Source organism: Saccoglossus kowalevskii, chromosome 11 (genome assembly GCF_978046115.1).
Source record: "Saccoglossus kowalevskii chromosome 11, keSacKowa6.1, whole genome shotgun sequence".
In the NCBI taxonomy this organism is placed as follows: Eukaryota; Metazoa; Hemichordata; class Enteropneusta; family Harrimaniidae; genus Saccoglossus; species Saccoglossus kowalevskii.
In genome coordinates, this window is record NC_140651.1 from 1,519,830 (window position 1) to 1,625,519 (window position 105,690).

Below are 105,690 nucleotides of genomic sequence, written 5' to 3' on the forward strand. Positions count from 1 at the left end.
GGACCTCTCTCAGATTTGTTCATTTCATAATGATATCTTTAATTCTCTAATTTTGATGAATATTTTTGTAATTTTTGGTAAAAAGTGATATTTTCGACTTCTTGTTGAAAACCGCAAGTCCAATTGCTTTGATATATTATACATATAGATACTACATGTGGACCTCTCTCAGATTTGTTCATTTTCTAATGATATCTTCTGTTCTTTAATTGCCATGTGCATTGCTAACAGCGGAGCTATCTCAGCCGACAGGCTGCTTGTTATGTTATGCGGTCCTTTTGTTATGTTATGCAGGTGCGTCTTTTTTTAAATTTGTTATGTAGTCTCTTCTTTATGTTACGTAGTCCTTTCTGAAGTATGCATGTACAACGCGGTTATGGTAAAATGACATATTTATGAAAGCCTTCCTCGGTGGCATTGATTTTGGCTCAGATTACAACATAAAAACAACTTGAAATGCAGCCGACACAGATACGATAACAATATAAAAGACGTTGTTTTCAATCTGCCTTTATTAACTACACGGCTTCCCTACTAGGCCGTTAATAATAATTAATAATCACAAAACTAGTTTGTATATACAGGCGTATTTTATCATACTCAGCTGTTATGTCAAAAGTTGAATTTGCTTATTGACCAATCAGATTGCCAAGATTTTATTACATAGTATATAGAAAATTATTACACATCTTTATTACACTGAACTGACATGTTATATGGGATAAAGATATCGCGTGGTGTGGATAAAATATTACAAAATATTACTGCAGCTAAACAATACAACACGATGGATACACAATGCCGCGATATTACTTTACCCGCGTTGCACATGCGCACTAAAGTAACAATGTCGCCCAGACCGAAAGCGAGGCTTCACATTTTTATTCTACCATATTTCCACTTCATATGTATCATCGTACTACTCCACCTTATTCACTCATTGTAATCTAACAAAACTAGAGTTTCAGAGAAAGCTTTTAGCCACCGTTTTTATCCATGGTTAGTCTTCTTTCATTCAATCGCTTACTAGTACATTTCGTCTTTTTACCCTTTTAAACTACCTCGTTGTATTCTTTTAACCCTTGATTTGAAAAACAAACAAACATGTATCCAATTAGTTACTACTTTACTATTTCATACAAAGTGTGTTTTTAAACTTAGTATTGTAAGTAGTTATTTCATATGTACGCATTGCAGTGCCGTGATTAGGGAAACCTTTAGGCGTCTTTTGAATAGTTTTTAGTTTATTTTGAATCTAATTCCACCTATATAGGGTGTAGTTAAACAGTCTATTGTCGGCAAGACAGTAAACGCCCCCACGACAATAATTTAACAGCCTTCAACTTGAAAAAAATGTATTGATTATATAGATGAAAAGAAATAATTAGGTAACATTGGAAACAATACAAAAGGAACGGCCCACGACCTTTATCGGCAGCAGACACACAACAACATTTCAATATATTTGGTTAATTCATCCATGTCATGGTAACTCTTAAATGCCAGCAATATTCAGTGAACAAAACATAGGATGTTAGTACAATTGACAAAGCGAAAACAAGATATCAATACTGGTGTGTACAGATCCGAACTGTCAATCTAAACACGTTTCTTCCTCCCTTGTAAAGTTGTCGGTGAACCTAGAAAACATTTGGCTTTGTACTAGCCGTGCATGTATGTGTAAACGAGGAAAGGTACACTTTCATTGAAATATACAAATTCGCTTCTCCATAATACTCATTGTAAATATGTCCTTGTCACAATCACATTCAGTGTAGAATAAAATGGTATACCAAGATCTTGGTAATGAATCTAGATAATTGGCATATGTCATTTATTGACATGAAAATTACCCACAAACACATTGATTGTGAGTGCTGCTCTTAAAAAAACAACAACGTATAATATTAATACATTACCATAATAGCATACGCATAGTATTATATTTTTTCATGTTTAATGTCAATGAGAACATTTTATGAAAATTTATGTTTACGATGTTTGTGGATACACGACAACACGCTATTTAAGCATACGTTGCCATTCACCGCTGTGTGATTGAAAAAGTTACGCCTTTCTCATTTGCATTGTAATAGAGTGGTATTTGCATTCATTGTCGTACATACTATATAAGCCACAGTTTGCAATCACTAAATACGGTGCTGTTCCGATCATAAATACCTCTCATATACCTCTCACTAGATCCGACAAAGCTGTTCAACTAAAATCATGATTGCGTTCTTATCATTGGTCACTACTGGCTTGGCATTGGGTAAGTTATGTCATCACATTTTATAGGATAAAATTAACAATAATTGATAGCTATCATTTGCAGTCTTAATTCAAGTATTTTTGAACATTTAATCATTGGCAAATCACTTATCCTAACTTTGAAAATATCCGAACATATTGCATATTCACTGTAACTGACACTTGAAATGAAATTCTAATTCGCTGACAGCCCAAGGCATACCATACCAGGAAGAACCATGTATAAGCTATGGGGGAAAATGCGGATACGATTCGTGCTGTTCAAATAACAATTATGTTGTTGGTAAATGTCCTTCACAAGCCGGCAACGTAAGATGTTGTAACACCAATCCGACCTGTGGTGAGTTTATATCTTTCATAATACTTCTAATCTAGTCACTAATAATAACGCAGCATATACAACGCGTAAAATTAATATCCAATATATTATATGAGAACCCTGTTCCGAAATTGAATACTGAATAAGATTTATCATGTTTTCAAATCCTCGATTCGTAACAAACGAAGACTATGTAATATACAATTATTATCATGTTAACCTGTCCTTTTTTCGTAGCTTACAACGAAGACCCTTGTCAGGCTGAAAATGGCGAATGCCGTTTAGATTCTACGTGCACCGATGACCGTTATGTGAGTGGCAAGTGCCCAACTCAAGCTGGTTCTATAAAATGCTGCTTCGATGTCCAAGGTTAGAAAAGCTTACATTAATTATTCAAGGTCTAGATGCCAATCAGCTCATCGCGCATTGTGTTCAGTAATGAGCTACAACGCTTTGTATAAACATAAACATCTAGTTGGTTCATTTAAAATGCAGTACGTCCTAACATGGACCATGGTCATAATATGGTGCGCCTGGTCCAAGAAACGTATGTAACCTATCTATCTCACCAAACACCTAGGTGGTAGAACATTTCAGGTCTGTCATTAACAAAACTTCAATTGATCATTCACTGCAATACCGGTCTTAAACCTGGTTCATAATTCGCACAGATTACTTCCCATTAAACCACACTTATAACGTAACACTATTCCCCCGTCCGTGTTTATTAAACGGAAGTACATTCAATGTGATTTTGACAGAATCTTCCTGGAACAATAATTTTCTAAACGAGGGGTGTTTAGGCAATAAACACTATAATTGTTCAATATATGCTACTATGTTGAAATTTAAACATTCTCCTCAATTTTAAAAGAGATATGTTTTTAAATAGCAAGAAGCTAAACCCTAATTCTTGAGATCAGCCAAGTTATGGGGTGGCTATCTCTACCATCTTTGCCAACCAAGGACCATTTATTCGGCCGAAGCCTTAACTTTAACCCTTGGCAGATTTTACCACGATTTACTGTATGTTGCACGCCATCAAGAACGATTATAAGATTCACTTGTCTCAGTTGCATCACCCGATCAGAACTCACGAAAGAAACGACACGTTACTTGGTAAAATTAAAATAGCGGAATCAAATAAACGTGTTGCTAGCTTTTTCTCTGAACGAGCTTACTGATCATCAAAAGAAATCGCGTTGTGCTGTATCTGAGGAAAATAACGTGTTTGTTTAAAACACAGTTTCTCGACTGTGTTGCAACGAAGATCGAATCGGGCAAGTCGATATGTTATCAGTTTCGACAGTTTACTAAAACACAGTTTGCACAAAAATTTAGACTTCCATCGTCCTTCCACTTGCCCCCCCCCCAAAAAAAAATTTAACGTTGGAATAAGACATTTTGGAAACATATCAACGAATATAAACCTTTCTTGACTCCCGGTGAATCTGCATAAATCCTATACGCCGCCATTGTTTTAATCTGTGATGAGCTCCTCGATAATCACATAATCACATACAGTAACTCTGATTGGTGGCGCCAGCTCTTTGGCGCACCCAATCAAATGACTCAATTTAGCTGCAGTGAAATACAGCTTTTCCTAACACGATCACGCACGGGTTCGTGGGCCGGTTATGAATGGCCGGCTGTAGCGAAACTGTGCGATTCGGACGATGCTATCCCACTGACTGGGTTAAGTACGTAATTGGTGAGAAATGGGCTAAGTTTGTCACAGCTGAGTAGCATCAAAGTCTGTTACATAATACACGTACGTAGTTAACAAACCCACGTATACGTTACAGATACAGACTTGGAAACAAAATGAAATTGCATTCTCTTTCAAATTAACTGGGACTGTCGTTGCCTCACACTGTTTATGTTTCGTAGAATTGCCACAAGTACAGCAAATTACAGAGGAGGTATAATACAGAACTGTTCATATGACTGTGTTTTGTATGGAACTATCATGAATTTGTTTACGCGTATCTGTTGACCGACTTAATTAGCTGATTATTAGCTGAATTGCTGTGTTATGTCTGTCATCGTTTAGGTCTATTTGAAGTTTTGGACGGAACTTGGCTCAGTGATTTGGAACTAATTACGAGATATCCGTCGCGATTCTGACAGTTGGTATTCATAGTTATTAATGTAGTGAACGATTAATCAAAAGATATGACATATTCAGTACTTAGTGTGATTGGCTTTATGATTGAAGGTTACGCCCTAGAGTCTTTTACTGTTTTGTAATTGGTTAGAGTTTTGAAAATGAATAAAGAGAGTTTGAGTTGGTCTTGGGGAACACAGCACGATAGACGCAGGAGAGAGAGTCTGAGTCGAGAGTCCAGTCCAGGGGCGAGCCTTGAGGCAGTCCAGTCTTGGGCGAGTCTTGGTTCAGCCTTGTGAGAGTCTTTGGGACTTTTCCCCAGGGCGCTGTGTCTTATAGAGTGCTCCAAAAGATCGACTAAGACGAGAGTTGAAACGTATTTCGTTGTGTGTGTCTTATTTGACTGTAAAGTTAAAGTGACTTTCCCGATCCCGTACCTCAAGGGGACGAGATAGAGAGACGAGACGAGTTTCCCCCCTGACACGTGTGGAGAACCCAGAGAGAAAAGAATTCCCCCCGTGATAGAACGTCCGTTTTTGTTCTTCAGTTAATGAAAGAGATTTGAACAATTTGTTTTCAAATCAGCTATGGCAATTTTAGCGACCATTACTATAGTGAAACACAGTAAAAAAACATATCACATGCACTGTTAACTACAATTCCTTCATTGGGAAATCAGATACGTGCATGTCAAGTATCGGTTTCGTTAGGCAATACATTTTCTTGTTGACTTTTATTAGGTGTATGCGGCACAACCGTTCAAAGCCTAGCCTGTGACATTTTGAATCACAACTCCATTTACCTGTTGCCTGTCAATCCATCTGGAGTAGATGATGGTGCGGATGCTGCTTCCAACATGGCTGATGCGTGTAACAACCTTATGTCTAAGAGATCAAGGTAAATAAATTTGTTAACTCCTGAGAGCAGATTTGGTTGGTAAAGCGTCATGGGTTCATGTGTTCATGTCACTACCTTTCAACACTTTTTTTCTAGTTACACGTGTTCTTCTGGACAATCACCTGGTGGTTATGTGTGTCCGACTCAGGAGGTGTTGCAGTATATTTTAGACGTGGCCAATAATTATGCAAGTCCAAGTAACCAGCTCCAGGTAATTTGTTTTCGCAAGCGCTCATTAACGTAGATTACGTGCACAATTGACTGTATTGTACATTCAGAAAATGATACATAAATACGATTTAAAAATGTCAAAAACACATTAGAGTTGATTTCAACTATCACCCATCGTATTACCTTGAATCGAAGTTTTTAAAAAAAAAACGTATTTTAAATTTAGTTTTATACATCTTTTTACAGGTGAATTCCATAACGGGTGCTTGCCATTCATCGACTTCGAGACATTACAGTGGATATGCGGTCGATTTCCAAATAAAAGCAAACAGTCCCTACGAATCATACATGAGTATGTGTGCAGTTAGTGGAGCTGTTGAAAATCTCGGACCAGGCACACCAGGTCATTCAACCCACACTCATTGCGCATTTAATTAGGAGTATGGCTAAATCCCGCGGAGCTGGAAAAATATTGCGATAATACCAAGTATATACAACATCGTGCTTTATATTGAAATCATCCATTCGTTATTTATTGACTTCGGTTTGTAAAATACGACACGACTAACTTTAATTATGTTTGAGCGGCTTCAGTTATCACTGAGACTTGGTCCAGTAGTCCAACGGCATTTGGAACAATCAACACTATGATTAAAAAAATATGACAGACACTATGTGACGGGAAAAAAAAAACAAGTCACATGGCATCGCTCTTAACGAAGTCTCAGTGACCATTTGCGTCATGGGTCAATTTACACCGCAGTTGATTTTTGTATAACTTAGTGTTTACATGATATTTCGCACAAATACTATCTTCGCGAATACAAATGCCCGTTATGCTGGAATTAAACATAATGTCATTTATAAACAAGCGTACCACATGTATTAACATGAAATGCAAAAGTTAAAAAGAGATAATTAAGGTAGAGATGTAGGTTCGTGGGCACTTGGGCAATTTTTTTTTTTTTAGGTTTTTATTATCTTAACAGTCATGGCTATAGACTGTTAACATTTTGTAGAATTTTAAATAGTGGAACATACTTAAAAGCCGATTTTAAAATATAGATAACAGGTGCAAACATTCTCTCTTTTGAATGCTTAGCAAGATTTAGCAAGGCTGTACATAAATAATAAAAAAGAAACATGGTGAAAAGAAGTAATGCCGGGATCTCCATATTATGCACTATATTTAAGTTTTTACAAAACGATAATACATTTAAATTTGGAACTGTTACAGCAATTTTAATTATGAGCATTGGCAAACTTCTTACTGAGTGAATTGTTATGCAAATTAGCAATTATCTCAGCTTCTTTTTAGTGCACATCCCAGAACTATAGCTCCTAGACGCTTTGACCTTTTGTTTTGAAATTGTCACAAATCTTCAAAACGCCGTCGGGGCATTGTTTTTGGTTGAACAGTGTTACAACAATCGTACAAACAACTAGCCTGGGTGTTAATTTATGCATAAACTTGAATTAGTGAAATTTGAGCTGCTGCCCTGCAAAATTGACAACTGGTAGACAGTTTTCAAGACGGCACTTTCTTCATAGTAAACATATGTACCCGTAAACCAATTTTAGAAGGAAACGGAGGCATGGTTTAGAAGCAATTTTTGTTTAAATCACTTTTGACCAAAAAAGCACATTTTTGCGCATATTTCAAACTACAGTGTCCATAAAAAAATACTTACAAAATGTTTAAATTCATACAATAAGCTTTCTGAAAATATATAGTTTTGTGGACAAGGGAGGTCATCTTGGTTTCCTGATTAACTAATTAAAATACCTGTCAGGCATCTCTACCTTAATATGAGAAAGTCAAACTAAAAAACAGGTTTGAGTAAACAATTGACGGAATGACAGACACAGAAAGACGTTTCCTTGCAAAACTTAAAAGAACTCAAAGCTGAGAAAAAATTCCAGATCGCACCGTGAATGCCATCGATACTATTAAATGCACCCGGCTGGTTGCAGTGATTGTCACAGAAGGTAACCAGTCGCTTACTTAACATTTTTCAGCGAACCTATGTATGACTTAATCTGTCACATTTAAACAAAAACATAATAAAATCATTGCTGTACCCGCGAGCCCCAACTTTAAAAATATGAATGAATAAATAACAAAAAATACGAATAAATTATTTTCATATTTTCAAATCAATCAAAATCTTTTGTTCTTTATACAATGCTGTTAAAATAGAAAAATATTTTATATTTAGACTACATAGTTCGTGGGTTATGTATCGCATCTGCATATCATATATCACTATATTAAGATTAGACTATTCGTACAGTCACCCTTCTGCAGCGATATACAACAACTGCACAACATAATCACACTAAATGATATTAAGAATAGACTATTCGTACTGAAGTGTTTCGGAAGAAATATATCGCATCTCCATAGCATATATCACTTTCAATCATAATAAAACTGTTCGTGCATGCATGTTTCTGCGGCTATTCCCACAGAGATCTCATTTACAGCATCTGCCACACTAAACCATGTTTAAACCGGACCATAGACGTGTTTCTGGAGTGATATATCTCACTTCATAACACATATCATACTAAATCATATTGAAATAACTATGCTATAGACATACTGATTTCAACTTAATTTACTTATTGCTTTTCCAGGGCGACTTCCACAAATGTGGTACAGTTCAATTTTGTATTAACACTTGAAAATTAACACTACATTAACTGATTAAAAGAATCAGCAGAAGTGACGTCATGAAACAAATAAATTGAACAAACACAAATAAACTGAAACAAATTGTGGGTTTTCGGAAGTAAACATAGCCACGACGAGATCAAAAAGTAAATTATCACACATCCGTGTTTACAAAGAGAAATATTGATAAATACATTTGCCATCATTTCTGATAATTGTAACGGAGGACGGACAGGTGGATGGTATATGAATCCTGGTGATCTAATATATCATAAAATTGCTAATGAATTGGAATATTTATAACATCATTGCAAAAACTAGTTCAAAAATTGGTGGATGTTTCACAATATCTGATGAGTAAAATCTACAAAATTTAGAAAAAAACAAACAGATTGACTTATAAAACAATTATTTAAAACAATCAAAACGTAAATGACAATTGTACTATACGTGACGTCATCCAAGGCAAGATATATTACAGTCTGCAAGTCTACAAATGGTTGGTATCGATGTCTTTGCAATCAGTCATAACTTGTCTACTTGGTTGGGTTGTAGCGGCACTGGTTTGTTATTTGGCGTCACTGCGATGAACGACTGCAACTAAAAATAAAATTATAATATTTTGCTTGAAAAAGTATATATGCTATAATATATAGGATGACTGCATGATGATTGCACGCGACGTGCGCCCTCAATCATCACATTCGATAGAATCATTCGCTTAGTTATGAAGAGGGCGATAGTTTTATTATATACTCGTATTGTCCGCCCTCCATAACGCTATGAAAAACCCGATCAGCGAGCCGTGCTGTCATTTTTATACATTTAGGAAGGCGCTCACTCTGAACTAGTTTCTGTCGGTTAGCGGTACATAGTGTTACCGGAGATGACATTGGTCTTGACAGTACATAATTGTGCCGTTATATTGTGGGGTATACTTCGATCACATTAGCTACAGCTAGTTTTAAAACACGGGAAGATATTTAGGACTGAAATCTGACCTAGAAGTTGCGAGCGCGATCGAATTGTTGATGTTGTGATGTCAGGCGCAGGAAAGTAAATCCTCACTGCGCACATTTGAATAAATGGTAGACATAAGATTAATAACCGTAGAATCTCTAAACAATTACATTATGAATGGAATCATTATGGTAGCTGGGACGCTCACGCCGTACGACCTCCAGCCGTGATATCGTATCCAGGATTCGAGTTCATAAAGAATAGCATCACAGGCGTGCAACGAATGTGACCGGATACTTATATGACGTCATGTAGGCATATAGTAAGGCGAGAAAGAAGTAGTAAGACTTACCCGTGCGGTGGGTTTAAGTAAGGAGGCGCAGTCCATGTGTCCTTCTTCTACAGCTCTGTTGTAAGGAGTCTCTCCCTGCGTATATAAATATCAACATAAAAATCAATGTCAACAACGATGTATGCTGAGCAGACGAGAATATTCATTTCTAAGCATGACACCAATAAGTGTAATAACGCTTGTGTGTGTTGGACTGAAGGTTTAATTGCACGTGTATGCGCGAGAGTGCTCAGACGACTGGTTAATATACCCAAATTGTTCATATAATTTCAAAGAAATGCAGTGAAACGTGTTTAAAAGTGTCTGCTCATATTACCCTGTAATTTTCGAGTTCATAATCAGCACCGTTATTTAACAACACTTCGACGGCTTCTTTGTGTCCTTCACATGCCGCATAATGCAAAGCTGTATCGCCATGCTATGCATTTGAAATAAAATAAAATAAAATAAAATAAAATAAAATAAAATAAAATAAAATAAAATAAAATAAAATAAAATAAAATAAAAAGGAGTTAGTCATTGCTCAATACACGATCATGTACACGGCTGAGCTTTGCATTCAAGTGTAACAATTATTGCTATAAACTATTATGAATCGGAAAGTAATTTTTGCTATTTTTGTAATGTTTGCTTCAAATCATCAACTGCAGTACAACTAACAATAAACCAATGAAGACGTATAATAACGTCGAAAAGAAGAACACGACGACGTAATTCTACGTCTATTTTCATATTTACAATAATTAAATAAATAATCCTATTTTATTCACAAAGCCTGACGACTTGGAATAATAACTAATTGCAAATTTTATACAACCCCCCCCCCTGTTCGAGCTGGTACAATGAGAACAAAAGACAAACAGGAGCTGAGAATGCTCAATGAAATCCAATCAAATGAAAATGAGGTAATTACAAAATATGCAAAGAGAGTAAAGAAAAGAACTAAACACCATGTTCAGGATATATTGTAAAATGCATGGCAAGTACCCAAAGAGATACAAAGAGTCAGATATTGACCAACATAAGACGAATCAATGGCTGAAACATGCTGGACTCAAAGCAGAAATTAAATGTATTATTGTCATAGCACAAGACCAGAGGCTAGTATTTAGATCATGTCATAACTGTATCATCCACACAAACCACCAGTGCAGAATATGTGGCAGGAGGCCATCGAGAGCTGTTCTGAATTAGCAAAAAACAGAGTACATTCAAAGACTCAACAGGGTTGCTACATACATGCACTAGATGATCTGCAGACATTACAAAATTAAGAGAACAAATACAGTAAATGAGAATAAGGAAGTAATAATGTGATAGCCAATACAAACATACAAAGAAATAAATGCCAACAAACCAGACATAGTTACCAAGGACAAGGAATAGACATGCGTCAGTAATGACATGACAGTACCACCAGATAGAAACATCTCTCTCTGTAAAACCAGACATAGTTACCAAGGGCAAGGAATAAACATGCGTCAGTAATGACATGACAGTACCACCAGATAGAAACATCTCTCTCTGTAAAACCAGACATAGTTACCAAGGACAAGGAATAGACATGCGTCAGTAATGACATGACAGCACCACCAGATAGAAACATCTCTCTCTGTAAAACCAGACGTAGTTACCAAGGACAAGGAATAGACATGCGTCAGTAATGACATGACAGTACCACCAGATAGAAACATCTCTCTCTGTAAAACCAGACATAGTTACCAAGGACAAGGAATAGACATGCGTCAGTATTGACATGACAGTACCACCAGATAGAAACATCTCTCTCTGTAAAACCAGACATAGTTACCAAGGACAAGGAATAGACACGCGTCAGTATTGACATGACAGTACCACCAGATAGAAACATCTCTCTCTGTAAAACCAGACATAGTTACCAAGGACAAGGAATAGACATGCCTCAGTATTGACATGGCAGTACCACCAGATAGAAACATCTCTCTCTGTAAAACCAGACATAGTTACTAAAGACAAGGAATAGACATGCGTCAGTATTGACATGACAGTACCACCAGATAGAAACATCTCTCTCTGTAAAACCAGACATAGTTACCAAGGACAAGGAATAGACATGCCTCAGTAATGGCATGACAGTACCACTAGATAGAAACATCTCTCTCTCTGTAAAACCAGACATAGTTACCAAGGACAAGGAATAGACATGCGTCAGTAATGACATGACAGTACCACCAGATAGAAACATCTCTCTCTGTAAAACCAGACATAGTTACCAAGGACAAGGAATAGACATGTGTCGGTAATGACATGACAGTACCACCAGATAGAAACATCTCTCTCTGTAAAACCAAGGACAAGGAATAGACATGCGTCAGTAATGACATGACAGTACCACCAGATAGAAACATCTCTCTCTGTAAAACCAGACATAGTTACCACGGACAAGGAATAGACATGCGTCAGTAATGATATGACAGTACTACCAGATAGAAACATCTCTCTCTGTAAAACCAGACATAGTTACTAAGGACAAGGAATAGACATGCGTCGGTAATGACATGACAGTACCACCAGATAGAAGCATCTCTCTCTGTAAAACCAGACATAGTTACCAAGGACAAGGAATAGACATGCGTCAGTAATGACATGACAGTACCACCAGATAGAAACATCTCTCTCTGTAAAACCAGAAATAGTTACCAAGGACAAGGAATAGACATGTGTCGGTAATGACATGACAGTACCACCAGATAGAAACATCTCTCTCTGTAAAATCAGACATAGTTACCAAGGACAAGGAATAGACATGCGTCAGTAATGACATGACAGTACCACCAGATAGAAACATCTCTCTCTGTAAAACCAGACATAGTTACCAAGGATCAGGAATAGACATGCGTCAGTAATGACATGACAGTACCACCAGATAGAAACATCTCTCTCTGTAAAACCAGACATAGTTACCAAGGACAAGGAATAGACATGCGTCAGTAATGACATGACAGTACCACCAGATAGAAACATCTCTCTCTCTGTAAAACCAGACATAGTTACCAAGGACAAGGAATAGACATGCGTCAGTATTGACATGACAGTACCACCAGATAGAAACATCTCTTTCTGTAAAACCAGACATAGTTACCAAGGACAAGGAATAGACATGCGTCAGTAATGACATGACAGTACCACCAGATAGAAACATCTCTCTCTCTGTAAAACCAGACATAGTTACCAAGGACAAGGAATAGACATGCGTCAGTAATGACATGACAGTACCACCAGATAGAAACATCTCTCTCTGTAAAACCAGACATAGTTACCAAGGACAAGGAATAGACATGCGTCAGTATTGACATGACAGTAACACCAGATAGAAACATCTCTCTCTGTAAAACCAGACATAGTTACCAAGGACAAGGAATAGACATGCCTCAGTATTGACATGGCAGTACCACCAGATAGGAACATCTCTCTCTGTAAAACCAGACATAGTTACTAAGGACAAGGAATAGACATGCGTCAGTATTGACATGACAGTACCACCAGATAGAAAAATATCTCTCTGTAAAACCAGACATAGTTACAAAGGACAAGGAATAGACATGCGTCAGTAATGATATGACAGTACTACCAGATAGAAACATCTCTCTCTGTAAAACCAGACATAGTTACTAAGGACAAGGAATAGACATGCGTCGGTAATGACATGACAGTACCACCAGATAGAAGCATCTCTCTCTGTAAAACCAGACATAGTTACCAAGGACAAGGAATAGACATGCGTCAGTAATGACATGACAGTACCACCAGATAGAAACATCTCTCTCTGTAAAACCAGAAATAGTTACCAAGGACAAGGAATAGACATGTGTCGGTAATGACATGACAGTACCACCAGATAGAAACATCTCTCTCTGTAAAATCAGACATAGTTACCAAGGACAAGGAATAGACATGCGTCAGTAATGACATGACAGTACCACCAGATAGAAACATCTCTCTCTGTAAAACCAGACATAGTTACCAAGGATCAGGAATAGACATGCGTCAGTAATGACATGACAGTACCACCAGATAGAAACATCTCTCTCTGTAAAACCAGACATAGTTACCAAGGACAAGGAATAGACATGCGTCAGTAATGACATGACAGTACCACCAGATAGAAACATCTCTCTCTCTGTAAAACCAGACATAGTTACCAAGGACAAGGAATAGACATGCGTCAGTATTGACATGACAGTACCACCAGATAGAAACATCTCTTTCTGTAAAACCAGACATAGTTACCAAGGACAAGGAATAGACATGCGTCAGTAATGACATGACAGTACCACCAGATAGAAACATCTCTCTCTCTCTGTAAAACCAGACATAGTTACCAAGGACAAGGAATAGACATGCGTCAGTAATGACATGACAGTACCACCAGATAGAAACATCTCTCTCTGTAAAACCAGACATAGTTACCAAGGACAAGGAATAGACATGCGTCAGTATTGACATGACAGTAACACCAGATAGAAACATCTCTCTCTGTAAAACCAGACATAGTTACCAAGGACAAGGAATAGACATGCCTCAGTATTGACATGGCAGTACCACCAGATAGGAACATCTCTCTCTGTAAAACCAGACATAGTTACTAAGGACAAGGAATAGACATGCGTCAGTATTGACATGACAGTACCACCAGATAGAAAAATATCTCTCTGTAAAACCAGACATAGTTACAAAGGACAAGGAATAGACATGCGTCAGTATTGACATGACAGTACCACCAGATAGAAACATCTCTCTCTGTAAAACCAGACATAGTTACCAAGGACAAGGAATAGACATGCGTCAGTAATGACATGACAGTACCACCAGATAGAAACATCTCTTTCTGTAAAACCAGACATAGTTACCAAGGACAAGGAATAGACATGCGTCAGTAATGACATGACAGTACCACCAGATAGAAACATCTCTCTCTCTGTAAAACCAGACATAGTTACCAAGGACAAGGAATAGACACGCGTCAGTATTGACATGACAGTACCACCAGATAGAAACATCTCTTTCTGTAAAACCAGACATAGTTACCAAGGACAAGGAATAGACATGCGTCAGTAATGACATGACAGTACCACCAGATAGAAACATCTCTCTCTGTAAAACCAGACATAGTTACCAAGGACAAGGAATAGACATGCGTCAGTAATGGCATGACAGTACCACCAGATAGAAACATCTCTCTCTCTGTAAAACCAGACATAGTTACCAAGGACAAGGAATAGACATGCGTCAGTAATGACATGACAGTACCACCAGATAGAAACATCTCTCTCTGTAAAACCAGACATAGTTACCAAGGACAAGGAATAGACATGTGTCGGTAATGACATGACAGTACCACCAGATAGAAACATCTCTCTCTGTAAAACCAAGGACAAGGAATAGACATGCGTCAGTAATGACATGACAGTACCACCAGATAGAAACATCTCTCTCTGTAAAACCAGACATAGTTACCACGGACAAGGAATAGACATGCGTCAGTAATGACATGACAGTACTACCAGATAGAAACATCTCTCTCTGTAAAACCAGACATAGTTACTAAGGACAAGGAATAGACATGCGTCGGTAATGACATGACAGTACCACCAGATAGAAGCATCTCTCTCTGTAAAACCAGACATAGTTACCAAGGACAAGGAATAGACATGCGTCAGTAATGACATGACAGTACCACCAGATAGAAACATCTCTCTCTGTAAAACCAGACATAGTTACCAAGGACAAGGAATAGACATGCGTCAGTAATGACATGACAGTACCACCAGATAGAAACATCTCTCTCTGTAAAACCAGACATAGTTACCAAGGACAAGGAATAGACATGCGTCAGTAATGACATGACAGTACCACCAGAAAGAAACATCTCTCTCTGTAAAACCAGACATAGTTACCAAGGACAAGGAATAGGCATGCGTCAGTATTGACATGACAGTAACACCAGATAGAAACATCTCTCTCTGTAAAACCAGACATAGTTACCAAGGACAAGGAATAGACATGCCTCAGTATTGACATGGCAGTACCACCAGATAGGAACATCTCTCTGTAAAACCAGACATAGTTACTATAAGGACAAGGAATAGACATGCGTCAGTATTGACATGACAGTACCACCAGATAGAAACATCTCTCTCTGTAAAACCAGACATAGTTACCAAGGACAAGGAATAGATATGCGTCAGTAATGACATGACAGTACCACCAGATAGAAACATCTCTCTCTGTAAAACCAGACATAGTTACCAAGGACAAGGAATAGACATGCGTCAGTATTGACATGACAGTACCACCAGATAGAAACATCTCCCTCTGTAATACCAGACATAGTTACCAAGGACAAGGAATAGACATGCGTCAGTATTGACATGATTGTACCGCCAGATAGAAACATCTCTCTCTCTCTCTGTAAAACCAGACATAGTTACCAAGGACAAGGAATAGACATGCGTCAGTAATGACATGGCAGTACCACCAGATAGAAACATCTCTCTCTGTAAAAGCAGACATAGTTACCAAGGACAAGGAATAGACATGCGTCAGTATTGACATGACAGTACCACCAGATAGAAACATCTCTCTCTGTAAAACCAGACATAGTTACCAAGGGCAAGGAATAGACATGCGTCATTATTGACATGACAGTACCACCAGATAGAAACATCTCTCTCTCTCTGTAAAACCAGACATAGTTACCAAGGACAAGGAATAGACATGCGTCAGTATTGACATGACAGTACCACCAGATAGAAACATCTCTCTCTGTAAAACCAGACATAGTTACCAAGGACAAGGAATAGACATGCGTCAGTAATGACATGACAGTACCACCAGATAGAAACATCTCTCTCTGTAAAACCAGACATAGTTACCAAGGACAAGGAATAGACATGCGTCAGTAATGACATGACAGTACCACCAGATAGAAACATCTCTCTCTGTAAAACCAGACATAGTTACCAAGGACAAGGAATATACATGCGTCAGTATTGACATGACAGTACCACCAGATAGAAATATCTCTCTCTGTAAAACCAGACATAGTTACCAAGGACAAGGAATAGACATGCGTCGGTAATGACATGACAGTACCACCAGATAGAAACATCTCTCTCTGTTAAATCAGACATAGTTACCAAGGACAAGGAATAGACATGCATCAGTAATGACATGACAGTACCACCAGATAGAAACATCTCTCTCTGTAAAACCAGACATAGTTACCAAGGACAAGGAATAGACATGCGTCAGTAATGACACGACAGTACCACCAGATAGAAACATCTCTCTCTGTAAAACCAGACATAGTTACCAAGGACAAAGAATAGACATGCGTCAGTATTGACATGACAGTACCACCAGATAGAAACATCTCTCTCTGTAAAACCAGACATAGTTACCAAGGACAAGGAATAGACACGCGTCAGTATTGACATGACAGTACCACCAGATAGAAACATCTCTCTCTGTAAAACCAGACATAGTTACCAAGGGCAAGGAATAGACATGCGTCATTACTGACATGACAGTACCACCAGATAGAAACATCTCTCTCTCTCTCTGTAAAACCAGACATAGTTACCAAGGACAAGGAATAGACATGCGTCAGTATTGACATGACAGTACCACCAGATAGAAACATCTCTCTCTGTAAAACCAGACATAGTTACCAAGGACAAGGAATAGACATGCGTCAGTAATGACATGACAGTACCACCAGATAGAAACATCTCTCTCTGTAAAACCAGACATAGTTACCAAGGACAAGGAATATCCATGCGTCAGTATTGACATGACAGTACCACCAGATAGAAATATCTCTCTCTGTAAAACCAGACATAGTTACCAAGGACAAGGAATAGACATGTGTCGGTAATGACATGACAGTACCACCAGATAGAAACATCTCTCTCTGTTAAATCAGACATAGTTACCAAGGACAAGGAATAGACATGCGTCAGTAATGACATGACAGTACCACCAGATAGAAACATCTCTCTCTGTAAAACCAGACATAGTTACCAAGGACAAGGAATAGACATGCGTCAGTAATTACACCACAGTACCACCAGATAGAAACATCTCTCTCTGTAAAACCAGACATAGTTACCAAGGACAAAGAATAGACATGCGTCAGTATTGACATGACAGTACCACCAGATAGAAACATCTCTCTCTGTAAAACCAGACATAGTTACCAAGGACAAGGAATAGACATGCGTCAGTATTGACATGACAGTACCACCAGATAGAAACATCTCTCTCTGTAAAACCAGACATAGTTACCAAGGACAAGGAATAGATATGCCTCAGTATTGACATGGCAGTACCACCAGATAGAAACATCTCTCTCTGTAAAACCAGACATAGTTACTAAGGACAAGGAATAGACATGCGTCAGTATTGACATGACAGTACCACCAGATAGAAACATCTCTCTCTCTGTAAAACCAGATATAGTTGCCAAGGACAAGGAATAGACATGCGTCAGTATTGACATGACAGTACCACCAGATAGAAACATCTCTCTCTGTAAAACCAGACATAGTTACCAAGGACAAGGAATAGACATGCGTCAGTATTGACATGACAGTACCACCAGATAGAAACATCTCTCTCTGTAAAACCAGACATAGTTACCAAGGACAAGGAATAGACATGCGTCAGTAATGACATGACAGTACCAGCAGATAGAAACATCTCTCTCTCTCTCTGTAAAACCAGACATAGTTACCAAGGACAAGGAATAGACATGCGTCATTATTGACATGACAGTACCACCAGATAGAAATCTCTCTCTGTAAAACTGGCTGAACAAATGTTTAAGTACAAAGACCATGAAATTGAAATCAACAAAATGTGGGAAATGACAACTAGAACAAATATAATATTCCTGGAAATATTATCATCTTGGAACTCCAGAAGATCGCCATACTTTGAACGGTCCACATACCAAGAAGAGTACTATCAACATAACAATTTCCACCCAGCGCCATGGGACCATGAAACGTACCTAACTCCACATAATAATATTTCTGCAAGCAATATCAATAATGAGAGGTAAAAGTAATTTTGTGGGCGACATTTGCAAGTTTAATTTCAGCAAAATGCAAATATTTATTTAGAATGTTGTTAATGTTGACCCATTTTTAGACTTCTTGCCAAAAAGGGGACACTAGTAAAATGGAGACACAACCTTATACAACTGTTTTAAAGCGGGGGAGTCGTCAACTACGCATGCGTCAGATGGCCATAGCGTTTTTAGCGAGTGTTGTTATTGTCGGTTGGGACTCAATTCCGGTGCCTGCACAGGTGACGACCCTCCCGCTTTAAAGCGTTCGAACAAAGCAACACATATAAACGAATGATAATATTCCCACCTTATTGCTGGCATTTACTCTTCCTCCCATCTTCATGAGATATTTAATAACTTTCACTTGTCCATTCCATGCTGCCAAGTGAATAGGGAAATCACCGACCTGCATAACAGAGAACAGAACAGAAACATGTTTATGCACTTATAGAGTGCACTGTGAATACTAAGTACATGTTTATGTCGTAGAGTTGAGTGATTGCGTAATAAGTATAAATTTACCACTGTTTTTTCATTCACATTCGCACCAGAGTCACGCAATAATCTCACGACGTCCACGTGACCTTTCTCGACAGCGGAATGGAAAGCACCAATCAAATCCTAATAAAATAAAATGAACATCATTATTGCTAGAATGATTGCTCGCACGATGTAAATGAAATGAAACATAGAAGGGTAGAATGTGGAAATGAAGAAAGGACATCGCATAATGGGAGAGGGGAGAAGGGAGGAAGGGAAAAAGATGGACAGAATAAGGGAAAAAGGAAACGAAGGAAGAAAGTACAGGGCTAGAACGGAAATAAAACATTACACTTGTATTATTACTACTAGAATAAGAAGCAATAATAAAACGATGAAACTTTTTACCAAGTAGTTAACTGAAAGTGAAAGACAAAATAAATGTTACTATTGACATGTCACCACAAACAAACCAATGGAAATATACATCACAAATCAAATCTAACGTGTACTAGTATAGCGCAAGCTACTTTTTTCACAATATTCAACTGAAACTGCTCATCGGAAATGTTCCTACGAAATGTTTCTATGAAATGTTCCTATGAGAAATGTTCCTATGAAATGTTCATATAAGAAATGTTCTCTTAAAATAATAATGAGTATTCTAAATACGAATGTGGGTCTGATAATACTGAATTTGATAGTGTTGATTTATTCTCATTGTACGCTGTTGGAATCAAAAAGAGCAAGAGAACATTATAATTTGTGTATACCTTATCGCCTTTCTTCAGAATATATTCAACTGCGAGAATATGGCCATTTTGTGCCGCTATTTGAAGTGGTGATAATTCACCCTGCAAAACAAAATAATCATGTAATTGTTAAATATAATTGTAGCATGTTGATGAATAATGATCTTCCTGGGTTTTGTTGTATTCCATTTTAGCGTACTAACAACAATTACGGTATGGTAACTTTATGTTTATTGATCAATAGGGCATGAGTTCAAATCGCAAAAATGGTCGACTGAGTGATTGAGCCAAGACCAAATCCTGGGTGAGTATGCCAGAGACCAACCCATTGATCAGTGAGCCAGATACCAAACCCTGGTTGAGTGAACCACAGACCAAACCCGGGGTGAGCGAGGAAAAATCCTTGGTGAGTGAAACACAGATCAAACCATGGTTGAGTGGGCAACAGACCAAACCCTGGGCGAGTGAACCACATTCCAAACCTTGGGTGATTGAGTCACAGTAAAAACCCCGAGAGAGTGAGTCATAGACAATATTATTACCCCGGGCGAGTGAGTCACAGTAAAAACTCTAATAGAGTGAGCCACAGACAATACCCTGGATGAGTGAGTCACAGTAAAAACCCTAGGAGAGTGAGTCAGAGACAATACCCTGGGCGAGTGTGTCACAGTAAAAACCCTAGGAGAGTGAGTCAAAGACAATACCATGGGCGAGTGTGTCACATTAACAACCCTATTACAGTGAGTCACAGACAATACCATGGGTGATTGAGCCCAGTAAAAACCCTGGAAGAGTGAGTCACAGTCAATACCCCCGAGTGATTAGGCCAAATTAAAACCGTTGGAGAGGGAGTCATAAACAATCCTTGGGTTAGTGAGCCACAGTGAAAAACCCATGAGAGTGAGTCATAGACATTGCCGACCAAACCGACTGAAAGAATTCGCTTACTAAGGTGTGCAAATTTTGAACGTCACAATTAAGCAACGTAAGCTATTTTCGTCACATTCACCCTGAATTCAGTTTAAACGTCGCCATACCTTTTTTATTGCTGTGTTCGCCCCGGCGTCTGTGAGGATTTTCATTGTTTCTGTATGACCATACTTTGCAGCCAAAAAGAGAGGTGTTGATCCACCCTTAAAACATAACAAAAAAATGTTCATTGAATTTCACTCTCTATTCAAAATCAAAAATCAAACTTGTTTTATTGATGTTGCCGTCGGTCAGTCTAGTTCACTGTGTGACTTTGGAATATGATACGATTATTTTATACTGTTTACTCACCTTTGTGGTACAGTTAATGTCTTTTATTGTCTTTATAAACAGCTCCACGATTTCACCGAAGCCTTCTTCAGCGGCATAATGAAGTGGTGTCCATCCATTCTAAATGAGATAAAAAAAATAGTCAAGTAAGTAAACTGAAACATGGTTATTATTCATTCATTTATTTTGTATTTATATGTTTATTTCTGAATCAGTTCATTTTTGCTAGGTATTCGATACAGTACAGCCAAAACAATCTTGTGACCTGCGATCGCTCATCCTGATTTTCAAAAATCAGCAATTATAAGGTGAAGATTGGTGCAGTAACCTGTCGTGTTAATTTTATGAGATACATAAAACAACAATTTAATTTGTAATCAGTGCTCTTTGAAACAACAATATTAACGCCTTCTAAGTCTAAACACATTAGGTGCAATAATGTGCAGTGCCATCGGCCACATATGTATGGTCACGTTGCTGACATAAAATAGACGATATTTGAAGTAATGACAAGCTTTTAAGCTTTTCTAGTTTAATCCATTAAACGTAGGTCAATTAGGCGGTACTAAGGGTCATTAAAGCTATTTTTACACATGAAGTGTTTTAATAGAAATTCCATGCAACCATTTTTCACCTTATGTAGAAAGATGCGGTCGTCACGCAGTGAGCGTTTGAATTTGAATACACATTGTACAAAGGTCGTCTTGATTTAGACGTGGTGTACAGCTTTGCAGCTGGTGATTTCCTGTAGTATCAGAGACAAGCCATTATTGTTATTGTACCATGGCTGTTATGAATTTGGGAATTTTGACAAATCAAATTGTCTGTACGCGTAGTTTAATATGTCGAGATTCAGAGTGTTCAGTACTTTGATCTCATTTCCATTCATACTCGTCTTGGCGACTACAGTAAAAATGTCATGTATGGCAGACAACAACGCATTTAACCAACTTTAGACAGTTTTAGGAAAACTTTAGGAAATTTTGTTGTTACTTTGTCCTCCATTGTGTAACATTTATTATTGTATTCTATTATTGTATGTAGCTACTTTAATTTCTCCGTGGAATTCTATTCGTTTCAATAAAAGGTATCAGCAACACCACAGAAACAACCTATTTAAAAATAGTAGGCAAAGTCTACATAATCGTATTTCCATATATTGACATTGACTACTCATCTGTTTTACGACTTCACGGCTTAAAATAACTCTACATTTTCAACAATGACATTCTCTGGTCAGCTGCTTTTAAGTTTGCAGCGGGGAATTGTGGCCAATAACAACATGACTTGTCTCATGTAACTGGTTGAACTCATCAGTTGAAACGCTATCGCTGATTGGCTACCAAGCTAACTATAACCTGTACAGCTACGACGAAATAATTAATTATGTATTCCTGTAGTAAGTTGTTCTATGCAGCTAAAAAAAAGGCCCATGGTTGTTCGTAACTGGGGAACGAAGTAAGATACACATGCAATACCTAGCATATTATGTTACGAGTATCCTGTACAATTCACAGGTAATTCGCGTAATTGTAAGTGACAACACGGCAAAGGCCGCGGCACGAAATTTTGCGTTACCTTACTATGGGGTCATTCTCCCCCTTAAAGATGTCAAATATACACCCCCTCTGAAACGCTGAAAGGCAAATTTTGCTGACACAAATGGTTTCAGCTTGATTTTAGAGTAGTACAGAAACACAATGAAAAAATTGGCCGTCGGGTAACTATTTAGACAAACATAGATACAGATTATGCACTAGCGTATCCGCCTATATTCAAGCTTTCAGAAGATATATAGGTTCTTATACTAGTATGCTTATAGTAACTTTTAGAGAATGTCAGAATTACAGGTAAATATTTGACTAATTTTTTTCATGGTTTCGGAATTCATACTGACGCTTCACATTCGTGGTTTGTGTGACATAAACACCACGTGGTCATGAGTACATATACTTTGTACGCCTTGTATATGTTGCATATAATCTAGTTTTCCAGACACGTGCCGACTCGGTCCCAACCGTTCACATACAAGTTTCGACACGTTCTGAGATCTCTAACATGAACGCCACTTATGTCTGTGGCATTTCGAGGTCATTCAATTGCGCCCTTAAATACATAGATGTCGATATTTACAAACACAGACAAACAGTATGCTTCTGTGTATTGATGTCAATGGTTCACATATAAAGGAGTTCGATGAACCTGTCAACCACGCTATCTAGCGTTCATAACGCCGTCTGTCAGTTTAAATGGCAATAGTCATCGCATCTCAATGTGCCGAGTATAGATCATATGTGACGTAGAAAACGCATGTAGAATACATTGTTTACACTACATTGTCCGCAGGTTTCGAAATATAAAAAAATAACCGAAAGGATCCATGAATTTTCCACGGAGAGACAACATTTTATATATTATAATTGACCTATATCTAGTATTTTCTACTGTGACGTGTTGTGATGTATTGCGTCGTGTTGTTTTGTACTACGTCCTACTGTGACGTGTTGTGCTGTATTCAGTGTGTCGTTTTGTACTACGTCCTATTGTACCGTGTTGTGCTGTATTGCGTCGTGTTGTTTTGTACTATGTCCCATTGTGACGTGTTGTTCTGTATTGCGTCGTGTTATTTTTTACTACGTCATATTGTACCGTGTTGTGCTGTATTACGTCGTGTTGTTTTGTACTATGTCCCATTGTGACGTGTTGTGCTGTATTGGGTCGTGTTGTTTTGTACTACGTCATATTGTACCGTGTTGTGCTGTATTGCGTCGTGTTGTTTTGTACTATGTCCCATTGTGACGTGTTGTTCTGTATTGCGTCGTGTTATTTTTTACTACGTCCTATTGTACCGTGTTGTGCTGTGTTGTATTGCGCCGTGTTGCTTTGTACTACGTCAAATTGTACCGTGTTGTGCTGTATTGCGTCGTGTTGTTTTGTACTACGTCCTATTGTGCCGTGTTGTGCTGTATTGGGTCGTGTTGTTTTGTACTATGTCCTATTGTGACTTGTTGTTTGTATTGCGTCGTGTTGTTTTGTACTACGTCCTATTGTAACATGTTATGCTGTATTGCGTCGTGTTATTTTGTACTACGTCCTATTGTACCGTGTTGTGCTGTGTTGTATTGCGCAGTGTTGTTTTGTACTACGTCAAATTGTACCGTGTTGTGCTGTATTGCGTCGTATTGTTTTGTACTACGTCCTATTGTGACGTGTTGTGCTGTTTGCGTCCTGTTTTTTTGTATTACGTTCTATTGTACCGTGTTGTGCTGTATTGCGTCGTGTTATTTTGTACTATTGTGACGTTTTGTGCTGTATTGCGTCGTGCTGTTTTGTACTACGTCATATTGTGACGTGTTGTGCTGTATTGCGTCGTGTTGTTTTGTACTACGTCATATTGTACCGTGTTGTGCTGTATTGCGTCGTGTTATTTTGTACTACGTCCTATTGTACCGTGCTGTGTTTTATTGCGTCGTGTTGTTTTGTACTACGTCCTATTGTACCGTGTTGTGCTGTATTTCGTCGTGTTGTTTTGTACTACGTTTTATTGTATCGTATTGTGCTGTATTGTGTCGTGTTATTTTGTACTACGTCCTATTGTGACGTGTTATGCTGTATTGCGTCATGTTATTTTGTACTACGTCATATTGTACCGTATTGTGCTGTATTGCGTCGTGTTGTTTTGTACTATATCCTATTGTGACGTGTTGTGCTGTATTGCGTCGTGTTGTTTTGTACTATGTCCTATTGGGACGTGTTGCGCTGTATTGCGTCGTGTTGTTTTGTACTACGTCATATTGTGACGTGTTGTTCTGTATTGCGTCTTAATATTTTGCACTGTATTGTATCGAATTGTGCTATATTGCCTTGTTTCGTGTATTGTTTTGCATTGCATTAGTATTACCTTTGTTTTTACTTCAATATCGGCTTTGTGCTTCATCAGCAGTTTCACCAACTCTACATGTCCTTTTTTGGCAGCCTGGTGCAGCGGGGTAGCGTCAAACTGACGGGGAATTAAAGTGAAATGTGCGAAATTAAATCGTCCCTGTAGTTACAGAGATAGCCAACCAAACCAAATCCAACCAAACCACAACGAACCGAACCGAACAGTGGAGTCTCAAAAATCCATCAATATACCCCAACAGTGGAATTTCAACAATACATCAACACCCCCCCCCCCCCACAGTGGAATGTTAACAATACATCAATGAACCCTCACAGTGGAATTTTATCAATACATCAATGCATCATCACAGTGGAATGTTAACAATACATCAATGCACCTTCACAGTGGAATGTTAACAATACATCAATACACCCTCACAGTGGAATGTTAACAATACATCAATACACCCTCACAGTGGAATGTTAACAATACATCAATGCACCATCACAGTGGAATGTTAACAATACATCAATGAACCCTCACAGTGGAATTTTATCAATATATCAATGCACCATCACAGTGGAATGTTAACAATACATCAATGCACCTTCACAGTGGAATGTTAACAATACATCAATACACCCTCACAGTGGAATGTTAACAATACATCAATACACCCTCACAGTGGAATGTTAACAATACATCAATGCACCATCACAGTGGAATGTTAACAATACATCAATGCACCATCACAGTGGAATGTTAACAATACATCAATGCACCATCACAGTGGAATGTTAACAATACATCAATGCACCATCACAGTGGAATGTTAACAATACATCAATGCACCATCACAGTGGAATGTTAACAATACATCAACTCACCCTCACAGTGGAACTTTAACAATACATCAATACACCCCTATAATGAAATTTCAACAATACATCGATACACCTCGACAGTGGAATGTTAACAATACATCAATGCACCATCACAGTGGAATGTTAACAATACATCAATGCACCATCACAGTGGAATGTTAACAATACATCAATGCACCATCACGGTGGAATGTTAACAATACATCAATGCACCGTCACAATGGAATGTTAACAATACATCAAAGCACCATCACAGTGGAATGTTAACAATACATCAATACACCCCCACAATGGAATGTTAACAATACATCAATACACCCTCACAGTGGAATGTTAACAATACATCAATACACGCATATAATGAAATCTCAACAATACATCGATACACCTCGACAGTGGAATTTTAACAATACATCAATACACGCATATAATGAAATCTCAACAATACATCGATACACCTCGACAGTGGAATTTTAACAATACATCAACACACCCTGACAGTGGAATGTTAACAATACATCAATGCACCATCACAGTGGAATGTTAACAATACATCAATGCACCATCACAGTGGAATGTTAACAATACATCAATACACTCTCACAGTGGAATGTTAACAATACATCAATACACGCATATAATGAAATCTCAACAATACATCGATACACCTCGACAGTGGAATGTTAACAATACATCGATACACCCTCACAGTGGAATGTTAACAATACATCTATACACCTCGACAGTAGAATGTTAACAATACATCAACTCACCCTAACAGTGGAACTTTAACAATATATCAATACACCCCTATAATGAAATTTCAACAATACATCGATACACCCCGACAGTGGAATTTTAACAATACATCAATGCACCATCACAGTGGAATGTTAACAATACATCAATGCACCCTCACAGTGGAATGTTAACAATACATCAATGCACCCTCCACAGTGGAATTTTAACAATACATAATTGCACCCTCACAGTGGAATTTTAACAATACATCATTACACCCTCCACAGTGGAATTTTAACAATACATGAATGCATCCCAATAACGAAATTTCAACAATACATCGATACACCCCGACCGTGGAATGTTAACAATACATCAATGCACCCTCACAGTGGAATGTTAACAATACATCATTACACCCTCCACAGTGGAATTTTAACAATACATCAATGTACCCTCACAGTGGAATGTTAACAATACATCATTACACCCTCCACAGTGGAATGTTAACAATACATCAATGCATCCCTATAATGAAATTTCAACAATACATCGATACACCCCGACCGTGGAATGTTAACAATACATCAATGCACCCTCACAGTGGAATGTTAACAATACATCATTACACCCTCCACAGTGGAATTTTAACAATACATCAATGTACCCTCACAGTGGAATGTTAACAATACATCATTACACCCTCCACAGTGGAATTTTAACAATACATCAATGCACCATCACAGTGGAATTTTAACGACATATCAATGCAGCATCACAGGGGAATGTTAACAATACATGAATGCACCATCACAGTGGAATATTAACAATACATCAATGCACCATCACAGTGGAATGTTAACAATACATCAATGCACCATCACAGTGGAATGTTAACAATACATCAATGCACCCTCACAGTGGAATTTTAACAATACATCAATGCACCATCACAGTGGAATGTTAACAATACATCAATGCACCATCACAGTGGAATGTTAACAATACATCAATACACGCATATAATGAAATCTCAACAATACATCGATACACCCCGACCGTGGAATGTTAACAATACATCAATGCACCCTCACAGTGGAATGTTAACAATATATCATTACACCCTCCACAGTGGAATGTTAACAATACATCAATGCATCCCTATAATGAAATTTCAACAATACATCAATACACCCCGACCGTGGAATGTTAACAATACATCAATGCACCCTCACAGTGGAATTTTAACAATACATCAATGCACCATCACAGTGGTATGTTAACAATACATCAATGCACCATCACAGTGAAATGTTAACAATACATCAATGCACCATCACAGTGGAATGTTAACAATACATCAATACACCCTCACAGTGGAATGTTAACAATACATCAATACACCCTCACAGTGGAATGTTAACAATACATCAATACACGCATATAATGAAATCTCAACAATACATCGATACACCTCGACAGTGGAATGTTAACAATACATCAACTCACCCTCACAGTGGAACTTTAACAATACATCAATACACCCCTATAATGAAATTTCAACAATACATCGATACACCTCGACAGTGGAATGTTAACAATACATCAATGCACCATCACAGTGGAATGTTAACAATACATCAATGCACCATCACAGTGGAATGTTAACAATACATCAATACACCCCCACAATGGAATGTTAACAATACATCAATACACCCTCACAGTGGAATGTTAACAATACATCAATACACGCATATAATGAAATCTCAACAATACATCGATACACCTCGACAGTGGAATTTTAACAATACATCAACACACCCTGACAGTGGAATGTTAACAATACATCAATGCACCATCACAGTGGAATGTTAACAATACATCAATGCACCATCACAGTGGAATGTTAACAATACATCAATGCACCATCACAGTGGAATGTTAATACATCAATACACGCATATAATGAAATCTCAACAATACATCGATACACCCCGACCGTGGAATGTTAACAATATATCATTACACCCTCCACAGTGGAATGTTAACAATACATCAATGCATCCCTATAATGAAATTTCATCAATACACCCCGACCGTGGAATGTTAACAATACATCAATGCACCATCACACTGGAATTTTAACAATACATCAATGCACCATCACAGTGGAATTTTAACGACATATCAATGCAGCATCACAGGGGAATGTTAACAATACATGAATGCACCATCACAGTGGAATATTAACAATACATCAATGCACCATCACAGTGGAATGTTAACAATACATCAATGCACCATCACAGTGGAATGTTAACAATACATCAATGCACCCTCACAGTGGAATTTTAACAATACATCAATGCACCATCACAGTGGTATGTTAACAATACATCAATGCACCATCACAGTGAAATGTTAACAATACATCAATGCACCCTCACAGTGGAATGTTAACAATACATCAATGCACCATCACAGTGGAATGTTAACAATACATCAATACACGCATATAATGAAATCTCAACAATACATCGATACACCTCGACAGTGGAATGTTAACAATACATCAATAAATCCTCACAGTGGAATTTTATCAATACATCAATACACCCCTATAATGAAATTTGAACAATACATCAATACACCCCGACAGTGGTATGTTAACAATACATCAATGCACCATCACAGTGGAATGTTAACAATACATCAATGTACCATTACAGTGGAATGTTAACAATACATCAATGCACCATCACAGTGGAATGTTAACAATACATCAATACACCCTCACAGTGGAATGTTAACAATACATCAATGCACCATCACAGTGGAATGTTAACAATACATCAATACACCCTTACAGTGGAATGTTAACAATACATCAATGCACCATCACAGTGGAATGTTAACAATACATCAATGCACTATCACAGTGGAATGTTAACAATACATCAATACACCCTCACATTGGAATTTTAACAATACATCAATGCACCATCACAGTGGAATGTTAACAATACATCAATGCACCATCACAGTGGAATTTTAACAATACATCAATGCACCATCACAGTGGAATGTTAACAATACATCAATGCACCCTCACATTGGAATTTTAACAATACATCAATGCACCATCACAGTGGAATTTTAACAATATATCAATGCATCATCACAGTGGAATGTTAACAATATATCAATGCATCATCACAGTGGAATGTTAACAATACATCAATGCACCATCACAGTGGAATTTTAACAATACATCAATGCATCATCACAGTGGAATTTTAACAATACATCAATGCACCATCACAGTGGAATGTTAACAATACATCAATGCACCATCACAGTGGAATTTTAACAATACATCAATGCACCATCACAGTGGAATGTTAACAATACATCAATGCACCATCACAGTGGAATTTTAACAATACATCAATGCACCAGCACAGTGGAATTTTAACAATACATCAATGCACCATCACAGTGGAATGTTAACAATACATCAATACACCCCTACAGTGAAATCTCAACAATTGATCAATGCACCCCTGTAGTGGAATGTCAACAATCAATCAATAGACCATTAGAGCGAAATCTCAACAATCCATTAATACAACCCATAATGGAAATGTTCACAGTTAATGCTTTCAGTTATATATTTCTCAAAGAAAACCCACCCAACAACTGACTCCAAATCAAATGACGTCATAGATAAGCAGGGGTAAATTAAACACCGTGTCGAGTACGGATTTCCGCGTTTTTAATTCCAGGTCGGCTTCCACTTATCATATTTTTCTAATAATGTTGGTCATTGTACTAATATTATTATAGCAATTGTTTCAGTTTGTTAATTTTGACTCACCCTCGTTTCGTTCTTGTAGTTGACATCACAATTGCTTTTCCCAATCAGTTTCTTCGCATCCTTATATTGCCCAGAATCCACCGCGTTCCACAGCAGTTTGCTTTTGTCGTCGGCCTGCATATAACAGTATATAGGGACTCAGTTTACTCAGTCACTTCAATTGACATCGTTACGTCAGTGTTCTAGATGATGACTAAATATCACTTCACATTGAACAGCACATTAAAATGATGATGATGATGATGATGATGATGATGATGATGATGATGATAGCCAATTCATTTGTTATTACTTCATCTGTCATGTTGTTTCATTGCATGTAATAAATATATATAGTGTGCTTTCGTGCCTTTCTTTTCATTAAATATTGAATACTAGGTTGTTGAATAACTAGATATACATCTAACTCTTGATACATCACATATGAGTATCTCTAAATGCTGTTATCTCGAAGGAGTAATAAATTCGTATTACCATGAAGGTTTTAATAATGATTATAAAATCCAACACATACAACGCGTAACTTAATTTTGAAACGTTTGAATGCGAACAAAATCTTAGATAGGAACATCGGGAACAAAGACAGCATTGCTGCTTCATTTTGTCATGAGTTTTTTTGACGGTGACCATGATTTCTATATAAACTGTCATCGCTATTTGTTGACACAAATAATAATATCATAATACTCTCATAGTATGCCATGGTGTATGATCGATGTATATCATAATACCTTCACAGTATGCCATGGGGTATGATCGATGTATATCATATTACCTTCATAGTATACCATGGTGTATGATCGATGTATATTATAATACTCCCATAGTATACAATGGTGTATGATCGATGTATATTATAATACTCCCATAGTATACAATGGTGTATGATCGATGTATATCAAATTACCTTCATAGTATACCATGGTGTCTGATCGATGTATATCATAATACCCTCATAGTATGCCATGGTGTATGATCGAGGTATACCATAATACTCTCATAGTATACCATGGTGTATGATCGATGTATATCATAATACCATTATAGTATGCCATGGTGTATGATCGATGTATATCATAATACTCTCATAGTATACCATTGAGTATGATCGATGCACATCATAATACCCTTATAGTATGCCATGGTGTATGATCGATGTATATCATAATACTCTCATAGTATGCCATTGTGTATGATCGATGCATATCACAATACTCTGATATTATACCATGGCGTAGGATCGATGTATATCATAATACCCTCATAGTATGCCATGGTGTATGATCTATCCATATCATAATACCCTCATAGTATGTAATGGTATGTGATCGATGTATATCATAATACTCTCATAATATACCATGGTCGATGAACGATGTATATCATAATACTCTCATAGTATACCATGGTGTATGATCGATGTATATCATTATACCCTCATAGTATGCCATGGTGTATGATCGATGTATATCATTATACCCTCATAGTATACCATAGTGTATGATCGAGGTATATCATAATACTCTCATAGTATACCATGGTGTCTGATCGATGTAGATCATAATACCCTCATAGTATGCCATGGTGTATGAACGATGTACATCATAATACCCACATAGTATACCATGGTCGATGAACGATGTATATCATAATACGCTCATAGTATACCATAGTGTATGATCGATGTATATCATTATACCCTCATAGTATACCATGGTGTCTGATCGATGTATATTATAATACCCTCATAGTATGCCATGGTATATGATCGATGTATATCATTATACCCTCATAGTAAACCATGGTGTCTGATCGATGTATATCATAATGCTCTCATAGTATACCATAGTGTATGATCGATGTATATCATTATACCCTCATAGTATACCATAGTGTATGAACGATGTATATCATAATACCCACATAGTATACCATGGTCGATGAACGATGTATATCATAATACGCTCATAGTATACCATGGTGTCTGATCGATGTATATTATAATAACTTCATAGTATGCCATGGTATATGATCGATGTATATCATTATACCCTCATAGTAAACCATGGTGTCTGATCGATGTATATCATAATACTCTCATAATATACCATGGTCGATGAACGATGTATATCATAATGCTCTCATAGTATACCATAGTGTATGATCGATGTATATCATTATACCCTCATAGTATACCATGGTGTCTGATCGATGTATATCATAATACCCTCATAGTATGCCATGGTGTATGAACGATGTATATCATAATACCCACATAGTATACCATGGTCGATGAACGATGTATATCATAATACGCTCATAGTATACCATAGTGTAAGATCGATGTATATCATTATACCCTCATAGTATACCATGGTGTATGATTGATGTATATCATAATACTCTCATAATATACCATGGTGTCTGATCGATGTATATTATAATAACCTCATAGTATGCCATGGTATATGATCGATGTATATCATTATACCCTCATAGTATACCATGGTGTCTGATCGATGTATATCATAATACTCTCATAATATACCATGGTCGATGAACGATGTATATCATAATGCTCTCATAGTATACCATAGTGTATGATCGATGTATATCATTATACCCTCATAGTATACCATGGTGTCTGATCGATGTATATCATAATACCCTCATAGTATGTCATGGTCGATGACCGATGTATATCATAATACTCTCAGAGTATACCATGGTGTATGATCGATGTGTATCATTATACCCTCATAGTGTACCATGGTATCTGATTGATGTATATCATAATACTCTCATAGTATACCATGGTGCCTGATTGATGTATATCATAATACTCTCATAGTATATCATGTGTTTGATTGATGTATATCATAATACCCTCATAGTATGCCACGGTCGATGAACGATGTATATCATTACACCCTCATAGTATACCATGGTGTATGATTGATGTATATCATAATACTCTCATAATATACCATGGTCGATGAACGATGTATATCATAATACTCTCATAGTATACCATGGTGTATGATCGATGTATATCATTATACCCTCATAGTATACCATGGTGTCTGATCGATGTATATCATAATACCCTCATACTATGCCATGGTCGATGAACGATGTATATCATAATACTCTCATAGTATACCATGGTGTCTGATTGATGTATATCATAATACTCTCATTGTATACCATGGTGTCTGATCGATGTATATCATAATACTCTCATAGTATACCATGGTGTCTGATTGATGTATATCATAATACTCTCATAGTATATCATGGTGCCTGATTGATGTATATCATAATACTCTCATAGTATACCATGGTGTCTGATTGATGTATATCATAATACCCTCATAGTATGCCATGGTCGATGAACGATGTATATCATTATACCCTCATAGTATACCATGGTGTATGATTGATGCATATCATAATACTCTCATAATATACCATGGTCGATGAACGATGTATATCATAATAATCTCATCGTATACCATGGTGTATGATCGATGTATATTATAATGCCCACATATTATGACATGGTATATGATCGATGTATATCATTATACCCTCATAGTATACCATTGTGTCTGATCGATGTATATCATAATACTCTCATAATATACCATGGTCGATGAACGATGTATATGTGATAATACTCTCATAGTGTACCATGGTGTATGATCGATGTATATCATTATACCCTCATAGTATACCATGGTGTCTGATCGATGTATATCATAATACCCTCATACTATGCCATGGTCGATGAACGATGTATATCATAATACTCTCATAGTATGCCATGGACTCCGATTAATGTATATCATAATACACACATAGTATGCCATGGTTGATGAACGATGTATATCATAATACTCTCTTAGTATACCATTGTGTCTGATTGATGTATATCATAATACTCTCATTGTATACCGAGGTGTCTGGTCGATGTATATCATAATACTCTCATAATATACCATGGTCGATGAACGATGTATATATGATAATACTCTCATAGTGTACCATGGTGTATGATCGATGTATATCATTATACCCTCATAGTATACCATGGTGTCTGATCGATGTATATCATAATAACCTCTTAGTATGCCATGGTCGATGAACGATGTATATCATAATACTTTCATAGTATACAATGGTGTATGATCGACGTATATCCTTATACCCTCATACTATACCATGGTGTCTGATCGATGTATATCATAATACCCTCATAGTATGCCATGGTCGATGAACGATGTATATCATAATACTCTCATAGTATGCCATGGTATATGAACGATGTATAACATAATACTCTCTTAGTATACCATGGTGTCTGATTGATGTATATCATAATAATCTCATAGTATACCATGGTGTCTGATCGATGTATATCATTATTCCCTCATAGTATACCATGGTGTATGATTGATGTATATCATAATACTCTCATAATATACCATGGTCGATGAACGATGTATATCATAATACTCTCATAGTATACCATGGTGTATGATCGATGTATATCATTATACCTTCATAGTATACCATGCTTTCTGTTCGATATATATTATAATACCCTCATAGTATGCCATGGTATATGATAGATGTATATCATTATTCCCTCATAGTATACCATGGTGTCTGATCGATGTATATCATAATACTCTCATAACATACCATGGTAGATGAACGATGTATATATGATAATACTCTCATAATGTACCATGGTGTATCATCGATGTATATCATTATACTCTCATAGTATACCATGGTGTCTGATCGATGTATATCATAATACCCTCTTAGTATGCCATGGTCGATGAGCGATGTGTATCATAATACACTCATAGTATACCATGGTGTATGATCGATGTATATCATTATTCCCTCATATTTTACCATGGTGTCTGATCGATATATATCATAATACCCTCATAGTATGCCATGGTCGATGAACGATGTATAACATAATACTCTCATAGTATACCATGGTGTCTGATTGATGTATATCATAATACTCTCATAGTATACCATTGTGTCTGATTGATGTAATAATAATAATAATAATAATAATCTTTATTGAAACCGTATCCCGGAGTGGGATCTTAGTTGAACATACAATAAAGTAATACAAAAAAGATAGCAAAAAAAAAAAAAAAAACACAAGACATTCAAAGACAATAGAAAATAAAAAATTAAATTAAATTATTTGGCGGTTGGTTGAGGCAACTGGCATTTTAAGATTTTTTCTTGTCGTAATTTGAAACAAGTGTGGATGAATTTTCCTAGTTCAATGATTGTTTTGTCATTTTTAATTTTTAGTATATTTGTAAGTTTTTCGTCATCCGTCCCCAAGTTGCTTATATTGTATTTAATATTCTTGATCATGATTTCTCGTTCCTTCTTGTATAAATCACAATTGAGAAGAAAATGTTTTTCGTTTTCAATTTCCTGTTTGTCACAAACTGGGCAAATTCGGTCCTCCGCTAAAATGTTATTATATCTGCCCCTTTCGATTTGAAGGGTATGAGCACTTATTCTGAGTTTTGTCATAGCTGCTCTATGATTTGGATTTTTGAATGTGGTGAGATATTTTTCATATGCAAATTCTGTTTTAATTTTCCTATAGGTTCGTAACTTGTTTTTATGGTTTTTACCTTTATTGTCATCGTGTAATGTTTCTGTACTATGTATTTCAAAGGATTGTTCTAGTTTGCGCGTTACTGTTTCAGTGATTTGTTTTTCATCAAGAGATTTATGGTTTTCCCAAATATTTCCCATATTTAAATTTTCTAAAATTTGTTTTATGTCTGTTACCCAGTTGTCTTTTCCTTTTTTATCAAGATGTATCCCAAGATTGTAAGCTTCATGTACTAGCGAATTTGGGTTAGAATTATTAATTTTGATCCAATATTTGATCATATATTTTAAGCTTGATGCAAGGAGAGGATATCTTCCCAACTCTAGTAGGCTTGCCAAATTACTTGCTTTGCTATTTACTTTTAGAAGGTATTTGCAGAAATGTATTTGTACTTTTTCCATTGGTGTTGACAGATTTGCCATTAGATGCGATTTATTGATGTTCTCGCTCGTCCAAATTTCACTGCAGTAAAGCATAATTGGTTTTACAATTGCATCGAACATTTTTAAGTATGTTTTGATTGGAGTTAGTTTTTCTGAGAATAGCATTTGTTTCATTTTGAAACATGCCTTCATTGCTCTAGCTCTGAGGTCTTCTTGTGCTCCGATGAATTTACCTGATTTGTGTAGTTTAATGCCGAGGTATGTGTAGGTTTTTGTATTTTCAAGTTCCTTTCCATCAACATAGAATTTTAGTTTGTCCTGTGATTTTTTTGACCTACTAAACATGATGATTTTTGACTTAGAGATATTAATATTGAGTTTCCATTTCTGACAGTAAGTTTCAAGAGAATTTATGGCATTTTGTAAGCCAGTATGTGATTGGGATAATACTACAAGGTCGTCTGCATATAGCAGACATGGGAGACTTGTGTTTAGGAGACTTGGTGGGTCATTACGAGCCAAGTCTAATGATGTTTTAATGTCATTTACATAGATATTGAAAAGGAGTGGGCTGAGTCCATCCCCTTGTCTAATTCCTCTACTAATTGTGAAGCTGTCTGTTACACACTGTTTAAGTTTAACACATCCTGTTGAGTTCAGATAAATGGATTTTATGATGTTGTAGAATTTACCTGTAATACCACTTTGGATAAGTTTCCAGAAGAGACCTAGATGCCAGATGGAATCAAAGGCTTTCTGGAAGTCAATGAAACAAGCAAACAAAGTCTTTTTGTTGCTCAGGTATTTTGTGGTTAGTTGTTTGAGGACAAATAAATGGTCTTTGGTGCTACAGTTTGGCATGAATCCTATTTGTTCTCTGATAATTGTGTTGTTTTCCTTTAGATGTTTCAAAAGCCGTTGCTTAAGAATGGAGGTGAAAAGTTTACTGACACTATTAAGAAGTGTGATGCTTCTGTAATTGTTTGGATTTGTTTTGTCTCCTTTTTTGAAAATAGGAGTGATCATACCTAAATTCCAGCGATTAGGGATGTATCCACTCTGCAGGATTAAATTGAATAGTTTTTGTAGTGGTTTTATTAGTGGGTTCCTGCTGGCCTTGATCATTTCATTGGTAATTTTATCTGCGCCTGGAGCTTTTTTATTTTTGAGTTTAGTTATAGCATTTTGGATTTCTAATTGTGAGATGTACTTGTCTAAGTTGGCTTTAGGTAGAGAGAGTGATTCATGATTTTTTAGTTGTAGCTGCAATGAGTTTTCGCTCATTGTATTACTTGTTTCTTTACTCAGTTTCCTAAAATGTTCAAACCAGGTTTGACTGTCAACATTATCAGAGTCATTATTTATTTTGGTGTCTTTTAGCTCTCTTAATAAATTCCAGTACTCACTGGAGTTTGATTTACTAAAACTTTCGAGCTTGTTCAATATATCATGTTTAAAATCTCTCTTTTTCTTTTTTATTAGCCGCTTGTATTCCCTCTTCAGACTGTAGCATTTTTCTCTCAGTTTAATGTTGTATGGGTTTGCACTAAATTTACTGCAGATACCCAAAATTTCTTTCTTTAGATTATATAGGTCCTTGTTGAACCATTTTGGTTTACATTTAGTTTTTTTTGGTTTTCTCCTGATATGTTTTTTCAGACATCTGCCAGCTGCTTCAATGTAAATACTTGAAAGCATAGTATTTGCCTCATCAATTGATTGTTGTGTATTGTCAAAATGTTTAATGTTAAAGTTATTAATTAAATTTGTAATATCTCTGCTTTGTAGCGTTAGGTTGAATATCAAATTTGACTCGCTATTCCAAATGTAAGTGTCAGTTTCATGTACTAATTTATCACTGTGGGAGTGTGTTATTTTCGAAATATTATTTGTGTAAATTGCATTTGTTTGAAGATGAAAAGTTATTTGGCAGTGATCTGAGAGTAATAAATTAAGAGGGTGAACATAGAATAGATTAATTTTGTTAAATAGATTATTGCTAACAATAGTGTAGTCAACTACACTGCTGCCTTTAGTTTGATGACAAGTGTACTTGCCAGTTTTATCTCCTATACATCTACCATTGAGGATGGTTAGTTCTGCGGATAAACATAGATCCAACAATGAGTCACCATAATGATTTTTTACTGCCAAGTCTTGAGATGCCCTTTTTCTAATGTTAATATTTGGAGCAGATGACTGATAGTTAATTTTACTGAAAGATCTCAATTCCATAATGTTTTTGGTTCTGGCATTGAAATCGCCTGATAGAATAACTGAACCACGTTTTGAATATCTATTAATATCATCCTCCAATACTTGAAATAAATTTGCGTCTTTCCATTTAAAAATACTTGAATACTGCGGGCTAAGATAAATGGTGCCGTAATAAATATCCTCGTCAAGATTAAAAAATTCTTTGTCTAGGAGCAGCCAGAGAAAATCATCACTTCCACTCTTCACTTGTTTAATGCCCTTTTTTAAAGTGTTTCTGAAATAGACAATGATTCCTCCCGAGTTAGAGCGGGCTTTTTTGTGTTTATCAGCTCGAAATGAATGAAAATGCCAAAATTTGGCAATTGGATACAGGAATCTGCACCCGTTTTGGTTTCCACCAGACTAATAATATCAAAGTCACTAATAAGATCTAAAAAGTTATTATCTCTAATTTTGAGATCTAAACTACCATGAATGTTCCAGGAAGTACATTTGTATATCATATAGAATATATATGTATAGGATGTATATCATAATACCCTCATAGTATGCCATGGTCGATGAACCATGTATATCATAATACTCTCTTAGTATACCATGGTGTCTGATTGATGTATATCATAATACTCTCATAGTATACCATGGTGTCTGATCGATGTATATCTTAATACCCTCATACTATGCCATGGCCGATGAACGATTTATATCATAATACTCTCATAGTATACCATGGTCTGTGATTGATGTATATCATAATACTCTCATAGTATACCATGGTGTCTGATTGATGTATATTATAATACTCTCATAGTATACCATGGTGTCTGATTGATGTATATCATAATACCCTCATAGTATGCCATGGTCGATTAACGATGTATATCATAATACTCTCTTAGTATACCATGGTGTCTGATTGATGTATATCATAATACTCTCATAGTATACCATGGTCGATGAACGATGTATATCATAATACTCTCATAGTATACCATGGTCGATGAACGATGTATATCATAATACTCTCATAGTATACCATGGTGTCTGATTGATGTATATCATAATACTCTCATAGTATACCATGGTGTCTGATTGATGTACATCATAATACTCTCATAGTTAACCATGGTGTCTGATTGATGTATATCATAATACTCTCATAGTATACCATGGTGTCTGATCGATATATATCATTATACCCTCATAGTATACCATGGTGTCTGATCGATGTATATCATAATACACTCATAGTATGCCATGGTTGATGAACGATGTATATCATAATACTCTCATTGTATACCATGGTGTCTGATCGATGTATATCATAATACTCTCATAGTATACCATGGTGTCTGATTGATGTATATCATAATACTCTCATAGTATATCATGGTGCCTGATTGATGTATATCATAATACTCTCATAGTATACCATGGTGTCTGATTGATGTATATCATAATAACCTCATAGTATGCCATGGTCGATGATCGATGTATATCATTATACCCTCATAGTATACCATGGTGTATGATTGATGTATATCATAATACTCTCATAATATACCATGGTCGATGAACGATGTATATCATAATACTCTCATAGTATACCATGGTGTATGATCGATGTATATTATAATGCCCACATAGTATGACATGGTATATGATCGATGTATATCATTATACCCTCATAGTATACCATTGTGTCTGATCGATGTATATCATAATACTCTCATAATATACCATGGTCGATGAACGATGTATATATGATAATACTCTCATAGTGTACCATGGTGTATGATCGATGTATATCATTATACCCTCATAGTATACCATGGTGTCTGATCGATGTATATCATAATACCCTCTTAGTATGCCATGGTCGATGAACGATGTATATCATAATACTTTCATAGTATACAATGGTGTATGATCCACGTATATCCTTATACCCTCATACTATACCATGGTGTCTGATCGATGTATATCATAATACCCTCATAGTATGCCATGGTCGATGAACGATGTATATCATAATACTGTCATAGTATGCCATGGTATATGAACGATGTATAACATAATACTCTCTTAGTATACCATGGTGTCTGATTGATGTATATCATAATACTCTCATAGTATACCATGGTGTCTGATCGATGTATATCATTATTCCCTCATAGTATACCATGGTGTATGATTGATGTATATCATAATACTCTCATAATATACCATGGTCGATGAACGATGTATATCATAATACTCTCATAGTATACCATGGTGTATGATCGATGTATATCATTATACCCTCATAGTATACCATGCTTTCTGTTCGATGTATATTATAATACCCTCATAGTATGCCATGGTATATGATAGATGTATATCATTATTCCCTCATAGTATACCATGGTGTCTGATCGATGTATATCATAATACTCTCATAACATACGATGGTAGATGAACGATGTATATATGATAATACTCTCATAATGTACCATGGTGTATCATCGATGTATATCATTATACTCTCATAGTATACCATGGTGTCTGATCGATGTATATCATAATACCCTCTTAGTATGCCATGGTCGATGAGCGATGTATATCATAATACTCTCATAGTATACCATGGTATATGATCGATGTATATCATTATTCCCTCATATTATACCATGGTGTCTGATCGATATATATCATAATACCCTCATAGTATGCCATGGTCGATGAACGATGTATAACATTATACTCTCATAGTATACCATGGTGTCTGATTGATGTATATCATAATACTCTCATAGTATACCATGGTGTCTGATTGATGTATATCATAATACCCTCATAGTATGCCATGGTCGATGAACCATGTATATCATAATACTCTCTTAGTATACCATGGTGTCTGATTGATGTATATCATAATACTCTCATAGTATACCATGGTGTCTGATCGATGTATATCTTAATACCCTCATACTATGCCATGGCCGATGAACGATTTATATCATAATACTCTCATAGTATACCATGGTCTGTGATTGATGTATATCATAATACTCTCATAGTATACCATGGTGTCTGATTGATGTATATTATAATACTCTCATAGTATACCATGGTGTCTGATTGATGTATATCATAATACCCTCATAGTATGCCATGGTCGATTAACGATGTATATCATAATACTCTCTTAGTATACCATGGTGTCTGATTGATGTATATCATAATACTCTCATAGTATACCATGGTGTCTGATCGATGTATATCATAATACCCTCATAGTATGCCATGGTCGATGAACGATGTATATCATAATACTCTCATAGTATACCATGGTGTCTGATTGATGTATATCATAATACTCTCATAGTATACCATGGTGTCTGATTGATGTACATCATAATACTCTCATAGTTAACCATGGTGTCTGATTGATGTATATCATAATACTCTCATAGTATACCATGGTGTCTGATCGATATATATCATTATACCCTCATAGTATACCATGGTGTCTGATCGATGTATATCATAATACACTCATAGTATGCCATGGTTGATGAACGATGTATATCATAATACCCTCATAGTATGCCATGGTCGATGAGCGATGTATATCATAATACTCTCATAGTAAGTATTCCATGGTGTATGATCGATGTATACCATTATACCCTCATATTATACCATGGTGTCTGATCGATATATATCATAATACCCTCATAGTATGCCATGGTCGATGAACGATGTATATCATAATACTCTCATAGTATGCCATGGTTGATGAACGATGTATATCATAATACTCTCATTGTATACCATGGTGTCTGATCGATGTATATCATAATACTCTCATAGTATACCATGGTGTCTGATTGATGTATATCATAATACTCTCATAGTATATCATGGTGCCTGATTGATGTATATCATAATACTCTCATAGTATACCATGGTGTCTGATTGATGTATATCATAATACCCTCATAGTATACCATTGTGTCTGATCGATGTATATCATAATACTCTCATAATATACCATGGTAGATGAACGATGTAGATATGATAATACTCTCATAGTGTACCATGGTGTATGATCGAAGTATATCATTATACTCTCATAGTATACCATGGTGTCTGATCGATGTATATCATTATACCCTCATAGTATACCATGGTGTCTGATCGATGTATATCATTATACCCTCATAGTATACCATGGTGTCTGATCGATGTATATCATAATACCCTCCTACTATGCCATGGTCGATGAACGATGTATATCATAATACTCTTATAGTATGCCATGGACTCTGATTGATGTATATCATAATACCCTCATAGTATGCCATGGTCGATGAACCATGTATATCATAATACTCTCTTAGTATACCATGGTGTCTGATTGATGTATATCATAATACTCTCATAGTATACCATGGTGTCTGATCGATGTATATCATAATACCCTCATAGTATGCCATGGTCGATGAACGATGTATATCATAATACTCTCATAGTATACCATGGTGTCTGATTGATGTATATCATAATACTCTCATAGTATACCATGGTGTCTGATTGATGTATATCATAATACTCTCATAGTTAACCATGGTGTCTGATTGATGTATATCATAATACTCTCATAGTATACCATGGTGTATGATCGATGTATATCATTATACCCTCATAGGATACCATGGTGTCTGATCGATGTATATCATAATACCCTCATAGTATGCCATGGTCGATGAACGATGTATATCATAATACTCTCATAGTATGCCATGGTATATGAACGATGTATAACATAATACTCTCTTAGTATACCATGGTGTCTGATTGATGTATATCATAATACTCTCATAGTATACCATGGTGTCTGATCGATGTATATCATTATTCCCTCATAGTATACCATGGTGTATGATTGATGTATATCATAATACTCTCATAATATACCATGGTCGATGAACGATGTATATCATAATACTCTCATAGTATACCATGGTGTATGATCGATGTATATCATTATACCCTCATAGTATACCATGCTTTCTGTTTGATGTATATTATAATACCCTCATAGTATGCCATGGTTGATGAACGATGTATATCATAATACTCTCATTGTATACCATGGTGTCTGATCGATGTATATCATAATACTCTCATAGTATACCATGGTGTCTGATTGATGTATATCATAATACTCTCATAGTATATCATGGTGCCTGATTGATGTATATCATAATACTCTCATAGTATACCATGGTGTCTGATTGATGTATATCATAATACCCTCATAGTATGCCATGGTCGATGAACGATGTATATCATTATACCCTCATAGTATACCATGGTGTATGATTGATGTATATCATAATACACTCATAATATACCATGGTCGATGAACGATGTATATCATAATACTCTCATAGTATACCATGGTGTATGATCGATGTATATTATAATGCCCACATAGTATGACATGGTATATGATCGATGTATATCATTATACCCTCATAGTATACCATTGTGTCTGATCGATGTATATCATAATACTCTCATAATATACCATGGTCGATGAACGATGTAGATATGATAATACTCTCATAGTGTACCATGGTGTATGATCGATGTATATCATTATACTCTCATAGTATACCATGGTGTCTGATCGATGTATATCATTATACCCTCATAGTATACCATGGTGTCTGATCGATGTATATCATTATACCCTCATAGTATACCATGGTGTCTGATCGATGTATATCATAATACCCTCATACTATGCCAGGGTCGATGAACGATGTATATCATAATACTCTCATAGTATGCCGTGGACTCTGATTGATGTATATCATAATACCCTCATAGTATGCCATGGTCGATGAACCATGTATATCATAATACTCTCTTAGTATAGCATGGTGTCTGATTGATGTATATCATAATACTCTCATAGTATACCATGGTGTCTGATCGATGTATATCATAATACCCTCATAGTATGCCATGGTCGATGAACGATGTATATCATAATACTCTCATAGTATACCATGGTGTCTGATTGATGTATATCATAATACTCTCATAGTATACCATGGTGTCTGATTGATGTATATCATAATACTCTCATAGTTAACCATGGTGTCTGATTGATGTATATCATAATACTCTCATAGTATACCATGGTGTATGATCGATGTATATCATTATACCCTCATAGTATACCATGGTGTCTGATCGATGTATTTTAAAATACCCTCATAGTATGCCATGGTGTCTGATCGATGTATATCATAATACTCTCATAATATACCATGGTCGATGAGGGATGTATATATGATAATACTCTCATAGTATACCATGGTGTATGATCGATGTATATCATTATACCCTCGTAGTATACCATGGTGTCTGATCGATGTATATCATAATACTCTCATAATATACCATGGTCGATGAACGATGTATATATGATAATACTCTCGTAGTATACCATGGTGTATGATTGATGTATATCATAATACTCTCATAGTATACCATGCTGTCTGATCGATGTATATCATTATACCCTCATAGTATACCATGGTGTATGATTGATGTATATCATAATACTCTCATAATGTACCATGGTCGATGAACGATGTATATCATAACACTCTCATAGTATACCATGGTGTATGATCGATGTATATGATTATACCCTCATAGTATACCATGGTGTATGATCGATGTATATCATAACACTCTCATAGTATACCATGGTGAATGATCGATGTATATCATTATACCCTCATAGTATACCATGGTGTATGATCGATTTATATCATAATACTCTCATAGTATACCATGGTGTATGATTGATGTATATCATAATACTCTCATAATATACCATGGTCGATGGACGATGTATATCATAATACTCTCATAATGTACCATGGTGTATGATCGATGTATATCATTATACCCTCATAGTATACCATGGTGTCTGATCGATGTATATCATAATACTCTCATAGTATACCATGCTGTCTGATCGATGTATATCATTATACCCTCATAGTATACCATGGTGTATGATTGATGTATATCATAATACTCTCATAATATACCATGGTCGATGAACGATGTATATCATAACACTCTCATAGTATACCATGGTGTATGATCGATGTATATGATTATACCCTCATAGTATACCATGGTGTATGATCGATGTATATCATAACACTCTCATAGTATACCATGGTGTATGATCGATGTATATCATTATACCCTCATAGTATACCATGGTGTATGATCGATGTATATCATAATACTCTCATAGTATACCATGGTGTATGATTGATGTATATCATAATACTCTCATAGTATACCATGGTGTATGATCGATGTATATTATAATGCCCACATAGTATGACATGGTATATGATCGATGTATATCATTATACCCTCATAGTATACCATTGTGTCTGATCGATGTATATCATAATACTCTCATAATATACCATGGTCGATGAACGATGTAGATATGATAATACTCTCATAGTGTACCATGGTGTATGATCGATGTATATCATTATACTCTCATAGTATACCATGGTGTCTGATCGATGTATATCATTATACCCTCATAGTATACCATGGTGTCTGATCGATGTATATCATTATACCCTCATAGTATACCATGGTGTCTGATCGATGTATATCATAATACCCTCATACTATGCCATGGTCGATGAACGATGTATATCATAATACTCTCATAGTATGCCATGGACTCTGATTGATGTATATCATAATACCCTCATAGTATGCCATGGTCGATGAACCATGTATATCATAATACTCTCTTAGTATAGCATGGTGTCTGATTGATGTATATCATAATACTCTCATAGTATACCATGGTGTCTGATCGATGTATATCATAATACCCTCATAGTATGCCATGGTCGATGAACGATGTATATCATAATACTCTCATAGTATACCATGGTGTCTGATTGATGTATATCATAATACTCTCATAGTATACCATGGTGTCTGATTGATGTATATCATAATACTCTCATAGTTAACCATGGTGTCTGATTGATGTATATCATAATACTCTCATAGTATACCATGGTGTATGATCGATGTATATCATTATACCCTCATAGTATACCATGGTGTCTGATCGATGTATATTAAAATACCCTCATAGTATGCCATGGTGTCTGATCGATGTATATCATAATACTCTCATAATATACCATGGTCGATGAGGGATGTATATATGATAATACTCTCATAGTATACCATGGTGTATGATCGATGTATATCATTATACCCTCGTAGTATACCATGGTGTCTGATCGATGTATATCATAATACTCTCATAATATACCATGGTCGATGAACGATGTATATATGATAATACTCTCGTAGTATACCATGGTGTATGATTGATGTATATCATAATACTCTCATAGTATACCATGCTGTCTGATCGATGTATATCATTATACCCTCATAGTATACCATGGTGTATGATTGATGTATATCATAATACTCTCATAATATACCATGGTCGATGAACGATGTATATCATAACACTCTCATAGTATACCATGGTGTATGATCGATGTATATGATTATACCCTCATAGTATACCATGGTGTATGATCGATGTATATCATAACACTCTCATAGTATACCATGGTGTATGATCGATGTATATCATTATACCCTCATAGTATACCATGGTGTATGATCGATGTATATCATAATACTCTCATAGTATACCATGGTGTATGATTGATGTATATCATAATACTCTCATAATATACCATGGTCGATGGACGATGTATATCATAATACTCTCATAGTAAGTATTCCATGGTGTATGATCGATGTATACCATTATACCCTCATATTATACCATGGTGTCTGATCGATATATATCATAATACCCTCATAGTATGCCATGGTCGATGATCGATGTATATCATTATACCCTCATAGTATACCATGGTGTATGATTGATGTATATCATAATACTCTCATAATATACCATGGTCGATGAACGATGTATATCATAATACTCTCATAGTATACCATGGTGTATGATCGATGTATATTATAATGCCCACATAGTATGACATGGTATATGATCGATGTATATCATTATACCCTCATAGTATACCATTGTGTCTGATTGATGTATATCATAATACTCTCATAATATACCATGGTCGATGAACGATGTATATCATAATACTCTCATAGTATACCATGGTGTATGATCGATGTATATCATTATACCCTCATAGTATACCATGGTGTCTGATCGATGTATATTATAATACCCTCATAGTATGCCATGATATATGATCGATGTATATCATTATTCCCTCATAGTATACCATGGTGTCTGATCGATGTATATCATAATACTCTCATAACCTACCATGGTAGATGAACGATGTATATATGATAATACTCTCATAATGTACCATGGTGTATGATCGATGTATATCATAATACTCTCATATTATACCATGGTGTATGATCGATGTATATCATTATACCCTCATAGTATACCATGATGTCTGTTCGATGTATATTATAATACCTTCATAGTATGCCATGGTATATGATCGATGTATATCATTATTCCCTCATAGTATACCATGGTGTCTGATCGATGTATATCATAATACTCTCATAATGTACCATGGTGTATGATCGATGTATATCATTATACCCTCATAGTATACCATGGTGTCTGATCGATGTATATCATAATACCCTCATAGTATGCCATGGTCGATGAGCGATGTATATCATAATACTCTCATAGTATACCATGGTGTATGATCGATGTATATCATTATACCCTCACATTATACCATGGTGTCTGATCGATATATATCATAATACCCTCATAGTATGCCATGGTCGATGAACGATGTATAACATAATACTCTCTTAGTATAGCATGGTGTCTGATTGATGTATATCATAATACTCTCATAGTATACCATGGTGTCTGATCGATGTATATCATAATACCCTCATAGTATGCCATGGTCGATGAACGATGTATATCATAATACTCTCATAGTATACCATGGTGTCTGATTGATGTATATCATAATACTCTCATAGTATACCATGGTGTCTGATTGATGTATATCATAATACTCTCATAGTTAACCATGGTGTCTGATTGATGTATATCATAATACTCTCATAGTATACCATGGTGTATGATCGATGTATATCATTATACCCTCATAGTATACCATGGTGTCTGATCGATGTATATTAAAATACCCTCATAGTATGCCATGGTGTCTGATCGATGTATATCATAATACTCTCATAATATACCATGGTCGATGAGGGATGTATATATGATAATACTCTCATAGTATACCATGGTGTATGATCGATGTATATCATTATACCCTCGTAGTATACCATGGTGTCTGATCGATGTATATCATAATACTCTCATAATATACCATGGTCGATGAACGATGTATATATGATAATACTCTCGTAGTATAACATGGTGTATGATTGATGTATATCATAATACTCTCATAGTATACCATGCTGTCTGATCGATGTATATCATTATACCCTCATAGTATACCATGGTGTATGATTGATGTATATCATAATACTCTCATAATATACCATGGTCGATGAACGATGTATATCATAACACTCTCATAGTATACCATGGTGTATGATCGATGTATATGATTATACCCTCATAGTATACCATGGTGTATGATCGATGTATATCATAACACTCTCATAGTATACCATGGTGTATGATCGATGTATATCATTATACCCTCATAGTATACCATGGTGTATGATCGATGTATATCATAATACTCTCATAGTATACCATGGTGTATGATTGATGTATATCATAATACTCTCATAATATACCATGGTCGATGGACGATGTACATCATAATACTCTCATAATGTACCATGGTGTATGATCGATGTATATCATTATACCCTCATAGTATACCATGGTGTCTGATCGATGTATATCATAATACCCTCATAGTATGCCATGGTCGATGAGCGATGTATATCATAATACTCTCATAGTAAGTATTCCATGGTGTATGATCGATGTATACCATTATACCCTCATATTATACCATGGTGTCTGATCGATATATATCATAATACCCTCATAGTATGCCATGGTCGATGAACGATGTATATCATAATACTCCCATAGTATGCCATGGTATATGAACGATGTATATCATAATACTCTCATAGTATACCATGGTGTCTGATTGATGTATATCATAATACTCTCATAGTATGCCATGGTCGATGAACGATGTATAACATAATACTCTCATAGTATACCATGGTGTCTGATTGATGTATATCATAATACTCTCATAGTATACCATGGTGTCTGATTGAGGTATATCATAATACCCTCATAGTATGCCATGGTCGATGAACCATGTATATCATAATACTCTCTTAGTATACCATGGTGTCTGATTGATGTATATCATAATACTCTCATAGTATACCATGGTGTCTGATCGATGTATATCATTATACCCTCATCATATACCATGGTGTCTGATCGATGTATATTATAATACCCTCATAGTATGCCATGGACTCTGATTGATGTATACCATAATACACTCATAATATGCCATGGTTGATGAACGATGTATATCATAATACTCTCTTAGTATACCATTGTGTCTGATTGATGTATATCATAATACTCTCATAATATACCATGGTCGATGAACGATGTATATATGATAATACTCTCATAGTGTACCGTGGTGTATGATCGACGTATATCCTTATACCCTCATAGTATACCATGGTGTCTGATCGATGTATATCATAATACCCTCATAGTATGCCATGGTCGATGAACGATATATATCATAATACTCTCATAGTATGCCATGGTATATGAACGATGTATATCATAATACTCTCATAGTATACCATGGTGTCTGGTTGATGTATATCATAATACTCTCATAGTATACCATGGTGTCTGATCGATGTATACCATTATTCCCTCATAGTATATCATGGTGTATGATTGATGTATATCATAATACTCTCATAATATACCATGGTCGATGAACGATGTATATCATAATACTCTCATAGTATACCATGGTGTATGATCGATGTATATTATAATACCCTCATAGTATGCCATGGTGTCTGATCGATGTATATTATAATACCCTCATAGTATGCCATGATATATGATCGATGTATATCATTATTCCCTCATAGTATACCATGGTGTCTGATCGATGTATATCATAATACTCTCATAACCTACCATGGTAGATGAACGATGTATATATGATAATACTCTCATAATGTACCATGGTGTATGATCGATGTATATCATAATACTCTCATATTATACCATGGTGTATGATCGATGTATATCATTATACCCTCATAGTATACCATGATGTCTGTTCGATGTATATTATAATACCTTCATAGTATGCCATGGTATATGATCGATGTATATCATTATTCCCTCATAGTATACCATGGTGTCTGATCGATGTATATCATAATACTCTCATAATGTACCATGGTGTATGATCGATGTATATCATTATACCCTCATAGTATACCATGGTGTCTGATCGATGTATATCATAATACCCTCATAGTATGCCATGGTCGATGAGCGATGTATATCATAATACTCTCATAGTATACCATGGTGTATGATCGATGTATATCATTATACCCTCACATTATACCATGGTGTCTGATCGATATATATCATAATACCCTCATAGTATGCCATGGTCGATGAACGATGTATAACATAATACTCTCATAGTATACCATGGTGTCTGATTGATGTATATCATAATACTCTCATAGTATACCATGGTGTCTGATTGATGTATATCATAATACCCTCATAGTATGCCATGGTCGATGAACCATGTATATCATAATACTCTCTTAGTATACCATGGTGTCTGATTGATGTATATCATAATACTCTCATAGTATACCATGGTGTCTGATCGATGTATATCATAATACCCTCATAGTATGCCATGGTCGATGAACGATGTATATCATAATACTCTCATAGTATACCATGGTGTCTGATTGATGTATATCATAATACTCTCATAGTTAACCATGGTGTCTGATTGATGTATATCATAATACTCTCATAGTATACCATGGTGTATGATCGATGTATATCATTATACCCTCATAGGATACCATGGTGTCTGATCGATGTATATCATAATACCCTCATAGTATGCCATGGTCGATGAACGATGTATATCATAATACTCTCATAGTATGCCATGGTATATGAACGATGTATAACATAATACTCTCTTAGTATACCATGGTGTCTGATTGATGTATATCATAATACTCTCATAGTATACCATGGTGTCTGATCGATGTATATCATTATTCCCTCATAGTATACCATGGTGTATGATTGATGTATATCATAATACTCTCATAATATACCATGGTCGATGAACGATGTATATCATAATACTCTCATAGTATACCATGGTGTATGATCGATGTATATCATTATACCCTCATAGTATACCATGCTTTCTGTTCGATGTATATTATAATACCCTCATAGTATGCCATGGTTGATGAACGATGTATATCATAATACTCTCATTGTATACCATGGTGTCTGATCGATGTATATCATAATACTCTCATAGTATACCATGGTGTCTGATTGATGTATATCATAATACTCTCATAGTATATCATGGTGCCTGATTGATGTATATCATAATACTCTCATAGTATACCATGGTGTCTGATTGATGTATATCATAATACCCTCATAGTATGCCATGGTCGATGAACGATGTATATCATTATACCCTCATAGTATACCATGGTGTATGATTGATGTATATCATAATACACTCATAATATACCATGGTCGATGAACGATGTATATCATAATACTCTCATAGTATACCATGGTGTATGATCGATGTATATTATAATGCCCACATAGTATGACATGGTATATGATCGATGTATATCATTATACCCTCATAGTATACCATTGTGTCTGATCGATGTATATCATAATACTCTCATAATATACCATGGTCGATGAACGATGTAGATATGATAATACTCTCATAGTGTACCATGGTGTATGATCGATGTATATCATTATACTCTCATAGTATACCATGGTGTCTGATCGATGTATATCATTATACCCTCATAGTATACCATGGTGTCTGATCGATGTATATCATTATACCCTCATAGTATACCATGGTGTCTGATCGATGTATATCATAATACCCTCATACTATGCCATGGTCGATGAACGATGTATATCATAATACTCTCATAGTATGCCGTGGACTCTGATTGATGTATATCATAATACCCTCATAGTATGCCATGGTCGATGAACCATGTATATCATAATACTCTCTTAGTATAGCATGGTGTCTGATTGATGTATATCATAATACTCTCATAGTATACCATGGTGTCTGATCGATGTATATCATAATACCCTCATAGTATGCCATGGTCGATGAACGATGTATATCATAATACTCTCATAGTATACCATGGTGTCTGATTGATGTATATCATAATACTCTCATAGTATACCATGGTGTCTGATTGATGTATATCATAATACTCTCATAGTTAACCATGGTGTCTGATTGATGTATATCATAATACTCTCATAGTATACCATGGTGTATGATCGATGTATATCATTATACCCTCATAGTATACCATGGTGTCTGATCGATGTATTTTAAAATACCCTCATAGTATGCCATGGTGTCTGATCGATGTATATCATAATACTCTCATAATATACCATGGTCGATGAGGGATGTATATATGATAATACTCTCATAGTATACCATGGTGTATGATCGATGTATATCATTATACCCTCGTAGTATACCATGGTGTCTGATCGATGTATATCATAATACTCTCATAATATACCATGGTCGATGAACGATGTATATATGATAATACTCTCGTAGTATACCATGGTGTATGATTGATGTATATCATAATACTCTCATAGTATACCATGCTGTCTGATCGATGTATATCATTATACCCTCATAGTATACCATGGTGTATGATTGATGTATATCATAATACTCTCATAATGTACCATGGTCGATGAACGATGTATATCATAACACTCTCATAGTATACCATGGTGTATGATCGATGTATATGATTATACCCTCATAGTATACCATGGTGTATGATCGATGTATATCATAACACTCTCATAGTATACCATGGTGAATGATCGATGTATATCATTATACCCTCATAGTATACCATGGTGTATGATCGATTTATATCATAATACTCTCATAGTATACCATGGTGTATGATTGATGTATATCATAATACTCTCATAATATACCATGGTCGATGGACGATGTATATCATAATACTCTCATAATGTACCATGGTGTATGATCGATGTATATCATTATACCCTCATAGTATACCATGGTGTCTGATCGATGTATATCATAATACTCTCATAGTATACCATGCTGTCTGATCGATGTATATCATTATACCCTCATAGTATACCATGGTGTATGATTGATGTATATCATAATACTCTCATAATATACCATGGTCGATGAACGATGTATATCATAACACTCTCATAGTATACCATGGTGTATGATCGATGTATATGATTATACCCTCATAGTATACCATGGTGTATGATCGATGTATATCATAACACTCTCATAGTATACCATGGTGTATGATCGATGTATATCATTATACCCTCATAGTATACCATGGTGTATGATCGATGTATATCATAATACTCTCATAGTATACCATGGTGTATGATTGATGTATATCATAATACTCTCATAGTATACCATGGTGTATGATCGATGTATATTATAATGCCCACATAGTATGACATGGTATATGATCGATGTATATCATTATACCCTCATAGTATACCATTGTGTCTGATCGATGTATATCATAATACTCTCATAATATACCATGGTCGATGAACGATGTAGATATGATAATACTCTCATAGTGTACCATGGTGTATGATCGATGTATATCATTATACTCTCATAGTATACCATGGTGTCTGATCGATGTATATCATTATACCCTCATAGTATACCATGGTGTCTGATCGATGTATATCATTATACCCTCATAGTATACCATGGTGTCTGATCGATGTATATCATAATACCCTCATACTATGCCATGGTCGATGAACGATGTATATCATAATACTCTCATAGTATGCCATGGACTCTGATTGATGTATATCATAATACCCTCATAGTATGCCATGGTCGATGAACCATGTATATCATAATACTCTCTTAGTATAGCATGGTGTCTGATTGATGTATATCATAATACTCTCATAGTATACCATGGTGTCTGATCGATGTATATCATAATACCCTCATAGTATGCCATGGTCGATGAACGATGTATATCATAATACTCTCATAGTATACCATGGTGTCTGATTGATGTATATCATAATACTCTCATAGTATACCATGGTGTCTGATTGATGTATATCATAATACTCTCATAGTTAACCATGGTGTCTGATTGATGTATATCATAATACTCTCATAGTATACCATGGTGTATGATCGATGTATATCATTATACCCTCATAGTATACCATGGTGTCTGATCGATGTATATTAAAATACCCTCATAGTATGCCATGGTGTCTGATCGATGTATATCATAATACTCTCATAATATACCATGGTCGATGAGGGATGTATATATGATAATACTCTCATAGTATACCATGGTGTATGATCGATGTATATCATTATACCCTCGTAGTATACCATGGTGTCTGATCGATGTATATCATAATACTCTCATAATATACCATGGTCGATGAACGATGTATATATGATAATACTCTCGTAGTATACCATGGTGTATGATTGATGTATATCATAATACTCTCATAGTATACCATGCTGTCTGATCGATGTATATCATTATACCCTCATAGTATACCATGGTGTATGATTGATGTATATCATAATACTCTCATAATATACCATGGTCGATGAACGATGTATATCATAACACTCTCATAGTATACCATGGTGTATGATCGATGTATATGATTATACCCTCATAGTATACCATGGTGTATGATCGATGTATATCATAACACTCTCATAGTATACCATGGTGTATGATCGATGTATATCATTATACCCTCATAGTATACCATGGTGTATGATCGATGTATATCATAATACTCTCATAGTATACCATGGTGTATGATTGATGTATATCATAATACTCTCATAATATACCATGGTCGATGGACGATGTATATCATAATACTCTCATAATGTACCATGGTGTATGATCGATGTATATCATTATACCCTCATAGTATACCATGGTGTCTGATCGATGTATATCATAATACCCTCATAGTATGCCATGGTCGATGAGCGATGTATATCATAATACTCTCATAGTAAGTATTCCATGGTGTATGATCGATGTATACCATTATACCCTCATATTATACCATGGTGTCTGATCGATATATATCATAATACCCTCATAGTATGCCATGGTCGATGATCGATGTATATCATTATACCCTCATAGTATACCATGGTGTATGATTGATGTATATCATAATACTCTCATAATATACCATGGTCGATGAACGATGTATATCATAATACTCTCATAGTATACCATGGTGTATGATCGATGTATATTATAATGCCCACATAGTATGACATGGTATATGATCGATGTATATCATTATACCCTCATAGTATACCATTGTGTCTGATTGATGTATATCATAATACTCTCATAATATACCATGGTCGATGAACGATGTATATCATAATACTCTCATAGTATACCATGGTGTATGATCGATGTATATCATTATACCCTCATAGTATACCATGGTGTCTGATCGATGTATATTATAATACCCTCATAGTATGCCATGATATATGATCGATGTATATCATTATTCCCTCATAGTATACCATGGTGTCTGATCGATGTATATCATAATACTCTCATAACCTACCATGGTAGATGAACGATGTATATATGATAATACTCTCATAATGTACCATGGTGTATGATCGATGTATATCATAATACTCTCATATTATACCATGGTGTATGATCGATGTATATCATTATACCCTCATAGTATACCATGATGTCTGTTCGATGTATATTATAATACCTTCATAGTATGCCATGGTATATGATCGATGTATATCATTATTCCCTCATAGTATACCATGGTGTCTGATCGATGTATATCATAATACTCTCATAATGTACCATGGTGTATGATCGATGTATATCATTATACCCTCATAGTATACCATGGTGTCTGATCGATGTATATCATAATACCCTCATAGTATGCCATGGTCGATGAGCGATGTATATCATAATACTCTCATAGTATACCATGGTGTATGATCGATGTATATCATTATACCCTCACATTATACCATGGTGTCTGATCGATATATATCATAATACCCTCATAGTATGCCATGGTCGATGAACGATGTATAACATAATACTCTCTTAGTATAGCATGGTGTCTGATTGATGTATATCATAATACTCTCATAGTATACCATGGTGTCTGATCGATGTATATCATAATACCCTCATAGTATGCCATGGTCGATGAACGATGTATATCATAATACTCTCATAGTATACCATGGTGTCTGATTGATGTATATCATAATACTCTCATAGTATACCATGGTGTCTGATTGATGTATATCATAATACTCTCATAGTTAACCATGGTGTCTGATTGATGTATATCATAATACTCTCATAGTATACCATGGTGTATGATCGATGTATATCATTATACCCTCATAGTATACCATGGTGTCTGATCGATGTATATTAAAATACCCTCATAGTATGCCATGGTGTCTGATCGATGTATATCATAATACTCTCATAATATACCATGGTCGATGAGGGATGTATATATGATAATACTCTCATAGTATACCATGGTGTATGATCGATGTATATCATTATACCCTCGTAGTATACCATGGTGTCTGATCGATGTATATCATAATACTCTCATAATATACCATGGTCGATGAACGATGTATATATGATAATACTCTCGTAGTATAACATGGTGTATGATTGATGTATATCATAATACTCTCATAGTATACCATGCTGTCTGATCGATGTATATCATTATACCCTCATAGTATACCATGGTGTATGATTGATGTATATCATAATACTCTCATAATATACCATGGTCGATGAACGATGTATATCATAACACTCTCATAGTATACCATGGTGTATGATCGATGTATATGATTATACCCTCATAGTATACCATGGTGTATGATCGATGTATATCATAACACTCTCATAGTATACCATGGTGTATGATCGATGTATATCATTATACCCTCATAGTATACCATGGTGTATGATCGATGTATATCATAATACTCTCATAGTATACCATGGTGTATGATTGATGTATATCATAATACTCTCATAATATACCATGGTCGATGGACGATGTACATCATAATACTCTCATAATGTACCATGGTGTATGATCGATGTATATCATTATACCCTCATAGTATACCATGGTGTCTGATCGATGTATATCATAATACCCTCATAGTATGCCATGGTCGATGAGCGATGTATATCATAATACTCTCATAGTAAGTATTCCATGGTGTATGATCGATGTATACCATTATACCCTCATATTATACCATGGTGTCTGATCGATATATATCATAATACCCTCATAGTATGCCATGGTCGATGAACGATGTATATCATAATACTCCCATAGTATGCCATGGTATATGAACGATGTATATCATAATACTCTCATAGTATACCATGGTGTCTGATTGATGTATATCATAATACTCTCATAGTATGCCATGGTCGATGAACGATGTATAACATAATACTCTCATAGTATACCATGGTGTCTGATTGATGTATATCATAATACTCTCATAGTATACCATGGTGTCTGATTGAGGTATATCATAATACCCTCATAGTATGCCATGGTCGATGAACCATGTATATCATAATACTCTCTTAGTATACCATGGTGTCTGATTGATGTATATCATAATACTCTCATAGTATACCATGGTGTCTGATCGATGTATATCATTATACCCTCATCATATACCATGGTGTCTGATCGATGTATATTATAATACCCTCATAGTATGCCATGGACTCTGATTGATGTATACCATAATACACTCATAATATGCCATGGTTGATGAACGATGTATATCATAATACTCTCTTAGTATACCATTGTGTCTGATTGATGTATATCATAATACTCTCATAATATACCATGGTCGATGAACGATGTATATATGATAATACTCTCATAGTGTACCGTGGTGTATGATCGACGTATATCCTTATACCCTCATAGTATACCATGGTGTCTGATCGATGTATATCATAATACCCTCATAGTATGCCATGGTCGATGAACGATATATATCATAATACTCTCATAGTATGCCATGGTATATGAACGATGTATATCATAATACTCTCATAGTATACCATGGTGTCTGGTTGATGTATATCATAATACTCTCATAGTATACCATGGTGTCTGATCGATGTATACCATTATTCCCTCATAGTATATCATGGTGTATGATTGATGTATATCATAATACTCTCATAATATACCATGGTCGATGAACGATGTATATCATAATACTCTCATAGTATACCATGGTGTATGATCGATGTATATTATAATACCCTCATAGTATGCCATGGTGTCTGATCGATGTATATTATAATACCCTCATAGTATGCCATGATATATGATCGATGTATATCATTATTCCCTCATAGTATACCATGGTGTCTGATCGATGTATATCATAATACTCTCATAACCTACCATGGTAGATGAACGATGTATATATGATAATACTCTCATAATGTACCATGGTGTATGATCGATGTATATCATAATACTCTCATATTATACCATGGTGTATGATCGATGTATATCATTATACCCTCATAGTATACCATGATGTCTGTTCGATGTATATTATAATACCTTCATAGTATGCCATGGTATATGATCGATGTATATCATTATTCCCTCATAGTATACCATGGTGTCTGATCGATGTATATCATAATACTCTCATAATGTACCATGGTGTATGATCGATGTATATCATTATACCCTCATAGTATACCATGGTGTCTGATCGATGTATATCATAATACCCTCATAGTATGCCATGGTCGATGAGCGATGTATATCATAATACTCTCATAGTATACCATGGTGTATGATCGATGTATATCATTATACCCTCACATTATACCATGGTGTCTGATCGATATATATCATAATACCCTCATAGTATGCCATGGTCGATGAACGATGTATAACATAATACTCTCATAGTATACCATGGTGTCTGATTGATGTATATCATAATACTCTCATAGTATACCATGGTGTCTGATTGATGTATATCATAATACCCTCATAGTATGCCATGGTCGATGAACCATGTATATCATAATACTCTCTTAGTATACCATGGTGTCTGATTGATGTATATCATAATACTCTCATAGTATACCATGGTGTCTGATCGATGTATATCATAATACCCTCATAGTATGCCATGGTCGATGAACGATGTATATCATAATACTCTCATAGTATACCATGGTGTCTGATTGATGTATATCATAATACTCTCATAGTATACCATGGTGTCTGATTGATGTATATCATAATACTCTCATAGTTAACCATGGTGTCTGATTGATGTATATCATAATACTCTCATAGTATACCATGGTGTCTGATCGATGTATATTATTATACCCTCATAGTATACCATGGTGTCTGATCGATGTATATTATAATACCCTCATAGTATGCCATGGTATATGATCGATGTATATCATTATACCCTCATAGTATACCATGGTGTCTGATCGATGTATATCATAATACTCTCATAATATACCATGGTCGATGAACGATGTATGTATGATAATACTCTCATAGTATACCTTGGTGTATGATCGATGTATATCATTATACCCTCGTAGTATACCATGGTGTCTGATCGATGTATATCATAATACTCTCATAATATACCATGGTCGATGAACGATGTATATATGATAATACTCTCATAGTATACCATGGTGTATGATTGATGTATATCATAATACTCTCATAGTATACCATGGTGTCTGATCGATGTATATCATTATACCCTCATAGTATACCATGGTGTATGATCGATGTATATCATAACACTCTCATAGTATACCATGGTGTATGATCGATGTATATCATTATACCCTCATAGTATACCATGGTGTATGATCGATGTATATCATAACACTCTCATAGTATACCATGGTGTATGATCGATGTATATCATTATACCCTCATAGTATACCATGGTGTATGATCGATGTATATCATAATACTCTCATAGTATACCATGGTGTATGATTGATGTATATCATAATACTCTCATAATATACCATGGTCGATGAACGATGTATATCATAATACTCTCATAATGTACCATGGTGTATGATCGATGTATATCATTATACCCTCATAGTATACCATGGTGTCTGATCGATGTATATCATAATACCCTTATAGTATGCCATGGTCGATGAGCGATGTATACCATAATACTCTCATAGTATACCATGGTGTATGATCGATGTATATCATTATACCCTCATATTATACCATGGTGTCTGATCGATATATATCATAATACCCTCATAGTATGCCATGGTCGATGAACGATGTATATCATAATACTCTCATAGTATGCCTTGTTATATATTGACGATGTATATCATAATACTCTCATAGTATACCATGGTGTCTGATTGATGTATATCATAATACTCTCATAGTATGCCATGGTCGATGAACGATGTATAACATAATACTCTCATAGTATACCATGGTGTCTGATTGATGTATATCATAATACTTTCATAGTATACCATGGTGTCTGATTGAGGTATATCATAATACCCTCATAGTATGCCATGGTCGATGAACCATGTATATCATAATACTCTCTTAGTATACCATGGTGTCTGATTGATGTATATTATAATACTCTCATAGTATACCATGGTGTCTGATTGATGTATATCATAATACCCTCATAGTATGCCATGGTCGATTAACGATGTATATCATAATACTCTCTTAGTATACCATGATGTCTGATTGATGTATATCATAATACTCTCATAGTATACCATGGTGTCTGATTGATGTATATCATAATACTCTCATAGTATACCATGGTGTCTGATTGATGTATATCATAATACTCTCATAGTTAACCATGGTGTCTGATTGATGTATATCATAATACTCTCATAGTACACCATGGTGTCTGATCGATGTATATCATTATACCCTCATAGTATACCATGGTGTCTGATCGATGTATATTATAATACCCTCATAGTATGCCATGGTATATGATCGATGTATATCATTATACCCTCATAGTATACCATGGTGTCTGATCGATGTATATCATCATACTCTCATAATATACCATGGTCGATGAACGATGTATATATGATAATACTCTCATAGTATACCATGGTGTATGATCGATGTATATCATTATACCCTCGTAGTATACCATGGTGTCTGATCGATGTATATCATAATACTCTCATAATATACCATGGTCGATGAACGATGTATATATGATAATACTCTCATAGTATACCATGGTGTATGATTGATGTATATCATAATACTCTAATAGTATACCATGGTGTCTGATCGATGTATATCATTATACCCTCATAGTATACCATGTTGTATGATTGATGTATATCATAATACTCTCATAATATACCATGGTCGATGAACGATGTATATCATAACACTCTCATAGTATACCATGGTGTATGATCGATGTGTATCATTATACCCTCATAGTATACCATGGTGTATGATCGATGTATATCATTATACCCTCATAGTATACCATGGTGTATGATCGATGTATATCATAATACTCTCATAGTATACCATGGTGTATGATCGATGTATATCATTATACATTTCAGACTCGAGAATATGGAACGTGGCAATTATGTGTTCAGCTATAAATCCACCCCTTTAAAGATGTGACGTATTCCCAGCAGTATACCAGTTGTTGTATGTCAGTTAAACAGTTGACTGAATAATATGATACACATAATCTAGTATATGATTACATTAGAAATAAAACAATTCTATTAAGATATTGAAGACTAATCAAGAACTAATATGCGATTTGTTTATGGTGACGTCATATTTTGTAACTGAAATCTGAGATTAACGAGATATAATCAAGGACGGGTTTTGTTAAACTTTAATAACAGTTGGTCTATAAATACCGTGGCCATTAATGTCAACGCAAATACCACATGAAGACGTATGCCATCCACTTTGAAATATTACAACACGCATGAACTCACGTGCCAAATAAACGCACTACTCGAGGAAAATATGAATATTGCCACTTGTCATGTCTATTTATTGTCCACTGCCCCGCCCCTGCTTTATAACATTGATATTAGCACAACCCGATTGGGTGAATGTCAATTGAAGAAATACCTTTGGCGTGTGATTATCATCTATTGAAATATGGCAATGTCGAATCTTACTTACCATCTTAGTCAGCGAAGAACGACGTCTGTATCTGTATTGCCTGCCAGTCTGATAGTTGATGTCCTGCTTGCAAGATATAAATACGTCGTCGAGGTACAAACCGGCAAGCAATGTACCGTGCACAGCTATATCGGTGGGCGAACTTTGACTCCCAATATCTTATAATTGGCCACGCGCCGTTATCCTTCACCAGCAAGCGACTCACAGAGCGCATGCTCGTGTTGTTGTCTAATATTTGCACGGTATAAGGAATACGCTGTTTCGAAAGCTGGTTAGAGCATGTCAGATCCTGTGGCTAGATAAAAGCAATATGATCGTGGTTACTTGATAAATGACGGTATTTAGACTATGAGGTACATTATTCTAAATTACCAATCAGTGTTAACAATAACAAATATCGATAATATGATTTGTTTTTTTTACTTTTATTTCAATTGCGTGTGAATTGAGTAATATCGGTGGGGCGTTACTCGTCTCTATGGTGACGGGAAATATGTCTCATCTTCATCTTCCGCGTTCCTTGTCATGGCAACGACAGTTGCCTCTTATGGCCTCAATTTTATAATACATATCATGAATGAGTGTAGTGCTAAATAAACACTCATAAGCCATAACGCACGTATTTAATGAGTTATACACTAAACATACTATGTAAACCTGGTGTATGATGTCATCATAAAACAATTTCTAATAATCGAGCAACGAAAGATTCAATAATTTACAATAGGCAGCAGTATGAATCATAACACCCAACATTCTTTGTGCATTTCCTCACAGAAGAGAGTATACGATAGGAATTAATGTTAAAAAAAGTCAAAGTCCGGGTTAGTTGCTCGCCCAAAAAAATCGTGGAATCACGATTACTGTATCTCCAACACTTGCACTCTGATGTTGTTTATTTGTTGATAGTGGAAAACATATAGTTTCTCGTTGTACGATTACATAACCGGCCGCTAGTACCACTGGTATAGCAGATATACATGCATGAATTAGGAACATAGCAAATTCTAACATGGTCAGTCCTTTAATAAGAGAGATTTGTTCATATTAAAGAAAAATCAAGTGGGGAAAAAATTATAAACCTGGATATTATTGTCGATTCATAAATAGATAACGTTCCAATGGGTTTCAGGGGTAATTCTTCCCGCCAAAACACTAGAAAAGTGTTGTGGCAATAATTAGTAATTTTACGTGTTTTACAAGAATTACACACGTTAAAGACCCTTCTATAATAAATGAATGGGTTCTTACATACAAATTGAAAGATTTTTTCCCGCCACGGGCATTCATCGGGTTGTCTGTCGGTCTTCACAGCAACTCATTTTTAACATGTATGAAGTCAGTTGATTCTTATAGGCGGAACTGAGTAATACCGATAGTCACTCACCATGGTGACGAGATTTTCTAATCATTACCATTTTGCCACTTGTATAATTATATATTCTCAATTTAATGTTATTGGCTCGGAAATAATTCGAAGGGAATTGCTGTTCATTAAGAAGTATACTATGTCCTCTAGTGGTACGGAGACTTCATCACTTGAAGCACAAATGTGCAAGGCCTTCTTCTATTTTGAAAGGATAGGTATATGATTGAAATAACCACGTGCAATACTGAGACTAGTTCCATATATTCCAACCACGTGCAATACTGAGACTAGTTCCATTGATTCTAACCACGTGCAATACTGAGACTAGTTCCATAGATTCTAACTACGTGCAATACTGAGACTAGATCCATAGATTCTAACTACGTGCAATAATGAGACTACTTCCATAGATTCTAACTACGTGCAATACTGAAACTAGTTCCATAGATTCTAACTACGTGCAATACAGAGACTAGTTCCATAGATTCTAACTACGTGCAATACTGAGACTAGTTTCATAGATTCTAACTACGTGCAATACTGAGACTAGTTCCATAGATTCTAACTACGTGCAATACTGAGACTAGTTTCATAGATTCTAACTACGTGCAATATTGAGACTAGTTCCATAGATTCTAACTACGTGCAATACTGAGACTGGTTCCATAGATTCTAACTACGTGCAATACTGAGACTAGTTCCATAGATTCTAACTACGTGCAATACTGAGACTAGTTCCATAGATTCTAACTACGTGCAATACTGAGATTAGTTCCTTAGATTCTAACTACGTGCAATACTGAGATTAGTTCCTTAGATTCTAACTACGTGCAATACTGAGATTAGTTCCTTAGATTCTAACTACGTGCAATACTGAGACTAGTTCCATAGATTCTAACTACGTGCAATACTGAGACTAGTTCCATAGATTCCAACTACGTGCAATATTGAGACTAGTTCCATAGATTCTAGCTACGTGCAATATTGAGACTAGTTCCATAGATTCTAGCTACGTGCAATATTGAGACTAGTTCCATAGATTCTAACTACGTGCAATACTGAGACTAGTTCCATAGATTCTAACTACGTGCAATATTGAGACTAGTTCCATAGATTCTAGCTACGTGCAATACTGAGACTAGTTCCATAGATTCTAACTACGTGCAATACTGAGACTAGTTCCATAGATTCTAACTACGTGCAATACTGAGACTAGTTCCATAGATTCTAACTACGTGCAATATTGAGACTAGTTCCATAGATTCTAACTACGTGCAATACTGAGACTAGTTCCATAGATTCTAACTACGTGCAATATTGAGACTAGTTCCATAGATTCTAACTACGTGCAATACTGAGACTAGTTCCATAGATTCTAACTACGTGCAATACTGAGATTAGTTCCATAGATTGTAACTACGTGCAATACTGAGACTAGTTCCATAGATTCCAACTACGTGCAATATTGAGACTAGTTCCATAGATTCTAGCTACGTGCAATATTGAGACTAGTTCCATAGATTCTAACTACGTGCAATACTGAGACTAGTTCCATAGATTCTAACTACGTGCAATATTGAGACTAGTTCCATAGATTCTAACTACGTGCAATACTGAGACTAGTTCCATAGATTCTAACTACGTGCAATACTGAGACTAGTTCCATAGATTCTAACTACGTGCAATATTGAGACTAGTTCCATAGATTCTAACTACGTGCAATACTGAGACTAGTTTCATAGATTCTAACCACGTGCAATACTGAGACTAGTTCCATAGATTCTAACTACGTGCAATACTGAGACTAGTTCCATAGATTCTAACTATGTGCAATACTGAGATTAGTTCCATAGATTCTAATTATGTGCAATACTGAGACTAGTTCCATAGATTCTAACTACGTGCAATACTGAGACTAGTTCCATAGATTCTAACTATGTGCAATACTGAGATTAGTTCCATAGATTCTAATTATGTGCAATACTGAAACTAGTTCCATAGATTCTAATTACGTGCAATACTGAGACTAGTTTCATAGATTCTAACTACGTGCAATACTGAGACTAGTTCCATAGATTCTAACTACGTGCAATACTGAGACTAGTTCCATAGATTCTAACTACGTGCAATATTGAGACTAGTTCCATAGATTCTAACTACGTGCAATACTGAAACTAGTTCCATAGATTCTAACTACGTGCAATACAGAGACTAGTTCCATAGATTCTAACTACGTGTAATACTGAGATTAGTTCCATAGATTCTAACTACGTGTAATACTGAGACTAGTTCCATAGATTCTAACTACGTGCAATATTGAGACTAGTTCCATAGATTCTAACTACGTGCAATACTGAGACTAGTTCCATAGATTCTAACTACGTGCAATACTGAGATTAGTTCCATAGATTCCAACTACGTGCAATATTGAGACTAGTTCCATAGATTCTAGCTACGTGCAATATTGAGACTAGTTCCATAGATTCTAACTACGTGCAATACTGAGACTAGTTCCATAGATTCTAACTACGTGCAATATTGAGACTAGTTCCATAGATTCTAACTACGTGCAATACTGAAACTAGTTCCATAGATTCTAACTACGTGCAATACAGAGACTAGTTCCATAGATTCTAACTACGTGCAATACTGAGACTAGTTTCATAGATTCTAACCACGTGCAATACTGAGACTAGTTCCATAGATTCTAACTACGTGCAATACTGAGACTAGTTCCATAGATTCTAACTATGTGCAATACTGAGATTAGTTCCATAGATTCTAATTATGTGCAATACTGAAACTAGTTCCATAGATTCTAATTACGTGCAATACTGAGACTAGTTTCATAGATTCTAACTACGTGCAATATTGAGACTAGTTCCATAGATTCTAACTACGTGCAATACTGAGACTAGTTCCATAGATTCTAACTACGTGCAATACTGAGATTAGTTCCATAGATTGTAACTACGTGCAATACTGAGACTAGTTCCATAGATTCCAACTACGTGCAATATTGAGACTAGTTCCATAGATTCTAGCTACGTGCAATATTGAGACTAGTTCCATAGATTCTAACTACGTGCAATACTGAGACTAGTTCCATAGATTCTAACTACGTGCAATACTGAGACTAGTTCCATAGATTCTAACTACGTGCAATATTGAGACTAGTTCCATAGATTCTAGCTACGTGCAATATTGAGACTAGTTCCATAGATTGTAACTACGTGCAATACTGAGACTAGTTCCATAGATTCCAACTACGTGCAATATTGAGACTAGTTCCATAGATTCTAGCTACGTGCAATACTGAGACTAGTTCCATAGATTCTAGCTACGTGCAATATTGAGACTAGTTCCATAGATTCCAACTACGTGCAATACTGAGACTAGTTCCATTGATTCTAACTACGTGCAATATTGAGACTAGTTCCATAGATTCCAACTACGTGCAATATTGAGACTAGTTCCATAGATTCTAGCTACGTGCAATATTGAGACTAGTTCCATAGATTGTAACTACGTGCAATACTGAGACTAGTTCCATAGATTGTAACTACGTGCAATATTGAGACTAGTTCCATTGATTCTAACTACGTGCAATACTGAGACTAGTTCCATAGATTCTAACTACGTGCAATACTGAGACTAGTTCCATAGATTCTAACTACGTGCAATACTGAGACTAGTTTCATAGATTCTAACTACGTGCAATACTGAGACTAGTTCCATTGATTCTAACTACGTGCAATATTGAGACTAGTTCCATAGATTCCAACTACGTGCAATATTGAGACTAGTTCCATAGATTCTAGCTACGTGCAATATTGAGACTAGTTCCATAGATTGTAACTACGTGCAATACTGAGACTAGTTCCATAGATTCCAACTACGTGCAATACTGAGACTAGTTCCATTGATTCTAACTACGTGCAATACTGAGACTAGTTCCATAGATTCTAGCTACGTGCAATACTGAGACTAGTTCCATAGATTCTAACTACGTGCAATACTGAGACTAGTTCCATAGATTCTAACTACGTGCAATACTGAGACTAGTTCCATAGATTCTAGCTACGTGCAATATTGAGACTAGTTCCATAGATTCTAGCTACGTGCAATATTGAGATTAGTTCCATAGATTCTAACTACGTGCAATACTGAGACTAGTTCCATAGATTCTAACTACGTGCAATACTGAGACTAGTTTCATAGATTCTAACCACGTGCAATACTGAGACTAGTTCCATAGATTCTAACTACGTGCAATACTGAGACTAGTTCCATAGATTCTAACCACGTGCAATACTGAGACTAGTTTCATAGATTCCAACTACGTGCAATATTGAGACTAGTTCCATAGATTCTAACTACGTGCAATACTGAGACTAGTTCCATAGATTCTAACTACGTGCAATACTGAGACTAGTTTCATAGATTCTAACCACGTGCAATACTGAGACTAGTTCCATAGATTCTAACTACGTGCAATACTGAGACTAGTTCCATAGATTCTAACCACGTGCAATACTGAGACTAGTTTCATAGATTCCAACTACGTGCAATATTGAGACTAGTTCCATAGATTCTAACTACGTGCAATATTGAGACTAGTTCCATAGATTCTAACTACGTGCAATACTGAGACTAGTTCCATAGATTCTAACTACGTGCAATACTGAGACTAGTTTCATAGATTCTAACCACGTGCAATACTGAGACTAGTTCCATAGATTCTAACTACGTGCAATACTGAGACTAGTTCCATAGATTCTAACTATGTGCAATACTGAGATTAGTTCCATAGATTCTAATTATGTGCAATACTGAGACTAGTTCCATAGATTCTAATTACGTGCAATACTGAGACTAGTTTCATAGATTCTAACTACGTGCAATATTGAGACTAGTTCCATAGATTCTAACTACGTGCAATACTGAGACTAGTTCCATAGATTCTAACTACGTGCAATACAGAGACTAGTTCCATAGATTCTAACTACGTGTAATACTGAGATTAGTTCCATAGATTCTAACTACGTGTAATACTGAGACTAGTTCCATAGATTCTAACTACGTGCAATACTGAGATTAGTTCCATAGATTCTAACTACGTGCAATACTGAGACTAGTTCCATAGATTCTAACTATGTGCAATACTGAGACTAGTTCCATAGATTCTAGCTACGTGCAATATTGAGACTAGTTCCATAGATTCTAACTACGTGCAATACTGAGACTAGTTCCATAGATTCTAACTACGTGCAATACTGAGACTAGTTTCATAGATTCTAACCACGTGCAATACTGAGACTAGTTCCATAGATTCTAACTACGTGCAATACTGAGACTAGTTCCATAGATTCTAACTATGTGCAATACTGAGATTAGTTCCATAGATTCTAATTATGTGCAATACTGAGACTAGTTCCATAGATTCTAACTACGTGCAATACTGAGATTAGTTCCATAGATTCTAACTACGTGCAATACTGAGACTAGTTCCATAGATTCTAACTATGTGCAATACTGAGACTAGTTCCATAGATTCTAGCTACGTGCAATATTGAGACTAGTTCCATAGATTCTAACTACGTGCAATACTGAGACTAGTTCCATAGATTCTAACTACGTGCAATACTGAGACTAGTTTCATAGATTCTAACCACGTGCAATACTGAGACTAGTTCCATAGATTCTAACTACGTGCAATACTGAGACTAGTTCCATAGATTCTAACTATGTGCAATACTGAGATTAGTTCCATAGATTCTAATTATGTGCAATACTGAAACTAGTTCCATAGATTCTAATTACGTGCAATACTGAGACTAGTTTCATAGATTCTAACTACGTGCAATACTGAGACTAGTTCCATAGATTCTAACTACGTGCAATATTGAGACTAGTTCCATAGATTCTAACTACGTGCAATACTGAGACTAGTTCCATAGATTCTAACTACGTGTAATACTGAGATTAGTTCCATAGATTCTAACTACGTGCAATACTGAGACTAGTTCCATTGATTCTAACTACGTGCAATACTGAGACTAGTTCCATAGATTCTAGCTACGTGCAATATTGAGACTAGTTCCATAGATTGTAACTACGTGCAATACTGAGACTAGTTCCATAGATTCTAACTACGTGCAATACTGAGACTAGTTCCATAGATTCTAACTACGTGTAATACTGAGATTAGTTCCATAGATTCTAACTACGTGCAATACTGAGACTAGTTCCATAGATTCTAATTATGTGCAATACTGAAACTAGTTCCATAGATTCTAATTACGTGCAATACTGAGACGAGTTCCATAGATTCTAACTACGTGCAATAATGAGATTAGTTCCATAGATTCTAACTACGTGCAATACTGAGACTAGTTCCATAGATTCTAACTACGTGCAATACTGAGACTAGTTCCATAGATTCTAACTACGTGCAATACTGAGACTAGTTCCATAGATTCTAACTACGTGTAATACTGAGATTAGTTCCATAGATTCTAACTACGTGCAATACTGAGACTAGTTCCATTGATTCTAACTACGTGCAATACTGAGACTAGTTCCATAGATTCTAACTACGTGCAATACTGAGACTAGTTCCATAGATTCTAATTACGTGCAATACTGAGACGAGTTCCATAGATTCTAACTACGTGCAATAATGAGATTAGTTCCATAGATTCTAACTACGTGCAATAATGAGATTAGTTCCATAGATTCTAACTACGTGCAATACTGAGACTAGTTCCATAGATTCTAATTACGTGCAATACTGAGACGAGTTCCATAGATTCTAACTACGTGCAATAATGAGATTAGTTCCATAGATTCTAACTACGTGCAATAATGAGATTAGTTCCATAGATTCTAACTACGTGCAATACTGAGACTAGTTCCATAGATTGTAACTACGTGCAATACTGAGACTAGTTCCATAGATTCTAACTACGTGCAATACTGAGACTAGTTCCATAGATTCTAACTACGTGCAATACTGAGACTAGTTCCATAGATTCTAATTATGTGCAATACTGAGACTAATTCCATAGAATCTAATCATGTGCAATACTGAGACTAGTTCAATAGATTCTAACTACGTGCAATACTGAGACTAGTTCCATAGATTCTAACTACGTGCAATACTGAGACTGGTTCCATAGATTCTAATTATGTGCAATACTGAGACTAGTTCCATAGATTCTAATTACGTGCAATACTAAGACTAGTTCCATAGATTCTAACTACGTGCAATAATGAGATTAGTTCCATAGATTCTAACTCCGTGCAATACTGAGACTAGTTCCATAGATTCTAACTACGTGCAATACTGAGACTAGTTCCATAGATTCTAACTACGTGCAATACTGAGACTAGTTCCATAGATTCTAACTACGTGCAATACTAAGACTATTTCCATAGATTCTAACTACGTGCAATACTGAGACTAATTCCATAGAATCTAATCATGTGCAATACTGAGACTAATTCCATAGATTCTAACTACGTGCAATACTGAGACTAGTTCCATAGATTCTAACTACGTGCAATACTGAGACAATTGCCATTATAGAAGCATATACAATTCTCAACTCCAGCACGTGAACATCGTTTTACACTACTCGTAACAAGCATACGTAACAAGCGCCCTGACTGTAGTACGCGCAAATATGTTGCACATACTTAACAAATCACAACTGAGAATTTCCGCTCGATGTACCGTGTAATTAACCGGTAATATTCATTCTTTCATGTTTTTGCCGACAGAAGTGAGGTATTTATTATTAATATTATATGCCTGGAATGACGTGTTTAGTATGATCATGATTTAGTGCATAACCATTGATATACACCTGTACAGAACACTGTAATGTAACACGGCCAGGAAGCCAGTACGCATTTCCAAGCTAGGCAAGACATCAACATAAATACAACCAAAGAAAGCTTAGAAAGAACTCCCATGTGCTGAGAATATTGGAGACACATTAAATATAATTCGAAATTACTTAGCTGAAAACTAATTATGCAAATCAGAAAATTAATATGAACAGATTTGAGTGAAAACTAATGAGATCTGCGCTATGTAACAGAAAATCTATGTTCTCAAGTTTAATTGAAAGGTGATTAGAACCAAAAAATTATGAATTATTATGCTTATTAGGGAATTAATATGAACAGATTTTTACCCCAAACTAATTAGGTTTGTACATTGTCCTAGAGCATCTTTGTACTAAGTTTCATTGAAATGGAATAATTAGTACTTTAGATATCAGTGTGAAAGCTTAAAATTGGTTAATTATGCAAATTAGGTAATTAATATGTACAGATTTTAACCCACAATTATCCAGGTCTGTCTATTGTCTTACAGCATCCATGTACATTCATTGATATGTGATGTTTAGTACCTGAGATATCAGTGTGAAAGTTGGTTAATTATGCAAATTAGGTGATTAATATGCACAAATATTTACCGGAAACTAATTGGGTCTGCATAATTCTAGATTCATTGAAATGTGATGATTAGTACTTTAGATATCAGTAGAAAAGCTGAAAATTAATTATGCAAATTAGTTAATTAATATGCACAATTATTTGCCCTAAAACTAATCAGGTCTCTGCATAGTCCTAAAGGATCTATGTACCAAGTTTCATTGAAATGCGATGATTAGTACTTGAGATACCCATGGAAAAGCTGAAAAATAACTAATTATGCAAATTAGGTGATTAATATGCACAAATATTTATCGGAAACAATCAATCTCTGCATAGTCCTTGAGTATGTAAGTACCAAGTTTCATTGAAATGTAATGCTCACTACTTATATCAAATGCTGTGAAAATTAATTAATTATGCAAAGTACCAAGTTTCATTGAAATGGGATGATTAGTACTTATATCAAATGCTGAATTAGGTAATTAATATGTACTGATATTACCATAAAAACTATCAGGTCTGTGCAGTGTCATATGCCATCTATGTACCAAGTTTCATTGAAATGGGATGATTAGTACTTATATCAAATGCTGAATTAGGTAATTAATATGTACTGATATTACCATAAAAACTATCAGGTCTGTGCAGTGTCATATGACATCTATGTACCAAGTTTCATTGAAATGTGATGATTAGTACTTGAGATATCAGTGGAAAAACCGAAAATTGACTAATCATTATGCAAATTAGGTAATTAGTATCCACAGATTATTACCAAAAACTAATCAAAACCTAGCATTAGTTTAGAGCATGTATGTACAAAGTTTCATCAAAATCCAATGAGTGGTTGTTTAGATATCAGTGGAACAATCATGGAACTGCTAAAAATCAGCTAATTATCATGCAAATTAGGTAATTAATATGCACGGATTTTTACCAAATCAAATTTGCGCATATGTTCAGAGCATCTATGTACCAAGTTTCATCAAAAACCGATGTATGGTTCTTGAGATAGCAGTGGAACAGTCGGACACACATACACAAACACACACACACACACACACACACACACACACACACAGACACACTAACTGCAAAGACTCCCATTATGTGCTTTGCAAATGGGAGTCAAAAATTGTGACGTGCATTGCCGATTATAAATATAACTAAATGTAAACTACGATTAATTAATAATCTTGTGTGTAAAACGCTTACTTTAGTGGCGAAGCGCTACTGTGACGTAAAAGGGTGACATGAAGGAGTTCACTGAATCAATGATGTTATGATCTGTAATCGCAAATACAAATTTTCTTTGAGAAGGGGATGTCTAAATTGTTACCCTAAAGTGACAAGCATTAACACGACAGAACACATTCGCTCACATCCACATCCACCACCCCCACCCTTGCAACACTTTGCTTACAATCAGCTAGGTTATCAATCAGTTCTCATAGTACAGCGGTGCACTCCCCCTTGTAACACTTATGTGCTTACACCCACGACGTAATCATTTCAGCTTTTACAGTACAGCGATACACTCCCCCTTGTAACACTTATGTACTTACATCCCCCATGTAATCTTTTCAGCTATTACAGTACAGCGATACACTCCCCCTTGTAACACTTCTGTGCTTACACCCACAACGTAATCATTTCAGCTTTTACAGTAGAGCGGTGCACTCCCCCTTGTAACACTTATGTACTTACATCCCTGATGTAATCTTTTCAGCTATTACAGTACAGCGATACACTCCCCCTTGTAACACTTCTGTGCTTACACCCACGACGTAATCATTTCAGCTTTTACAGTAGAGCGGTGCACTCCCCCTTGTAACACTTATGTACTTACATCCTTGATGTAATCTTTTCAGCTATTACAGTAAAGCGATACACTCCCCCTTGTAACACTTATGTGCTTACACCCACGACGTAATCATTTCAGCTTTTACAGTACAGCGGTGCACTCCCCCTTGCTACACTTCTGTGCTTACATCCATGACATAATCATTTCAGCTTTTACAGTACAGCGATACACTCCCCTATGTAACACTTCTGTGCTTACACCCACGACGTAATCATTTCAGCTTTTACAGTAGAGCGGTGCACTTCCCCTTGTAACACTTATGTGCTTACACCCACGACGTAATCATTTCAGCTTTTACAGTACAGCGGTGCACTCCCCCTTGCTACACTTCTGTGCTTACATCCATGACATAATCATTTCAGCTTTTACAGTAGAGCGATACACTCCCCCTTGTAACCTTTATGTACTTACATCCCTGATGTAATCTTTTCAGCTATTACAGTACAGCGATACACTCCCCCTTGTAACACTTATGTGCTTACATCCATGGCGTAATCTTTTCAGCTTTTACAGTACAGCGGTGCACTCCCCCTTGTAACACTTATGTGCTTACACCCACGACGTAATCATTTCAGCTTTTACAGTAGAGCGGTGCACTCCCTCTTGCTACACTTCTGTGCTTACATCCATGACGTAATCATTTCAGCTTTTACAGTACAGCGGTGCACTCCCTCTTGCTACACTTCTGTGCTTACATCCATGACGTAATCATTTCAGCTTTTACAGTACAGCGATACACTCCCCCTTGTAACACTTCTGTGCTTACACCCACGACGTAATCATTTCAGCTTTTACAGTAGAGCGGTGCACTTCCCCTTGTAACACTTATGTGCTTACACCCACGACGTAATCATTTCAGCTTTTACAGTACAGCGGTGCACTCCCCCTTGCTACACTTCTGTGCTTACATCCATGACATAATCATTTCAGCTTTTACAGTAGAGCGATACACTCCCCCTTGTAACACTTATGTGCTTACACCCACGACGTAATCATTTCAGCTTTTACAGTACAGCGATACACTCCCCCTTGTAACACTTATGTACTTACATCCCCGATGTAATCTTTTCAGCTATTACAGTACAGCGATACACTCCCCCTTGTAACACTTCTGTGCTTACACCCACGACGTAATCATTTCAGCTTTTACAGTACGGCGATACACTCCCCCTTGTAACACTTATGTACTTACATCCCTGATGTAATCTTTTCAGCTATTTCAGTACAGCGATACACTCCCCCTTGTCACACTTCTGTGCTTACACCCACGACGTAATCATTTCAGCTTTTACAGTAGAGCGGTGCACTCCCCCTTGTAACACTTATGTACTTACATCCCTGATGTAATCTTTTCAGCTATTACAGTACAGCGATACACTCCCCCTTGTAACACTTCTGTGCTTACACCCACGACGTAATCATTTCAGCTTTTACAGTAGAGCGGTGCACTCCCCCTTGTAACACTTATGTACTTACATCCTTGATGTAATCTTTTCAGCTATTACAGTAAAGCGATACACTCCCCCTTGTAACACTTATGTGCTTACACCCACGACGTAATCATTTCAGCTTTTACAGTACAGCGGTGCACTCCCCCTTGCTACACTTCTGTGCTTACATCCATGACATAATCATTTCAGCTTTTACAGTACAGCGATACACTCCCCTATGTAACACTTCTGTGCTTACACCCACGACGTAATCATTTCAGCTTTTACAGTAGAGCGGTGCACTTCCCCTTGTAACACTTATGTGCTTACACCCACGACGTAATCATTTCAGCTTTTACAGTACAGCGGTGCACTCCCCCTTGCTACACTTCTGTGCTTACATCCATGACATAATCATTTCAGCTTTTACAGTAGAGCGATACACTCCCCCTTGTAACCTTTATGTACTTACATCCCTGATGTAATCTTTTCAGCTATTACAGTACAGCGATACACTCCCCCTTGTAACACTTATGTGCTTACATCCATGGCGTAATCTTTTCAGCTTTTATAGTACAGCGGTGCACTCCCCCTTGTAACACTTATGTGCTTACACCCACGACGTAATCATTTCAGCTTTTACAGTACAGCGGTGCACTCCCTCTTGCTACACTTCTGTGCTTACATCCATGACGTAATCATTTCAGCTTTTACAGTACAGCGATACACTCCCCCTTGTAACACTTCTGTGCTTACACCCACGACGTAATCATTTCAGCTTTTACAGTAGAGCGGTGCACTTCCCCTTGTAACACTTCTGTGCTTACATCCATGACATAATCATTTCAGCTTTTACAGTAGAGCGATACACTCCCCCTTGTAACCTTTATGTACTTACATCCCTGATGTAATCTTTTCAGCTATTACAGTACAGCGATACACTCCCCCTTGTAACACTTATGTGCTTACATCCATGGCGTAATCTTTTCAGCTTTTACAGTACAGCGGTGCACTCCCCCTTGTAACACTTATGTGCTTACACCCACGACGTAATCATTTCAGCTTTTACAGTAGAGCGGTGCACTCCCTCTTGCTACACTTCTGTGCTTACATCCATGACGTAATCATTTCAGCTTTTACAGTACAGCGGTGCACTCCCTCTTGCTACACTTCTGTGCTTACATCCATGACGTAATCATTTCAGCTTTTACAGTACAGCGATACACTCCCCCTTGTAACACTTCTGTGCTTACACCCACGACGTAATCATTTCAGCTTTTACAGTACAGCGGTGCACTCCCCCTTGCTACACTTCTGTGCTTACATCCATGACATAATCATTTCAGCTTTTACAGTACAGCGATACACTCCCCTATGTAACACTTCTGTGCTTACACCCACGACGTAATCATTTCAGCTTTTACAGTAGAGCGGTGCACTTCCCCTTGTAACACTTATGTGCTTACACCCACGACGTAATCATTTCAGCTTTTACAGTACAGCGGTGCACTCCCCCTTGCTACACTTCTGTGCTTACATCCATGACATAATCATTTCAGCTTTTACAGTAGAGCGATACACTCCCCCTTGTAACCTTTATGTACTTACATCCCTGATGTAATCTTTTCAGCTATTACAGTACAGCGATACACTCCCCCTTGTAACACTTATGTGCTTACATCCATGGCGTAATCTTTTCAGCTTTTACAGTACAGCGGTGCACTCCCCCTTGTAACACTTATGTGCTTACACCCACGACGTAATCATTTCAGCTTTTACAGTAGAGCGGTGCACTCCCTCTTGCTACACTTCTGTGCTTACATCCATGACGTAATCATTTCAGCTTTTACAGTACAGCGGTGCACTCCCTCTTGCTACACTTCTGTGCTTACATCCATGACGTAATCATTTCAGCTTTTACAGTACAGCGATACACTCCCCCTTGTAACACTTCTGTGCTTACACCCACGACGTAATCATTTCAGCTTTTACAGTAGAGCGGTGCACTTCCCCTTGTAACACTTATGTGCTTACACCCACGACGTAATCATTTCAGCTTTTACAGTACAGCGGTGCACTCCCCCTTGCTACACTTCTGTGCTTACATCCATGACATAATCATTTCAGCTTTTACAGTAGAGCGATACACTCCCCCTTGTAACACTTATGTGCTTACACCCACGACGTAATCATTTCAGCTTTTACAGTACAGCGATACACTCCCCCTTGTAACACTTATGTACTTACATCCCCGATGTAATCTTTTCAGCTATTACAGTACAGCGATACACTCCCCCTTGTAACACTTCTGTGCTTACACCCACGACGTAATCATTTCAGCTTTTACAGTACGGCGATACACTCCCCCTTGTAACACTTATGTACTTACATCCCTGATGTAATCTTTTCAGCTATTTCAGTACAGCGATACACTCCCCCTTGTCACACTTCTGTGCTTACACCCACGACGTAATCATTTCAGCTTTTACAGTAGAGCGGTGCACTCCCCCTTGTAACACTTATGTACTTACATCCCTGATGTAATCTTTTCAGCTATTACAGTACAGCGATACACTCCCCCTTGTAACACTTCTGTGCTTACACCCACGACGTAATCATTTCAGCTTTTACAGTAGAGCGGTGCACTCCCCCTTGTAACACTTATGTACTTACATCCTTGATGTAATCTTTTCAGCTATTACAGTAAAGCGATACACTCCCCCTTGTAACACTTATGTGCTTACACCCACGACGTAATCATTTCAGCTTTTACAGTACAGCGGTGCACTCCCCCTTGCTACACTTCTGTGCTTACATCCATGACATAATCATTTCAGCTTTTACAGTACAGCGATACACTCCCCTATGTAACACTTCTGTGCTTACACCCACGACGTAATCATTTCAGCTTTTACAGTAGAGCGGTGCACTTCCCCTTGTAACACTTATGTGCTTACACCCACGACGTAATCATTTCAGCTTTTACAGTACAGCGGTGCACTCCCCCTTGCTACACTTCTGTGCTTACATCCATGACATAATCATTTCAGCTTTTACAGTAGAGCGATACACTCCCCCTTGTAACCTTTATGTACTTACATCCCTGATGTAATCTTTTCAGCTATTACAGTACAGCGATACACTCCCCCTTGTAACACTTATGTGCTTACATCCATGGCGTAATCTTTTCAGCTTTTATAGTACAGCGGTGCACTCCCCCTTGTAACACTTATGTGCTTACACCCACGACGTAATCATTTCAGCTTTTACAGTACAGCGGTGCACTCCCTCTTGCTACACTTCTGTGCTTACATCCATGACGTAATCATTTCAGCTTTTACAGTACAGCGATACACTCCCCCTTGTAACACTTCTGTGCTTACACCCACGACGTAATCATTTCAGCTTTTACAGTAGAGCGGTGCACTTCCCCTTGTAACACTTCTGTGCTTACATCCATGACATAATCATTTCAGCTTTTACAGTAGAGCGATACACTCCCCCTTGTAACCTTTATGTACTTACATCCCTGATGTAATCTTTTCAGCTATTACAGTACAGCGATACACTCCCCCTTGTAACACTTATGTGCTTACATCCATGGCGTAATCTTTTCAGCTTTTACAGTACAGCGGTGCACTCCCCCTTGTAACACTTATGTGCTTACACCCACGACGTAATCATTTCAGCTTTTACAGTAGAGCGGTGCACTCCCTCTTGCTACACTTCTGTGCTTACATCCATGACGTAATCATTTCAGCTTTTACAGTACAGCGGTGCACTCCCTCTTGCTACACTTCTGTGCTTACATCCATGACGTAATCATTTCAGCTTTTACAGTACAGCGATACACTCCCCCTTGTAACACTTCTGTGCTTACACCCACGACGTAATCATTTCAGCTTTTACAGTACAGCGGTGCACTCCCCCTTGCTACACTTCTGTGCTTACATCCATGACATAATCATTTCAGCTTTTACAGTAGAGCGATACACTCCCCCTTGTAACACTTATGTGCTTACACCCACGACGTAATCATTTCAGCTTTTACAGTACAGCGATACACTCCCCCTTGCAACACTTATGTACTTACATCCCCGATGTAATCTTTTCAGCTATTACAGTACAGCGATACACTCCCCCTTGTAACACTTCTGTGCTTACACCCACGACGTAATCATTTCAGCTTTTACAGTACGGCGATACACTCCCCCTTGTAACACTTATGTACTTACATCCCTGATGTAATCTTTTCAGCTATTACAGTACAGCGATACACTCCCCCTTGTCACACTTATGTGCTTACACCCACGACGTAATCATTTCAGCTTTTACAGTAGAGCGGTGCACTCCCCCTTGTAACACTTATGTACTTACATCCCTGATGTAATCTTTTCAGCTATTACAGTACAGCGATACACTCCCCCTTGTAACACTTCTGTGCTTACACCCACGACGTAATCATTTCAGCTTTTACAGTAGAGCGGTGCACTCCCCCTTGTAACACTTATGTACTTACATCCTTGATGTAATCTTTTCAGCTATTACAGTAAAGCGATACACTCCCCCTTGTAACACTTATGTGCTTACACCCACGACGTAATCATTTCAGCTTTTACAGTACAGCGGTGCACTCCCCCTTGCTACACTTCTGTGCTTACATCCATGACATAATCATTTCAGCTTTTACAGTACAGCGATACACTCCCCCTTGTAACACTTCTGTGCTTACACCCACGACGTAATCATTTCAGCTTTTACAGTAGAGCGGTGCACTTCCCCTTGTAACACTTATGTGCTTACACCCACGACGTAATCATTTCAGCTTTTACAGTACAGCGGTGCACTCCCCCCTTGCTACACTTCTGTGCTTACATCCATGACATAATCATTTCAGCTTTTACTGTAGAGCGATACACTCCCCCTTGTAACCTTCATGTACTTACATCCCTGATGTAATCTTTTCAGCTATTACAGTACAGCGATACACTCCCCCTTGTAACACTTATGTGCTTACATCCATGGCGTAATCTTTTCAGCTTTTACAGTACAGCGGTGCACTCCCCCTTGTAACACTTATGTGCTTACACCCACGACGTAATCATTTCAGCTTTTACAGTAGAGCGGTGCACTCCCTCTTGCTACACTTCTGTGCTTACATCCATGACGTAATCATTTCAGCTTTTACAGTACAGCGGTGCACTCCCTCTTGCTACACTTCTGTGCTTACATCCATGACGTAATCATTTCAGCTTTTACAGTGCAGCGGTGCACTCCCTCTTGCTACACTTATGTGCTTACATCCATGACATAATCATTTCAGCTTTTACAGTACAGCGGTGCACTCCTGCTTGCTACACGTCTGTGCTTACACCCACGACGTAATCATTTCAGCTTTTACAGCGCATCGGTGCACTCCCTCTTGCAACACTTCTGTGCTTACATCCATGACGTAATCATTTCAGCTTTTACAGTGCAGCGGTGCACTCCCTCTTGCTACACTTATGTGCTTACATCCATGACATAATCATTTCAGCTTTTACAGTACAGCGGTGCACTCCTGCTTGCTACACGTCTGTGCTTACACCCACGACGTAATCATTTCAGCTTTTACAGCGCATCGGTGCACTCCCTCTTGCAACACTTCTGTGCTTACATCCATGACGTAATCATTTCAGCTTTTACAATACAGCGATGCACTCCTCCTTGTTACACGTCTGTGCTTACACCCACGACGTAATCATTTCAGCTTTTATATAAAAACTATTCCCAATATTTTATTGAAAATATTGAGTGTGCACCTTATATTTTTTCTATAAGGCAAAACAAATCTTTCAAGTTAAGGATTTAACACTTAAAAGTTTAGGACAGTTCTACCATAATTATGATTTCCATATTTTAAAATTGTCTGCTAATTATTAAATGTCACCTATAACAAATTGTAATCAATACATGTGTGTTTCATACCATGTAAGTGGGTAAGGTGTACAGTCAATATTTGCAATAAAATATTGGGAATAGTGTTTATATACACGCACATAGAGATACACTTTCAGGGGGAGTGAGTACATTTCTCTGTTTAAATGAATATTAGCCATTTACTATGATTACGTGATGCAAAAAGTTGTGACTTTGATTCAAAGCATTGCTATGCCTGATAGACTGTGGCTGCTAATGTGTCTGATAGCGTCCACTGTCTGCTGGGAGTGTCTGCTAGCTTCAGCCGAGTTCAACATCGAGATACCAGGTTTCTGCTGGCGACGTTGCGGCGTTACTCAGTTCCAAATAAAAATTACCAACGCCAAAAGAGCAACATTTTAACCTGTAGCCAGGACTCAGTCAATCCACGACCAGCAAGCAACATCACACACCACAGGCGCTCGGAACGTTTCTTGGATAATAAAAATGACCTAAAGTGGGTTCGGCATAGTTAGTCAGTCGCCGGTACATTTCCCTACTACTCATATAATAACACAAGGTAGGAAAGCGTTGACACCATGACATCGAAACTTCCCGAAAATAACGCGATTTTCCAAATTATATTTTGATCCGCTTCATACAACTCAAGCATGATATCGCTACAAACTATCGATCGACTTACATTACCTTTATTCGAACTAAAACGGGTTAAATCCTGTGAAAATCGAAACACCAGAGCAATATGAATCAACCCATCTACGCGGATATTTTGAAGCAGAGGCCCGAGCATGCGTATATGTTTGAAACTGCGCATGCTCGGGCCTCTGCTTCAAAATATCCGCGTAGATGGGTTTATTCATATTGCTCTGGTTTTTCGATTTTCACAGGATTTAACCCGTGGATGGGTGTATTTTAGTGGAAAGTCACTAACACTATTATAACACTTTTACCACAGGTTCCTATGGCAGAGATATTATGCAATATCTCACAACCTAGCCTGGCGACATAGGCTGAAAATATCATATATTGTTAATGATGGGGTACCTTTTGTTGTTCTGAATTATTAAAAAAATCTGGGTTTTAAAAAGTCTCAAAAAATGCAATTTTCTTTTAACATTATGTTCTATGGAATTGTTCTAAAAATAGCAATTTTTTAGAAATATTGGGACACTTTTCTCAAAAAGCATAACTGCATGCTGTAACACACAAAATAATGTGGGGGAAACTGCCACAAACAGTATAGGATCTTTAAATCTCACCAGATAGACTGTAGATACATCAAGCAGTAGACGGTATACCAGTGTGCAATGTTCTAATGGTGAACACGCATTTATTCAGTTGTACAGCAACGAGATAGAGCTAGTTGAAAAACTACATACACTAGGACGATTTGGAACAATGTATCACTTGGAGTACAAAGGATGAAGTCTGTCTTAATTAACACTCTTTGTCAATTTAAAGACAAGGGTGGATTCACACCTTAGAATTTTAATCCTTGGCGTCAATTAATATGATTGGTTGTTTTAATTGAGCCAATCAGGGAGAATACACTTATGTAAACCAAAGACACTAGCTAGTGTCTTTGTGCAAACTGATAGAAATGGCCAAAGGCCAAAGTGTGTTTCTTTGCGTCACGAAAACAGCATAAATCTATAGAAACTTTGACTACACCTACTCAATCTTGACAACATAACTGGAGATAATAAACATTGATAATTACATACAACAAAGAAATAGCGACGTTATGGTTAAATAACATGAAAAATATATGTATCCACATGGTAATAACGATATTCATTATACCATGGGACATTAGCTTCATGTTTGAACATAAATAAACTAATGAACATTGTAATGTGATTTATGACCAATTTTGTCAAAAAATACCTTAAAATGCGAAACAAAAAGTTTAGAGGGGATCGGGTGTTACGTTAACAACCATTGTTCATAATCGCTAAATTGGTTTTATTCAAAACTGCACAAATCCCGCGTTTTCTGATGATATCCGACGATTTCATAAACGAAAATGGCCAGCAGCCAGAATCAAGGGAGATTCTCACAGAGTTCTGGGTTAATCAAGTGCGCATACTTATTTTCAGCCAATCAGGCGTACCGTAACTGCGAGTATTTCACCTGCTCAGACGTAGGAGTCCGAAGTCCTAAGTAAAGATAACAAAGCACGCTAAAAACGCAAAGGTTGTCGCATGAGCAGGTGACGACCACCCCCGCTTTAAATGAAAGGCAATATCAATGTCCCATCTATAGGTCTGTCATTACAGGGGGTGGTTTGAAACATACATTATTGAATGCAATGCGTGACAAGTAATCATAGAAATCATGTGAGCAATGTGAATGGTTCAGAGATTGGTATGCAGCTTACTACATTATTCTTATAATATGTATATGACTTAGGGCATTTTAAAGATCCAAGCGGAAAGAAGAAACTTATTTTTGTGTTATGTACGAACAAATTACCTCTAATATGAGATATCAAGAAAACAATCAATACATAAATTATCAGGAATGAGGTACACGTATTGCTAGGTTTTGTCACTGACACATTGAGAGAATGAATAACTATTAAAGATCAGAACAGTATTCGACCTCTCGGCGTAAAACAGAAGATATCGTGCGCCACTCATTCAATTCAAATCACGTGCTACCTTTTGTTATGACTTGACCTTTATAAGATTAGTGTGACATTTTAACTTTTCTATTTACTACACCATCATATAGTTTTTAAATGTGAAGAGTCTTCCTCTCTAGTTTGTTTTATCCACGTCATGCAGTTTGTAGGCGTACATTATCGGAACACACACAGCGCACATAATTGCCACTGACCAAAAATAACCTCAACGTTGGTAGAAAACACGCCAAGCTTTTCCAATCCTAGATTGAAATAGGAATTTATTTATTTATTTATTTATTTATTTATTTATTTATTTATTTATTTGTTTGTTTGTTTGTTTGTTTGTTTGTTTGTTTGTTTGTATGTTTGTTTGTTTATTTATGTATTTATTTATTTATTTATGCGGTCGCCCCATGGAAAAAAAATGTTGGGGCGTCGCCCCTCCAAAATCAAGCTGAAATCTTTTGTGTCAGCAAAATGTGCCCCTCAAAATGCAAGAAATAGCGTTTCAGAGCGTCTACATTCATCATTTTTAAGGGGGCATGCCCCCAGACCCCTAGTAAGATCTGAGTTTGGTGAGCAGATCTCGCCCCGCCCGTGGACTCGGACAATTTCGTGCCGCAGCCTCTGTGGCCTCATTTATTATCACACAATCACACGCTGGTTTACAATGTATTTCTAGGAGGTGACCATATATTATAAACACATGTGTAGTGTTTTTTTATATTGCGACAATAAACCACAACAGCCCCTTTCACAATTGGTGCCAAACAGACTACAACGGCTTGCGACTCGAAATTTTTCCCGTTGTACGACTCGTTGTAGCCGTTGTACCACTTATTGTACGATCCAGATGCGACAAAATGGTCGCATCTCGGTCGGGAAAAAAAAATGTGCTGCTCCGATCTTTTGAGCGGCTGACGCGATGAAAAATAATTGCACGACAGGCAGTACGAGTGTTATGCGACTTTGCACGCACTCGTAAGACCCCGAACGAGTGTTGCACGAGTATTTTCATGTCGTACGATGATGCGTCCTGTCGTACGAGTCCGTTGTACCACCCTAAGACTATTGGAAGACATGTCTTGCCCCCTTTGCAACGTTGTACGATTTTTTTTCACCCCCAATATAAAACTCGAGAACTCTTGAGCTTTCATCCCAAATGTCTGGAACATCCATACTGTAAACATGGCTGCTGCTCGGCCACTAGCTCCTGGGAGGCTCTTGCATTTGCTAAGTCTGAGAAGGCAAATCCAAAACGTTCAAGACAGACATGTCATATTGATGGCCTTACTCATCCGTTGTAATGAAGAAAGTCGTATCGCGTGTCGTATTTATAGGCCAACACCTCGCGCGACAGGTGGTGCGGTGTGTCGCACAATGGGTCGTAGCCTTGTACGATCGGTTGTAGTAGTCGTACAACGGGTCGCTAGGTCGCGCGACATATGGCGCTACAAAACGCATATGTCAAGCGACTTGGTCGCATCATCGTTCAACCGTTGCAGCCGCTGTACGACTGTTGCACCCGGAAACATGAAAATAATCGCACGATTACATCTCACGACTGTTGTATCCTGGTGCAGTGGTCGTTCACCTCTCGTATGATTTTATATATTGCTTGCGACTCAAAGACAACACTTCTACAACAGGACGGAAAAAATATTTTCGAAAAAAAAATTATCGCACGAGTGAGGCGCCAATTGTGAAAGGGGCTAAACCGAGGTCATTTTTTATTATCATATATTTAATACTAAACTATTTGACAAATTATTGCAGTTCGGCGCAAACATTTATCGAGACCTACGTCATTTATTTTTGTCATAGCATCCCGAAAAATGATATAATTCAGAACAACTGCTGGTTCTACTCACAATGTGACAGTGTTGTTGTTACAGTTACAGGCATCTCTACACGTCAGTGTCTCATCACAATTAACTGTGTCGGCGCTGGTCGATTATGTCTATGACGGTGGTTAAAATTGTATGATAGCAGGCTGAACTACAATCACTCCCACGTTACCACGGCTGTTACGTGTCAGATGATGTACTGGTTGTTACAGACACGAATGCGTAAGGCCAGACTTTTATTATCCCTTGTTTCGCGAACCCGCCGAATTAACAGGAGCCGAAAATGAAATAAAAATAAAAAAAAAATTCAGCGTATTTTCTCGCGCCCACCGACTTGTATGTGCACAAAATTGCTAAAAAAAAACTTATTTTTATCTTCATTTTTTTCCCGCCCGCCGCATAACAATTCCAAGTTGCATTTTCGTGTGAGCATCATGATCAAAGTACCGAAGCCTCGCGCAGATGAGAAACAAGGTTATACGTGGAATACAATTTTATTTCATTTCTTCTCTCCGATCAATTGCAATGATCTCACTTACAATTCTTTGAGAATCTAATGGAAAAAAAGAATTAATTTTATTTTTTTCCGCTCTCCTCAAAAAAAAAATTGCCTTATAAAAACTCGAGAAACAAGGAATAAAAAAAGTCTGGCCTAATGATGGAAATGATACATTACACGCTAACAATGCATTTTGTTTGTATAAACCTATCACGTTTTCTGAATATGGCGTTGTCTGCTAATTGCTGTTTTCTACATGTACACCAGTGTATGTACGTGTACTATTCTATTGACCTAAAACACGTGCACCACGTTCCGTGTTTCATTTCATTGTTTCTGTAAAATTATAGGTCGTAGTTTCCAGCCAACTACAGAAATGGTATCTAGTAATCACATCGCTTTTAAGTCAGATTCAGATTACAATAGGGACTTTATTATTTTTTAAAAAACACAATACGTAAAAAAACAAAACATAATACGAAATTTGTACTTCCTGGCCTAGTATTAGAAATATTATACAATTTGGACAAAAGCCTGGTTACTCTTGGTATTTTCATCGACTTCAGTAAAGTACAATTAATCACAATATCCTGCTCCATAAAATGAATCATTATGGTATCAGAAGTATTGCCCTTCTGAGTGTGCATTAATGGGCTCCTTAATCAGATCCTGTCTGCAATAAAATACCATGCGATGTCCACAAGAATCAATTATTGACCTCAATCTATCGTTAACGTCACTGACACCCCTAATGTTAGATTATTGACCCCAATATATCGTTAACGTCACTGACACCCCTAATGTTAGATTATTGATCCCAATCTATCGTTAACGTCACTGACACCTCTAATGTTAGATTATTGATCCCAATCTATCGTTAACGTCACTGACACCCCTAATGTTAGATTATTGACCCCAATCTATCGTTAACGTCACTGACACCCCTAATGTTAGATTATTGACCCCAATCTATCGTTAACGTCACTGACACCCCTAATGTTAGATTATTGACCCCAATCTATCGTTAACGTCACTGACACCCCTAATGTTAGATTATTGACCCCAATCTATCGTTAACATCACTGACACCCCTAATGTTAGATTATTGACCCCAATCTATCGTTAACGTCACTGACACCCCTAATGTTAGATTATTGACCACAATCTATCGTTAACGTCACTGACACCCCTAATGTTAGATTATTGACCCCAATCTATCGTTAACGTCACTGACACCCCTAATGTTAGATTATTGACCCCAATCTATCGTTAACGTCACTGACACCCCTTATGTTAGATTATTGACCCCAATCTATCGTTAACGTCACTGACACCCCTAATGTTAGATTATTGACCCCAATCTATCATTAACGTCACTGACACCCCTAATGTTAGATTATTGACCCCAATCTATCGTTAACGTCACTGACACCCCTAATGTTAGATTATTGACCCCAATCTATCGTTAACGTCACTGACACCCCTAATGTTAGATTATTGACCCCAATCTATCGTTAACGTCACTGACACCCCTAATGTTAGATTATTGACCCCAATCTATCGTTAACGTCACTGACACCCCTAATGTTAGATTATTGACCCCAATCTATCGTTAACGTCACTGACACCCCTAATGTTAGATTATTGACCCCAATCTATCGTTAACGTTACTGACACCCCTAATGTTAGATTATTGACCCCAATCTATCATTAACGTCACTGACACCCCTAATGTTAGATTATTGACCCCAATCTATCGTTAACGTCATTGACACCCCTAATGTTAGATTATTGACCCCAATCTATCGTTAACGTCACTGACACCCCTAATGTTAGATTATTGACCCCAATCTATCGTTAATGTCACTGACACCCCTAATGTTAGATTATTTGCAGGTGTCAACACATTTATTTAAATTCCTCTAACATAACAGCGATAACTTAGCTCAGATCAATAATATTTTTAAGAGAATGTACATTTTATCATTGATGTTGACAAAACTAACTACACGATGATAAATGTGCTACATAGTTAGTTATTAAAACTGAGGGGCATCTAAGCATTGAAGGCAGAGCGATAGAGGGTGTGACTATTTGGGTGTGTTGGCAACCGTTGAAAAAAATATCGCAAACCCATTGCCGCGAAAATTGTAATTAATTTTTATCTACGACATTATGTTCCAAAATTTATTCTCTTATTCTAAAACTACCGTAAAACAGCAAGGATTTTGATTATGATTTTGTGTCAAAGCAACCAATCAATTCAATTTGTTTGCAAATTACTATTACACCAATAACATAATATATCAGATGTGGGGGAAAAATAAACAAATAAAATAAAAATAGAATTACTGCTCAGTATAATTGAAATCAACATGGGTTTTAATTTTAATTGTTTTAATATAATGTGTGTAATTTGGTCAATAAACAAAGTCCGAAACTATCGTTCAGTATCAATACGCCGTCAACCTGTGCAGGATTTCATCAAGGATAATAGCAACACTCAGAATCACATTTTAGGGCTTATACACATATATACCGTCGGTTAATTTGACATTTAACCCTAAAATAGGTAAGTATTGGGATCACAAACAGAACATGTGTGCCAAGTTTTAAAGACAATGGCGACCTTTCCAAGATAATTATATTGTGAATATACATACACATTATACTCTGTCCTATGACATTTTGTCCCAATATTTTGTTTGGATTATATAAAGTACTTGCGTGTCACGTTTAACCCTTGTAGCCCAATATTTGTCCTGGTTCAAATAGATATCAAATTCATTTACTGTTTTCTGCTTCTTGAATTATTTGTAATCTTATCAAAATAAAGTTATTTCATTTTTATTTTTAATTGAGTCAAATCTAGCTCTGTGTCACCAAATTCAGTTAAATCATGCAATTTACTAGTACATGATGCTTGTGAACGCCTAATATTTGCTTACAAAATGTTATATTTAACTGTTCTACTTTAGATTTATCGTCAAATAATTTCTGAATAACTACCTTAATTACTCAAACATGCAAAATACAGATGATTTTGGCGGCAGATTTTAACCTCAGTAAATAATCATAATTGGAGCTCTGTCATTTAGAGTACACACAGTTCGATACAACTTGTGACGCAACAAATTGTGACTGTTCAAACCACAAATGATCACTTTCTTATAAGTATAGACACTAACTGTAAATAGACCATCAGACTCACGTGTATATAACTCCTATTATGTTCATGTTTAAAAGGACATGACATATAATACCTGTTCACCGTGACAGCGACGGTAGTGTGACATCATGGAACTATAATGACATCTAGAAAAACTGTTAAATAGCATACGTATTAATCCTTAGGGAACAAATAAAAAACACACCGGATTATGGCCAGCTGTTGTCGTCATCAGCCTGCTACGTTTCACATTCAGAACAATATGATTGCGGAGTTGTGTTCACATCAGTAATCGACGTAGGAAAACAAGCTAGGACTATATGTACTGTATTAGCTACTAATTGTTATATTACTGTCTTCTGGTTCGAGTTGGAAGATGTCTGTGTACATAGCCCTGTTGCTGAAATAGATGATAATAATGTTATAACAATAACTATTCAATATAATTATTTGTATTGATACGTAAACGAGTGGACATCGCAATGATGATGGTTCCTATTATGAGAACCGTGAGTAGGATTTTAAAACCACGATTTGTTTTTATGCTGATAATTCTGACATTTGTGGTGCTTTACGCAGTGGAAGACGTCATAGAAACGAATAAGCACACATACAACGCCGAGGAGGCTAGGCGTTATTTTGGTAACAATGAATTACGCGAACGACATACTAGAGATGCTAACTATAGCGAAATGAAGATGCTGATGCCTCAGATCGTGTCTCGTCTGAGCCGCACTGCGATGGAGGTGACAGCAAAGCTACGCGAGATCGGAATACAAAAATCCGTGCTCGATACGGGATATGTAAATATGGGAACACGAGAAAGCCTCGTCGCCATGTTGGCCGAGGCTGTTTTAAAAGGGAGGAGAATAAAAATAGGCGTTCTCGGGGCCTCCGTCTCCGCTGGTGCGGCCGTTAACGGAACAAAATATATATATGCTAACGTTTTTGCCAAGATGTTGTCTGAATTGTTGGATGTGAGCGTTGAAGTGCATAACGGCGCCATTGGAGGGTGCGATTCGCAATATTATTGTTACTGTGCACCAACACATGCTGCTATATGGGATATGGATATAATATTATTAGAATTCGGAGCCAATGACCAGATACAGGCCGCTGTTTGGCAGGAGAGACTGGTGAGAAAGTTACTAACACTTCCGAAGCGCCCGCAACTGATATACGTCAATTTCATTCTTGGATTTCAAATGGAAACGTGTGTGAATGCTGAAAGCGAAGAAATTACCCCAGTCAGTAAACGTTACGGTATACCATCGGTTAGTTTTCGTAATATCGCATGTCACAAAGAAATGATGGACGGATACAAAGTCATATTTAGTTCCTCCGACGATTATAACCACCCTGGAAAGAAAGGCCACCACATGGTCGCCATCTTTCTCATTCAAATGGTGGCAGGAGATTTGATTAATGTATGTAAGCAGATTGGCGAAAGCGAGGCTTTGACTGATCCAGAAATTTGGAAAGGTAGGAGATACGGAAGTTATGATGAGTTGCCAGAAGCATTGTGGGATGGAGGAGATGCCGGATGGACATCACAGTGTTGGTCAACGCAGAGACCTATAACGAATCGCGAGCACGACTTCCTACAACCAGTCTTCAACGATGGATGGAGTTTTCAAGTTCCAAGTGGTCAGGCTCGACGCAATGACGAGAAGTCATCGTGGTTTACGAAACGCCAAGACAAGACGATAATATTTCCCGTTTATGTGGACCCACAGAACGACGGCACTGAATGTAACATTACCTTAGTCACGTTAACGTGCCCAAGTTGTGGCAAAGCTGAGATGTATTTGGACCGCCAGGAAGACGTCTATCCTGTCAATTCAAATGGAATGTTCCGACTGCCGCATTACAATCACATACCTAACGTTGCCCCTGGAAACCACAATGTTACCGTTATCTCTTCTAGTGATGAACAAATTCTGGTTGCAGGCATCGTCACAATCTGTTTGGAGCTATCGTAGATACCTAAAACATATATGTGTGTTATTGCATTACAAGTAGACGATAGTGGTTCTGTTATTGGCTAGCAGGGGAATTAGGCTTCTTCATTCGTCTCTTGTTTACCTGCCTACTTTCTATTTCCAAAATATCTTAGTTTCCTAGACAGTTCTTTCGCAAACGTAGTCAATGATGCGTATTTGACAATATTTATATCGATTCAATTAATAAAATAGCCCCGGTGAGTTAATGTAGATAAAACGGATTTGAACAGAACTATTTAAAACATTGAAGATTATCTACAAAATTAATCATTGATTCAGAGGAGAAGTTACCTAGTAACCATGTAGACATTAGAATACATAGCGTATGAAGCTGTATCACAATATGTACTATACAATGCTAAACACATATTTTCTGGAATTCTGATAAGACATGTGTTGAGAACATAATAAATATATAATATAGATGCATTGACCTGTAATACATTCAATATATTCCAATGTCAAGCTGATTTAGGATGTCGTACTGTGATTTTTCATGCGAGTATTTTTTTTTTTTTATTTTTTTTTGTTTAAATTAAAAATCTGTCAAATTAAATAAACGTTGAACACTGAATATAATAAAATCGGGCGGGCAAGTTGTTGTAGGAGACATAATTGTAGCCTGGTCAATACGAGCTTTGCGTTTTATTTTAGATGCAAGACATTTTTAAAATTGTTATTTATTTATTTAATTACTTAACCATTGAATTACTAGTAGATGATTTGCATATCAAGTACCAACATAAAACAAAAACAACAATGAAACAGCTAACCTAAAAATAAATCAAAACAAAAATGAATGATACAGAAGAAAAACTTTAGTAAGTGTTTTTTTTTCAAATTTCTATTCTATAAACAGTTGAATTCATACTGTTATTATCTTAAAATTGGGTTAAAGTGTGGCATCTCCGATAGGGTCACAAAAAGTTCACAGTGAATTCACATAAATAAAATAAATAATATAAATTTTCCATCTTTGCTCTGCAATCTTTCTCCCATAATCTGTCTGTTCGAACAAATTACCGTGTTTGCTTATAATACATTTAATAAAAAACACCACATCACGTGACATGAATGCAGCTGTGCCAGTTGTTTAACAGCTGGCCAAGTGCAACACTGGCGTCTATTACGAAATGCAATGACGTCAACATCGAGGGGGATTAACGCAATCGTATTATGTATTTGTTGTTGGAATTTTCCAGATACTTAATTTGTGTCGCTGATTTATCAAATTGAGAACACAAGAGGGCAGTGAACTATCACTAATATGAAGACCAACCGCGGTGATTGAGCACGCATGTCTATCTACATTTTATTAGTTGTTGTTGTTATTTAATATCCGGGCATATTTTGTAATGTACTTTCAATTTCTTATTAAATTGAGTAAATGCTAATGATAGATAATTTTATATATATATATGGTTCATGTCTCGCAAAAGATAGTCTTATATAGAATTACAAAAAAACACAGTGATGAAGATTCTCACAAATAATAAATATTAATTTTGGACTATATATCACTCTATGGCGCATTTTATTGAAAATCTATGAACAGCTTGGAGTAAACGAATTGCAAACGAACGACTGCTGGAAAGATATTTAAATATCGAATTACAAAATCTAAAATAAAATTCTGAAGATGAGTGTATGACAAACGCAATCAACGACGACGTGAGGTCACCCACGCCTCTAATCATGAACCCGAGGGTATATTAATGCTAGAATTCAATAAATAGCATTTATCTGTGTGACGAGGACCGGCGAACGGCATTATTTCTTTAAAATATGATAAACATTGAGAGCTGCAAGTGTCCATGGGGCAGTCCAGTAACTATGTTGCCATGGAAATTAAGTATCAATATTGTTTTTCTACTAGTGTATTATCAAACACATTTAGTTTTAACAAACGTACCATCGCCTGAAATGTGTGTAGGTTGTAGACCGGGTGCTCATGGGTAGTAGGTTATTTTGGGCATTTGAGTGTTGTGAGCGTTCGTGGATGGTTGTGGACATTCATGAGTTGTGGGTGTTCATTGATGTTGTGGGCGTTTAAGGGTCGTTGTGGGTTCATGGGTGTTTATTGGTTGATGTTGGCGTTCATGAATGATTGTGAGTATTCATGGTGTTGTCAGCGTTCATGGGCTGTTGTAAGTGTTCTTGTGTGGTTGTAAGTGCTCATCGGTTGTTGTTGTTGGCGTTCATAGTTGGTGTGGGTATTTATGGGTTCCTGTGGGCGATCAGTGGTCGTGTTGGAGATCATTGGTTGTTGTTGGCATTCATAGTTGGTGTGGTTATTCAAGGGTTCCTGTGGGCGATCAGTGGTCGTGTTGGAGATCATTGGTTGTTGTTGGCGTTCATAGTTGGTGTGGTTATTCAAGGGTTCCTGTGGGCGATCAGTGGTCGTGTTGGAGATCATTGGTTGTTGTTGGCGTTCAGAGTTGGTGTGGTTATTCAAGGGTTCCTGTGGGCGATCAGTGGTCGTGTTGGAGATCATTGGTTGTTGTTGGCGTTCATAGTTGGTGTGGTTATTCAAGGGTTCCTGTGGGCGATCAGTGGTCGTGTTGGAGATCATTGGTTGTTGTTGTTGGCGTTCATAGTTGGTGTGGTTATTCAAGGGTTCCTGTGGGCGATCAGTGGTCGTGTTGGAGATCATTGGTTGTTGTTGCCGTTCATAGTTGGTGTGGTTATTCAAGGGTTCCTGTGGGCGATCAGTGGTCGTGTTGGAGATCATTGGTTGTTGTTGGCGTTCATAGTTGGTGTGTTTATTCAAGGGTTCATGTGGGCGATCAGTGGTCGTGTTGGAGATCATTGGTTGTTGTTGGCGTTCATAGTTGGTGTGGTTATTCAAGGGTTCCTGTGGGCGATCAGTGGTCGTGTTGGAGATCATTGGTTGTTGTTGGCGTTCATAGTTGGTGTGGGTATTTATGGGTTCCTGTGGGCGATCAGTGGTCGTGTTGGAGATCATTGGTTGTTGTTGGCGTTCATAGTTGGTGTGGTTATTCAAGGGTTCCTGTAGGCGATCAGTGGTCGTGTTGGAGATCATTGGTTGTTGTTGGCGTTCATAGTTGGTGTGGGTATTTATGGGTTCCTGTGGGCGATCAGTGGTCGTGTTGGAGATCATTGGTTGTTGTTGCCGTTCAAAGTTGGTGTGGGTATTTATGGGCTCATGTGGTCAATCATGGGTCGTGTTGGTGCCCATTGGTTGTTGTTGGCGTTCATAGCTGGTGTGGGTATTTATGGGTTCCTGTGGGCGATCAGTGGTCGTGTTGGAGATCATTGGTTGTTGTTGGCGTTCATAGTTGGTGTGGGTATTTATGGGCTCATGTGGTCAATCATGGGTCGTGTTGGTGCCCATTGGTTGTTGTTGGCTTTCATAGTTGGTGTGGGTATTTATGGGTTCCTGTGGGCGATCAGTGGTCGTGTTGGAGATCATTGGTTGTTGTCGCCGTTCAAAGTTGGTGTGGGTATTTATGGGCTCATGTGGTCAATCATGGGTCGTGTTGGAGATCATTGGTTGTTGTTGGCGTTCATAGTTGGTGTGGGTATTTATGGGTTCCTGTGGGCGATCAGTGGTCGTGTTGGCGCCCATTGGTTGTTGTTGCCGTTCAAAGTTGGTGTGGGTATTTATGGGCTCATGTGGTCAATCAGGGGTCGTGTTGGCGCCCATTGGTTGTTGTTGGCGTTCATAGTTGGTGTGGGTATTTATGGGCTCATGTGGTCAATCATGGGTCGTGTTGGAGATCATTGGTTGTTGTTGGCGTTCATAGTTGGTGTGGGTATTTATGGGTTCCTGTGGGCGATCAGTGGTCGTGTTGGCGCCCATTGGTTGTTGTTGCCGTTCAAAGTTGGTGTGGGTATTTATGGGCTCATGTGGTCAATCAGGGGTCGTGTTGGCGCCCATTGGTTGTTGTTGGCGTTCATAGTTGGTGTGGGTATTTATGGGCTCATGTGGTCAATCATGGGTCGTGTTGGAGATCATTGGTTGTTGTTGGCGTTCATAGTTGGTGTGGGTATTTATGGGTTCCTGTGGGCGATCAGTGGTCGTGTCGGCGCCCATTGGTTGTTGTTGCCGTTCAAAGTTGGTGTGGGTATTTATGGGCTCATGTGGTCAATCAGGGGTCGTGTTGGCGCCCATTGGTTGTTGTTGGCGTTCATAGTTGGTGTGGTTATTTATGGGTTCATGTGGGCGATCGTGGGTCGTGTTGGTGCCCATTGGTTGTTGTGGCCGTCCTTAATTTGATGCAACCTTACATTCAGCAAAATATCAAGATTTTGTAGTGATATTCTCATTATTACTTGATATATAGCCACAACTATTCCTATCGGCTTTGCAAACAATATTTTTGGTCAAATATTCTTTTTTAAATGAAGCGGTGATGAGATTTTTTGTTTGCATTTTAGTTTGACGGGCACACGTTTTGCAGGTTTCGTCATTCGTCAACAGAAGGAACTGTGTAGTGAAGAAATATATAAATGAAAAAGACCGGCCAACACTTATTTCAGGGGGGAAGTACGCTGATCGTGTTCAATATTGCCGTCAAACCACGGGAACAATGAACATGAGCTTTTTGAACTTAAATCTACTTTAAATGCATGATATACAGCACAATCTTACTTTCAAATGAATTTGAGATAAGAGAGAACCATCTTCGTCACGGCACGTATTTAATCCAAACTTCGGGTGGAGTCAGGGAGACAGTAATATAACTGGAATGGGGAGGGGGTACTAGCAGTCCATTCCTACTGCTACTTGGGTTCGACCCCGTTACCTTATTAAGTTTTAAAAGACTGTTGTACGACGATCAAATCGTACATCACTTCTGTTGTATCTGTCTGTAATGTCTCATACATAAGGCCTCACTATAACATGAGTCGGTGAGAGATTTTTATATTTACTAAAATATTTACCGAGCACAAATTGTGCATGTTTCGTCAACAGAGGCTGCTACGGACAAAATAAGTGAAACAAAAAACCTTTTCTATTTGATGGTGCGAACACTGTCTAAGAATTTATGTTGAAAGTCTGTCACGTTGGCCCATGTGATGCTGCTTACTGTTTTAATGTTCCATATACTGAGATGGTGAAGACGTGTACACTATATAGTTTTGCAGTATGTTTCTTAATCAAGTGTTTAACGTTAAATAAGACCATTAAAACAATATGTCATTCGTGACGCAGACCGTTGATGACGCTAATATGATGCGAGTTTACAAACTATCGGCTGCCTATTAGGAACAACAATATCTCGTTGAAGCGTGTAGTGGATTGCCGCGGAACTTATCCGTATGTTTGCGTCGTTTGAGATGGACATAGATTATTCGGCTTACTTCTAAACAATTAACTTTCCTTATATAAACTTTCCAAATATCTTCTCTAAATGAAGTATAATAATAGTAGTCTCAAGTTTGATTTATCACAAAAAGCTTTCTTTTTATTATTATATGATATCAATACATCGATGTGTAATTGATATGGTTATAATTGCAATAGCGGTTTCAGTTGAAACCAGCAAGCATGTTTTATGTTAGCAAGCCTGTTGGCTATTTTGGCTGTACTTTGTTGGTTGAGTTTTACATATCAAGAGAATTTCTATTTTCCTTATTTGATGTAGATGACCAATTGACCAATGAGTTTAATTGTAGTATGATACTGATACATTGCCGTCTATGCGGAGTTTTACTGTAGCATTGGATTGGTAAATTGCCGTCTATGGGGAGTTTAATTGTAGTATGAGACTTGTACATTTTCGTCTGCGGGGGAGTTTTACTGAAGTATTGGATTGGCAAATTGCCGTCTATGGGGAGTTTAATTGTAGTATGAGACTTGTACATTTTCGTCTGTGGGGGAGTTTTACTGTAGTATTGGATTGGCAAATTGCCGTCTATGGGGAGTTTAATTGTAGTATGAGACTTGTACATTTTCGTCTGTGGGGGAGTTTTACTGTAGTATTGGATTGGCAAATTGCCGTCTATGGATAGTTTAATTGTAGTATGAGACTTGTAGATTACCGACTATATATAACGGAGAGTTTAATTGTACACTGTCGTCTACAGGGAGTTTAATTGTAGTGCGAGTCATGTACAATATAGTCTAAGAACACATTACTATAAAACCATTTTTTCCACTGGCATTTAATTTCAATATTTTGATGTTTGAGCCTTTCGACGTGTTTTAAGTTGTGCAAGAATTTGCCAGAGAGACAATGAGTTCATTTTATATTTTACATGTTCACAGATTTAATTTAACCGATTTTACTTATCTGTGAAAAAAGCAATATTAAAACCAATTAATCATAATTGACAATAGACAATGTTGGTGATCACAATCTGAAAAGCTCGCATTCTTGAATCTCAAATAAGGTAGTATACGCTTTGCCGTCATTTAGGAGTTTCGTATAATTTATTTAAAACACAACAGTTGACCACAGTTTAAATACTGAATATGAAAAAAAGTCTAAAAACGGTCATACTAGTACTATTCAAGTCACAATACAGTTTAAACAAAACTGATGGGTCAGTTAAAAAGAATATTTTCTCACCAACAAAATGAAGTTCTAATGTACGAAAACGTACGCGAGGTATGAACGGGAGTATTAAGTTTAAAATTTAAAACAATTGTTACTGTGGTTCTCATGAAACTTCGAACGAGACGGAATTGTCTTAAAGAGTAAGTGTAGGGTGGTCATGTGACCTCAATAGTGTGCGTACAAGTTCATACAAGCGAAGCACTTTGAATACAGATATGCTCCAAGATCAACATTCACCACGGAAATTATCACATCAATTAACAACCACGCCAACGCCCTTAGCAACGAACAACAAAACAGCATGTTTTGTGAACATAGACATCAATTATCACTGTGTATTTATACACTTTCCCACATACAATCCTACATTTAGTGAATATATTCTAAAACTGATTGTCTGGGTATCGGGCGCCACCTAGTGGTAGTAGATTTTATTAATGATTACTCTCTTTATTTATTTGGATTTTCCTTGTATGTGAATTTACTTGTCTAATAATATTGTATCATATTGCAAGATCGTCAATATATTTAGTAGACTTTGATTTTCATTTAAGTTCTCATACCACCAATTAGTCTACCAGCGTTCGTACCCCAACGTTCAAATCATAGGGTTGTTGTTAGGCAATGTCTTTTTCACGGCGTTTTATCACAGAGGGGATGTGTGAGGGCGTACTTTAAGTATTACCTCATCTTTTAGACTCTGCTGTAAAGTTTTGATTATACCGATGATCTATAGAAAGCCTGATAAATTAGTGTGTTTTGTTTACATCCATTTAGTTTGAGTTTGACCTGTCTAACATGTGATTTACAGGCCTATATTCCATTACATACATATAGTTTCAACAAATTAAAACAATATTAAGATCTGTATTACCCGTTGTTTGAGAAATTTACACAAAACCAAAATTTCCGTCCATGGTGTGTAATTAGCGGTACGAGCCCAACAGAGTTCACTTGAGCATGTCTACATCTATGGCACAGATCACAGGTATGAAACAGCATTCTGTGTATTATAGTCAGGGCGGCTTTACCTGTTTACCCAATGCGGCTACTGTTATGGGGGTGATTTTTACTATAATCATGCACATTTAAAATGTATCTAAAGTAGTGGATTGGTTGTCTTAAAACATGGGGCCAATCTAGAGAAATAGAGAACTGACCTATTTGGTAGTGGAATAAACCATTTTTTATCGAAAGTCTTCGAGTAAAATTGCAAACAGATTCTGAGTTGTACCTGCATTCCTACCTGCCACAGACAACTGTCTCCGGCTTCCCGACTTCTCCTGACGTGACAGTGCCACAGAAATGTGGGAAGCCACGCAAGTGCCAAGCACTCCTTTTAGACCTGTGTGAATTACTAGAATGCTAATAAAAACATGATCTTGTTTTGTTTTCATTTAATATGAAATAAATGCAAAATATTATCGAACAAATCGTCTTATATGCACAATCAGTTTCCCAATACTTGATCACTAAAATAAGATCATCGCTCACAAGGCATTGCGTTGGTTGGTGACATTGAAACTGAATTTCCGTCTACCGTTCCGTGACATCAAATTAGAAATCTATTTTTTCTAAAGAAGCTTGCGACCTCACCCATCGGAATATGATAAAGGGTCAAGTAATTGTCCAATTAAAAAAAACGTGCATTCACGTATCTGATCATTAGAAGAGTCCAAATATGTACCGATGATCTGAATTTTAACCTTTTCAAAATTGACTAATGGGCCATTGAGCCTCGTTTTCAAATGCAATAATTGACTAAAGGAGACAGTAACTTTGAAACTCACTTTTTAGTTACAATATTTTGTGCTCAGATATATAAACTACGATAATATTAACCTACTTACCGATAAGTGATTTTGGACTCAGGGGAAGCACGCTTTTCACACCCTGGTTGAACACTGACAGTCTGGGTCTGTGTTTCCGTTCCCGTGTCCATAATCTTGTATCGTATCTGATATCGTTCTCTCCGGAACAATACTCACGTTCTGCTTTTGCAACGGACTGTCTACTGTACGCTAACAGCTTCTCGTTCCCATCTTTGATTTGCTTGACATTCCGTAAATCCGTGGCCACTACTTGTGTAATTATTATTATTATTATTATTATTATTATTATTATTATTATTATTATTATTATTATTATTATTATTATTATTATTACGAACATGGAGTTCATCGTCTATAAATGACGACTTACTGAAACTTTCTGCTTTTCATCTTCCCGCCTAATTATGGCATATATATTCTATATATTGCGGGACTTTTCTCAGGCATCCCACGGCTGGATTTTGCAGTTAAGGTACATTTTTAAACTACAGCATTTGACGTTAACGAGTTATGAATGGAAATGATGAATAATTTGATGGGACGTGGTACTTATCAATCCAGAAAGTCGGTATAAAAACAATAACACAAGCGACCTCTAATTGAAGTACCTAAAATTAAATTAAAAAATCTTAACAGATCTTAGAAATTAGTCATAATAATACTAACCCAGATGTTGGACTTTCATATCATGACGATACAGGGTGATACATTTAATACTTATACAGCTCATTTTCAATCAAACCAATTTCGACCAAAACGTATCGCACAATAGCATGGATACGTATATATTGGATATACACCGTCTGAAAAGGTCACGATGATGAGAGATGATGTATAGTATTAACTTAGAGGATGATAATTAGCTACTATGGTAAATTATTTTGAACTGGGATTTTCTCTCCAGCAATATATTGCAGTTATTTCTTTTTATCAATCAAATATTTGTTATATTAATATTTTTTCTGTAATATTCCTCGGATAACTTTTACATAATTCACGACCCTGAGTTTTAACTTCCAGTTTATATAGAAAAACTATCACCGCACGCATCGTATATGATTTGTCAATTGACATAAAAACTGTAAATTTTAAAGAGTGCCACGTGACAACTGATACCGATAATGCATGGCTTGTATTTGATGACTGCTTTTCGTTAAGCCTTTTAATGGCTGGCTAAACATATCCATGTGTAATTACTTTTAGTTCTATTTGTTAAATGTTAAACGAAACAAATGTTCGAATTCGTGTTTGTATTGATAAAACCCAGAGCACTCAAAGGGATGTTTTTTTTATATATTTCATATTTGACAGCTATACAACACATTGATGGCAATGCAATCCTAATTAATGTTGAATGAAGATAATCTCTCAAACCAGCAAAATCACCGCAGTGCACACTGTAATGTATCAATGTAACCTACGCGAAAGCAATAAAAATGTATTGTAACAGCTGTCGTTAAATTTATGCTAATGCTGCTATTTGCCACAGAAACTGCATGACAATGTCGTAAGCAAAGAGGGATGTTTGTCAGTTATTGAAAGATATGTTATACTTTATTCCTATGTAAATGTACATATTCAATACAAGCCAGAAAACACGCAGTGCTGAGTACATTACGCTGTCGCATTTGTTTTAATGAAAGTCAATATTCATGTAATACTAGTATATAAAAAACACTCATTTTCACAAAATGTGAGATAGCTTACGTGTAAACCATCTCAATGAAAATAAATTAATGGAAAGTTTTATTTAAACAAAAATATATCGGAAAGTTAACTAGCTCGTTATAAAACATATCGGCTTCACAATTATCGTATAGGATTTAAAAGCCGTGGAATAGTATGTTTCGCATTGTTAAATAGTGATATTTGAACAAACGTTAAAGGGCGGTAGTCGTCGCGCCGCGTCCTGTTCGATATGGGACTCATAGCAACGTATTCAACGCGTGTAAAATACATTGTTTATTTACATGAAATTCGAACATGCGTTGCGCAAGGACCACCGCGCTTTAAATTATCAAGAGACGTTCAATGAAATTAACAATGTGGTACTAATAGTTTTTATGTTTACTTGACATGATTTGACTTGACTGATTTAGCAAACACGTGACAAATTCGACATATGTCACATTATTGTTAAAAAGACAATGGCGACCATTGAATATCAATGATGCATTTGTTGAAAGTGAAATCATTGGTTGTTCGTTTTTATGTTATCCTATAACGTTAGACGGATAGTGTTACAGTACTCTATTTGACGTGCGTGGATGCACTTCGTGATGTCCCATTTATTGAGATGACTTATATGTTAATTCTCCGAAAGCAATAACTCATGTTTAGTCTGTTCTGTAGCTATATGGTGTTGATTAGTGTCTCTCAGACTCACATTTGAGGTGTATGCATTGAGAAACAACGGTGACGTAATCAAGATGATTTCTGCTTACAGTTTTACTCCAAGTTCGCGCGTTGTCGTACTAACCGGCGCTGTTTTATGTCTGATGTCGTATGCTACAAAAGACATGCTTTATCCGAACACTCAGCAACAGTATCCCCGATTGCTAGACCTACACGACAGAATGGAACGACCAAGGATCATCGAAATGATATCACGTTTATCTTCGATATCCGCTGAGATCGCATCTCAACTACGAGGCATTGGAATACACAGGCATATTCTTGATGGCGCTTTTGTAAATTATGGAACACATGAAAAACTCGATGACGTGTTATCGGAGGCAATTTGGAAGAACAAGTCCATAATAATCGGTGTACTTGGGGGTTCTATTTCCGCTGGTGCTTGTATCAACGGCACGAAGTACATATATGCCAATATGTTGGCACAAATACTATCTGATATCATGGTTGTAGAAATCCATCTTCTGAATGGAGCCATCAGTTCTTGCGATGCGCAATACTTTTGTTACTGTGCATCCACCCATGCACCAATAACAGCAATGGACATTGTATTATTGGACTTTGCTGCTAACGATCGGCATATTATTACATGGCAAGAAATGCTTCTCAGAAAACTATTAAAATTACATAAACGTCCACATATTATTTATGTTAATTTTAATCTCGGACATCTGATGGCAGACGATTGCTTCAATGCGGAAGAAGACGAAATGACCCCACTTAGTCGACATTATGGCATCACGTCCTTAAGTTTTCGAAATGTTGCCTGCCATGAGGATTTAGCAGTCCGTAGCAGATACAAAGAATTATTTTGTTCCGATGATGGTTTTAATCACCCAAGTAGGTTTGGACACACATTGATGACGTTTTTACTTATTCGCATATTTAATGACTCATTGATTACTGTTGGTAAACAACGTGAACGGTTGATATCATCCAACGTCAGTCTCCCAGGTGCGCTTTCGACGGATACGGACTCATGGACTTCCACCTGTTTGTCAACACAGAGACCACTCGCAAACGAAGAAAAAGGGGCTCTTATTCCAATTTTTAACAAAGGATGGATACTAAAGTTTCCTAATACACTCACCAAACATAATGACGCCAGAGCTAGATGGATGTCACAGAGTGCAGGAAATACAATCGTATTTTCGACGCATGTATATGCTTATAATGAACTAGAGTGTACGTTGATTTTAGTTACATTGACTGGGCCGAAAGGCGGCAAAACTAAAATGTACTTAGACGATCACGATCGTTCCTACGCCGTTAATGCATACGGGGGAGGGGCGCTTACGTATTACAATCAAATAACTAACGTCACTCCAGGAGATCACAATATTACTGTCATTTCCACTAGTCGCAGGAAAATCATGGTGACAGACCTTGTCGTGTTATGTGTACCTCCTAAGTAACAATCTTCCAATGCTACTTGGTATTATTTACGTCATCGCCTCTGTCAGCTGTTTGCTAATGCGACAATATGGATAACGTTTGACAATATGAGTTGATATTGCGATGAGTCATACATTGCCATATAACCATACACTACCACTTAATAACAATGTATTGCTACAGTAATTCAACTGTAACTGGGCCACGATCAGCTGATAGAAATATAAATGCGAATAATTTACCGATATTTACTATATATAGGGGTCGTCTTGAATACGGCATGAAACTAAATAAAGAGACAAGTTGAGAAACGCGTTTTTCAGATTTCTATAATCCAGGACATATATCACAGGCAAACGACATTATGTCATTCAGCAGCAGTTAGATGACGAT

The 105,690-nt window shown here is 36.8% G+C and overlaps 2 protein-coding genes across 3 annotated transcripts; one reads left to right on the forward strand and one right to left on the reverse strand.

The window, feature by feature from the left end:
- Positions 1–203: 203 nt before the first annotated feature.
- On the forward strand, positions 204–6,636 carry LOC100366294 (uncharacterized). Its single transcript, XM_085505614.1, has 7 exons — positions 204–294; positions 2,203–2,272; positions 2,462–2,611; positions 2,828–2,959; positions 5,438–5,594; positions 5,691–5,805; positions 6,012–6,636. The coding sequence occupies exons 1-7, from the start codon at positions 268–270 to the stop codon at positions 6,201–6,203; spliced, it is 843 nt and encodes a 280-aa protein (XP_085361740.1). The 5' UTR covers positions 204–267; the 3' UTR covers positions 6,204–6,636.
- Positions 6,637–8,128: 1,492 nt separating this feature from the next.
- On the reverse strand, positions 8,129–87,640 carry LOC102808257 (uncharacterized). 2 transcript variants are annotated; one of them, XM_085505367.1, is made up of 12 exons: positions 87,482–87,640; positions 63,949–64,243; positions 30,750–30,863; positions 25,263–25,361; positions 21,383–21,481; positions 21,139–21,234; positions 20,123–20,203; positions 19,392–19,490; positions 19,177–19,275; positions 10,071–10,172; positions 9,755–9,829; positions 8,129–9,042 (listed from the first exon to the last, which is right to left on the reverse strand). In XM_085505367.1, the coding sequence occupies exons 2-12, from the start codon at positions 63,949–63,951 to the stop codon at positions 8,968–8,970; spliced, it is 942 nt and encodes a 313-aa protein (XP_085361493.1). In that variant the 5' UTR covers positions 63,952–64,243; positions 87,482–87,640; the 3' UTR covers positions 8,129–8,967. The 2 variants fall into 2 exon arrangements, with proteins under 2 accessions (XP_085361493.1, XP_085361494.1); XM_085505368.1 differs by lacking the exon at positions 87,482–87,640 and having other exon boundaries at positions 63,949–64,249.
- Between the last annotated feature and the right edge of the window lie 18,050 nt (positions 87,641–105,690).

What these genes read in the sequence shown, in the direction of transcription:
- LOC102808257 (XM_085505367.1), bottom strand. An exon ending in ACATTAACTGTACCACAAAG is followed by an intron (nt 21,235 to 21,382) that starts GTGAGTAAACAG and finishes TTATGTTTTAAG; the next exon opens with GGTGGATCAACACCTCTCTT. An exon ending in ATGAACTCGAAAATTACAGG is followed by an intron (nt 9,830 to 10,070) that starts GTAATATGAGCA and finishes TTATATACGCAG; the next exon opens with GGAGAGACTCCTTACAACAG.
- LOC100366294 (XM_085505614.1), top strand. Translation starts at nt 268, where the DNA reads ATGCGGTCCTTTTGTTATGTTATGCAG. An exon ending in TAACACCAATCCGACCTGTG is followed by an intron (nt 2,612 to 2,827) that starts GTGAGTTTATAT and finishes CTTTTTTCGTAG; the next exon opens with CTTACAACGAAGACCCTTGT. An exon ending in ATGCTGCTTCGATGTCCAAG is followed by an intron (nt 2,960 to 5,437) that starts GTTAGAAAAGCT and finishes GACTTTTATTAG; the next exon opens with GTGTATGCGGCACAACCGTT.